This window comes from Strigops habroptila, chromosome 2, assembly GCF_004027225.2.
Source record: "Strigops habroptila isolate Jane chromosome 2, bStrHab1.2.pri, whole genome shotgun sequence".
Classification (NCBI taxonomy): domain Eukaryota; kingdom Metazoa; phylum Chordata; class Aves; order Psittaciformes; family Psittacidae; genus Strigops; species Strigops habroptila.
In genome coordinates this window covers 97,429,041-97,573,219 of record NC_044278.2, presented here as the reverse complement: position 1 = coordinate 97,573,219, position 144,179 = coordinate 97,429,041, and the positions used below count along the sequence as shown (strand labels likewise).

At 38.8% G+C, this 144,179-nt stretch overlaps 2 protein-coding genes across 2 annotated transcripts; both read left to right on the top strand.

Annotated features, from left to right (window-relative positions):
- The first annotated feature begins 13,540 nt into the window (after positions 1–13,540).
- Positions 13,541–23,897, top strand: LOC115604456 (FRAS1-related extracellular matrix protein 2-like). The gene is made up of 2 exons (XM_030477581.1): positions 13,541–18,692; positions 23,794–23,897. The coding sequence occupies exons 1-2, from the start codon at positions 13,541–13,543 to the stop codon at positions 23,895–23,897; spliced, it is 5,256 nt and encodes a 1,751-aa protein (XP_030333441.1).
- A 49,799-nt stretch (positions 23,898–73,696) lies between these two features.
- LOC115604455 (FRAS1-related extracellular matrix protein 2-like) lies at positions 73,697–135,845 on the top strand. The gene is made up of 23 exons (XM_030477580.1): positions 73,697–73,742; positions 80,375–80,521; positions 82,809–83,039; positions 86,179–86,304; positions 87,208–87,459; positions 101,635–101,784; positions 103,504–103,713; positions 103,957–104,154; positions 104,793–104,957; positions 105,036–105,218; positions 108,079–108,209; positions 108,652–108,810; positions 109,695–109,998; positions 112,487–112,618; positions 113,521–113,852; positions 124,087–124,279; positions 126,484–126,588; positions 127,731–127,858; positions 127,946–128,080; positions 130,649–130,775; positions 132,167–132,354; positions 133,251–133,397; positions 134,877–135,845. Exons 1-23 carry the CDS (start codon positions 73,697–73,699, stop codon positions 135,387–135,389), a joined length of 4,302 nt encoding a protein of 1,433 aa, XP_030333440.1. The 3' UTR covers positions 135,390–135,845.
- The last annotated feature ends 8,334 nt before the right edge of the window (positions 135,846–144,179 follow it).

Sequence of the window (144,179 nt, the reverse complement as noted above, 5' to 3'; positions counted from 1 at the left end):
ATGGACTTTGAACAAACCATTAAAAAAGAAAAACAGTTACATATTTTCTTAAGGCGTATGAACACATACAAAAGACCAAGGGTTTAAATAATAACAGGGAAATCTGCCATGTCTGGAAATGGGGCAAAGATACAAAGGTGTTTGTTTGGGTACAGTGTAATCACAGGCTGTATTTCAAGCAGCTACCCCCATGAGGGTCCCAGCATTGTTTGTAGAAATACAGCTAGCATACACCTTCCAGCTGAGAGTCTTTCAAATAAAGTTGCCAATTTTACTTCCCTTAATATAATTGGAAATACCATAAAAACTAAGGTTATCTGACTGCAAATACTTATTTAACTATCTAAGGCAATTGGCAAGATCTCTCTAGATGCTGTTGTATAGCAATTTACCTCAATTTACCTGCTTAGCTGCAGATTTACATGCTCTAGTAATCTTTATGGTGGGTCAGATACTGGTGGCCTCTGACCCCATCCCTCATTATCTGGTGAGTGTATGTTTGCTAATTGAGCTGTTAATGGCAAATAGCTTTTTTTAAGGAAAAAAAGTTTTATAAACTGTGTTTAAGAGCACGGAAGGTAGCTGCATGTTGTTCTGTCATCAAGTGGGTCCAGAAACTCTTACTGCAAAATACCATTTGCTGTCTCTATTTTGTGCCCATTTGGCCAAATACGCTCCCATCGGAGCACCTTTGATTTCAGTGGACTTGTCAGGGATAAATTTGGCTTTCCAAGTCACAAAATACAAGGATGTCACAATGGTGGGCAATGTTTCGAAACTATTAACTATTAGTTAACTAGCTAACTATTTTTACTTTCTTGTAAACAAGCCACTCAGAAATCTCAAAGGTTGCACTACTAGCCTTTGAACACGCTGCAACACAAGAGTTCTGTATTGCATTCCATATCAGAGCAGTAAAGAGAGCTGAATGCAAGCCTGAAGATGCTTAAGAAAAGATTTGGCTTCTTCAGGAATATGAGTATATATGACGTGGAAGAACTTGCAGAAGTGCATTTAAATTTTTTTTTTTTTTTTTTTTTTTTTTTTTTAATAATTAAAAATAGAAGCCCTGGAGCCAATAGGCTTAGAGCTTTTGAATCTCTGATAACTTGGAGTGGCATTTATCACTCCTCATTCTGAAAGTCTCAAGAGTTTAGCACCTAGTCTAAACCAGGAATTTAAGCTTCCCCGTAGCAGGGATGGAAGGACATGAGCACTTCTCAGACATTTTTCACAGGATGAAATGCCTCTAACCCACATCTCCCCTCATGATTACAGGAGGAGGCTCTCTAAGACAGGGTGCCTGTGTGACAGTTGTCAAAATGACCTATGTTCTAATTTCAGGGCAGCAATAAGTGATTTAAATCTCCTACTGGGGCTGACAGACCCTGGTTTAACATAATGTCAATGGAGGAAGTAAGGTACAGAGTCTAAGTCAGACACCCAAAATAAATGGCCTGATACAGTCTATTTATGTCCAAAGGGGTGAGGAATGACACAGAACACTGGTTTTCTATAAGCTTATTGGACATACATTTGAAAGACTGTCTCCTTATTGAAATGTCATAAACTCATTTTACTCCAAATTTAAGTTAGAAAGGGGAATGGACCAAAGAATCTTTCAGCTTAGGCAGTCCTATTCTGCTCCTCACACTCTAAACATACATATTGAGATGGGAAATCTAAAACTACTTTGTCCAAATTTGGGGTTTCTGTTTAAGGGCAGCTAGTTGCCACATACCAACTCTGTGGTGAGTACCTGATGCCCCCTTTCTCAGAAGGAACTGCACCTCAGCAGTGCTGCAAATATCTTTCTTCAAACACAAATCCTATGTGTTCTCTGACTTCTAGTTTATGTCTACGTCGCTTGAAAGATGGAGTTGGGCACCAAGGACTTATCTGTGCCTTCAAAATTCTTCCCTCTAAAATGAGTTGTAACCTGAAATTGGGATTCTTAATTGTCAACTGCTGGGTTTTCATAGAATCATAGAATCGTAAGGGTTGGAAAGGACCTTAAGATCATCTAGTTCCAACCCCCCTGCCACGGGCAGGGACACCTTGCCCTAAACCACGTGGTCCAAGGCTCTGTCCAACCTGGCCTTGAACACTGCCAGGGATGGAGCATCCACAACCTCCCTGGGCAACCCATTCCACTGCTTCACCACCCTCACTGTAAAGAACTTCTTCCTTATATCTAATCTAAACCTCCCCTGTTTAAGTTTGAACCCATTACCCCTTGTCCTACCACTACAGTCCCTAAGGAAGAGTCCCTCCCCAGCATCCTTGTAGACCCCGTTCAGATACTGGAAGGCTGCTATGAGGTCTCCACGCAGCCTTCTCTTCTCCAGGCTGAACAGCCCCAACTCTCTCAGCCTGTCTTCATATGGGAGGTGCTCCAGCCCTCTTATCATCCTCGTGGCTCTCCTCTGGACTCGCTCCAACAGCTCCATGTCCTTTTTATGTTGAGGACACCAGAACTGTACGCAGTACTCCAAGTGAGGTCTCACAAGAGCAGAGTAGAGGGGCAGGATCACCTCCTTCGACCTGCTGGTCACGCTTCTTTTGATGCAGCCCAGGATACGGTTGGCTTTCTGGGCTGCAAGCGCACACTGCCGGCTCATATTAAGCTTTTTGTCAACCAACACCACCAAGTCCTTCTCTGCAGGGCTGCTCTGAATCTCTTCTCCACCCAACCTGCAGCAGTGCCTGGGATTGCCCCGACCCAGGTGTAGGACCTTACACTTGGCTTGGTTAAACTTCATAAGGTTGGCATTGGCCCACCTCACAAGCGTGTCAAGGTCCCTCTGGATGGCATCCCTTCCCTCCAGCGTATCAACCGAACCACACAGCTTGGTGTCGTCGGCAAACTTGCTGAGGGCGCACTCAATCCCACTGTCCATGTTGCCGACAAAGATGTTGAACAGGACCGGTCCCAACACCGATCCCTGAGGGACACCACTCGTTACAGGTTTCCAACTGGACATCGAGCCATTTACCACAACCCTTTGCGTGCAGCCATCGAGCCAGATTTTTATCCACCGAGTGGTCCATCTATCAAATTGATGTCTCTCCAATTTAGAGACAAGGATGTCATGCGGGACCGTGTCGAACGCTTTGCACAAGTGCAGGTAGCTGACGTCAACTGCTCTGCCGCTGTCCATCAGTTCCGTGGCTCCATCATAGAAGGCCACCAAATTGGTCAGGCAGGATTTCCCCTTAGTGAAGCCACGCTGGCTGTCACCAACCACCTCATTGTTTTTCATGTGCCTTAGCATGTTTTCCAGGAGAAACTGTTCCAAGATTTTGCCAGGCACAGAGGTGAGACTGACTGGTCTGTAGTTCCCCAGGTCTTCCACCTTCCCCTTCTTGAAAATGAGGGTTATATTACCCTTCTTCCAGTCATCGGGAACTTCACCTGAATGCCAGGATTTTTCGAGTATGATGGACAGTAGTTTAGCAACTTCATTCGCCAGCTCCTTCAGGACCCGTGGATGGATTTCATCAGGTCCCATGGACTTGTGCATGTTCAGGTTCTTAAGATGGTCTCGAACCTGATCCTCTCCTACAGTGGGCCTAAGGTCTTCATTCTCACAGTCCCTGCATTTGCTTTCCAAGACTTTTGTGGTGTGGTCAGAGCATTTGCTGGTGAAGACTGAGGCAAAAAAATCATTAGGAACCTCAGCCTTCTCCAAATCCATGGTAGCCAGTTCTCCTGATAGCTTCCGGAGAGGGCCCACATTGTCCCTAGTCTGTCTTTTATTTGCTACGTATCTATAGAATCCTTTCCTGTTATCTTTTACATCCCTTGCCAAACTTAATTCTAGCTGGGCCTTAGCTTTCCTAACCTGGTCCCTAGCTTCCCGGGCAATGCTCCTATATTCTTCCCAGGTCGCCCGTCCTTGCTTCCACCTTCTATAAGCTGCTTTTTTCCCTCTAAGTTTCCTCAGCAGCTCCTTGTCCATCCATGGAGGTCTCCTGGCCCTCCTGCTGTACTTTCTTCTAGTCGGGATGCAACACTCTTGAGCATGTAGCAGGTGATCCTTGAATATCGACCAGCAGTCTTGGGCCCCCCTGCCCTCTAGGACTGTATCCCATGAAACCTTACTAAGGAGGTTCCTGAAGAGGCCAAAGTCTGCTTTCTTGAAGTCCAGGGCAGTGAGCTTGCTGCATGCTCTTCTCACTGTCCTGAGGATCTCAAACTCAACCATCTCGTGATCACTAGAGCCAAGGCTGCCCTGGAGCATCACATTTCCAACCAGTCCCTCCCTGTTGGTGAGCACGAGGTCCAGCATGGCACCTCTCCTCCCCAGCTCCTCTATTGCTTGAAAGAGGAAGTTGTCTTCCACACAATCGAGGAACCTCCTGGATTGCTTGTGCCAGACCGTACCGTCCCTCCAACAGTTTTTGTCTCTGATGAATACCTTCTGCTTTACTGGTAAGGTAAATCACTTTCACCCAGAGGTTTTATAGTTGTTGCTCCAGAATAGTTCCTTTTTCATAGTATACGTTGGCACTAATTGATGGTTCATTTGAATGTGAATAAAAGTCTGGAGAACTAGTTTGAAACAAATTTACGGAAGTGCCTGGAGATGAACTTGCAATGTTACAAGTGCCTAATTTTAATAGGTATGCAGGTGAAAGACACCTACATCATACGGCCTGCATGTTAACAAAATCCTCATCTGTCATATTTTAAGCTGCCTGTGATTCTTATCTTGGCAAAACCCACTAAAGAGAATATGAGGCTTGTTTGAGTGGAAGCCACAGTATCAGACCCAAAAGGTTAAGATGTCTGTGCATTCACCCCAGTTGTGTGCAAAATGGGAGTAAAGTTAACATTGGCTAATTTAGAGAAATCTCTATGGATAAAGGAAGCTTAGTAAGTGGTTGACATTGCTACCTGGATATGAAAAGGGAGGGGAATGCTGGTTCTTGTCCTCTTCACAGTCTTAAGGCTTAGCTCTCATTTACTTTCCAGCCTGTGGCTGTCTAACATAAAGGCCGGTAGTTTATAGTCACAGAAAAATGCGTATTTGGCAGTGATACTGTTTGAATTATAATACGAAGAAACTGCCTGTGTGTGGTGGTTTTGTTATGACAACTGAAGCTACAAAGATTAGGTAAAATTTCTTTTATAAAGCGAGAGAGAGAAAATTACAGCAAAGGGCATCTGAAGTGCTTAAACAAGAGTTTCTTCAGCCTTTGATATGCAATTTTAACAGTTATCCACGGTCAACACAGAGATAGCATGATTATCCTTCAAAAGAATTTGTTTCATTTTATGACACATACCCTGGTGTCCTGAATCATTAAAAGCATTCAATGTGCGGATACCTGACAGCTTGTTTAACTGAAGTTCCGGACCTAATCTCACAATCTTTACTATGGGACATGACTGTATACTATATCAAATGCACAGCATGTCATGTTTATAGTATAGGTGTGTGTAAAAAATATTTAGTTGATAGAAAAGAGTTCTGTTAATACGAAAAAATCAACATCTTGCCACAGATAAATTCAAATAATTCTAAATATTATTACTAAATATATTTCCATCAGCTGCACTGTTTTCAACAATCCAACTTATTCACTGTTCTGGGTTCAGGGAGTGAGTGAGCGGCTGCGTGGTTCTGAGTTACCAGCTGGACTTAAACCACAACACTCACCCACAAACATACCTCCTTCCATTAGACCAGCAGCCATCCAAAACACATAAAAAAAGATAGTAACATCTAGATATTGCTGCAATTGTTTTGAGAATAACAATATCATACTCATGTTATAAAAGCCTCTTGACCACTGAGATCACTCCTCTAGAGAAAAATGGATTAGCTCTTTGAATGAGCTATCTTAATATGATCTAAGTGCAATACGATCTCTCTCCACCACTGACCATTCAGCTAAACACAAAATATGCAGAAAATGATTAACCATTGTAACCCATGATAGAGGAAGATCAATCTCTGAATGAAGGTTCAAGCATGCATGGCTTCATTCTGTCGGAACTAACCAACTTTTCTCTCAAGCTACTTCATAGACTTACCATAAGCAAATTAATTTTTGGCAAATATTTTTAATTCTCTGTTTCTACAGCAAGCCAGGACATGAGAGGCTTACACAGTTAGAGGGTTTTTTATTTTTCACCAATAATTTCTATTAAATCTGTTAAAAGATATTACATTCATGTACAAGTCTTCCTTTGCTAATTTAAGGGGGTAACGCTTAAATCATAACAGCCAGAACACTGCCACTACCAGTCAAAGATACTAAACTGTAGTCATCAGAGAGAAATCGACTACTCCAAAAAGTTTCACCTTAGCCACCTTTAACATCTCTGCTAGAATGAAATAAATTTAAACTCCTACTTTTTAAACTCATAGTTCTTCATACAGAAATCAAACGTGGATTCATGAACAACTCTGTCATGAACGCTAGAATTTGATTCTCTCTCACTTTTTATCCTTTTGAGAACATTGCACCATCAGCTGAATAACCTTAACTTTAGCATCAACCGAGCCCTGCTTTTTCAGCCATTAATGTCTTCCACAGGCTACACTCATAAAATGCCTGTATTGCAAATGTCAAAATGCACACAAGCCACAGTGCAAAACAGCTATACTGAGAAGCCATTATTCGTCCTTTCTGAAAGTATAAGAACATGGACAGAGAGGAAGAGAAATAAATCTTTGTTGCATTTTTTAATAAGAACAGGCAGGTGTTGCCAGGAAAAAAAAGAAAAAAAAAAAGGAACAAATCACAATATTGCATGTGTCCTAACAAGAAAATATGTATTTGTAGGGCATTTGTGGGACAGGAAGAGTTAAATAACTTAGCCTGGATGGCAGTAGCTTCCATTCTGTATTCTTTTTCAAATAAAGCGGTGTCAGGAATGTTTCCCTACTTATTTCATTAATAAAATATATAAGCACTTGACTGTACTCAAATTTCAGTGATTTGTAACTAAAACATGTCAATAAGAGTTAGATAACCAGCACAAACACAGGTTGAAGTTTAAAAAAAATAAAATAAAAATTAAAAATGGCACCTGAGATAAATGTATAAACATGGAAGATTTGACTGCGTTGGCCTCCACCAGCTATTAAGTATTTACCTGTAAGTAATAAAAGTCTTAACAATAATTCCCTGTTAATATATAATTTCAGTTATATGTATTGGTTTCAGTAGCAGGGGGTCTTACTGGGGTGACTTCTGTGAAAAGCTGGTAGAAGCTTCCCCTGTGTCCAACAGAGCCAATTCCAGCCAGCTCCAAGATGGACCCACTGGTGGCCAAGGCTGAGCCCATCAGCGATGGTGGTAGCACCCCTGGGATAACATATATAAGAAGGGGGGAAAGTTACAACTGGGGAGAGGAGTAAGAATATGTGAGAGAAAGTCTGCAGATACCAAGCTCAGTGCAGGAGGGCAGAAGGTGCTCCAGGTGCCAGAACAGAGATTCCCCTGCAGCCCATGGTGCAGACCATCGTGAGGCAGGCTGTCCACCTGCAGCCCACGGAGGACCCCATGCCAGAGCAGTCTATTCCTGAAGGACTGCACCCTGTGAAAGGGACCCACACTGAAGCAGTTTGTGAAGAACTGCAGCCTGTGGGAAGTACCCATATTGGAGAAGTTCCTGGAGAACTGTCTCCTCTGGGAGGGACCCCACACTGTAGCAGGGGAAGAGTGTGAGGAGTCCTCCCCTTGAGGAGGAAGGAGTGGCAGAGAGAATGTGCGATAAACTGACCACAACTCCCATTCCCTGTCTTCCTGCGCTGCTGGGGGGAGGAGGCAGAGAAATTGGGAGTGAAGTTGAGCCGAGGAAGAAGGGAGGGTGGAAGGAAGCTGGTTTTAGGATTTGGTTTTATTATATCCTCCTCTGATGTGATTAGCGATAAATTAAGCTAATTTTCCCTAGTTGAGTCTCATCTGCCCATGGTGGTAATAGGTGAGTGATCTCTCCCTATCCTTATCTCAACCCACACACCATCTGTAATATTTTCTCTCGACCGTCCAGTTGAGGAAGGGAGTGATAGAGCAGTTTTGGTGGGCACCAGATGTCCAGACAGTGCCAACCCACCAGATTATCATTTACATAAATGTAGTCTAACACAATACATACCCATACCAACATGTAGCTAATCTGTATTGCATGTTGAGATAACCTTGTCATTCATGACAGCATTTAGCCAGTTCCTGTCAAGAACATTTCCAACCACTCGCCAATTTCATCCAAGGGAAACCTGAGAGAGGACTTAAAAAGTCTAGGTCTTTAAATACTTTTTTCAAAACAGCTATGTTGCTTATAGTGTCTTTATTGTTGCCTTCATTACTTATCAAAGAACATGTGTGTGCATCAGTGTACATTTAAATGTAATGTTATAAATTCCATAGTAACAGTAAAAAACTTCAAAGAGTCCAAACACAAGACATAAACCATCAGTAAGGAAGTTTGGTGGAACTACTTATTTACTTTAGTAAATTACTAAGTATTTTCTCATTCTTAATGGGAGATCAAGAAGTTGTATTTTGGCTTTGAAACTAAAAAAGTAAGAATGATCAAAAGGCAGGGGAGAAAAATTGTAAAGGAAAACAGATTGCTTCTGATGAGATCTAAACTGGGAAGGAGCTTGAAGAAGGTTGACTTAAAAAGTAAGTGTACAAAGAGCCCATGTTGAAGTAAAAATAGTGCTAGAGACATGAAGGGTGGGCAGGGCACCAGTGCTAGGCAGGTGAAAAGAATTACTGGGGCAGCAGCAGAAGAATCATCGTAAGCTGCTAAGGCAAAAGTCTAAGAAGAGCTTTAGAAACATGGAGGGTGACTTTAGATTAAGTTTTGAGTGAATGTTGGCTATGTTGTGTCGTCACATTTAGGTGACCACACATTGAGGTACATGAAATGTGGAAACCAGCATTATCCTCACCCCAGTATCAACAGAAAACGATTTTGAGAACAGACTCTGTAGGAGTTTCAGTAGTCACAGAATGAAACCTTAACCTGAGAGCAGCCAGTGAGGTTTTTCCACACTACAAGGGAAAGATTTACCTGAGGCAGAGGGAAATAAAACTATGGATGCAAGATCTAGTGGTGTTGGACATTTCAGGAACATCTCTGCCTGCACGGCAACAGATATTTGGGCTAAAACAGAAGTCATGAAAGAAATGGAGAACAGGTTCAAGAGAATGCCACATTTACAGAGTGTGATGGTAAAGACATCTCAGGAACAAGAGAGAGGATTCTTGAGTCAACTATCTGCCTCTTGAGATAGCTGGCAGAAAGAGGATGACTGAAAGTTACATGTTAGCAATACTCTTGCGTATACCCAGGCAAAAACCCATACATGATAATTTAGAAATATTCACTTCTGTAATAATTCATTAATGAAATAAGAAAAAGTGAGTATGGAAGCAACAGAAAGGCTGTTGGTTAAGTGCAGCTACACACAGGGAACTGAGACATTCTGGTTGATTTAACATTTTCAAATTTTTACTCTGCTTCTGCAGACTATACAGGATTGTTCTTTGCTCTTTGTACACCAAATCACCAGTCATATTGTGAATGATTAAGATTTTCTCTGTGCCACAGTAGGTACTGTAGACCTTGCTTTTACACGGCCTTCAAAGCTGAACAGTAATAGCAAAATTACTTATGCAACTCATTAGTGTCCAAATACTCCCATGAATCTCATTTCCTGTTTCCATCCTTTCCCCCTGCTCTCTTAATTTCCTAGGTAAGATAGCTAATATACATTGTCAAGAGATGGCACATCTTTTTGAACCTGTAAGTTATGAAATAGTCATGCTATTGTTCTAGAAAATGCTAAAACCCCCTGACATTTCTATGTCATATTTAGTCTCCTTTCCCAGTATTTAATCACCAAAATTATTTCACTTTTATTAATTCATTAGAAAATCATCTCTGGAATTAATTTCATCATTAAGTCCAAAGCTGCTATGAAAAGTAATGCAATAACAGAAATCACTCTTTCCTACCATTAAGATGTTAAGATTATACCATATCAACAGAGGGCAGTCTTTGATAACTATAAATTTACATGTAGACTTGGTGAACGGTAAACTTCTGCTTAACTTACAAAGGAACTGTGAGTTGTGTAGGTGTCAATAAGCAATATAAATCTGTGATCCATCATCAAAAGCAGAAGCCACATGCCCTCAGAAAGGGTTGCATTTAAAATAAGAATAAATTTGTAGCCATTTTTAAATAAACAAATGTCTTAAAATATAGATTTATCCTGATGAACCTCACAGGTAATTTATTTCAGAAGAAAAATTTATCACTAGATTTCCATGAGCACACTTTTATTTATTAATACTCTGTTATATGTGCAGGTCTTCTTTGTCTTAAAGTTTTCTGTTTCTGTTTAGACTCAGAAATATATAGTAGTAGTGTAGCAGAGCTGCAAGGATATGTAGGCTCTTTTTTCCCCTGGTCAAATACCAGTTACTTTATTTTATGTATTTTAAAAGATCAATGGACTCCTTATTGGGCCCAATTCCTATTTGTTACACTGACTTCAGAGACAATTAACACTTCGGATTTACAGCTATGTCTCTAAATCAGAATTTAGCCAAGATGAATTTTCTCCAAGTACAATTTGAACACAAGCGTTGGCACAAGCCAACCAGTCAGAAAGTCAAGGAAAATTCAACCAAAAATCTTATTAACTTTATAATCTGGAGCATTTTTTATTTCATGCTGTGCTGTTAAAAGAAAAAAACCCCACGTCTTGCGCTTTGGACTTGGACTGTAGCATAAGAGCTCATTGATTTGTTTGATAAAACAGCAAATGCCAAAAATAGAGGACTTCTGCTGTTTATACATGGAGATTTATTAATTGATGATGGTGATAACAGAGATCAAACAACCTGACCCTGTATCTACCGAAAATAAGAAATTTCTGTACCAGAGATGGGTCAAACCCATCCCTTCAATACTTTTCTCTTGATCTTTTTTTCTTCCAGTTAAGAAGGTAAATCTCTCAATAATTTATTTATTCAAATACATGCCTCCATTTACTTTCAACACAGTTATTTCAAAAACTATTCCTTCATCTACGAGATTTCTATAACTCTCTTTACCAATTGAAGAGATGTCCCAGGTATGATCTCTTGATAGACATCACAATAAATATTGGACTGACTTTAACAGAGAAGAGATTGCTCTGTTACAAACGTGGTTCAAAACATGTCATCATTAAAGATAAAATATTTTAAAGGTACGTTTATCTGCTATCCCTAACAGCCCAAGAATATTATAATCTGAAAAAAAGTGCACTTTCATTAGATACCTTTTTTTTTTTTTCTGCTAGAATAACAAATTAAAAACGTAGATACTATTTGTAATTGATTCATTACCCTTTTTCACCAAGTCTCTCTACACACACACGGATATTTGCACGTACACACATGCTTTGAGTGTCAAACTCTGCAAAAGGGAGTTTATTCTGAAAAAAAGAAAGTTCTTTCTCCCTTGAAGTGAATAAACATGAAGATTTGTACTGAACATTGGTTCTGTAAAACTTCATTTTACTAACTTGGAGACAAGTTTAAATTGTATACATTCCTTTAATAAGTTAAATTATGAATCACCCCAATGCTACCTCCTAATCTCTGTGCTGGATCATTTGGTTTTGGTTGGCTTTTCTGTTTTGTTTTCTGTTTGTGGGCTTTTTGGTTTTGTTTTGGTTTTTTTATGTGGGTTATTACTACTATTATTATTTGTTTGTTTTAAAACAGAACAGGACTTGACATTAGGCCATTATATCTGGACAATTCCAGTCACTCCAGCCCGAATATTGTCACCTCTGACAAGAAGACATACTAACACCGTTTTCGTGAAATTATGGGGGTTCCTTGGTCCTGGGACTCAACATTTTCCAGTGAATTATCTTCATTAGAGGCTTAGAAATAAGACACTAGCTTGCTGAAATCCAGAGTGAATCCGGAGTGAATGCCTTATAAGTGTAGAGAAACAGCACTAGTCTTACTTACTAGATATCTAGTAGAATCACTACCTTCTGCAGCAGCATCCAAGTTGATAATTCAGTATAGATTTGTTTAACAAAATAGCTTTCTGAAGTTTTCCACAGCTATGTGGATAACAGAACAGAAAAGTAACTCTCAAATAACAATAATCCAGTCCTGTGGAATAGATGTCCACCGACGTCCCCCTACTCCGAACCAAGCTGAATTATTTGTTGGAATGAATACTTGTAGATAAATGTGGTTGATTGTGCCCACATCTGAAATACCGAATTAAGGATTTCCATACAGAAAACAAGATCACATGCCATAATGTTGCTCTACCACCAAAGAACAACTTAAAAGATTATTTTAAAAGGCGGCATCACAAATTTACACAAAGTCATTTCCAAACACGAAATGACTTTGGGTCATCTTTGAGTATCTCCCTTCTCTGTATTTTTTGCTTTTCTATTGTTAGGAACCTGTTTAAAGCAGGTCGAGGATCACATTTCATTAACAAGAAAAAATTTTAGCAGTTGCGAGAGAAGACGAATAAAAAGTCAAAGCCTGCCATTAGGAATTTTAAAAAGCAAAGAACTCCCGCAAGCTTAGGCTGTTATTAATAAGCTTTTAACTACAGACACAAGGTGGCAGAAACGCTATGAAGCTTTTCATCCACCGCTCTACTATTCACGTTCGAGGAATGGAGCTGGATATTAACTAACGTGTTTTTCCCCGGAGCTATTTATCCCTTTTCTTTCTGGCTCTAAGGCAGGCGGTGCCGGCAGCCGGGTCTCGCCCCGCCAGCCCGCAGCCGCCCGCCGCTCCGGCGGCAGCCCCGACCCGCTCCTCATGGGGTGACCCGCTCGGTTTCCCTCAGGCACTTTCCTCTCCTCCGCCCCCGTTAACCCGCCTCGGCCCTTGGGCAACCCCGCTCTGAGGGGCACCGGGCGGCGCCACCCCACCACCACCGCGCCGTGCTCGCCTGCCCCCTGAAGGGAAGGGGAACCCGAGCCACGCTAGTTCCGCCCCAGGGCGCCACGATTTAAAGCGAAAGCGGCGCAGCTAGGCGCAGCAGACGCGGGAGCTGCGTCTGGCAGCGGTGCGCTTCTCCGGTGTGGGCGAGCAGCACCGCCCTCCCCAGGGCACGGGGCCCGCGCTGCCTGCTGGCAAAGCGATCGCGCCCCCTACTTCTCCCTTCCTCCCTGCTCCCGCACGGCCACTGTCCTGCTCGCTGCGCTTCAGGCGCACTCTCCTCAGCAACCTGCCGAGGACCAGGGGAGGGACGAGGAGGGTGTCCCCGTGTAGCTTGCAAGATTGGCGAGCAGCTCTGTCCAATCACGTCTGGCGGCCTCGCCCCTCGCGGGTGCCTATTGGCCTCTTGTAGGCGCAGGGCGCGTCTTCGCAGCTCGCGGGGCTCTCCGGAGCGGAGTGCGCTCCATTCAGAGCGCAGCGTGTGCGTGGGGAGAGTAGCTGACTATCAGCCGCGGTGGCGGCGGGAGCGGGGCTGCGATTCGGCACCCCTGGGAGCTTCCAGTGCTTTGCTCCGACTGCAAGAACGATGCAGGCTCTCCCCGCCGCGCTGCGGTGGCTGCTGGCCGGCTTGCTGCTGCTGACCGGCTGCGTCTGGGTCGCGTCGTCGGAGCCGCCGCCAGGCAGCGCCGTAGTCGCCTTGCCCTGGGCGCTGGAGGCGGCCCCTGTCGTGGTGGCGAACCGCGGACTGCGGGTGCCCCTCGGCCGCTCCGCCTGGTTGGACCCCACGCGGGACCTGGTGCTGCAGGTGCAGCCAGGTGACCGGTGCTACCTCACCGTGCTGGACGAAGACCCGCTGTGGCAGCGCCCGGGCCGGCTGAGCCCCCGGCGCTTCCCCTGCGACTTCGGGGCCCGTGAGGTGCAATACTCCCACCTGGGCGGCCGCAGCCCTGCGCGGGACCGCGTCCGCCTGCAGCTGCGCTACGACTCGCCGAGCCGCGCCCTGGTGCTGCCCCTGGTGCTGGAGGTGGAGGTGCTCTTCACCCAGCTGGAGATCGTCACCCGCAACCTGCCCCTCACTGTGGAGCGCCTGCGGGGCACCAGCAACCCGCTGGACGCTCGCAGCCTGGAGTTCGCCTTCGAGCCGGGCCGGCAGCGCTGCCGGGTGGGCCTGCTGCCGCCGCTGGCCGGGCTGCCCCGCTACGGAGAGATCCTCAACTATCCCGCGGCGGCGGCTCCGGCGGCTGCGGCCGCCGCGGGTGGGGAGGCAGCGGCGGGCGGCCCGGTGCCCGCCTCGATGTGGGACTGTGAGGAGTTCCTGCGCCTGGGGCTGCGCTACCGGCACACGGCCACCGGCGGCTCCCCCAACCGTGACCTGGTGCCGCTGGTGGCAGAGCTGCGGGAGGCGGCAGGCGGTGGGGCACTGCTGAAGCGTGAGTACTTCCAGGTGCTGGTGCGGATCCGGGCCGGGACTGAGAATGCGGCCCCCAAACCCAGCTTCTTTGCCATGCTCATGATGGAGGTTGACCAGTTTGTCCTCACCGCGCTCACACCCGACATGCTGGCAGCTGAGGATACCGAGTCATCACCAGACCTGCTGCTCTTCAACATCACCTCTCCCTTTAGCCCTGGCCAGGGCCACATGGTCAGCACAGATGACCGGAGCTTGCCAGTTTCTTCTTTCAGCCAACGGGATGTAAGGGAGCTGCGCATTGCCTACCAGCCCCCCATGGAGGACTCAGATCAGGAGCGGCTCTTTGAGCTTGAGCTGGAGGTGTTGGACCCAGAGGGTGCTGCCTCAGAGCCCTTCACCTTTGTGATTGTGGTGAAGCCCATGAACACCCTGGCACCTGTGGTGACCCGTAACACTGGCCTTGTGCTCTATGAGGGGCAGTCACGGCCTCTCTCAGGCCCTGGTCCCAACCCCAACTTGGTGATCAGTGATGAGGATGACCTTGAGCAGGTGCAGGTGAGCGTGGTGGCAGGGCTAAGGCATGGCCACCTCACTCTCCTCGAGGACACCGCAGCACCTGCTGCCCCTCGTAAGCATTTCACAGTGGCTGAGCTGGCAGCAGGCCGGGTCATTTACCAGCACGATGGCAGCGAGTCTCCACTCAGTGACAACCTGGTGCTGCGGCTGGAAGATGGTGGCTCTCGCCATCGTGTTGAGTTCCTTTTCCCAATTACCGTCATGCCCACTGATGACGAGCCACCCCTACTCAATGCTAACACAGGCCTGGCCATGGCTGAGGGTGAAACAGTGCCCATCACCACCCGTGCTCTTAGTGCCACTGACATTGACTCTCAGGATGCCATCCTGCTCTTCACAGTGGAGTCTGGCCCCACTGCAGGGCAGCTCCTCCTCCGTCAAGCACAACCACCTCCTGGCTGGGAAGAGGAGGAAGAAGATGAGGGATTTTCTTGGAGGAGGGTGCCAGGTTTAGCAGGGAGCTCTGTAATCTATGAAAAGCCAGTGAGAGAGTGGTTGCAGCAGGATATTGTTGAAGGGCGTCTCTATTATCACCACTTTGGGCCTCACAGCCCTGGCCCTGGGGTTGTGTTGGACCAGTTCGTCTTTAGAGTCCAGGATGACAATGACCCACCCAACCGCTCTGGACCACAAACTTTTGTGATCCGGGTTCATCCCATAGACAGATTAGCCCCTGAACTGCATAGCAGCAGCAGCCTGCACTTAATAGTTGCAGAGCAGCAGGTGACCCCGCTGCGGAGGAAGCACTTGTGTTACACAGATCAGGATTCAGGGGATCGTGAAATCCACTACACAATAACTCAGCCCCCCACTGACACTAACCATCCTCCAGATGTATATGGAGCCCGCCTTGGATCCCTTGTGCTGACCGAGGATCACACTGTGGAAGTTACCCACTTCACCCAAGCCCAGATCAATCATCACAAGATCTCGTACCGTCCCCCACAGGAAGAACTGGGGGTGGCTCCTCATTTGATTCAGTTTCAATATCGAGTGCAAGATGCAGCTGGCAATGCAGCTGAAGGGACTTTCACCATCTATCTGCGGCCTGTGGATAACCAGCCTCCTGAAATCACTAATACTGGCTTCACTTTGCCTGAGGGAGGCAGCCATGTCCTTAGTCCCACTGAGCTGGATGCCAGTGACACGGACACTGAACTTGCCCATCTCAGATTTATCCTGACCCAGGCTCCTCGTTATGGCCAGTTGCAACTTTCTGGATACAGTTTGATTCCGGGAGGTGTCTTTGGTCTGGATGATATCAGACAAGGGAGGGTGGTGTATGTGCACAGTGGAGCTGAGACCAACAGTGATACCTGCAGGCTTGATGTGAGTGATGGGGTTCATTTTGTGCCCATCACATTGAAAATGAACGTACACCCAGTTGATGATGAGGTTCCTACACTACGGTTGCCCCCAGGCACTGTTGGTTCCTACCTGGATGTGCTGGAGAATGGTGCTGCAGAAATCACTGCTAATGTCATTCAGGGCACAGATGAGGATACAGATGACTTAATGTTGACTTTCATTGTAGAGGATCCTCCTCAGCATGGGAACATCCTGGTCCAAGGGGTGCCTGCAGAGAGATTTTCCCAGAGAGATCTGCTGGATGGTGGTGTGGTATATGTTCACACTGGTGGTGAAATAGGCCTTCTGCCCAAATTAGATACCTTCAATCTTACCTTGTCTGACCTGTCTGAGGAGTGGAATGTCAGGGGCAATGTTGTTCAAGGAGTTTCAGTCTTGGTGACCATTCTTCCTGTTGACAGTCAAGCCCCAGAGATTTTTGTGGGGGAGCAGTTCATGGTAATGGAAGGTGGAAAACAGGTCATTACTCCTGCTCACCTCAGGGCTGAAGATGTGGATACTCCTAATGATGATATACTTTGCACCATTGTTGCTCAGCCCACATCTGGGTATGTAGAGAACATATCTCCAGCCCCAGGATCTGAAAAATCCAGAGCAGGTGTAGCTATAAGTGCTTTTACCTTGAAAGACCTCCGTCAAGGGCATATTTTTTATGTCCAAAGTATACATAAGGGTGTTGAGCCTGTTGAAGACAGATTTGCTTTCCGCTGTTCTGATGGCATTAACTTTTCCCCAAAGCATTTTTTCCCCATTGTTATTATGCCAATCAATGATGAAGAGCCTGAAATCTTTGTGCGAGAGTTTGTTGTGATGGAAGGCATGAGCCTGGTTGTCGATACCCCTATTCTCAATGCAGCTGATGCAGACATCCCTGCTGATGAATTAATGTTCACAGTCACCAGGCTTCCCAGGCATGGCCACATTGTGAACCAGCTGGTGAACGGAACTGTCCTAGTGGAGAGCTTCACCTTGGATCAGATAACAGAGAGCTCCAACATACTGTATGAACATGATGACTCTGAGACAAAGGAGGACAGTTTTGAGGTAACACTCACAGATGGTAAACATACCATTAGGAAAACAGTATTCATCATGGTTATTCCTGTAGATGATGAGACACCCAGAATGGCCATCAATGATGGTTTGGAGATTGAAATAGGGGAAACTAGAACTATTCATAACAGAATATTGAAGGCTACTGACCTGGATTCTGAAGACAAAACCTTGACATACATTATAAGATATGGGCCAGGACAAGGCCTCCTGCAGAGAATCAAGCCTTCAGGTGGAGTTGAGAATATCACCCTCGGGATGAACTTCACCCAAGATGAAGTGGATAGAAACTTAATTCAGTATATGCATTTTGGCCAAGGGGGAGTTCGTGATCTTATCAAGTTTGATGTGACAGATGGAATAAATCCACTCATTGACCGCTACTTTTATGTCACAATAGGTAGCATTGATGTTGTCTTCCCAGATGTAATCAGCAAAGGAGTTTCTTTGAAGGAAGGAGGGAAGGTAACTCTAACTACTGATTTGCTTAGCACCAGTGACCTGAATAGTCCAGATGAGAACTTAGTTTTCACTATTACCAGAGCACCTGTTCGTGGTCATCTTGAATGCACAGATCAGCCTGGGGTACCCATCTCCACTTTTACTCAACTCCTATTAGCAGGCAATAAAGTCTATTACATCCACACTTCAGAAGATGAGGTGAAAATGGACAGCTTTGAGTTTGAGGTGACTGATGGCTATAATCCTGTGTTTCGTACTTTCAGGATTTCTATCAGCGATGTGGACAATAAGAAACCTGTCGTCACAATCCACAGCCTGGTGGTGAGTGAAAATGAATGCAAACTGATAACCCCATTTGAACTGACTGCAGAAGACAGAGATACACCTGATGCATTGCTAAAATTTATCATCACTCAAATACCAGTTCATGGTCAGATCATGTTCAATAACTCCAAACCGGTCACCATCTTCACTAAACAAGATCTAAACGAAAATCTAATCAGCTACAAACATGATGGCACAGAATCAGTTGAGGATAGCTTCTCTTTCACTGTTACAGATGGCACTCATACTGATTTCTACGTCTTCCCCAATACCGTGTTTGAAACAAGGAAACCTCAGACTATGAAGATTCGAATAATGGCTGTGGACAACAGTGTACCTCAAATTGTAATAAATAAGGGTGCTCAGACTCTCCGTATTCTGGCCACAGGTCACATCGGGTTTCTGATTACCAACAAGGTGCTCAAAGTGGAAGACAGGGACAGTTTACATGTTACTCTTAAGATCAGAATCACAGAGGGTCCACGCCACGGCTTCCTGATCCATCTGGGGAAAGGCAACCATAGCATCAGTCAGTTCACCCAAGGTATTACAATACTCCATGCTTTCTTTGGATTGCTGGAAACATTCTTTTTCATGCTAAACTCTATAATAATAGATGTGAGAAACTTTCCAATAGTGAGCTCACTTATAATGGATTTATAATTTTTCAGTTCTGTTTATTATTTATTGCATCTGTGACAGCTTTAAACAGGAAAGGGTGTCTGCTGGATAAACACCGAATAAAGGAGCATCTTTGCTTTGGAGAGCTTACAGCCCAAAAAACTGTGGTTTAGACTTTCTATCAATGATAGAAATTTGGATAACAGTATTGAGCTGCATGTGGTTTCAGATCTTTAGAGGCTGTGTGTCTTCTTTAAACAGTTTTATTTAGAAAATGCTATGGGAGTGGCCAAGCTATTATTAACTAATGGTCATACCACAGCTAGGGTATCAGTTGCTATACAGTCTTGAGTGTAGTTAACTGTAAAAACAAAATCATTTCCCAAACATGGGGAAATAATGTATTACAAGTGCATTTATTGCCGTAATTACACAAATCTTAACCACAAAGTGTTTGTGGTAAATTAAAGGGTAATGTAAATGTTTTAAATTTATATCGGTGCTACTTTTTACATGGAACTAAAATACTGGGTGGTATAAATAGGATGAAAACCACATGTGCCGAATGTTCTGAAATAAAGCCTCAGCACGAGGCTATGATGTAACTTTAATTGAAAAGGGAACATTAGCTATTCTCCAGAGAATTTTCCATGTTACTTTGCAATGAGTTAATAGCAGGTTAATTAAGAATGAAATGAGGTTTCTTGGAGGCTCCTGCAGCTACGGAGAGATCAGATAGCAGAACAGTATGGGGACTCAAAGCTAAAGGTGCCCAGACAGGCTGGGCTGTGTAGGTGGTAAGGCTAGAAATGAATATTTGTAGTTGGCTGTATTTTACTTCACAGAGCCCACACTGGTATGTATTCCATGTTACAGTCTTGGCTGTAGTGATATTCTTGACAGGTATACCAAATCTTGCAAACAGGCATGATGAACTTTTGAATGGCTGGGGTGCTGTAAGTTTTGCAGTGTTAATGCAAAAACTAGGATAAGAATGGACCAAACCATGTCTAAACTTTGGGAACCATCGTGGCTCCTTAAGTGTAAGGCTTCAGTAGTGAACTGCAAGTAGTTTTAAGAGTATAGTTGTCAGAATAATTGAGAAACAGAAGAGAATGGGAGTGAGCAAATAAACAGATTATCACTTTTTTAGTCAGTTTTCTCTTACACTGGAGAACGTAGGATTACTGTGTGGGTGGTCCTTGAAAGCAGACCACTGCATAGCACTGTGATATCCCTTTTTTTTTTTTTTTTTTGAGGAGAGAGAGTCACTCAGTATAGGTACATGTTCTATTCTCTTTTGTGCTATGGGGCACAGATGGCGAAAATGTTGTTACTTGGCAGTCTAACTATGTGGTAGGCTCATTGGTCTCTACACAGGCTGTCTTAATATCCTGGGTCTGCCTGAGCTGGGTGAGAAGCTTGCAACCCTTAGGAAAGAAATTGTTTTAAAGCTAGTGAGGATCTCCAGAAAGTGATACAGCTTCACAGGTTCCCTGACAGTACTGGCACAAGCACTTCTGTGCTGAGTTGAAGAGTGTTTTTAAGAAATACACATTTCTTCAATAATTTTGTTCTTTGGCCTCTATGAGCAAACACCTCCTGAGCATCTGTGTAATTTCTGTGGAATGTCTGTTCTTAACTTCCTGAACGCTTTTTATAATGGTTTGTATGTTATGAAACAAACACATAAAGATGTCTTATGAATGAAGGGCTAAGCACTTGAGGGAAGAGGTGTCTGGAAAGGCTGCATGAAAGGCAGAAAGCATCAAGCTCACACAGGGATCATACATCTCTGAAGGAAAGAGAACTTGCTGGAAGTGAAAGTCACGGATTGAAAGGGCAGTGTCTTTTCCTTCTTCCTCAGATGCCCATTTGTCTGTAGCTGTTTGGGTCTGTGGTTGTGTGAACAGGCAGCCTGACCACTTTGAGTGAGGTAACATTGATGAAACAGGATCCATTGTGTGCAAGCGGCTTGAGTGGTCTGGTTTTTCAGATTGCCTGTAACTGAAAGAGAGGGCAGAGCGATTGTTTAGCAAACAGCTTTCTGCCTTATGCTTGAGACTGCTTTTCAGTATCTGTCCACAAAATGTTATTGAGTGCTAGGAAGGAAATCATCCTAGATTGCAAGATGAGCTAAAAGCCTCCAGTCAAAATGTGGTTGTGCAGAATATTGTATGTCCATGAGATTTTTTGTGTAATTTGTTCAGGAACAATCAGTCTGGGGCTCCCTAATTAGCATGCATTAAATACTTTTGCCACAAGTACAGTAGGTAATCTTTTGCTTGTGAGGCTCATATAGTTAATTGGGATTGGTCAAAGGGGGTATTAGAGTGTGGAAGAATTAGCTTCTTGATAAAAGGTCCCCAAATACTGCAAATAGTTGGTGCTTTTTATTTATTTCTATTTAATTGTTAAAATAATCTGAATGAGAAAGAGACAGTCAAGTGACAGTAACAAAATAAAATACTCTTAAAACACATTAAGCAGTTCCTGAGATTATTCAATTACTATCTGTTACTTCATGTTACACCTGAAAGCAGCACTTTTAATTAGTTATTATTTGTTTGTGCTTTATATTTACTATTTAGTGATAATAAATGCAGAGAAAGCTTAAAGAAAAACACTTGCCACATGGTAATTTCTAGTCTAGTGCTGTTCTAGGACAAAACACACATACAAAGGATATTGTGTATGCATAATTGTACTGCAGTGGTCTCTGCAAGTCAGGGCTGGAATTTGTTCATAGCAGATATCCATTAAGATTAGATAATTTGTTTAAAAGTGAAGAAAGTCTGTTAAGGAACTGCCAAGCCTTTCACGTTTAAAGAAGTTTAGTGGTATATAACAGACAGCTGATGTTTGTATAGTGTTTTGAATGTACAAATTGTGACGGACTGCTGGGCACTGTTTTGGGACTCCCCGGTCCCATGTGGATAAGTTTATGAATAAGGGTCAGGTCACATCCCACAGCTGTGCAGGTGTGCTGAGGAGCCAGGAAGAAGGGGAAGAAATAGTGGAGAGTAAGGCTCTGCCTTGGCAATAATACAGCTTGGTCAATGTCTTAGCACTCCATGTAGCCTCCTGAGGCCGAAGATATCTAAATGGCTGCTCCAGCCAAATATGCAGCGCTTTGCAAGCAGTGACTTTATTCAGCATTCACCTTGATAATACTTTTTATCTTGTTTTTCAGGCAGTTGTTTTCAGAGAGATGAGTGAATTATGTTGCAAAGTGCATTTGTTTCTTAAAGAAATATATAACCTTTAATAACCACATCAGTTTTGCAGATTTTTCAAATAGGCAATCAGTGCCTTGATCCAGTGGAGATAATTATTTTTTTAATAGAAAATTATGTTGGATGGATTTCAAAATTATGCTGGAGAATTTCAGTATCACATCAATATTTAGCAGGCACGGTAGTTATACATCAATGAATTGTGCTTACAAGTAAGCAAGCTCTAATATAGCTTGTATAACCTAATCAGCTGTGGAAGGAAAGTGTAGAATTGCTCAAGTGACACTGAACGTGTTCTTAATGAACAGAAAACAAGTCATTCCTTTGCAATTCTTTTGACAAAATTAAGATGTTTGGATGACAAGTGGCCTTTTCTGATGAGGTGGTCCTGGTCCTGCAAGTGCCGGCTCTAGAGTGTTGAGCCAATATATCTTTATATATATTGGAACCACGGATTTTGAGAAGGCTACCCACATGGGCAGAGCTGAGCACTTGTATGTTTTCAGGATGAAAGATTTATTTGCTCCACTGACATGAAGAGGTATTTGATGCATCCTCTTTACAGCCCCATGAATTTTTGATCTTTAACTGAAACATTTATGGAAGAGATTCTTCAGTGACATATATTTGCTGATAAAGCTCTTAAATTGTTTGCCCTAGAAGATGTCTGGCTACTTTCGGAACTCAAGATTTTGAGGAGCTCTGACAAAAGTGCTTTTAGCTTCTTTTTACTAATGCATATGCCCTAACATGAGAGGAGAACTTGGGTGGTACTTGAGTTTCACTTTAATGCTATTGATTTATAAAACTTTTTCTTTAAAGAAGTATCAGATATGGATTTTTTCGAACAGCAGTCTTTCAAAGAAAATGTCAAAAAATAGTTTTTATGTATTACATGTTTCTTATCACTGTTCAAGGAAACCAGAAAACACAGTATTAAGAAATACTTGTTTATCTTTTACATACTTTCTTTATTGCAACTGATGATTCAGAATTGTGCATTGAATTGTTTCTTACTGAAGTCTTATCTGTCTACTTCAGTTGCATTTGTTTGGATTCTTAAACCAGCCAATCACTGTAAGTGTTTGAGCACTATTTATGGCAGTTCATATAGATTATATGCCATATCCTTTGAAAACATGCTGATAGGAAGGATGATCTGGTGGAGAGGGCATTTTTGTGGGGGACTAAAGAGACTGAGATCTCTCTTCTGCAGAATCTGTAAAGATATCCTATCCTAGGGGTAGACAACATGCCAGAAGTAGTCTAGTTTGGGGGTGGGGAAGTGGGGTGGTGTGAGTGTGAACTTATTTGTCTTGCCTCTTGAATGGAGGGTAGAACTTCACATAGAAAATACCCTGGGTTTTGCTTCTGTTTCAGCCACAGATTTTATGTGACCTCTACAGTACTACTTAGGATGAAGAATGACAGGATCAGTATCTTAGAGGATATACACTTCTATTTAAGAAAATACATCACTAAAAATATGAAATAGTTCTGACTGTTGAGCCCACATTTTTACATTTCCTTTCAGTTGTTTTTGTAAACACATCTTAGAAGAAAGAGGGCACTGGGGAGGGGGGAAGTAAAGGGAGGGAGAGCAAATGGTATCTGTAAAACTTCAACACTGTTAATACTGAAATTCCTGAGCTCTGCTGGAGAACCTTGATGTGTGTCTGTTGACGATAAACAATTTAATACATCTCTTCTTTTTTTTTTTTTTTTTTAATATCAGTTTCATACCTTCAGCATTTAAAATTAAATCTATTTTTTCCTCACTCTTTCTAGCTGATATTGATGACATGAAGATATGCTATGTTTTACGAGGGGGTGACAATGCCACCAGTGACATTTTTCATTTCATGGTTGAAGATGGTGGTGAGTATTCATAAGATCTGTGCTTTTGCTGTTCTTGAGAGAGAAGGAGCTTAAGTATACTTTGTTTATAAAAACATTGAATTTAATTGAAGAAAGTCCATGTTATGTCCTGGAATGTTATTTTTGTAATGAATTTCCTATATTGTGAAGTATTTCTAGTGATTACAAAGAGACCTGTTGATAAAATGGTAATTGCATCTAATGAAGAAACACAGCCTACTTTAGCGAGAAAGTGAAATTCTCTAAGCTTACACAGATACCTGGGATTTCTGTGTTTTCACTTTTGTATTCCCTGTCCAGGCTTTTTACACATAAGTTCTCATAAGCCTTTTATCTTGAGATACTTCCTAAACTTTCATTTGCATTTATAGATGCATACACCTTTAAAGGTTTCAGGTAAAAGTCTATTCATATGGATGCCTTGTCTAAGGTACATGTTTCATAGAGTTCAAGTTCTGACTCTACCTACTTAACAGAATCCTCAATGGTTTGTGAAAGATCTCTGTCAGGTGACTGATGAGAATTCTGCTACAATTATTTTGTGGAGTATGAAAAAGGAAAGAATAAAACCAAATTGAAAATACTGGATATACTCACTTAAGGAAAAATATATGTAGGGGGTTTTATTGTTGTTATTTTTGTTATTTTTAAAGAACAAAAAAAAGAACAGTTTAGGGAGTTAAAAACCCACATCAACAGGCCTATTTTTTTCCATCCAAAGTCTGTACTTAATGTGCATATTCCTAAATGTAGATATTCCTGTGTGTGGTAACAGGTGGCTAGATTATGTTACTTTAATACCTTTTTTAATATGTGATATATATAGCTCTATGAGTAATTGGAAATTAATTTTATTAGTTGATTTAATAATAAACTTCTTAGAAAAAATGTTTCAAGTTAGCTTATTATCAGCTCGCGTGCTGAGCTTGTGTTACTGCTTCATAAGAAGCACAGCTAATTAACGGTATTAAGGTCAGTGAGTAGGGATTTGTCCTGTCTGTCACAGATTGAACAGTTTTGTCATCATCTGCCATTGCTGGGAGTGGGATATTAAAGCATGTTCTCCTGGTCATTGTGTTGGACAAGAGCAGAAGAGACAGTACTTCTAGGGACTTCTGAAAATGTCTTTGCAAATCTTTGCTGCATCAGAGAAGTAGTGAGATAACAGTTTGTAACACTCATTTTCCTTAAATGTTTTCTTTTAACCAAGATATAGGTTAGAGAAATTTAAAGCTAAGTAAAGGTGGATCACAAGGTGCTATATTTTCTTAGTAATACCGTAATTTTCTTATGACAAGTGTCACGAAATGGTGACGTTAATGATTTTCAGTTGTTCTTCTAGTAGGTGAACAAATAGTCTTGAGATGTTTCAAGGCTTCGTGTGAGGCGAGTAATTAAAGCTGAAGAAAGTTTGTGAACTGATAAACATCAGTTCTTAAAACTGACTTGCTGCTTGAGAACCCAATGTTTGTGAGACTTCTGTCCATGCTATTTGAACACTTTCTAGTGGCAAATGTGTAAGTAAAGCAAATGCACTTAATATATTCTAACTTCATACCAAGAAATTTGTCTCTCATTGGAAAGCTTACCTGCCACTCTGCTTCTGCTTGGCAGAGTTGTAACAGCCTGTCCATTGTAACAGCATGCTATTTTTCATAATACAAAGATCCTTTACAATAACAAGGTGCTTGCTCCTTTTTTTAGAGCCTTTGGAACTTGCAATGTTATCATTTTGCAGACTACTTAGCTAGATGGTCTTTGCTTTCTTGAGGCTATTCGTTGACACTGTGAAAAATGAGCTGTATTGCATTACAGAGTATTTCTGATTTTCTGCTTGACTGAAGGTGGTAAAACTGCATTTAAAGGGATGAAATTGTGATCAAACCATTAATATTCATCTTTCTGAAATAGCTCGAATTTATTAGCATTGTCTTTAGAATCTCTAATGGGTGAAAAATCCAGCAATTTAATCTAGCTATATTTCTACCCTCTTCAGAAAGAAAGCAAAGCTAGTGTTTTGCAGCTCAGGCGTATTTTGGCAGAATTTCAGTGGTATCGGGACTATTGTTTTTGTGGTTTTGATTTTAAGTCAGATCATACTAAGAGATTGTGTGCAAGATGCAGCACAGACTACCAACATGCAGAGTAGAATGGCATAATTCAGATCTCTGTCTCATGTATCAGGAACTTTGCAGTAGTTACAAGTTTGTGATGGCTACCACACAGTGCCTAGTGCTGTAAATAAGTGGGACTTCGCTTAAGCTTAAGAATTGTGCCATAGCCCATAAGTGATCCAGTTGAAATCAAAATTAAGAGGGGTTTCAAAATGTGATTCCATGAATGAATATGTGTTCATATTATTCAGCTAAAGTTATTTCGAATCAGTAAAAAACAAACAAACAAAACCCAAACCAAAACAAGGCACCCAAGTATTTTATACCTTCCAGTCCTCTCATGCTTTAGAGAGGGGCAAATGCAACACCAGTCCCTGCTGTCTTGAAATAACATGAATTAGAATGCTGATTTTGCCCCATACCTCTAGTGTTGCCTGCAAAATACTTTCTTTGTGTTTTGGACTATTTGTTCGTGGTCTATGAACTGCAAATAGGAGAAGAAGATCATTACTTTATCTCCATCTTTTGATACACATTATACTGTCACTTTTGTAGGCCTCTTCTATAGAATCTTAGAATCATAGAATGGTTTGGGTTGGAAAGGACTTTACAATCATCTAGTTCCAACCCCCCTGCCATGAGCAGGGGAGCCTTGCCCCAGACCGTGTCGCCCAAGGCTCTGTCTAACCTGGCCTTGAACACTGCCAGGGACAGAGCATTTACCATTTCTTTGGGCAACCTGTTCCAGTGCCTCACCACCCTCACAGTAAAGAACATCTTCCTTATATCTGACCTGAACTCCCCCTGTTTTAGTTTAAACCCATTACCCCTTGTCCTATCGCTACAGTCCCTGATTAAGAGCCCCTCTCCAGCATCCTTGTAGGCCCCCTTCAGATATTGGAAGGAATATTTATCATATATTCTATGATATATGATATATATGGTATATGATGATAATCTAATTGGGGCCCAAGCCTGTTATGTCAGGCAATTGCCTGAAGACCAAGCTTCAAGAGTCATCAAACTGCTTGGTGTGTATTTTGCTGTGGATCTAGAATTTTGTTTATTTTCTTATATGTGGATAGCATTTATGGTAAGCAAGTTGGGGCAACAGCCTACTAAGTGGGTAAGTGAGGTGAAAAGAGGCAAGTCAGTGTTCTGCCAGCTCTTGGCCCCTTGCCTGCTCGGTTTCTCACCATGGGAGTGAGTGTGCCATGCTGTGTACCAACCAAATCATGAGCTAGGATCTGAAAGCATTGAACATGGTACTGGGGCAAACTTGTTTACTTACTGGCCAAGGAAGAAAAGTGCAGTCTAGACAAATGGAAAATAGCTCAGGGATTATGGCTGCTTTATGATAACTTGCTGGTTATAAGTAAAAAGAATAGAAATAGGCTCAATATGCAGAGAAAGGAAGGCCATTTAAGAATAAAAGGAAAGAAAGCCCTCAGGACTGTAATACACAAGTGAGAGCATATGCCTGCTGTATTCAAACCAAACTCAGAGATTTCACCAGATGAACTGATTGAGGTTTTAAACTCTGAACGAGTCTTACTTTCAGCATCAGTTACCTACATATGTATGGCTGTAGTACTTTTCCGGCTTTGAATGTCATGTTTCATAAGAGTAATTAAAAAGTGAAATAAATTGAACATAATTCAACTATTTATCACACAAATATTTTTTAAAGGTAGAAAAGGTTTTTATTCTTCATGTTAAGGGATTTTGCCTCAAGACGATCTGCCATAAAGTGGCCTAGCTCTTGCATTTCTGTCATTCTTAGAACAAGAAGACACTATAGTATATTGGATACTGCTGAGTTAGCTGTGTAATGTTGTGAAAGAAACTATTAACTTTTTGAAATTAACAATTTGAAAGTTCGTATTAACAATCTTCTTTCTGTTATGTTTTGATTTTTGATCTTAAAATTATCCTGTGTGATCTGTTGATACTGAAAAAGTGTTATGAGTCCATTTTAGCAAAACATTAAGAAAGTGTGGAATTTTCTTTTTCACAAAGGTTGCAAAATAGCCACAGTAGAATCTCTTTCCTCAGAAGTGGACTCCACATTCCATTAACAAGGTGAAGAAAAAAACTGTGCTTAGCAAGTGCAAGCATGTGATGCTAGTGAATCCTAATGTTTATATTATTAAGTTCTTAATTCAGTGGTTAGTAAAGGAACCAATACTACCAGAAGGCAGGGAAAATGGGATTTATTTTTTTTTTGTCCCTGTGGGAAGGTAAAAAAAAAAAAATTGGAAATCCAGGCTGATGGTTGAACTCCTGGATATATTTGTGGTATGTAAATTTGCATATTATTGAGAAACTCACTCGACTGAAGAAAAAGATCCAGCTGAAAATGATGGAGCCTTTTAATTAGTGAAAAACAGACTCACAGAATAACTTAAATCTGATAAACTTAATGAGAAGCTGCAGTGTGTGTGGCAACCTCATATTACAGAAAGCTCGAGGAAACTGGATATGTATGGCACTGCCAAACATATGCATAGAGTTGGTGCTTCAGCTATGCAAAATAGCATTAATCTGTATGGAATGAAAGTTGACACAGAAATTAGTTCCAGTGTGTTGAGCTCTTGTGCCTGCTTCGGAAAACTGCATGCTACAATTTCATGCTGCACCCTTGTGAGTTTTATGAGGCGTTTTTGCTCCTTACATGAGAAACCAACACTGAAAATGCATAGTTAAAACTGAAGTCCATCATTTACCTTCATTTTATGCTCTGCTTATCTGAGATTTTTTTAATGTCACTGTAGTAAGTCCTAATAATTGAATAAGAATATGGATCTAAATACCCATGTATCCAATCTGTAGGAGGTATTTTCTCATGAATTGTGCTGTTTCAAATAATGTGAAACTGGTTGAACTGGTTTAAGGGAAATTTTTGGCCAGATTCTGCTGATGATATGCAGTAAAACAAACACACCCAAAAGCAGGCACTAAACTGAATCCCCAGCACAAACCCCATACCTCCATAGTCAGTATCAGAGTCCAGTATATTCCTTTGCCCACCAATGGGTATTGGGACTGGGGTAGGCAGTACTACAGCAGTGTGCTGGTTACCAGTTAAAGAGAAGAGCTTCTGTGTAAAGGATTATTCTTGTCTTCATTTTTGCTTCACCCAAGAAAAATGGTTGTATTTAGGTGTTATGAATAACTCTGAAACGTTCAAGTTCAGATTGTGTGAAGTCAGTGAAGAAATGTTTGTCTCTTCTAAACAGTGATCTGCCCCCAAATATTTTTAAAATACAACCTGGTTCTTGACTTGCTTCTTGTTTGGCTAATGCTCTCATCCCAGTAGTCTGCCTTGCCTGTTCTTCCTTCTCCCCAGTCTGTCTTCTGAAGCTTGGGAAACTGTCAACCAGGATTGCAGCACCCATGGAACAAATTTGTTATGAGTTTCACTATTTTTCTCTTACAAGAGGCTGGTGCCATATTAATAGTGTTTTGCACTACAGTCAGTTCTACTAAATTTTCCTGTTTTGAGGAAAAAAATGAGATAATCCTTAAAATAAAAACAATAAAAAAATTGTGCAATGAGGAAACCCATTTCCTGTTCAGCCTTAATTTGAACCATAATCTGTTCCTCCCTTATGTAACTCCCTTCTCTGCTCAATGCTTAGCTGGAGTCCTCCGAACTGCTTCTTTAGGACTGCTACGTGGTATCTTGCAGTATAGTGCCTCAAGGGTAGAATGCTTTCAAAAGGGGACTTAATGACAGATTCTTATGCCTGGTTTAGGAGTGCGAGGATCACTAGGGAAGGAAAGAAACAAGAATTTTTTTTTTTTTTTTTTTTTTTTATTTCAGGCTATTTGGGCAGCTTTTCTGATTTAAAGCCAAAGCATTGCAAAGCCAAGGCTCACTCAAACCAGTGATTTACATCATTAGCTAAATCTCATTTAAATTTTTCATTACAGATCCATAAATGCCTTAACACAGCACTGCATTTTCCTGTACTAACATTTGATTAAATCCCCACTGAAGCAAGAATCTTTCAAAAACAATTCCGTGAAGTTAGCTTTTGAACCTAATTTCTGGGAAAGCATCATAGACTTTTCCCAAATATATTTATGCAATAACTTATGTTAAAGAGGCACTGTTCTACTGCTTAGAGAAAACTTCCATTAAGTTTGTGAAATATAATTATTTCATCTGTCATCTTTTGTTTTACTAAATAAAAAATATATTTTTATGAATTTCACCATTCTGGTATGCTTTGTTCATTCCTGAGAGAATGATATTACCCTCCTGAGTGTAATTATTAAACGAAAACAGTTGTCAGTGCTGCTTTTCCTGAGTGAACTGTAATAATAGTGTAGGAACAGACATTTTGGACTTGATATGTGACAGTTCTTTAAGAAGCAGACTGCTAAAATATTATTGGGAATTATTTGCAGTATCCTTGCTTGACCTCACATATGGTATTTGGGCACACTAGTCTTGGCAAGAAACATCAACTACATTTATCTTTGGCTTAAAAATGAGGGCATCACATGTTGGCGGTATATTTGCCATCATTTGCCAAGTACTGTATTGGATTCTGGTCTGTTGCCAGGCTGGTTGCTGCTGTTTTGATGTACTCTAGACTGGTGCCCAAACAATTTTTCATGTGTCAGAATTCTTACTGTAAGTATTATCAGGGGATTTAAATAGTAGTCTGACACTACAGCTTATAAAAACCCCCAAACAAACTGAACAAAGAAAAAAGAAAAAAAAAAAAAAAAGCCTTTCAGAATAAACCTTTCTGTAAATAAAACAGACATCGTTGTGAATGTGGCTGCAAGGTCACAGCAAAGTTAATATCTGATAAAGTATACAAGAGTAAGAGGTGATTATAGGGGACATATAGAAAGTCTAGTACAAGGCATACTAATCTCAGTGGAAAGATTTTCAGTGTCTTTTGTACCAGTTATATTGGTTTCTTTGTACTAGTGTGTTAGACTGACTGCTGGAAATTGTTGAATTTTCCATTTATAACTTGAATATCACCTTATCCTCTAAATATATCTGTAGAAAAGGTCAGCTTTATCCCCATAAAACAAGATGGTTTCTGGAGAGGAAAAAAAAGTAGTTGTTTAATTTGGCAAGAGAATTTTTGTTTCTTTTAAATCATTTGGGTGTAATTGTGATTTTTAATGGTCCCAAAAGTAAAGCTTTTCTCTGCTCCTGGATTGTTGGTCATTTTTTTAACAAAAGCAAAAGAGTGTAATTGAAGGGGGTGGATTTAGGTACTAGGGATCAGGAAAGGATTTAATTGCCTTTTATACAGAAGTTAGGGCACTTTGTCCAAATGCGAAAAGCTTGGATGTAATTCCGTCCTTCATTTGAAGCCTTATTCCCCATAACGTGCCCTCACTTATATTCTGCCTAGTTTTGTATTCATTTTCTGTTTACTGTCCATGTATGCAAGTTTTTAATTACTCTTTGGAATATAGCCTGGACTCCAATGTTCCGCTTTCCAACTAAGTACTGTTACCAACAAATCCTGTCCTATTTTTTGTGTGTGTGCCTCCTCCCTTCTTTCCCCTATATTTCTCCTTTTCTTTTAATACCTGACATGTTCCACAGAATAAGATGGCTAGAACAGGCCAGTTAAGAGCAATACATTCCAGAGTAATGCGTAGGCTGATAGTTTATATCAGGGTTTAGGGCAGGGAGGTTTTGCTTCCAGTTCTTTTAGACTCAGGGCCAATAGTCTTGTCTTCCATGTAGAAAAAGCACACTGATTATTGGGTTGGTTGGATAGAAGGGAAATGTCTCCAAAATCATAGATATTTTTCTAGTTTTAAGCTGAGATCACTTGCTGAATAATCAAACTTTTAAAGAACAGTGTATCCACAACAAAATTCACCAGCTCAGCACTTGGAGCTGCATCCTGCTTGCTTTACCAAGCTGAATAGTGCCATTGATTTCATTTGACCTGGTCAGGTGAGAGACAAGGAAGATAATGCTCAAGATAGTCCTGTAAGTACTTAGCAGCCTTTCTTACTTAAAAATAATCCCCAATTTAGCTTTTATATTCTTATGATACAGAGTAAGGCCCAGTTAGTAGCAAAAGAAGCATGACAATGAGTAGTAAAATTAGGTCAAAATGCAAGAAATAGATTAAGGAGGCACACTAGATATTGAGATCTTTCAGGAGTAACATTGATTGCCAGTGACACATGAGAACCTGCAGGAAGACACTAATTCTTAAAGTGAATTATAATAAGCATATGAAAATATATTGTTTGTTGATTGCAGATATTTTTGATTTGGACAGACTAAGGAGGTCTAGAGAAGAATGCAATGAGAGAAGGGACTCTGGCTGTTGTTGAGGAGCCCTGCTTGCAGCATCTTGTTTGATTTCCCTACCTGTTTACACTGGGGGATTCTAAAGAGCCCTCAAGATGAGTTTAATATTTATTACTTCAGTTGCCAATTAACTGTAGAGTCTCGAGAGTTCCCGTAAAGGATCATCTGATCAGTGCATCTTGATGCAGCCCAAAAGAAGCGTGACCAGCAGGTCGAAGGAGGTGATCCTGCCCCTCTACTCTGCTCTTGTGAGACCTCACTTGGAGTACTGCGTACAGTTCTGGTGTCCTCAACATAAAAAGGACATGGAGCTGTTGGAGCAAGTCCAGAGGAGGGCCACGAGGATGATAAGAGGGCTGGAGCACCTCCCATATGAAGACAGGCTGAGAAAGTTGGGGCTGTTCAGCCTGGAGAAGAGAAGGCTGCGTGGTGACCTCATAGCAGCCTTCCAGTATCTGAAGGGGGTCTACAAGGATGCTGGGGAGGGACTCTTCCTTAGGGACTGTAGTGGTAGGACAAGGGGTAATGGGTTCAAACTTAAACAGAGGAAGTTTAGATTAGATATAAGGAAGAAGTTCTTTACAGTGAGGGTGGTGAAGCAGTGGAATGGGTTGCCCAGGGAGGTTGTGGATGCTCCATCCCTGGCGGTGTTCAAGGCCAGGTTGGACAGAGCCTTGAGCCACATGGTTTAGGGCAAGGTGTCCCTGCCCATGGCAGGGGGGTTGGAACTAGATGATCTTAAGGTCCTTTCCAACCCTTACGATTCTATGATTCTATGATTCTATGATTCTAAGTTCCTAGATCTCTTTAAAAATTAGACTACTGTTTATACAAGAGGGATAAACACTTCTGAAACAAAGTACAGATATGTGAAAAACAGTACTCCAACAAGAAAAGTCAGTCTTAACCTGTGGAAATACACTAGGAATCAAGTTAAATTAGAAATGGAGGAGGTATAATGATGGCATATATTGTCATAAAATTTTTGCAATTTGTGCTTCTTAATTTACAGCATTCTTGCTATTGTAAGATTATGTTTGCCTTGTTGAATCTTCGACTATAAGGACCACTCTCGCCTCATTAATCTCTGTGTACTTTCTGGAAAAATGAAGATATTTGTTTTATTTCATAAGCCCAAATTGTGTTTGGATGCTGTTCAAATTTTCCCTGATATTATGTGACCTGTTCTTTATAATTGGCACTGCAGTATGTTAGGGAGTGTTTTGATTGTCTAGAGCTTGATGATGGTGATGAAAGGATTGAGTGTTTATGGGTAAGAATCAGAGGGAAGGCCAACAAGGCAGATATCATGGTGAGAGTCTGTTATAGAACATCCAACCAGGATGAAGAGGCAGACAAAATATTCTGTAAGCAGCTGGGAGAAGTCTCACAATCTCTAGCCTTTGTGGGGGATTTCACCTTAGCAGATGCCTTCTGGAAATGCAATACAACAGAGAGGAAACAGTCTAGGAGGTTCCTGGAGTGTGTGGTAGATAACTTCCTGATACAGTTGGAGAGTGAGAGACAACAAGGGAAGGCGCCCCACTGGACCTGTTTGTTGTTTGTGAACAGAGAAGGACTTGTGGGTAATGTGATGGTTGGAGGCTGACTTGGGCATAGTGATCACAAAATGAGTGATAATAAGGTTTTGGTTCTTGCAGAAGTGAGGAGACAGGTAACAGAGACTTTATTGCTCTCTACAACTACCTGAAAGGAGGTTGTAGTAAGGTGGGTGTCAATTTCTTCTCCCAAGTAACAAGTGATAGGACAGGAAGAAATGGCCTCAAGTTGCACACGTAGAGATTTAGGTTGGCTATTAGGAGAAATTTCTTCACCAAAAAGGTTGTCAAGCACTGGAAGAAGCTTCTCAGGGAAGTGGTTGAGTCACCATCTATGGAGATATTTGAAAGATGTGTAGATGTGGTGCATAGGGACGTGCTTTAGTGGTGGATTTGGCAGAGCTAGGTTAAGGGTTGGAACTGATGATCTTAAAGGTCTTTTCCAACCTAAGCAATTATATGAGTCTGTGAAGTTAAGAGCCAGGAATAATACAAGAAGAGTAAAAATCCTGTTAAATTAATGAATTAATTTGACCTATATTTATTTTTGTTTGGGTTTGGCCAGGATGAGAATTTCTAAAGTCAGAATATCGTGGCTTGTTTTCTTTGAGTTTTCTTCATTTAATCTTTCTTTTGCAGATTTAACTAATTAGTTTTTCGTTTTAGCACTAGAAAGAATTTAATTTAGCAGTAGGCCCTTAGGAAGCTTTTTGAAAAGACAGAATATTTCTCTTTTTTTCCCCTTTCTGAGGAAGGATTTTAGCTTGTTTAAGTTCAAGTCATTAGTAAAACATTAATTGAGCCCAGTTGATACAGCACTGCCCTAAATGTTTGCCAGGATTCCAGTCTCAGTAACTTTTAACTGAAGTACCAGTGTAGCACTTCCGTCACTCTGCTCTATAACGTGCATTTTCTTCAAGGCTGTAGGAATGCTGTTACCACACACCTTGCTGCCTCTTTAAAGCTTTGTAGTTAGGGTGTAACATAATAATTAGAGAGGGAATTGAAGGATGCCGTTAAAGAAACATTTGAAGCCGAATTCAAAGCCCAGCGCCTCTAGTGAGGCTTTTTGTGCCTAGAGGTTAGTGGTTTGATCCTGCATTGGTGAAATCTGTAAGCACATTTTTTTCACTTAGTACTACAATGTTCGAGAGCAGGTCATACAAGATAAAATTTTCATAACTAATAGCATGCTAGTATTCTCTGTCCCTAAAACTATTTAACCCTAAAAAGTTTTAATTTTAAGGCCTTCAAAGTATTTGATTTCTTATTCTGTTGCCTCCTCTTTAGGCAGAGCTTGTGAGCTCAGTCTGAGACACTGTAACCAGTTTAAAACCCACTGGAGTACTTTGTGTATTATTTTAAGACCTTCCTGGGCTTTATGCTGAATAAATTCCCTGTCTACACTGTTTAATCTCAGTAGTGCCCTTTAAGCTGGCTCATCATTACAGTAGAAAGTTTGTAGTACAGTGTGCTCAAACACATCCCTCCCGAGAGAATGACTCTGAGAGTCTTTAGGGCAGAGATCCTAATGAATAGGAAAATAGTCATTACCTGTTTTTTTTCTTTTTTTCCTGACAGACGCACAACAGCATCACTCTCGGCTTTTTCATCAGGGATAGGTGATGCATTAAAGATCCAAATGGCAGAATTTATCTAGTGGGAACTTTGAGTAGGGTTATGTCCAGGATTCATCCTAATCACGTGGAGGTCCTTAAAGTGCGAAATTTTTAGCCATAATCAATTTAGGTTCCTTCCATAACCAGCAACAAAATGAGAGACACCTTGAGGATGAGCAGATTTAGATGTGGCACAGGAGCAATTGCTCTGAATTCTAATCTAATTTTGCCCTAATTTCACTTTTCATGTGTACTTAAAATTGCATAAAACATGAGTATTAAGCAGGGCAGCTTTCAACATTGGCAAGTTTTACAGGTCAGTTGGTGAAGTGGGCATTTTCTAGCTTGTTGACTGATTTGGCCATTATGCTAAACATATGAAAGTACATGAGATTGCCAGCTCGCTTTTACTTAAATAAGTCACTGCATACTGTATTCACTGCTGATACTTGATATTTGTGAACAATTTCCTCTGCTGCCCAAGGAAGCTTAAATAGATTCCTACACATCTGCTGTAGCCTTTAGGCTATAGGAAATGTGAGGTGAATTCCTCTCACTGAAGCAGAGTAATTTTGTGTGGAATAAATAACTGTTCACTGCTGAGCACAGATCAGGCATCCTGTCGCGCTGCACCAAAACCAGGTCCTTTTGGGCTGCTCCTCAACTGATTGGTTCTCTGCTCCATCCAGTGGTGGAAAAGTCTCTTATTTTCCTTCATAATTTTCCCTTGAAAGCCTAACAACTCCCAATTTTTCCTGGACCCTAGGATTTTCTACTTACGCCTGCATGGGGGTTTGTCCAGTTACATTTTCAGCTCTCTGCCCTCCATGTCCATCCAATAAAATTTTTTTCCTTCCCTTGTCCTTTTTCTGCCTCCTGCTTGATGCCATAGCTTGGTTGTATCAAGAATCATTGAGAGCTAATCAGATAGTTATCAGATTACTAGATCTTCTAGGGACAGAGGGATGCCATTTCCCAGGAGAATTGGGAAAAGTTGAGTTAGCCTGTGCTCCTGTAGTCCTGTTGTTTGTACACCAGTGGCGAGTTGGAATGAAACAAAGCAAAGCCTTGCTTTTGGCACTGTTAAGCCACCAATTAAAAATCATAGGCAAAATAGAGAGAGCTGTGCCTGATCCTTTTGAACATATTCTGAGGGGACCAAATCTTTCACCCTTCAGAGAAGTTGGAATAGACAGACCTTAGGCATTACATTGAAACTATGTGGACTGTAATGACCGAAGTGGCCTAAAAATGAGAGACTTTAATCTTGGCATTGGGAACTACCAGTCAGCCCATGTGGCAATATATTCTCATATAGCTCTCATTTTTTCCCCACTCAAAGACAGCATAAGGTCATTTAATCATATGTCATACAGATATTATAGCAATAGCATAGCAGAGTCCTGTGTGTCATTTTAAGATGCACAATAACTACATGCTTTGTGCTTATTTTCAAATATAGTGCTTCAGATCCATAGAGAGGTCACAACTGAGCTAGATTCAAATAAGCAGGACAATTTTCGCCAGCAGTGGTTCAGCCTAAATCATATAATGCGTAATTCTTGGATTTCAGATTATGAAGAGCAGAGGAACAGATCACAACAGAATTTTTTAATTACTATTTATTTATCTATTTAAGGGAAAATAAGTTTTCTGGGGAAAAAAAAACCCCAACACAGTAGTAATGCACCTCCTATCTCTGAAGTATCTTACTGTGTGTACCTGTTCCAATTCAGCACACACATGCACCAACCCACAACTCTACATCAAGGTAGTGAGCCTGCAGTGGTTCCTGTGTCATGTCTCCACCACCCAGAATTACGATGCTTTTTGAACTCCTTATCTATTGGGTTCATAGCACAAGTAAATTCAAGATGATATGATTTATTTTGATCAGTTCATGAAAATATGTCATTCCAATTAATGACCAGCAAATGTTTACTAACACTATGGGAAAGAGGATGTGCAAGAAAAGGGATTTTTTTTTTTTCCTATTGTCAGTCTTTTTTTTTAACTTTTTGAGTCTCCTCACTACATCTCCTGAAACGGCCTAGATTTAATTCATCCCTCTTTTCTGTCATACAAGAGAGCTGTTTCTGAGAAAATGCTTTTTTCTACTCGTGGAATGCTTGCAAATTGAAAGAAGCCTCAAAAGTATCAACAGTTGAGAAACACACATCCATTAATTGAAATGTTTATCTTAAAGTTGTAGTAACTTCAACATATTGAGTAATAAGCAATGTAGTTTTAGATTATTAGTCTCTATGTAGCTACTACTAATATTTATAGTAGCTTGATAATCATCAGTCACAGGAATTCTGCTTGGAATCATATGATAAAATTATTTCCTCCTTTTGTTTACTGCTATTAAAGCAAACAATTCTAAATATGCAGCTTCTGATTTTTCACTGTTCTTTACACTTCCTTTAATTACAAATGTAAACCAGACCTTATTCATTGTTTTGAAGTCCCAAATTCAACTAAATATCTGAGGAGTGTAGCTTAGTACCACAGCCAGCCCTGAAACAATTTCTGTTTACTGAATTGTTGAGTAATCTCAAGTGACTTCTGGAGTTGCTTGCTTATAGGAAAACCTCACTCATCTCAGGTACCTCAGAGGTTGCTCTTATGTGTGATGAATCTGTTCTTTCTTGAACAGTCTGGACTTGACTTACGTTTTTAGCAAGAGTGCGTGCAAATGGCAGAGCTGCATTTCCTAGCTGGGACATTTGCAAATGCAGGTGTACCTTGATTTGGCCACACATGCCTTTGCTTTATTATCCTCTCATCAAGAGACAGTGTATTATTTTGGTAAAAAAATAGCTTCTATGATGTTTTTTCCTGCAGTACTTTGTTCTTTGCATGAAATAGATGCATGTTGGTGTAAAAATGCTGTAAGACATCTGTAGATTCCTTGGTTAAATGTCCTATTTTGATACCTTTTTAGTACTTTTGGAAATCAATAGTGTAGTTTTTTCTTCATAGTATTAATTTTGAGTTCTTGGGTTTTCACATTATGCCATCCATGTAGCATGGTTCTTCAGATTCATTCAGTGAACAGTTGCAAATACTTCCAGCTAAAGTTCACTTCTGCCTGTTTTTTGGGGTTTTTTTTCCTGTTTGCTGACTCTGGAATGAGTATAGCTGTGGTGGGATTGAATATTAGGTATGAATATAATCACAAAGTGTTAATATAGGCTTTGTTTCACAGCATTTGACACAGTAACACATGAGAAAATGATCTTAAACATTTAGGCAACACTGAGCTCCATAAAATGGCAGTTTGGACAGCTTGAAATGTTTTGTTTAAAGGATCATGGACCTTGTCAACTTTTACAAAAGCTGGGAAGTGTAATTCCCTGAGAGGCCTTGTTTCATGAAACTTAACAATAATGGTGCTTTTGCTAAATGAAGAGTCTAAGCTGCTTCTGATCTACTGGCCATTTTTGAATACTTGATTTCTATATTTCATCCATGGTAAGAAGTTCGCATAACAAGTGTCAGTGGTTGGAGGTTGAATGCATTACAATTCATACTAGAGATGGGAATGTAGTTTTTAGAGTGAATACTCTTACCTGGTAGCAGATTTTCAAGGCAAGTGGTGAATTCTCCTGATGTGTTCAAGAACAGATAATTTACAGAAAAAACCCCTCACCTCTTAAACTACATCCAACACAAAGTTACTAGATGGAATTTTATGTTCTTTTAATGTAGAAGATGAAGTTAAGTCATACATGGTGGTTTTGGCCTTGAAATCTGTGCGGCAGGAATTTATAGGATCTCTCAACTATTACTGATTTTGCATACAACTAGTGTCAGCAGCAGAGCTTGCCTGCAGCTCAGTGAGGAAAAACTGGAAAAAGACTATATAATTTGCAGGAAATTCTTACCAGTGCCATTCCTCCAAATTGTATCTCTAAGAAACAATTCTTACTCCTCTCTGACCTCCCTCCAAGATCCTTAAGGAAATTAAGACGTGCTATTGTGGAAGTCATAGAAGAACCTTTAAATCACATAGCTGAGAAGCCAAGAATTTAAAGAGGATGAAATGAAAGCTGAATGGTGCAGCCCTCAAAATCTGTGGATTGTTATGTCTTTTCATATAGTCACTAGTAACATTATTTGCTTAGTATTTCAACATACAATCTTATCTCTCTCCCACCCACATTCTTGTAAAATATATCTTGTTGATCTTAATGTTATCTTCACATTTTTCACCTCAGGGAAGTTTTTTACAAAAAATACTAAAAGTAAGCAGCACTTAAAAAAAAAAACAACCCAAAAAGAACACCCAGACCTAAATAATTTTACCAGTCTTGGTGAATTTTAAAACAACCTTTTGTATTTAACAGTTAAAAAGCTGACACTTCCCAAATTTTTATTTATGTTTTTATTTTTAAAACCACATAATGTGCCAGCTTTTCATGAAATAATATTATATATAAATGTAGGTGCAATATTTTTTAGAATTCTATTGTTTATCCTGTTCTTCTTAACTAGGTCAGGGTATATTCTGACATAATCAAGTGAAATAACCCTATCCTTATGTAAATGAAAGTAGAAGAAGACTCGCCAGCTCTCCACCCCTACTTGACAAAATTATTCCCACAGAGGTTATCCAACATATGTTAGAATGTTGCTTGGAAGAGTTTAGCAGATGAGAATGGGATTTCATGTTCATCACATTGCTGGTTTGTCTATGGATGTGCTGTCACATGATACCAAATGTGGCAGATGGGTGTGTTTCTAGTACGATTAGATCGCATAACTGTGCACTCCTATAGCTGTCCAGTGACCCAAACATAGTTACTTCACTTTTGTTTCACTATGCTGACTTCTATGATGATAAGATAAATGTTTTATAGTCTACTATAAGAAGACTATATATATGTGTATGTGTGTATGCATCTATATGTAAAAAGGATGGTATATAGTCCTTAAGCCACCTAGCCTCTTTAAGTTTACATAGCAAATACATATTCTAATGGGGTATCTTTCTTTCCTGCTTCACTCCTATTTTTTTCCCATGTTACACTGGTTGCTTTGGTGAGTAACATGGTTCACAGTTAAGGCTTGAACTTTGAATTCTTGACATGCCTGAACTGGCTTTCTACCTGAAGAAAAGCAAGTATTCCTCTTTCAGTGCTTAGCTTTGCATAAACAGGTCTTTACTCTGACCTTTGCTTATAGATATTGTTATCCAGTCAGCTAGCTACACTGGAATGAGACAGAGCATACTGTTTCAAGCAACAGACAGTTTTGAAATACATAAAAAGTACACATTTCTTTTCCAAGGAAAGACTCCAATTTTGATGAAAAACAGTTATTTGGGCTGGGGGAAAGATGGTCAGGAGATATTTTCACACTTCTAGAGAATACTTTTTAGATCAATTTTTAGCTCTCACTGTTCACAGTGTCTGAAACTACAGCTCTCAGGCCCAACCCACCTTCCCAGTGTAGAGTTGATAAGAGATTGTCAAGAAGCTGATAAACATACAGTCAAGGTTTAAGAGTAAAATTAAATATTTGGGGTGCGCTTTCAGTGCAAAGTGGTGTCTGTGAGTAAATTCAGAATTTATTTAGTTATTTATTTTTAAGTAGCTCTTTCTCTGAGCTTCTTTTAAAAACCTTTAATTACTTACTGTGCTCTTTAGTAGTCCTTGCCTTATTCCCTGCTAAGGTAAAAAATCACTTCTTTCCCCCTCCATAAATACATTCCCTCTGAGAATTCCCCTTTGGGCAGTGTTGTTCAGCTCCATTCCAAAATATAAGGCTGTGTGCTAAATGATATTGAATAGGATACACAGGAGGAACAAAGGTATGATTAATTGTATGTGCTAACATATTTGTTTTACTTCAAGCTAGCTGCATAGCTTAGAGTAGCAAAAGCCACAGCATGAATTCTAGCATATGGTAATCCAAGCACAAACTCTCTATACAGTCTGGATATACATGCTAAATAAATTACAGGCATTGATAAAACCCACATTACAATCCCTTAATTGCTAATGTTTGAGCGCTAGCTAGATCAAGCTAGCACAGGTACACTGTCAGGTACTTGTGCTAGTATCTTAATTTTGCTTTTTAGATATGTCTTCTATTTAATAAGATTTGGCCAAGTTTGGAGGGGGCTTGTAGCATACTTACTTAGGCAGTTTTGTTTGTCTGGTTGGTTTTTTTTAATGGAAGGTCTAAAGAGGCAATATATTTTGATAGTCTGTTCATTTATTACATCAAAACAAAACATTTTTCTCCTCAATGTACAGCCAGATTTTCTCTTTCAAATTCAGAAAGAAAATAGAAACAACAGGAATGATTTGTTTTAAAAAAGATTTCCAAATGTATGGTTCCAAATCTAATTATAATTTTGAGATCCTTTTATAGTTAATAGAGTTGTTAATCTGATTAAATAAGGGTGATTCATCTTGATCTAAGAGACAAGCTATTAGAGTAGCTGAATTTCCCTCCTGGAGTGCTCATTTCTTCATATATGGTGAGGGAGGCCTGGTGAAACTAGAAAGAATTTAGGCATCTAAAGATGAAACAGATGAATCTTGCTCCTTAAAGTTAAAACAATCCTTTTGTCACTGAAAGGCATATTGCTGTTCTTTGTGTTCTCTGGGGGACAATGACCGGTAAAGCTCGCTGTAATATGTATTATGGCTGATTTGGTAGTTAAAAACAGAGTATTTAAAACATCAAATGTTTTTATATTAATACAAATCAGCAGAAATTCCTTAATCCACTAGGATACTCCTGATATTATGAAAGATAATGAATTTGTTAGGAGTCCAAATCAGGTATATCAAAATCAATCTTTCTCAAAGCCATTCCCAAATGTTTGTTACGGTAGGTAAATAGCCATTGTACATCAGTGAGATCAGATGGGTTTGTGCTTTAGATATGGGTTGGGCAAGAGTAAAGATTAGTAGAGATTAACTTTTAATTATCTGTTCTGCATTTTACCTTTCCTGGTGCTTGGAGATACTCATACTTCCACTTTATTTCTTTATGAACTTAATTACTGCAACATATGCAGTAGATACTGAGAACAGTTATAACGAGCTGATGGAATTAATAGGAGTAAGGCTGTTATCTTCACTGTAAATTTGGCAAACCACTTTCATTTGCAGTGGCCATTCCTTTTATCTAAATAATTGAGAAAGAATACAGACATAATTTTTGGTGGAGTGAAATACCAAGAAGTCGTGATTCAGGTAAAATAAAATGCTTAGAAATGCAAGTAACGTTTTTATCTACTATATATAATCCTTTAATACACCAAGCGATTAGAGAAAATATGGAATTGAGCACTGAAGATTATGAAATTGAAACCAAAATACTGCAAACACTTCTCTATAAATATTTAACAAAATGTTTCTAAGTACTTGTGTGAGTATAGAGTGTCCTGATCATTTTATGTTCATGTGCATGTGTATACAAGAAATGCAATGGAACTATTAGCTGTGAAGTTAAGGAAATAAAGACATTATGTTTATATTGAATATTCTGAATATTCTCAGCTTTTAGGTTCAAATAAATAACATGATTAGAAAATAATCTAGTACTTTCCTAGTCTTTTTGTTTCTCTAAATGGAGAAAGGATGGCTTTGAGATGAAGTTGTTAAAATGGATTTTACACCTGGTATGTGACTTCATGCAAGCCATAGAATCACAGAATAACAGTGGTTTTAAAGCACCTCTGAAGATCATATAGTCCGATACCCTTCTGAAGAGCACCAACTCTTCATAGAATCATAGAATCATAGAATGGTTTGGGTTGGAAAGGACCTTACAATCATCTAGTTCCAACCCCCTGCCATGGGCACGGACACCTCATGCTAGACCATGTCGCCCAAGGCTCTGTCCAACCTGGCCTTGAACACTGCCAGGGATGGACCATTTACCACTTGTCTGGGCAACCAGTTCCAGTGCCTCACCACCCTCATGGGGAAGAACTTCTTCCTTATATCTAACCTGAACTTCCCCTGTTTCAGTTTGAACCCACTACCCCTTGTCCGATCGCTACAGTCCCTGATGAAGAGTCCCTCTCCAGCATCTGTCCATCTTCGAACATTGGAAGCTGCTCTGAGGTCTCCATGCAGCTTCTCTTCTCCAGGATGAACAGCCCCAATGTTCTCAGCCTGTCTTCATACAGGAGGTGCTCCAGCCCTTGATCTTCCTTGTGGCCTCATATGGACTTGCTCCAACAGATCCCCAAGAATGAGCAATCTTTCCGAGTTTGGATTGCTGGTTTCAGCAGGACACAACCCAGCTCACTGGTGTGGAGTCCACAGCTGGGAATAAATGACAGATCTCACAAATAGCAGTTCTTTTCTCTTGCATAAGCTGCTGGGGCAGTGCACTACTTCCCACAGCTGTGAGTCCCTTTCTAGAGCTCACCATAGTATTGTTTTAGAGGAACATCACTGGCAAGTCAGATGCAGTAACTCAGCCAAGGATCAGCAGGACATCAGACCCTGGTTATGTGCTTGGAGAGAGAATGAACACGATCAGGTCACTGATCTTTCTTCACTGGTGAGTACAAGAGGGACTTTAAGGTGCAGCAAGGCAGTAGGAAGGATGGGGTTGATCGCTTCTGGGGCTGGCCACAACACGGTGTGTATCCTCATTCTTGTATAGCAGGGGAGATGACAAAGTGCAGCTCTGCACTTGTTATAATAAATAAAAGCTATTTCATCCAGTCCATTGATCACCGTGATCAACATCCTGTTCTGATCCTGGCTTCTTTTCTTTACAAAGTCAGGGGTATAAACATGGACATGCTTCTATACACAGCCACTCTAATAACAGGAAGTGTAGCTTTGCTTCCTTGTCTCTGAGATGCTACCTGGAAGCAAAGACATAAATCTGAGATTCAGCCCTTGAGATAACCAGTACTTGATGACTGATGACTCTCTGTCTTGACTTCATCACGCCACGAGCCTCCTCCTGCAGTAACCCATTGCCTTCGACCTGCACAGAATTATCACCAGGCATGCCCAGGGATGAAGCCAGTCAAGTTTTGAATGTCTTCAACAATGGAGACTCTACAACCTCTCTGGACAATCTGATCCAGTGCTTGAACATCCTTACAGTGAAGAAGCTTTTGCTCTTGTTTGAATGCATCTTGTAATTCAGTTTGTCCCCATTGTTTCTTGTCCTGTCACTGGGCACTTGTGAGAAGAGGCTGTCTCCCTCTCATTACACCCTCCCATCAGGTATTTATGTGCATTGGTAAGTTTCATACCTGAGTGTTTTCTTCAGGCTGAACAGTTGCATCTCTTTCTATCTCTCCTTGGTTAGGTGCTCCAGTTCCTTAACTGTCTTTGTGAACTTCACTGGACTCGCTCCAGTATGTCCACGTCTCTCATATTTCAATATTCATGTAAGTGGTATGAAAGGATATTCTGAAAGTGTCTGAACTATGATAAAAGTGTACTGCTTTACAGCTCAAATTAATTGATTATTTTGATGTGCCCCAATTTTAGAGATTTAAATTGAAAGAAAAATTAACACGTTCAAGTTTGCCTCTTAGCTCTGTGATTTTTTTGCTTTTACCAGCCATTGTAGATAAAAAATTAGGTTAATGAATCAGATGGTGTTTGGCTGAGGGGAGAAGGAGGGGAAGAAGGAATCCATAATCCATGCTACCTAGCTCTTAACACTTGTAAGTGGTGCCTCCAAAGCTTTAGGAAATGTAGAATGCATTTCAGGTTTTATGCAGTGTTAAAAAAAAAAGGTGCAGTATCCCTGGAGTTACTTGATTCTCTCCATCGTCTATATACAGAGTTTACAGCAGTTGTGTTCCTTCCTTAAAATGTAGTTCAATGATACAGTCAGACTGACTTGATGACTTGCTGCTGCCAAAAGAGAGCCCCTTTCCCTCCCTCATCATTTCCTATCTCACCTTAACACTAGTTTATAGCATGGTAAGTTGATTCAACTGTCCTGGCAGAAAGCCAGTAGCTTTTTAGGCTAAGTGAGTGGTAGGGTGTTGAATTGGTTTAGCAGGCAGGTAGTGATGAGCAGCATGGAGACCACACAGCTAGGAATGGAGGGACCTGAGGAGGTGAGAGAAATGGAGCTTCCTGAGTTGAGGGCTTTGAGCTGTTGGATTGGTTTAACTCAGTTGTCTAGTTACGCTGCTTCACACTCAGTTCAGATAGGGCTTCACAGACTGCTTGAGGCAACCTGAAACTGTGCTGCCTACTCAAGGGGAAGTCCCACCTCCTCTTTGCATCTGCCTGTACCTGTTCTCCTTGTGCTGGCGCTAGTGATGATGCAGCCACACACAAAGACATGGGTTGCCACTATCTATAGCATCCCATAATTAATCAGTTAAGCCCATCTTGCAAACACACTCTTGGGCTCTTCAGGGTAAGATGATTAAATAGTTAAATGAATAAACAGCTCTCTAGCCCCCATTATAAACATTTTATTATGGATTTTACTGACTGGTGGCTTAGCAGCAGAGAAAAGATGATTTATAAGATGTTATGAGTCCATTTAGTCTGTAGAATGGCATTCCAGCACTCCATCTCCATTAGCACCTAGGCAAATTTTTCTTGGAGTTTTGAATATGCCATAAATATTGTATTTTTTTGAATAATATTAGAAAATATTAAAAGGAGAAATAATGAATAAAACAAAAAATAAAAAGATGGAAAATTACATAGATATCTGATATTTATGAGAAAAAATCTGTACATAAGGAAAGAATATATGCTACATATAGCATTACACACAAAATAGAATACATTGTATGTCTTCTAATTCGTAATGTTCTAATCACTTTTATTAAATGTTTAAGTAATTTTAATTGTTCAATAAAGGAAACTTCTGATTTTCTTTAGAATGTTGCATCCATGTTGGTAATGGATTTAGCTTGGAATTGAGGTAACAAGTGATGAAAATGTAGCTTAATTGCTCTTGTGTAAGGAACATCGTGCTGCGAATTCATTATCAGTAAGCCAAAAGTGGATTAAACATCCGAAGTACGTTACACAAGATGATGGTTTGTGTGTTGTAGGAGATATTCAGTTTGATTATTGAAATGGTGGGTCATGCACCTCTGTGTTTTGACATTACAATCCTATAAAACTTGTGCAATAGAAAGATCCAGCTGGCTATATCTTGTGTTCTACCATGATAAATGGCATCCCTTACATCAATTGTTTGATTAGCAGGTTGAATGTGGCACCCATACAATGAATACATCATTGAAACAATATCTCCTTTTGAGACATCAAAACAATACAAGGAGTGATGAACCAAAAGTCATCAGGCAAATGCTTCAGTGTTGGATTGAGTAAAGGCTACTGGAGAACTACAACATTACAGGATTTTTCAAAAATTGGTTCATTGGTTTTGTTTCTTCTTTTAAAAAGAAAGAAAAAAGTGCATCTTCATTTTAAAAGGTCTTGTGAAGTCCAGAATGCTTACATGTTCTGTGTGGCTTTGAAACAGGGTATAAGTAATTATTGCTATTGTGCATGTCACAGTAGTCTCCATCTAGTTCTGAGTCAGCAGCTTTTTAGCGCTGGGGATGAAGTCAGGAGCCCACACTCATAGGCTTGTGCCCTGGAAAGAAGAGCTTCTTCAGAAAGCAGCTGAGAGTGCTCAGCTTCTGATCGGAGTTTGTGCTGAAGAGGCCTTTCTCTCCTTGCAGGAACTTCAAGGGAAGTTAAGGAGACGGGTCTCCTAACCCAGACATCTTAACTTTGCTGCTCAAGTTAGGCTGTGCAAACAGCCCCTCAGTGTGAGGGGGTTAGCACTGTCTCAGACATCCAGGTAATCAGAGTTAGGGGAATCAGTGTTACTCACATTTATCAAAGTATATTTTTATTTTAAAGTGAAGAATTCAATAAGCAAGGAAAATGATTGGTACAGCAGCTCTGAGCAGTCTCATTTTGCGCAAACTACTGTTCGGTGTGACCTCCTTTTCAGCTGGTAACTGTCCATTGCTGTCTCTGACTACTGGGAGAAATCCAGAGATGATGTAGTAAAACAAGAAATAGCAGCATGTTTGTTCAGACATGCAGTGTCTGTAAAGATGCCAATTTACTCTGATACTTTACTATCCTTTTGCGTAACAAAGAAAATGTTGCCTCTGGAGATTTCTTTCTGAAGACATCTCTGGAGCCAGTGCATGCAGATGCATGCCAAATTTCCTGTTTGTGTTTGCTCTTGGTGTTGCAATTTTTTAATCTAATATAATCTCATACTGTACCGCAAATCACTGTACTTTACATTTTCATATGCAATAGTGATGAGGGGTTTCTAATTTCCCAAAGAGTATAGTGATGAGCTATTTTATGGCTTACTAGAGATGATTTTGATGAACAGAGTATCTGAAAATATTATGTCAGTGTTGCAGTTAACCAGGTCATTTTTCCATGGAAATAAAATGTAATCTTTTTGCACTTCTAGAGAAGGTAATATGGTAAGCTGACTTCTAAAACTATGTTGAACATTTAAGATGATTCTGGGCTGCATCAAAGGAGACCTAAAGCCTCTATTCATAATGGATGCTGTGTGTAAATCACAGCAGGCTAATTGTAAGGCAGAGAGAGTAATGGTTGTAGAGAGGTGCCTGAGCTGACTTTACCATCTGGACCAGGTACTAATAATAATGTAGCCACAACAGTTTGGGGTTCAGCTTGACCTGCAAAAGCAGTCTGCAGTTGAAGGAGCAGCTGTTCATGCTGAGTTCTGCATTGCCACTACCATATACATTCTTTAACTAACTAGATTAAAGCTGGGTGCCATGAATCTGTAAGTGCCGCAATTGCTAATTTGGATTGCAGGCACGATGACAATGCACAGTACCAAAAGTTGGGAACTGTTGATGTGCCAGCCTCACTTTCTGTGTGCTCAAAGTAGGGCATGTTGTGGAAACTGCTGTTCCTCTGCAGCATGGGAGTGTTCTGCTCTAGTGGACTGACTTGAACATGAGAAAGGCAAAGGAACCTTTGTGAGGGCAAGGATCTGGACATTATTTTAAAACATTGACCTCTTTTCTGGTTAAAAGCTTACATTTTTGCTTTTAATCAAATGTATCTAAGTTTGCTGACAGTACTAGTCACACCTTTTGTCTTTAAGTTCTTCTTAAAGATAGTGGGAGGATTTCTGGAGTAATAACCACATTTGAAAAAACAAGTTTTGACTGTCATTTAATGAGGAAACAGGTGTGGTGGTTTAATATGTTACTAAATCCCCCTCTGCCAGAGGTAGCTGCCTTTTTACAGAATCAGCAGAATGGTATGCATATGTTAGTAGTGCCAGTGTTAGTTCATCTCTGTAGCACAGCTAAGATGCTGAATTATGAATGGGTGTCTTAGGGGCAGGGACACATACTCTGCTTCACTAATGCTGCCACAGGCCTGCCAGTAATATAGGAAGGGAGTGGACAGCTGTGGGGGGCAGTGTCTTAAAGTCGATGTGGTAAGATTTGCCAGGGTTTGTCTGTCAGGTATGGACATAAGGTCAAGATTTGTATCAGAATGTACAGTATCATGCAATTCATTAATAACCTTTATGCGCTGCTCATTTGAAGTATATGTTGGTATGTCTGGCATGTCCAAGTTTGTACCTGCTGCCTAGAAACCTATCTTGATTGTACACAGATTTAAAACACCCCATTGACTGTCTAATTGTCATTGACTCCACCACCCCCTTAATTGTACTATTTCTGTATGTTTATTGCAATTATGGGTATTTGTGTGTTAGTATAATACAGATCATGAATAACATGTTAAGAAAAGCAATCCTGTGTTTTAATAAGCACACACAGAAAATTTCAATTTTTTAAGTAGCTTTTAAAAACGTATAGTTATAACAAAGTAAAATAAGTTCAGATTCACCTATGGATGGATCGTTCTCAAGTCTGTCTTCTTTGGTCTCTGGGCTTTGTATATATTCAGATGGATGGCTGCTTAACCAGAACAGTTCCCCCAGACTGCCCTTTTGGTAGTGCTCTACCAAGTGATTACAGTATTAGGCATCCCTGGTACAAATAATCCATGATAATTACAAATTGTACATAAGGAAGTAGATCTAACTGGAGCTTTTTGAGAATCTGCCATGAATGCTAGTTTACACTAGTCTGCCAAGAGCTGTGGCTGATCAGATTGTTATCATCAAGTAAAACATAGGTGTTCTGTATGGAGTTGGGGGCTTGGGAAGTGTTTTGGCATATGCTGCAGTCACTGAGCATGAGGCCTAGAGCTTTTGTTATGCAGTTTCTATGTCCACTACAGAGGTTAGAAAAGTGCTGTTGTCATCACATAGGCTGATTCCAAGCAAGCAAAGAAAATAAGGAATGCTTTGTGCTTCACATCTCTGCATGACAGGAGGAAGAGAAACTGCTGCAATGGTGATGCTGTTAAAAACCTGGCCATTTAGGTGCTTTTGGTTTTATGGGATTAGAAGAGATGATGATAGTTCATAAAGATTTAGAATAAAATCTTGTTCCTTTTCCCATCTCATGTCTGTATAATGAAGAAAAAAAGATGCCCAGTAAGTTTTGCTTCAAATAAAATGTTGTTGAAATTAGAAGTGCTGCACTGAAATTATGAAATCACATAAACATAAAACCTGGGAATAGTGCAACCCCTTGCAAGACAGGTAGAGTTCTTCATTGTCCTAGAAAGATAAATTATTTTTTTGTATTTATACCAGTTGAATTATGCCACCAAAACAGTCATCTCTGCCGGGCCTGTCACCTCTGTGCCTCATAAAGTGGAACTGACACTTTGCTGTATAAGAAGATCTTCGTACTGTTGTCCTAATCTCTTTGTACTGGAGATGTATGTGAAGTTTCACCAAACAGCAGTGGCTCCTGAGTCATTCAGATGTTTTTGAAAATGTTATCTGGTAAGGGAGAACTTCAGAGAGGAATTCAGGATTAATTATATAAGCAAACTCACAGTTACTTGCAGGCTGAACTAATTGCTTCCACCCTGTGCTAAACTTGACCCGATGCCCTACAGTGTTGTTTGCCTATCTTCACATCATCCTCCCCAGCATGTCTGATAATTCATTTGTTTTTATTTTTCCATTTTTTCTGGGATTTCCCAGGCCCCTTAACCTTGACTCTGGATAATACAGAGTTAAGTGTAATTCTGTATTGCTAGAACTGCGCTTCAAAATTTACAAGAGAGAATACAATGCTGGTTTTACCCAGTCCTAAAGCTTAAAATTTTACACCATCTGATTTTAATCCTGGTGAAAGAAATGTCAGCAAACTGGTCTTTTGTCACAAGAGTGTATACAGTTACATCTGTCCTTTGCAGGACAGGATTTTTTCAGTGATCCAATTAAGGAGGCGTTTAAAAATGCTTTTTTCATTTTAACAGAAAACTGATCCTACTTTAAAAAACTGAAATCAAAATAATTTATTGCGAGAAATTAACTTCTTCTCGAGTCTCTTCAGTGTGGTCACAGAGACATATAAAAATATTCTGTTGTAAACCTCTCCTCATCTCCTTCTGTCTTCACTTCAGAAGATCTTTATCTGTTGTGCTTGAGGAGAAAATAGGGGTTGAACTGCACAAGACCAGGCTGAGACTGAAATCTCTATTCAGTTTTTCAGTCATGTCTCAGCTGGCTGGTAAGCTTTGGTATAACCCTTAGTCTTTCTGTAGCAGCTCACATTGGTAGGAAAAAAAACCCTATCCCCTTTTCATTGTCCTTCTTGAGCCTACAACATCTTCAGGCTGTCTTTCAATGGAGGAATTTATTTGATCTAACTTATATTTATTTTAGGTATCTGTTTTGGGATGAGATGAATCCCTGACTAAAGACAGACCTTTAAGGAACTGAAACATGATGTTTATCTGCAGATTTCTACATTTGTTCTCACCTTTAAAATAGATATGCTACAACATCCTGATGTATCCAAGAATAAACTTACTTGGGTTTTAGAATATGGCTAATGAATACATCACAAGGAGACTGATAGCATCTATGCAAAACATATTTACATAGGTAAAAGATGAGCCTTTTCAGATTTTCTTGGACTTGCTGGGTGTGTGGAATTGATTATTCAATCTAGTGTAATCCAATGGGGGGAAACAAAAAACGCCAAAAGTAATGATTGTAAAATTTAGTATAATATTCCTCAGGCTGCTTGCAGTGCTGTGCCTCACATGCTGACTAGACTGACGAGTGTCTTGGACTCGTATCATAAACTTATGTACATAAAAATCATGGACTTGCCAATACTGTTACGATCTGTGAGAAAAAACAATAAGATCAGATATGATGTGCTGCAGGCTGGAAAGCTGCAATTTGTTATCTAGCAGGGGGAACAGAGTTGCCCATGACAAACAGGTGGGCTACACAGAAAGATTCAGAAAAGATGACCAAAATGGAGTGAGCTACCTGTAGAAGATCTGCAGGGCGGTGCTTTACTGGATCTGGAGGGGAACAGAGATGGCACAGAGCCAGGGTAACCTCACCTTTGTACTCCTGCACAGGACTGCCCTGAGGGACTGTGTCAGGAATATACGTGTTTGATTTGTTTAGTGGAACTCTTAAGGGCTGTGATGAACACGATTGTGCCTTTTATTACTGGCAGGTCTTGCAAAGGAATTCTCATTTCATTTGGAATCCAGGGGTGGTTTGAGGAACTAGCTGAGTGTTAATACCTGCAAAGCTCCAAGGTATGTGAAGTGCTCACAATGCCTGCTCACAGCCTAGTACACAGTTTGCCAATGGTCTGTGTCATATCACTTGATGGGACATGCGAAGTCCTGTGGTAAAAGCTGGGCTGTGACACTAAGATGTTGCTGGAGAACATAACTTTTCGCAATGCTCTGCTGATCATGGCTCACTTGTAGGTTGTATCTTTGTGGCTATTGAACAGCCCCTCTCTTGCACTGACAAAACAAGCCAAATTTAGTTCTTGGTTGCAGCATGCTTCTGGGACATGGTGCTGTGAAGCAGACAAAGAGCTGAGGCACAGTACTGCAGGTGTGCAAGGTACAGGCTCAGCCATGGGGATCGTGGAATGAGATTTACATGTATTTATTTGCTGCTCATTTGACAAGATAACGTGCTCACAATAAATGAACACCTCCCAAAACAGCTATGAAGCTCCTAACAGCCTCCTAAAGTGAGGCTATAGTACAAGAGATTGTGTTAGTATTGCACCAGATCTGGCACATTAACAGTACACTTTTGTATTGTCTCTCTCTCTCCCCCTTTTGTTTTATTTGGTGTGTATGTCTGTGGCCACTGGAAAGGGAACTTTAAACTTACAGCACTGTGCTGTGTTCAGAATCTAGTACAGGATGTTTACTATATTTAGGATAGATTTTTAGGCAACTAGGTAAAATGAAGGAGATAAGCACCTAATTTTTATAAACCTGAGCATTGCCACCTTTTTTGCTCAGAGTCATAAATGTCAAATGAATCTAGTAAAGCACTGAAACAGAAATTACATGAAAGCTTTTTGGCTTTGCAATAAAAATTATACTTAAATTCTCTTAGAAGCTACATTAACAATACTTTTTTTTTTTTCTCTAGATGACAGCATTAGCGTAAGCGTCAAAAATATTTGTTAGCAAACTGACAGATATTTTGTGATTAACACCATTTCACACATTTATTCTGGTGAATATAGGTTAAACATAAAACAAGCAGTGGTTTTAATTCACTCTTCTCTCCCCCCTGCTCTTTCTGGCATAAAGTACATAAACCTTGAAAGATAATTTTTAACCTAGGAGTTACCCATTCATTAGGAGAGTTGAAAGCAGGATACATTAAGTACTTGTTTCCTGACCTCAGAGAGAGCTGCCTGCGTGCTTTCAGATCTGTGTCCAATAATTGGTCCTACTTAGGGGGAAGAAAAGAAGAAAAAAACTACACAGACTGACTGAATGACCACTGAAGGGTGCTTCCAGAGTAATAGCTGGCTTCTGGCAATGCTCCTGTTCATGTGACATAGTTTGAAACACATTTTATGTTACCCAGAGATGTCTCTTATGTTAAGACTTTAAAAGGTCATTCTTGAAAAGGAGGAATATTGATTAGATAGTGGGCTGAATCTTTAATCTTAGTGTCTATGTTGTGATCAAAAAAAATGTATGTTAAAGGACTTTAAATAAATGAAAATATGAGAGATTTAATTTTCTGAATTCTATTATCTACAGGTACACCAAACTGCTAATAGCAAACTTTGCCCTTAAGTTAAATTACTTAAATACTTTTGTGTGAGTTAGAACTCTAATTGTCTTTAGTTTGAACCTCCCCTATGTACAAAATCTGCTAAATTTGTCAGGTTAATGCTTTTACCTTGAGCTGGCTGCCTTGGCAGGGAAGTCCATTCTAACTCCATTTAGTGCAGCTCATCAGCTACTAATATAATGCCTTTGTCCTGGAGAGTAATTCCAGAGCGGCTTTGGTTTTGTCCGTTTTCACTTAGCTTAAACTGACTTGAACAAGTGAACTGAATTATAATCTGAATGCTATGTAAAGGGAGAAAATAATCTTACAACTGTAAGGAGTGATGCTTCTGGAAGGTTTAATATGTTATTTTAAAAGGGATGTTTGATCAATCCTTTGAATGACATTCATTGAATGTAGCTCCTTGGAAGTTAATAAACTCCAAGGTAAGTAGAAATCAGAGCATTTGAAAAATCTTGGCTTTTTTTCTTTATGTAATTTGTTTGTATTTTACACTTCACGTAGCTCGATTGGCAAAACAAGGCTTGGGGTTTTTTGCATCCTATCTATATAACCTTTTCAATTTCCTTACTCTCCTTGGTAAGGAATTCACTACAGCAGAATTCCTTCTGCTGTAGTGAAAATGCTGGGGTGAAGGCTATGAACAATTTTAGCTCACACTACAGATAATGAACTTATGGAAAAGTACTGAGAATTTGCATTACGCTTCCTTTGCAGTGTATCATCATCGCTGCTGAATTGATGGAGAGCAGGAATCAAGAAGCGCTGATATCTTATGATCCAGCACACTCTTCAAGGGCACTCAGCTAGCTAGGGGGTTACTGTCTTTCTGCATCCTTGTACAGTAGAGGCTGAACTGAGCCAGGGGTTGCACCATGTCTGTACCAAGACTGAGAGCAGGCTGTGCTCTTTCAGTCTTGGGCTGGTAAAGGAGAATAGAGCCAGTCTACTGCAGTAGGCAAAGTTGAAAGGAACTGGGTTGTGGTGGCGAGAAGCAGTTTTTGTGCCAGAGTCACACAAGGACCAGGTATCCTGATGACACTTTGAATAAATCAGCTTTATGGGGCCTTTAGCTCATAGTGCTGGTAGGAAGTGTGTGCTGTGAAACATGTGCTGGGAACTAAGGTGAAAAGTGAGTTGGGGTGGAGGACTGGCTAGGGATGTCTAAATAGTTCAGCGGATGAGGGCTTGGAAGAAAAAGAAACATGCAAGTGTGCTCTAAAACTGCCAGATAAGAGGACAGTCTGGCTTGTACACATTTGGCAGATTAGAGATGGAAGTTAATATGAAAACATTCATGTAGAGGGGTAACCGCAGACATGTTAGAAAGTTTCATGCTCACAGAAGGGAAGGTAGGACTAAAGGAAAGCAAAGCTAGAAAGCTGCTATAGTAGGGAAGTCTTTACCTGCAACACATTCCAAATACAGCTCAGCACGTGTCTCTTTTGCATTTCTGTTCTATGGGAGAAGACAAGATACATAGTCAGAATAAGCATCAGCTGCAGAGATAATGTTTCTTAATGGGTCCTTATTTTCCTTGCTGTTTTAACCTCCTCTTTCTGAGGTTAGATGTACCTTGTACCTAAAATGCTCAGGAATGGAAAATGTTGGAATGAGCTTCCCTACAGGTGAGTTAGTGACTTTCTGGTTAGCCAGTAGATGTCATTGCAAGACTGAGCCTCTTTGTCCAGGAGCTGTGTAGCACCCTTCCCTAATCCTTCACATCCTTGCCAGCTCATGACTGGCAGAAACTACATTGCAGCACTTGAGTGTATATTTTCTGGCTGGCAGCACATGTAGGCTAACAAAGTGGTTCAAAGTCATCGTACAGAGGAAGTGCCACTTGCTGAAACACCTTTCCAATGAAGCGATTCTCCTTGAGCTCTGCTGGTAGCACTTAAGAAGTGTTTGAAAGACTTTTCAACAGAGGAAGGTAACAATCATGCCCATAGAAATTAGGAAATAGCAGTGACAATGTACTCAGTAACATAAAAGTGTGCTAGTGCCTTATAAGCAAGGCTGCAGATATTCCATACACCTTCAGCTGCAGAATCCAGCCTGTATATTGTGTTCCAGAATGGAAGGGTATGATCTGCAAAAGCATCCAGTATTAAATTAATTCTGTCCTTGCTGAATAGCAATAGGAAATTTAGCATTGATCTTACCAGGGAGTGTCCTGGGTTCAGGACAGGGAGAAAGAAGGATTTAAAAAAAATAAATCTTTTTCTGAATTTTTAATTTTAAGAATGCATCCTTATCACCAAGAAAAGTGTTTTAAGAATCAGTTGCCTAAATGTACGTGTCTTATAATAGTGCAAGTAGGGTAGATCCATGAGGTAGTCATCTGGCCTCTAGTTGCCCCTTCACAACAATGCAGGTTTTCCATAGGTCCCAAATGATACCTGCCAGTCTGCACTGACATCTGGTTTCCATAACCATCTTAAATTGCACTAGATGCCAGTGCTTACCACATCAATGTGGTATTTTTTTTCTTCTGAAATCTGTAAGCATGCTGTAGCAGTTAGCATATGTATGACCTTCCCCATGTATGCATCTCAGTAAGTTAACACTGAGGCCCTCTCAGACAATCATCACAGAAGCAGCTGTGGGGGTTTAAGATATCATTGTCCTTCAGCTGTTCATTACTAAACCTCTGCTGAAGGCTGCAACCTCACAGAAGAGGCAACAGAACTCTCTCTTTCTCTGTTTCAGCATAATGTCACCTGAGTTTTAACTTGCTGATGAAGGAGGTTTAAACTAAGCTGGTTAATTTGAGCAGATGAGAGAGGCTCGTGAAATCTGTTCCTTTGTATTGCCAGAGGGATGACAGCCTCCAGCAGAGAAGAAACAAGCAGCCAAAGTATATTAGCTTCTAATACCATTTCATTAATTTCTTTAGAGAATTTCTTGCTGCACCCTAAACCTAAATATAACAATTTTGATAGCTGCAGTGATAGAGCTAATCTCCTTCATATACTCGCTCCAGTAACTCACAGTATTGCCCCCATGCAAGACTAACTAGACACCAAAATCTCTGGCTTGCCATTTGCTCATCTCAGGATTCACAGCTGCTCCTGTCTGATAAATACATGTATACTGGAGTGTTACTTCAGTGCCCTGAAACCAGAAATGCAGACGCAGCATTAAATACTCTGCATTTTGCATCATAGCCGTATAAAACAGGAATTGTATTGATTCTCACCAGAGTTTACTTGAACTGAGGAGACTCAAGACTTTTGACATGTAGCTGCATCTGGTGTGGAAGGTCCACCTGTCTGTAGTAATTCCAGACCTGCCTACAACATTTGAGTTCAGTTTCCTTTAGAGTGTGCAATGTTTTGCTTACTGACATTTGTCCATGTCAAGTCCCATGGAGAGCTGCCAGAGACATTCTGGCTCAGAGAAAGAGAGAAACCCCTCCGATAGCTTTCTGGCACGAATGCTTGGCCAGCTTTGCCAGCACTGGGGAAGGCAGATAGGAATTGCCTTTTCTCCGTGTTCATTTTGTGCTCCTCTTCTCTGTAGTGCCAGTCATTCCCTTCACCAGAGGCCAAGAGCTTAAAGGCTGTCCAGTCCACAGTAGAGACGACTGCTTGTATACTACCACTGTTATCTGAGGCAATCTGAGAATGGGCTAAGACTAGTGTTGCACAAAGGACAACTTAGCAAGAGGAAGCAAGTATCCTGGTAGGAGGAAAGTGTCAGTTGCAAAGGAGAACTCGTTGTAGTAATAGAGAGTACAGCTTGTATAAATGCTGCAATAAAACACGAACTTTCTGGTTACTTGCTTTAAATTGCTTTCATGGTGCTCTTTCTTCCAGATCTTTTGTCTGCTTGATAATGAGCTACTGGTGATAATTCTGTGTCATGTATAAAAACAAAGGGTTTGTGTCATAATGCCTCTGCAATTTTTTTGCAGGGACTTTATTTTCGTTACTAGAGACCAATTTTGAGATCATTACTGAAAGTTTGCAAAGTCCATATTGATTTCAGTGCCTGAGTTGACTGTTTGGTACTGAATATAGAAATATCAGCAACAAATCTCTTTCAAGTGCAGGTTATTGCTATTGAAGCTGTCATTTTAAGAAATGTGATAAGATTACAAGGCCAATCATGACAGATGCTTTGTTAAATGGAAGCATGCATGACACAATAAAACATCCAGCATAAAGTTTTATTGTCAGTTTCTTCAGTGTGTAAAACTGCCTCATGATCATTTTGCAAGACACATAGTATTTGCACACTGCATTTGACTTCACTTATCAACCAAATCAAGCCAACTGGTCTCTTTCCTTCCCTTATTTTATGCCTGCAGTTGGATAAGGAGTACACACGTTTCTTGTGGTAAAATCATGCAACTGTCAGCACAAGGCGAGTTTGAGCGGGGAACTGAGACTGCATTTTAGGATCATTTTTCTGGCCAAGGATTAATGCAATAATCTACTATTAAATAGGGATGGGTATCTGAAAGTTTTACAGATTACACAATTTTGAAAACCCATCAAGAGCATTAAAAGGATTTACATCTGAACATATGGTATTCAGCTGACTTGAAATAAGAATGGAAGAATTGTTAAACCTACAGAAATGTATTCTAGACTAGGAAAGAGTTTTAAAACCACAAAGGCCTAATAGAAAGCTCATGCAGAAATTTGTGGAACTTAATTTTTTAAGACTGAGTTTATTAACAGCTCTCTGTTCTGTCAGTAGTACTTTATATTCAGATTTTTTGTTTATTGAGAATCAAAGTTAACATTTATAGGGGTTATTGTAAAGTTGTTAGGTTTAGGAAGCTGGCTCGATGGATAAACTGTCAACTTCATTTACTTAAGATGTGAGATTTTGGAGATGGCAAAGAGAATGTGTTCCTGATAAAGCACAGAGCAGAGAAGCAGTCCTACAGAACACGTCGGGACATGAGTGATGGTGTGGCTATTCTCTTCTATGTTGGTTCTTACTGCACTCCCCCCGCACCCTTCCTATAGTATCCAAACACTTTTCAGTAGTACATGAACAGACATGATTAGCATCTGTCACAAAATGTTCTTTCTTTCATCCTCTCCTTGGGGCAGAATTGTCTGTGCAGTGTAACCTAGCACTTTTTTTTTTTTTTTTTTGAATGTATATGTTACATGTTTGTTAAAGAGAAATCAAAGGTGTATATTCTGACTCAGATTGGAAGATTAGTGATGGTTCTTCATTTGCAGGGGAGTTCATTTCATAAACTCAGCCTAGCTTCTAAGCAAGCTGTGTTTCCTGCACTGACAGGCTTTACCTTCAGGAGAAACAAAAAAATCTATTATGCCTGAGGAGTATTGAGTTGAACTGGAGCTTTAAGCAGTGTTTTAAATATGCTCAGTCCAGAATAATGAGCCCCTTGAAGGACTGTTTTTTTAGTTTAAACTGAGTCAAAGTTCAATGCAAAGTAATCAAAAAGAGTGTTTAACAAAAAGACTGGACAAACCCCTTAAAGTCTCTGTTGGTCAGATGGATGGGAGTGTTTGCTATTATTTGGCATTCTCTGTGGGCTGAAGGACACATGTTAAAGATGGATCACATCACTGTGACCATGAGAAAACTGACAAAACCAAGTATAACCATTTTTTCTGTAATTACAGATAAAAGCAATGCCTTGCTCAGTGACATAATCCTTCCTTTTGCCTTCAAACATAAAACAAGCCAAGTTGTTTCTGAGGAAACCTACTCTTGATACATCAATTACAGCCAAAATTAAGTCTTTTGTACCTAAGTTACAATCATCAAAATCAGAAATAAGCCAAGTGCACATTCATTTTTCAAAGCTAGACATCTTAGACATGATGAAATTTAGATTCAGTCCTGGCCAACCATAAAACCTAATTTAAAGCTTGCACTCACAGTGCAGCTTCTACCGTTAAAGCACTTGCTTTCAAACGTTCAATGCAACATGCGCTTCCCCTTTCTTTAGAGATGCCACCTCTCATGCAATAATTCCTACAAACAGTGTTTCCTGCCATCTGCTTGCTCATAAAATTTCCCTGAAAATACATTAAGCAAATTAGAAAATGATGATGAGAAAGCAAGCTGAAGCTAAGTTACTCAATACTGCTAATCCCTGAAAGTACATAATGTCACTGTGGCAAAAAATCTCTCACAACTTCTTTCGACCATTAGGTTAACACTCACTTGATCTCCTTCTACGATAAGGTAACCCACCTGGTTGATGGGGGAAAGGTTGTGGACATTGTCTATTTGGACTTAAGTAAAGCATTTGACGCTGTCTCCCACAGTGTCCTCCTGGAGAAGCTGGCTGCTCATGGCCTGGATAGGTGGATTCTTCGCTGAAACTGGCTGGATGGCCAAGCACAGAGAGGGGTGGTAAATGGTATCACATCTAGTTGGTGACTGGTCACTAGTGGTGTCCCTCAGGGCTTGGCGTTAAAGCCAGTGTTTTTGATATCTTCATTGATGATCTGGATGAGGGAATCGAGTGCACCCTCAATAAATTTGCGGATGACACCAAGTTGGCTGGGAGTGTTGATCTGCTGGAGGATAGGAAGGCTCTACAGAGGGATCTGGACAGGCTGGATCAATGGGCTATGGCCAACAAGGCAAAGTGTCAGGTCCTGCCTTTGGGCCACAACCACCCCATGCAATGCCTGGGGAAGAGTGGCTGGAAAGCCGCTCATGGAAAAGGACCTGGGGGTGCTGATAGATAGAGCTGAACATGAGCCAGCTTGTGCCCAGGCAGCCAAGAAGGCCAGCAGCATCCTGGCTTGTATCAGAAATAGCGTAGCCAGCAGGGCCAGGGCAGTGATCATCCCCCTGTACTGGGCACTGGTGAGGCCACACCTTGAATCTTGTGTTCAGTTCTGGGCCCCTCACTACAAGAGTGAGATCGAGGTGCTGGAGTGGGTCCAGAGAAGGGCAACGGAGCTGGCGAAGGGCCTGGAGCACAAGTCTGATGAGGAACAGCTGAGGGAAGCGGTTTCGTTTAGTGTGAGAAGGCTCAGGGGGGACCTTATTGCTCTTTACAACTACTTAAAAGGAGTAGTTGGTAGGGGTTGGTCTCTTCTCCCAAGTAACAAGTGATAGGACAAAAGGTACTGGCCTCAAGCTGCACCAGGGGAGGTTTAGATTGGCCATTAGGAAAAATTTATTTGCAGAGAGGGTGATCAGGCATTGGAACAGGCTGCCTAGGGAAGTGATGGAATCACTGTACCTGGAAGCGTTCAAAAAGTGTGTAGATGAGGCTCTCAGTGGTATGGTTTAGATGTGGGCTTGGCAGCCCTGGGGTAACAGTTAGACTTGATGATCTTAAAGGTCTTTTCCAACCTAGTTGATTCTATGATTCTATGTTGTTGATGCTGATTTTGAAAGCTGTACTTTGCATGCAGTTTTACATCTACATTCCACCTGCTTGATGGATATGATGTTAATTGCATGAGACTGCAGCACTTGGGCTGCTGGAAGCAAGGCATTCTCATTTTTTCTCCATCCTTGTTCAGGTGACATCTGAGATTCCTACACTTGTACTCCCACTACAAGGCTGTTATATAAGACAAGGCACATTTGTGTGGTCTGAAATTTGCCAAAACCAAGTAGAAAATTCCCCATTTAAAGGAGAAAGGAAACAAAAAGAAACCTTTTTTAGAAAGGTTGTCCTTGTTAGCTGATTGTATTTTGTGTTTAATATTTGGATTTTTAATATAAACCAGAAAACATTTCACAAGATTTTTTGTATTTAAAAATAAACAAACAGTTTATTTTAGTATATATGAAAGAAACCAAAACCAAAATACGGTATTGGAAGCTACCATACCAGTTTTATAAAATTTATCTTATTTACTGAATAAAGAAACTGATAAATGCCTGATGAGGTTCTTGCAGCTAAAACAGCCAGTGAGATGATAAAATAATAAATCTGTTGGTCTAGGTGTTGATTATGGTGTTTCTTATAGTGAGACACTGAAATGCTATGCTGGGGCCCCTTATGTAGTGCATGAATACATCTCCTTCAGTTTTTTCATCCATGGACCTATTTTTCTGTGTGTCTGGAATGATTACCATCACCTTTTGTGTGCAGATTGTACATGTTTTAAAGATGGACTTTTATGTGTTTCTACTGATACTGTGTAAGCAGGAAGCAAGCCTTGCTTTACTGTAGGCTCAAATTAATCTAAAAACTGGTGAAATTTAGGCAGATATGAGGTTCTTTTTGTACTATGATTTTCATGCAAAAGAATATGGTGATTCTCTTGCATGCACTGTCATGTACTATTAAAACATCGCCACATTTATAATTAACTTGAACAAACATGAAACACTGAGGTAGTTTAATTGCTGCCAGAGGTTAATGTGAAGTTTATTTTGTGTATGTGTGTATTAGTTACATTTACTGTAACATGACCAAGAAGAACAAAGAAAACTAAAGAACACATTGTTCAGATTCATCTTACTCAGAGTGCATTTTCTTCACTGGTTTTGCTCAGGTATCTGTCACAGTCAGGCAGATCTGTTTAATTCTCTAATATGTAACTAAACAATGAGAAAAAAAAAGGATTTTTCAGCAAACGTTATTGGCTCAATCATTCACATAGTTATCTGTATGGATAGCTTTAATATCCATGAGATTACCAGACTGAAAAAAGTCGCTCGTGTTTGCAGGGCTAATATGTGTGGAAGGGGCTTTCACTTGAAGTATTGCAGGAGGGAGCAGCTAATATACAGACCTCCATTTTCAGACAAGAGCCATATTCTTCATCTTTTATTCCTTCGTGAGGTCAAGATGTTAAATGGCTTAGTAAATAGAATATATGTTGGCATAATTCATATATATATATATGTTGGAATACATTCAGAAGTGACTCCCTTAGCACATTTCTCAAGCTAATGAGGTTTGCAAAGCAATGGATATTTTTTGTTTCATAATACTTATCTAGATTTTTGTATTTAGCACATTGTTACAAGTGATACACTATTAATCCGAGAAATTCCTGAAAGTCCTTTTCTTTTTTTTTTTCCTCTTGGTCTTCTGCAAAGCAAACAAACCATGCTTCTGTCCATTTAGTTTCTTTTTTTAATCATGCATTCACTTTAGAATTCATTCTTGTGAGTGCTTTACATGCTGCATGTTTATGTGTGGTAGGTGGGTATGTATGTAAAGCATAAGCTTAAGGATATTTATTTTTAGAGGGTTACAATTTTTTTTCGTGTGAACTTTTCCTGTAAATCTGTGTTTTGTAGAGTGACTTCTTACCTTGAAAGTGGGTGCTGGTGGGCAATCAGATGCAAGGTAATATCTCTCAAATGATCAAAAGGAGCAACTTGCAGCATTTCAGAAAGCTCTGTTTGCTGTCACATTAGTGTCCTGGCCAATGGGTCTGATGGAAAAAAGCCTTAGCAGAAAGCTTGGGTGTCTGTAGGCTTTTGTTTTTCTTGGGAAACATTGTAAGGCTTGAACCTTTATGACCTCTTTAAATGGTTGCCACAACAACTCCTGGCTTCTATCAGGAATCATTTTCATGTTGTTAAAAGTGATGTGATTTGTGTCAGCACCAAAGTGTGTGTTCCTTGATTACACTCTACATTAGGTATAAGACTTGGGGATTATGTTGTTTCTTAGTAGAAATAACACAGAAAACTCACTTTTCAGAATAATTGCCAGATTTACACTCTGATTTATACCAGCAAGGAATGACAGCATAAGGGCTTAATTTCATCATTGACGGCAGTGCTGCCCAGTGCAAGAGTCCTGTGCTCTCTCCAACTCTGGTATTTGCCACTGTGCCACTGCCTCCTTCACACTGGCACAAGCATTCTTACTGCTGTGCCATGAACTCTGAGTCAGGGAAATCACCCAAATTAAAATTAAGCTGTTTCTTTCTGCATTTGGTTCTGCTGCGTACCAGTTCCCTAGAAAGGTTCCTTAAATGGCCACACAACCACTTGTGCCAGCTCCAGGGAGGGAACAGGGCAGAAGCTGGGACTGAGAACCCATGGGGTAAAAGAGAGTTCCTGATTTCTTAGGCAGTGCTTAATCTATACTTGCTGACTGCATACATGAAGCCATGGGTCAGGGATGCATTTTCAGTAAGTTTAAGCCAATCTGAGACCAAAACTGAAATGGATACTATCTCCTTCACTTCGTTGCTCCGTGACATGTTCCTGTCCTACCCTGTTTGTTATTGCTTCAGGCTGCCAGTTTGATGCGTGCTAGCATCCACACATTCATCTCAAAGATATAGCGCCAAGAGGTAGGGCTTGCAAATCTTTCTTTTAGAAGTACAGTCAGCTGCCATGTAACATGAGACTTGTTTTTCAATCTGCATACTCACCTCCCTGAAAAAAAGAAGGTTTAAATGTTATATGTGGAAGTTTATGCTAGACTGAAGGCACATGGACTGAATCCACAAATGCAGGATTCTGAATGCGTGTAGTTGTCCGAGCTCCCATTGTGGTCCATGAAGATCTAGATGGTACAGTCCGTAATTGCAAAACTATTCAGCTGATGCAAGTGTCTTCTTTAGGACTAGCTGAATAGCTCTCAATACACCATTGGGCAGGATTCAGTTCCCTCAGCATAGGACTGAATGCAGTGTGATGGGCTCCAACCAATCTGCCTGACCTTTGTCCAACCCTGCAGAAGGGCATGAATTTCCCGTCAATCCTGTGTTGTATTTGCCAGACCTCTGCAGATGTCCGAGATACCTTAAAGGATCTCAGATGGCCCTGAATACCTATCTTTAGGCAACAGAATTCTAATCCGCTGACTAGACTTTCACTGGCTATAATGGATGCTTAGGATAACTATCTTAGGATACAGATATCTAGTGTTCAAAGTTAGGTGAAACAAAACCCAGGAAATGCTTTTCATAAAAACCTAATGTAACATGACTGTAATTCAATGCATTGATGTCTCCCTACACAGAGAGTCCTAGAGAGAAAGTGGAAGAAAGCTTCCAGCTGCTGCTGGCAAGAACAGTAAAGGGACTGCAGTTACTAGAACCAGCAGGTCTAGTCATAGATGGTCGATATCATTTGTAAGAGGCAAGGATTTGGGCTATGGTTACAACCATGAGCTATGTATTCTCACCCAGCAAAGCCCTCTGTGGTGAGGCAGAAGTGTTCTAGTAAAGAGAATAGATAAAGGAATGCCGTAGGCATCAAGAAGAGTTTTCTTCTTGGGATAACCATCACATTTTTTTCATCAGAACATTGGTCTCTATAATCTCTTTACATATTGGGGTGTTTCTAGTGAGTCAACTGTGTGGAACAAGCAAGGGCTTAAAAATGTCCAGCCCAAAGGTTTGGTGCTTTCCAGGTGAAAGTCTGAGTAATGACAGATGACAGCTCAGTGTGTTATACCAACTTACACTGCTATATTGAAGGTAGAAGAGATTGCCTGTGCTGGGAAGGGAAAGGTATCCATCACTCAAAAGGGTTCTTAGTCTTGATTTACTGGCAAAATGGGAAGTTTTAATCATGTATCTTGGGAAACTGTAGTAACTGATTTCTCTTGTGTGTGCTGTGGGAGGATAAGGTTCATGGGGAATCACTCCTGGAATCACTCCCTATAGGTATTGTAGTGGCATGCAGGTAGAATGGAACCATTAATACATAAAACATGACTCTGGAGATCTGCAGTAAATTTCACTTTGCTTCATAGAGTGAAATATTATTATCCATATTATTATTATCCATAATTCTATTATTATTATCATACATGTTGCTGATTTATTTCAGACAGCCAAAGAGAATTAATCCTCAGCCTGTTATGTAGGTTCTTCCAGCGCTGAATAAAGACTTGAATTTTCTGTAAGATGAAAAATAATTCCCAATGCATGATGTGAAAAAATGATATATTTGTGTGGGTACAGTACTGTGAGCATATTTATTCACATTTATGTTGCAGACATGAAGTGCATCTCACTGGCGAGCATCTGGTATAGATATCCATGCTCTTCTGTGCTGGCAGAGATATAGACCAGGTCTTCACTTTAATGAACAGTTGTTGCTCCATTTGCTTCAGCTGAGCTGCAGAAAGGACTGATTTTGAATACAGAGTGAATGCACTGTACTCAATGAACTATTCAACTGAGCATTCAGGGCCTGTGCCTTCCTGCATAAGTCTTTGTGCATGTGTGTGTGTGTATCTAGAGGGACTTATATATATATATATATGTAATTGTCTTGTTTAAAATACATACAGAGAGAAAAAGAAAGAAAGAGACTTGCAGTGTAGGAACATATTTATGTCCTATGTCTGTTGGCTCTCATATTAAAATGTATTCCATGAAAATAGTGCATCTGAATTTTCTTTACAAATCTAACAATGTACAAAGAAAGCTAACTTAATTTCATCAGGTGAAAGGCTTCTTAAAAATAAAGGATATATAGGTGTTGGGAAGAAATCCAGATTCTTCCCCAAACTTGTATGAAAAATGTAAATCTGCATGGTCAAAAAAATTTGTGTCAATCGTTTGTACATATCAGGTGTAAAATTCTTTAGCATTATTACTATTCTCCATTTTCCACAGAAATCATCCTTAATACATCAGTGTTAGACAAACTTACTGTTTGGTAATTTTGGCTGTTTACTAATTTTGACATTAGTAAACAAACTGTACTGTTTGCTGATAATTGCACTTCACACTCCCTATTGGGCAGATTCAAACCATCGAAACAAATGTTGAGCTTGGGTTCACTGTTGGTGTTTGAAATACTGGTCTGAAATGCTAGGAATGGAGGGAATTGTAGAAATATATTCTCTAAACATAAATGTTTATAATTTTTCATCTGCTGTTAGTAATAATATTCTGGCAAAGGTTAAAGCTAATAAATATTATACTTGCTACAGGCAAGAGATTTATACCTTGCTGAGTGTATCTCTGAAAGAGCTCTAAGTACTGTAAGCTGTGTGCTTGACACACCATTTAGATTTCATAGGCAGATAATGGAAGTTTTCACATACTGTTCCCTTATTGACCCAAATCCTCTGAATTTCTTGACTGCTAAGTGTCAAAAATTTTTCTGTATTGATGGAAACATAACTTTTCTAAACATTTCTGAGATCAAATTCTGCAGCAAGGGGAAGAATACTCAAGCAAAATCCCCTGACATTATGCTTCTTGATGCCTGTCACTCGTGTTGTGTCTTTATGGTGGAGAGAGGGATTGAATGTTTGGGTATGGCTCCTAAGAGATGTAAAAGGATGGCAAATATTTTTCCCATTATGAGAACTGGATCATTTTGCCATGTAGAATACAGTTTATTTAACACATAAAACCTGCTACCTAAACTTCAAATTTCACACTGAAAGATTCTCACTTTATGGGAGGAGATAGTAAAAAAAATCTTATGGATGCCTGAAGCTGAATAATATAATCTTTTAAACATTATGCTCATTGATGATGGTTGGTTGTTTTGGTTTTTTTCACTGGTATATGATGCTTACTTCAATATACACTGTTATTTAGTTTTTGTTTCATACTTGTTTGCTGCTGACTTTATAGGTGATGCCAAATTTGTGGGCTAAACATCGACAAAAATCCTTATGCAAAATATTAAATATTAGATTTCAGAGAGCTTTTGGAATTCACAGGAATAATTCACAGTGGATTTTGCACTATTTGTATTAATGTGAGTTAGTTTCTTTTATTTGACAAACAGTGGGTTAGCTAGAACACTAAGTGAAGGGGCATATTTTATCATCAAATCTGATTTGGTAGAAGCAGAAATTTAGATTTTGCAAAAGTGTATTAGTTACTCCTTCTTTTCTTTTGATACCAAAAGTGACTAAAAAAAACTTATTTTGTTTTTTCCAATTATTTTCTTTTCACCCCTAACGCACCTTTCTTGTGTCACATTTTATTGTGATTTACTGCTCTGAAAAAAATATCTTCTGGCATACTGTTGAAAGCTACTGAGGAAGTTGCATTTTAAATCAAGTTCAAATCAATTCTATCAGGTCAACACTAAGACAGAATTATGGAGGCAGATAAAATTTAGAGACAGTCTGAAAGACAGTCATGTGAAATATAAAAATGTTCTAATGAGAGTGAGTACTAAAATTGTAAGTATAGTACGGTATGTACACAAAAGAGATGAATAATCTTAATAGTTCCTTGTGGAATAGCGATGAGGATTTCTGTAGGGGACAGGAGGCAGCAATCTGAAAAATCTCTTTCAGTTAGATTTCCTACAGAGTTTAACAGTGGAAGAGAGATCGCAGATCATTCCTGGTGTGAAACTTGCTGGAGACAAATGACTGGTTGAGTTTGGACTAGAGAATCTTAAAAGCAAGGTGAGAGACAGTAAGGTTACTCTACTACTATATTGCCCTTTCTTCTGATATAAAAAATACCTAAAAAATAACTAGAATAATTAAAAGATAAATGGCTATAGAAGAATAGGTGGAACTATTCCTGTCAGTAACCTGAACCGATAAGCGCTTTTAGTTGATATAACTACACTTGCTAACTTGAGGCAGAGAGAGGGACAGAACTGCATTTTTAAAACAAAAGCCAGGTTTTATGTATTGAGATTTAATAACATTTTTTTATCTATTGGAATTTATAAACAAAATTAGTAGTATTTTCCCTCTTTCGAAATGCAGGAAGCTGAGACCTAGACAAACAAATTATTTTCTTAAATAGGTAACGTAGTAGGTACTTCTTAATATGTACTTCTTTGGAAAGCTTAAGACTAGGCTCTATCTACCCTTTTGAGTGGCAAGATAGGACTGGCCAGTAAACCAAGGTTAAAGCAGAGAAGTTTCTTTAGCACAGAGAAGCCTGGAGCTGACAAGAAGTCGAGATCTGATTTAGCAAGGCTGTGGGCATTTATATGACTGAAGTTATATGTGCAAATGTTAGAATGATTGAAACTTTATTATGTATCACATAACTTTTTAGATCTATCTCTAAACAGGTAAGGAATCACTGCCATATTTTTCTTTAATACAAGTGAATTTATGTGGCATAGATTGGTTTGCATAGGAGGATCAGCAGTGGATTGCTTTCAGCCTGACCAACTTGGTCACTCAGCTTTCATAGATGGGCTCAAATATACAGCTTTCCAGAGGTGCCAAACAGTGGCCCAACAATCAGTGACATCTTATATATTGCATAGTTACCCATGTGAAGATTAATTCTTCTGCCATCCCATCTTCTGATGTTAAATCAATTGACATACACACCTGTTCAGTCCTATAGAGCAGACGAAAAAATCCAGTCAGTGTAGTTTATGCACCTAACTCTTGTGCATCATTCATTAATAAATCCTGCTAAGTCCTTAACTTTCTTCTCTAATTTAGGTAAAAAGGAAAAAAGTATCCTTGAAAGACATCCAGGGGAGAGCTCATCTTCCTAAACAATGAGGCTTTCAGCAGAGCATCAATGGTCATTAGCTAGAGGTATTTCAGCAACCATATATATATATATATACTCATTTGGCAGGAGGGCTGCCCAGGATGATTCAATCTGGGATGTCCTATTAATCTCACTGAGCAATTTGTGAGCTTTGTCATACCACCTCTGCTGTATCCACTGTTCTTCACGGCCTTACAGTCCCTGGGTCTTCTCTGATGTTCATGGAAGAGGCCTCTCAAATCCATGGGCCTTAGTCTCCAGCATGTCGCTGCATAAAATCATAGACTGGTTTGGGTTGGAAGGGACCATAAAGATCATCTAGTCCAACCTGGCCTTGAACACTTCCAGGGATGGGGCAGCCACAACTTCTCTGGGCAACCTCCTACAAGGAGTAAGGATCCTAACAGGTAGCAAGGCCACTGTCAGATTTGATGGGGGAAAGAAAATAAATATTTTGAACAGCCATGAAATCAATTAAAAATAACGAGTTTAATACCCCCAGCCAAAAGGAGGAGGAAGGCAATGACAGCTTTGCACTGTGTCATTAACATCATTTGGATTGCTGCAGGCTGAGGCAAGAGGAGTTTTCCCAGCAACTTCCCAAGTGCCCCAAGTTGTGCTGCAGCCTGGGGATCCACTCTGGTTTGTGTGTCAGCAATGTTATCAGCTGCAGAAGGTGACACACAGGAGGCTGAGGTCATGTCCCGACAGGCGAGTGCTATGCAGCTTGCTTTCAAGATAGGGTGGGAAACACCTTTCTTTAAAACTGAAAAACATCTGTGCTAGCTGGCATGTTAAAACCGCTGTGGTTGCACTTCCACATATTTCTGTGCAAACTCTATGGCAAAAAATGTAAACTTGAGACCACAGATACCCAGGCCTTCACCTGCCTGTGTGCAATAGCCAGCAGATTCAGTGGGAACTGGACTTTTTGACAAAAACACTGCCTCCCTGGCCCTTGAGAAAAAGCTGAAGGATTTTAATTTCTGAATTTCCTGTACTTAATTTTGATATTTAAAGAGATTTCTCTCATCTTGACTTGAATCTTTTAATTTCTGAATACATGTGGCTGAACAATCATGGAAATCTTGATCAAGGATTTTTCAAAAGCCTGAGTGATGCCAAATCAAGTTCAACTTGGCATGTAAAAAAACACGGCTTGGTATTTGAAGGTCAATATGTAATTTTTAAAAAAATCTTGCTAAACCTATTATGAATAAAGGGAAATGATGTAAATATTCCTTTTCACTTATCAAGACAGTGCTGTATTCTGCTAGTACATTAAGACAGGGAGTTATATCTAAATCAGTAACCTTTTAAAGCTGAGTAAAATGTGACACAAACATAAATAAATAAATTGTTAAGATCTGTTGTGTGCTAAAAACATAAATATAATTTTAAAGATGCAATTTTTCTACTGATTATTTTAATTTAACTACTTATCTCAAAGCATAAGTGAAGATTACATGCATATGCAGACAGAAAGAGGGAGAGAGGAATAATGTATTGGAAGCATTGTACTATCAAGTTGTCATAATTTCACAGTCACTTCTGTCTCCTGTCCCTCTGCTTTATGTCCGTTGAGCTCTCTTGGGAAACTCACAGTGGTCATATGATTCTGGATTTTAAATTCTGATTTTAATTTTAGTAGTAAATTTCCTGTACTTAATTTTGATATTTAAAGAGATTTCTCTCATCTTGACTTGAATCTTTTAAGGAATGTTTGGCTTCTCCTGATTTATTTATTTTTTTCATCTTGTAATATATATTGTGACTGCAGCAGAAGAATTTGAGATAAAATAAGAATACAGGAATGTAATTGCTGCTTTAGGAATATACAGTTCTGTTCCATAGGATAGGCCTCAAGTAACACTAAAAACCTGGTCATGATATAAAAACCCGACACGATTAATGCAGAAATATTTCTTTCCTCAGCAGAACTAATATCTTTGAATACCTCTTTACAAGGGTTTATCTCAAGGCAAAGTTACAGTTATTTAAAAAGGAACCCTACTTTTTCCTTGTTTATATCAACATTTTTGCATGCCTTTAGTTTTATACTCTGCCCTTCCTGAGCAGGACTAAATCACCTGCAAAAGGTTGTAGGTTTGGCATAGCTTAAAAAGGATCAAAGGCACCCTAAAGGAGTTTCTCAGGTCAGATAATATTAAAAGTTAAGTATTTTAGATTACCTGCTACAATTACTCTGAAATGAAATAAAAGTAAATGTTAAATGAACCTGCCTGACATTTGTTCTCCTCCAGTCAGTCAGGCATTTCATTTGTTGCATTGCCAGAACAGCAAAGGAACCAAAATTCAAGTCTGTGGAAGTGAATTCTTAATAAAGAAAAACAGTTCAATCACTTTGACATGGAAAAGAATAGTTTTCCTATCAGTGCTCAGTGAGTTACAGCAAGTCCAGTTGATAAAATGGAAACACTGTTCCTTTTTGTTTAGAGTACATTTTGCAAATAACAACAACCTTTAATCCCTCTTGCATACATTTTCCTTTTCAGGCTATAAAATTTGAGATTTATGAGTTTGGATTATCACCTGAAATGGAGGTTAGTTCTCTGCAAAGACAGTATTCAACAGTTAGAGTTAAAAAGTTCACCTACTTCTGCAAGGGAAATCTGCCAATGTGACACAAATACCAATTTCAATTTCGCTATGAAAAACTAGAGGCCTCAATTTCAGATAGCAGCCACTCACATGTCCTGGTTTTAAGCATGAGAATGATATTGCAAGCATTGAAATATTAGGCACATATGAAGCAGTTTGCAGTAGTGGGTTGTGAATTAAAATGTTACTGAAAGAAATGGAAATTGATATATTCTTTTCCCAGAATAAAGGCATTTCTTAAAGTAGTACAAGAGAATACTTTGATTGTATGTTACTCCTGGCTCCTATTCTATTGGAATGCCTTACATTTGTGAGGTCAAAGTAACCTTTTCTGTTATTACTCATTAGTTTCAAAACTGAGGCTGAGGATACCCTAGGACCCTCAAATTTAACACTTTGTTTGATTAGGCTTTAAATGACAGTAATTTTCCTACACACTAATATGTGTGTAGCGCTGCTTTAAAGATATAAACCGGAGGAAAGTCCCACATGGGACAGTAACTAAGTTAGGGGAGCTAAACCCGTTATTCTGTGAGACAAAGAAATGAACCTTGCTTCAATTCAGCTGGAGCCTGTTTTCTGGGAGAAGTTGTCTGGCGCCACAAAACAAATTAGTAAGTGGAGACCTGAAGACCATTAAGTTTATTTTAAGAATGTGTTGCCAGAGATCTAATAAATTTACTTACTGCTGCAGGCCATGCATACACGAAGCCTTACTAATCCAGGTGGTGTTTTTTTTCCCTCAGAGGGAGGTGCAGGGTGTGGATCCTTAGGAAAAAAAGTATTCTGCTTTAGGTAATATGAGCCTTGTTTAATGATAGACATGACAGCCTGAGTGGTATGTTTGGGTTTTCTCTGTTACTACTCACAAGGAAGTTTAAATTATTTTTCTGATGCAACATTAGTTTGTGACTACGCAAAGTGCTAGTTAGCTTAATGACAACATGGAAAGAACTTTATAATAACACGGTAATTCTTCTAAACCAAATAGATTTTTTCTTTTAAATATTCTGTATTTAAAATATTACTTTCAAATATTCTGAAGGTTACTTTTAAAGTGTTTGAATTTACAAGTTTACTGCAGTTCAGGATTAGTCATATTCTTCGAGTTTTCTCAGGAATCTTGTTTGTGCATGCGTGAAAATCATGTCACTGGACCTTAGTTATCCATCTAGACTGGCGGGCTTAACACTCTCCCATTATATTCAATGGAGTGGGCCAAATCTTTCCAGATGGTAATCCTGTCGTTCATATCAGATACACCTGCAGTTCTTCCCATTCATTGTGCCTAGACAGCTAGCCTAAATTAAACACACATCTTTTACATTATAAAATTAGATTATATAAATTCTCTTTAAGTAACAGGTCTCTTGTCTTCACCTTTTGTGGAACAGGAGCCACAGGAGTTATGTTCCTATGCGCTGAGACCTGAGCAACACCATAGTGTTTCGCCAGTAGTGGTTATTCGCTGGAACTATTGAATTTGGCTACTCTGATTTTTTTTCTGCTGAGAAGCAGTGGTCATTTTTTATCCAATATGCACTACGCGTCATTTCAAAATAAGGACTTATCTCTACAATAACAACTAAGAATTCTGAGAACGAAGTGCTACTGGATCTAGTGGGATATACATTCAGTAGCAGTCAACTGTCTGCTTTCAAACGCTTCCTCTCCTGTCATTCCCCTTTGGTTTTGTCTGCTTCTTTTGAATCTGATTATGTGAATTAGTTCTGCAAAAGGGAGGGTAAGCTCCCAAGCATTTTACTCTCTTTCTTGTCCTTTACTACTTTCACATAAAGGCTGTCAGTGGTGATTGTAACTTGCTGATTAGTTTAAAATAATCCCTGGTAAGTGCCTAGAAATAAGGCTATACTAACCAAGAGACAGGTGGCACATGTATTTTGTTTAACTATTCCCCCCCCCCCGCTCATCACCTTCGTGACAGGGCAAAATAAAGTAATTTGGGTGAGAAAAGGAATAATATGAGTACTTTTTGCCTAGTGGTACTGTGCTCAGTCTTGCTAAGAACTTTTCAGGTAGCTCAATGTCGTCCTCTTCTGTTACAAAGAACGATTCGGCAGCACACGTGGGTATGTACTTAAGCATTTCAATTAGTAGCACTTCAGTAGTACTCTGGATCCATGAAATTATTTACATATTCACTGTTGGAACTGTAAAAGCGAGAAGCATTCAGCTCCTATAGAGCTAGTCCCTTGCTTGTAACACAGAATCCCAAGCCAGCAAGTGGATCTTTTAGAATCCCTGGAAATCAGTTACAAAGTTAAACACTTTATATCTATAAAGGCTTTTAAACACACGTGGTGTTCCAGCATGTTTTTTGGTGGTTCAAACTGGGTTTCTCTTTATCTGCTTTGCTTTTTCCTTTGAAAGGTCACAACGTCTTGATGCAGCCTATAGAATGGAGGTATCCTGACTTTTGGTGAACTGATTTTTACTAAGCTGATTTAAACTGAAATTAATTTAAAGCTATGAAATGAAGTGGCAGGAGAGCCAGTGCATGTTTGCTTCCAGTTTCTGTAAATGAAAATCTAGGTAATCTCTTAATCAGAATCTGTTTATCTCCTGCAGAAGAACTGGGCATAGACTTGAATTGGGAATTCCTTAAATTAACCCAGCGTAAATCTCCAGACTGTACTTGGAGACATCCTTAGTTGTGCTTAGTTGAATTTTACTGGGATCAAAATTTAATATGCACTAACTAGCCTTTACATCCATGTCTATTCTCTCACTTCCCCTTCTCTTTTTGTAACAAAGCAACTATACAGTGTTCTTCAGATATTTTTTCTGCTATGTGACTTCAAACATTTGTCTGAGCCCTGGCAAATATGGCCATTCCAAATTGTTTCTTGGGGGGAGACATAAAAACAGAAGCAAAAAAGAATTACAGAAACTAGTGAAAGACAGAAACTGTCTGCAGTTCATTGGATACCAGCAATTACACTCAAGGCAAGCCAAGTCCATAATGCTGGGAAGTGTGTGTTTTCTCATGAGAAGTCAGAGAAAGCATTGTTTTAGTCCCTAATCACTAGTGGCTAGTTTAGGGGATTGGTTTGTGTTGTTCCGCAAATATATTGAGTTACAGTGGCAGATAGAGTGCAGAAGGGTACAGAGTTCAGCAAGTTATTTAAGTGATTAGAGTTCATTATAGTACATTTTAAAAAAAACTTTTAAAAGTGAAGCATTTTAATGTGTTTCTAGTTGGATAAAATTATTAAGTGATCTTATGCATCCTTGAAGTCAATTTAAGACATTCTAATGGCATATTTTACATGCTGAGTTTACTTACGTGTTTCACTTCTGCAAATAGTTTTTCTGTATAAAGGATGTTTCACAGGATATGCCTTTTCTGATGATCATAGCAGAGGGAATAGCATATGGTCATAGAATTATAGGTTGTGTTGAAAGGGATCTTTAAAGGTAATCTAGTCCACTGATGTGCAGCCCCAATGCACTGACTAAAGAACATGTATAATCTATTTTATAGATGTGGGTTTTTAATAGTTTGACAGACAAAAAATTTACTTGAGACCTTTACCTTTTTAACCTGGAGGTAGAATGTCCTAGGTCTATGACACACTATGTCAAATCAGAGTTGTTGAAACTATATGTCTTGAGCTAAACATATAATATCTTCTCTATATTTATTCTGACTAGCAGAATTACCTAAGATTGTCTGCTTTTCCTCTAGTTCGGAAAAAAAACATGTTTATTCAAACCATGAATAATGTCTAGCAAATAGTGTGGGGAACAAAAATCTTGAGAAGTGCTAAGGTTGACAGGGAGCTTCCTGGCTAAATACAGAATAATGATGTTTGGCATGAAGATTTCTGCATTTCATATCAGATTTTAGTTCTTCTAAAACCACTGAAGTAACTTTATCCTGATATAGATTAACTAAGTTGGTTTGGAACAGAAGAAGTCTGATCAGAGGATGAAAAATAGGATAAATGTCTAAAAATGGACAATTCCCTTTTATTTCCTCTCTTGGTGTCTTCGTGTTCTCTGCAGGCTGTACTCAAGTTCAGGAATGGGTTTGCTTTTTCATATGCTTTATGTAACTGCTTCAGTGAGGAGATCCATAGCAAGGAGGATAGAGTAATGCCGGCTTCAGTAACCCTACCTGAGTGAGGCACCCAGTAGGGTCAAATGTTCTGAACCAATAAAGAAAGACTGCAGCTCTTGCAGACATGGAAACAAATCAGCAAGTAGTAGCAGAACCTGGAAAGAACTGGAGGAAGAGAGAGGAAATAGTATTTAAGATGTCTTGCTATGGTTTTAGTTATGCCATACAATGATTCCTGAACTATAGATAGATTGTTAATATTTCATAGTTGCTCTGATTCTCCTTATTAACATCCTTTTGTAGTCTGTTTAGGAAGCAAGATAAGAAGAGAAAGGAGAAAAGACCAATTTAAAAATTTTAAGGAAACTGTTTTTTCTTAATGCCTTATTTGCCATTGGTGGAGAGGGGTAGGGGTTGGGGATTTGGGTTTGTTGGCTTTTTTTTTTCCTCTATCTTTCTTGTGTTTGATATATGTTCTTTGCCCTGGAAAAATTTATAGTTTGGTTTTTTTCCCATTAAACAACCCCACTTAATGACTGAAGAGAGATGTTGCACCATAAAGCTCTTCAAGTTACAGACAGTTGTGTTTATACAGACATATCTTGTGGACACAGCGAGACTGCGTGGCTCTGGTTTTATAGGTTAGGCAGTTTTTAGCTAATTCTTCTCTGACTGATTATGCCATGTATACTGCGTAGGGAAGCCAATATCTGTATCAAGATGCATCAACTTCTACTGGGTCAATACGTGAACACTGTGGTATAGTTGTATGCTTTTGTTTATAAATTAGGGTTCTGAGGTAGCTCCTAGGGACACCAAAGCTACAGTCAGACATTCATCAGCTTTATGGCATGCGCTCCAGGTCACCAATGCTCAAGGGACATGATTTAATAGTAGAAATATACTTTGTAGTGTATTCACATAGTCCAGTGATCTGTGGAGAGATGTGGAACTAATTCTTTCCTTCTCTGAGCTCTTTGCATCATAATAGAAAGTTCTGACAATCTAATCTATTTCTCATGGAGGTTTTACATCTTTTTAAAGATATCTGAACAGCATGGTTAGAAAGATAAATGCTTAAATGGGAATATTAATTTTAATATTTTTTCCCTTTAACCATCTTACTGACCAAGTCGTCTTCCCTCTCCTCTTTCATTCATGTTGAGTAACTGAAATTGAGATTTACAGATGACTTGGTCTTTCTAGGAATTTCTGGGTTTATGACCTACACAAAAATAATATATCACTGTTTTCTGAAAGGTGACCAATTTGCTGATAGGAATCCTATAAAGACCAATTCTAGGGGACATTCATCTTTGACTTGTTATATTCGGGCAAACCTTTTCAGAAGGTATTGTCCTCAGCAGCCTCAGTCAGTCGTGAAGTCACTTTGTGACCCACCTTACTTTAGATCCTTAGCTTTAGGTCCTTACCAAGTTTTTAACTGTCTCATAGCTCTTACTATCCTATTTCTCATGAATGTCTCACTGCACCCCATCCTGTCTAGCATCTTCTGATTTAGCACTACTGCACTCTGGCAAAATTCTGGAAACAGGTTTTCATGCATCAGTATAGCATTGATATATAAGCAAACTTATTTTGGATTTACCTCATCGTAACACAGCCCCTCTTCCTTTTGTTTAGTTGTAAAAGCACTCTAATAATGGCTTCCTTCTTCAAACTTCTGATGTATTTGTATTACAAGCACTTATCTAGGAGAGGAACAAAAGCAAAACTGTCATCAAGATATCGCATTTGCCTTAAATATTTGCCTAGCAGCTAAATCTTTGACGGTGCCCAAGTGGGCAAAGCAATACAAAATTCATTTGCCTATAGAAATGTTATTTAACAGGGAATTAAATTAAGATGACATCAGCAATTTTATTTCTGATATTTTATAGTTTCTGAAAGCTATACTCTTAATATTCTTGACAGACCATTTCTCTATATAAGTGTTCCTTTTCAACAACTGAGATTTTTTCCTCTTGTATAGTAATTTTTGTATGTTCAATAATTACGTGCAAGTATAGATTACATTTAAGGTTGAACTATTTAAGACACTAGAGATAAAACATAAGAGACCTATGTGTAAGTAAGCTGTAGATTGTATGCCTGTGTCCACAACACATTTAAACCATTAGTTCTTTGGACAGTAGAACAAATGATCCTGGATTTCCTATTGCTTGCCATCCACTGGCTGGAGTCTCTTCTGTCTAAAAAGATACAAACTCTGCTAGAAGCTTTTCTTAAGCTGAGGGAGTTTCCAGTGTCTCGGTTCCAGTAAGCTCATGCAGCAGTATTTTTTCTTAGTAGTGATACTAGCAGGCTCTCTATCCTCTAATTAGCAGTAAATTCTCCTTCCTTTTATATTTTAGACACTTCTGTCGAATTAAATTGGGCAATGTGTTCAAGGGTGACACACAAATGGATTTTCTCATTAGATTAAAGAACAAGACATATTCTGTTACGTTTGTCCCAGGAAACTAATAGGAAGACAGAACATAAGTCTAACCTAAAGTGTGTGCTGGTGTAGCTGACACTATACTTACTGGTTTTGTGGTGCTCATTAGTTTTTGGTCTGTGCTTTTGTAGCCTTTGTCAGTAACAACAGAAATCAAAAGAGCAGAAAGAAGCAGAGGAAGGAGTGCAGCGTCATACTCAAGTATCCCTCCTTTTGTTTACACAATACCATTGCCCTTATATGAAATTACACAAGTGTGGTGGTTGGTTTTTTCTAATAGACGGGTCAATAAAGAAATATAGAGGCTTATCTCTGAAGAAGAGTGGAAGCATATGGAAGGGCTGCCTAATTTTTCAAAGAATAGAATGGAAGAAACTGGAAGGGGAAAACAAACCTCCATTTGGTTCTTCTGCCAGTAGTTAAGCCATGAGTGAACAGAAATACTTAGATATGTTTCTCTGCTGTTCAGAGGGATTACTTTATTCACTGGCTTGTGTACAGAAGTGTTAATTTCTAAAGGGAACTCCTTGTGCATTTCAGTTATTACCTGAGCAAACCTTGTTCTGTAGCAGCACCTTGTGGGAAGGAAATCAGATTACAGCCTCTCAGACAAGCAAACATGCCCAGAAGACAGTTGCTGAGTGAGCATCTGCCTTCAATGAGCTGAACAGGTTATTTGATTCTTGCTATGGAATTTAAAGGATTCTCTCAAGTAATAACAAACATATCCAATAGAATGATATACGGGACTTGATTCGTCATGCTCTTTTATCTATGGCATCCAGAATCCCTACACTGACAAGAAATGCCTTTTTACTGTGGAAAATTAGTGAACAGATGGTGGTAAACTGTACATGAGAAAGTAAAGCTATGCTATATTTTATCAGAAATGTGTTAATCTAATTGGAGATATTCAGTCTGTTGTGCAATTATTTGGTTTATAGTCAGTGGAATGGATGCTAGCTCTTTTCAGCTATTATCTTTCCAACAGAAAAAAAGTAGCATTTTTAACTGGACCTTCAAGTGCCATCTGTTTGCAGTTGTTATTTCTGGCTTGCTTTTTTAGACTAAGAAATACTCCATGAAGCCTGCCATCTCAATAAACATTTCCTGTTGTTTTGCAGTTGTGCAAATCCTATGAATTGTAGACACAACAGCTTCATTTCTGCTGGGAATGAGAGTTTAGGGTGGGATATGCTTAAATTTTAGGGTGGTGCTTAGTGTTTTGCAGATGAAGTCAAATGACTTCCATATCATCCCCTCAAAACTTTGAGGGATGCTTCCCGTATTCCTGCATTGCTTTGGCTTCAAAAAGGAAGCCTACGTCTGCTGATAATTATATCAACGTTTTTGTTTGAGGAGGACTGTGAAGGTTCTTACAATTATTGTAAGAAGAAATATAGTCTTCAAATTAAGGACTATGCCATCAACAGCTGCTAGACAGAGATGCTGGCTTGGTCCATGTTAATGGTTCAGTTTCCCTAGCTGAATGTACTGCTTGTTGTCCTGTACTTTCAATTCCCAGTGTTTTGAGTGCACAGAAACCATTCCTGTTCCTATTAGTAAGACTGTAGGGAAGCTGTTGTGCTACAGCTACAGTAGAGACCTTGGAAAGGATCCCTGGAGTCTGCTTTCTTCACCAGGAACATGTTACTACAGTTGTGCCCGCATAAAAAGAATTATGTAAAAAGAACTGTGAGGACATCTTTTGGTCTTTTTGGTTTTGACTCTAAAAATTGACCCTCAGTACACATCTCAGCAACTTACTCAGTTCAGGGCATTCACCATATTGTGAAGACAGATCATTGCAAAATAGTTTAAGAGCATAATACCAATATGGTTCTGCAGAAACTTGGATCATCCACAATTTTTGTAATTTTCCCAAATATATTTTGATAAATTCTTGTTCTTTTTCCCTTGAAATAAAATAAAATAAAATAAAATTAGCATGCTTGTTTGTATGCATTTAAGATAAAATTTATTCCTATATGTACCAAATATATCATGGTTGAATTCTTTACTTGTTATTTCTTAGTTTTAAATCTTTAAAACCTTTGGATTGCAATAGCCAGCTAAGATACACAGCTTGCCCAGGTTCCATTAACCTCAGAAGAGAAAATAGTATTTAACAAAAAAAGAAAAATTAATAAATATATCTTTATCATTTTGTTTTTCAGGAGGTAATAAGCTGAAGAATCAACATTTTCGCCTAAATTGGGCATGGATCTCCTTAGAAAAGGAGTATTATCTAGTAAATGAAGACTCCAAATATCTCGATGTTGTTCTTAAACGGAGAGGTTACCTGGGAGAAACCTCTTTTATAAGTAAGTGCCATTTTAACCTTATTAATTGCTTCTATAAATCACTGGCCAGCTAGTTGATAAAATGTATCAATACAGCTATATCCTTTTACTGGTGTTTCATAATAAGCAAGCTAGATTCAAAGGAATATGTTTATTTATTAAAGCAAATATCTTTTATTATGGTAGGTATATGATTTCTTTAGTAATATGAAATTTTCACCTTTTTTTTTCAGTCTTCTGTGATTTATTTTTGACTTAACAACCCAAGACCCAGTCCTTCAGTTTTTTATTTGATTGATACCACTGTTGTGTTTGTTTCACGGAATATAGTTTCTTTCCAGATTTTATTTTTTGCCTGTAATGAGAAAATAAATACAGTTGTAGGAATTGGAAAGACAACAATAAACATAGATCATTTTCGAGGAAGGTTTTTGTGAGCTGGTCTGATTAGCAGCTGGGAGCATTAGGCTTGTTTTCTTCAGTCAGTGTTGGCAGCCAACTAAGGCTGATACCGGAGGTGTTGAAAGCTGTTTGCAGTGTCTGTGGAGTGAAAAGCTGAAAAAAGATTGTATTATCACAGTCTGCAACCTCACACCTGTCTCTAGCTTCTGGATCTGTTCCCATCCTCCTCCTGGTGATGCATTTGGACCAGGGAGCGTTATCCTTGGATAGTTTCATGTCAAACCTATAGTAAGCTTACAATGCTTAGAAAAGGCACTCGATTTCAAGCTGGTTTTGCAGAGATATGTAAGTATTTACCTGGCATAGAGCACAAGCTCATGCTTATAAATCATGACTTCTGTTAAAGTCTCTTTCTGAATAACAATCTGAGTTTCAGGTATTGAGTTGTAGTTAGGATACCTATTTTGGCATGAGGTTTAAGGGATATAAGTACTAGCTAAGTGAATCTAACTTAAAAGGCTCTGGTTTGGACAGTGAACTAACTTTGATAATATATTTCTTTTAAAGAAAGTGAAAGAACAAAAGAGATTAATTAAATACAAAGTTAAGGATATGCAGTTTAAGCTAATTACTGGTACTGATTAACAGATACTGATTTGACTTCTGATTCTTGAAGTAGCATTTACAAAGTTTTCTGCTTGTGGATTCAAGTTCAGTTTCTGGATTGAGCTGACTAAAAATCCAACAAAAGCAGTTTGAATAAATAGCATCTGACTACCTTTATCCTGCAAGGTGGAATTACAGCGTTGGAAAGACCATAAAAGATATTGGTTAAGGTACTTACTGGCCTTTCTGGTCCATGTGCAGCACCAAAGGGGCTGAAGGGTTATAGGTTACGTAAAATGTTGGCTATGACTTAAGAGGAGGCTCAAGCAGGAAGCAAGAAAGTCAAGGTTTGTAAGGAAAGGCAATACATTTTAATACATTAAACAATACAGCTAGAAGAAACAGTCAGAGAAGGGAGAACTATATGTTTTTTCTGAAAACCTGAGAAAGACCTGTTCAAACAGAGGCCAAATGCTTGAGTTGTAGATAGTTCTGAAGGACTCTCTAATTTCCATGAGGGGCTGTCAGATAGCCTTAAACTGTGAGGGAAATGCCAATGAAAAGCCATTTTCAGGCAGCCTAGGTCCAAGGTTATAAGGCCTGTGCTGTCTCAGTAGGATAAACTCTACTGGATTTTATCCCATGACTTTGCAGTTTCAGCTTGACTTGAGTTTAATGACTGTCATTATGCAAATACTGAAATAAGTGGATAATAATTTAAAACAATGATTATTGTAGTGGGAATGACCACATTGGTTCAGATTTTACATCATCTTTCATCCTTATTCTGTATGTTTTACTCCTTCATGTCTTTATGTTTTCCTTACCTTTACCCTTGAAGGCTGAACTTTTCAGGTGTGTTTTTATTTTCTTCTAAGAGAAATAAATATTTTTGAGGGTTTCAGGCAGCATGTTATTTAGATGTTCTGAAACAAAAGAGAACCCAGAATGTTAAAGGGGGGTGGGGGGGAAATCTGTATGCCCTTCTTGAGTTGAATCTATTCTTGAATTACAGAGAACTGGAAACTTGACTGTGACCTCTGAGAATATAAAGGTTTTCTAGTATTTAGTTTTGCTTTGACTTATTCTGTCCAAACTGCATTTCATAATGTTAATTGATGTGCTTCCACCTCTATGTGTGACACTGATATAAAATTGGTCAAGAGTAACAGAGTTGGCTTGAACACTCTCAGGTTGTGGAAAGTATATTTTTCTAAAACTTCTGGTTTTTAAAGATGACAAAATGAGAGAAAAATTACAAGTGATGTTTTTAATGACCTGAATTCATTTTTTTTGTCAGGTATTAGCACCAAAGATGGTACTGCCAAGAAAGATAAAGACTTCAGAGGAAAAGCCCAGAAGCAGGTGCAGTTTAATCCTGGCCAAAACTTAGCTACATGGCGAGTACGGATTTTGAGTGATGGTGAACATGAACAGTCTGAATCCTTTCAAATTGTTCTTTCTGAGCCTGTCATGGCAGTTCTGGAATTTCCTGCTGTATCCACGGTGGAAATTATTGACCCAGGAGATGGTAAGAACCTTTCCAGAACTGTACTGCCAGTATGGGCATATACGGAAAGGTAAGCTGCTAAGCAAATGCTATGAGTAACATTGGATAGTAAAGCTTACCTTTCCTTAGAAGATTTCTGAAGACAGACTTGGGCATTGGGTAGCTGTTCATCCTCTACGACTTTAAGTGATTCATGAATATGTGACTAAGGTAGCATGTTTTAATGAAATACCTGCATTTTTCCTATGATATGTTATCTCTAGTTTGTTGTTTGTCTAGTTTTGTCTTCATTTTAGGTATAACAGGTTTTTGGTTCAGTGTGTTTGCAAACAGAGTATATCTGCACAGGTGTCTATTTGATTTACTTTGCCATGATAATTCATGTGGGAGAGGATGGTACAGGCCGATTGGTCCCAACAAGTTTAGGTCTTGGAGCAAACTAGTTGCATCTGTTAGGTCTTAAGGTGGGAAGCATAGTAAGAGTTCACTAGACCAAGTACATCACAAACTGAAGAAAAAAATAAAATTATGTTTAAATGTAAATGAAGAAAAAAACTGATTAAAAAAAAGATTGGGGGGGGGAAGGAGAAGAAAGAAACTAGAATGTGCTCTGGTTGCGTTGCTTTTGAACTGCATCCAGACACTTGACCCCTTGGGTCATGGTCACACCAAACTGTCCTTAAAGAATCTTTCATGTATTGAGCAACTGTAACAGATTGTTTTAAATAGCCTTCCCTAATTAACATTTGAAGAGGACTGCAGGAAAATTGTCAGAGGTTTCTTAGTTCCTAGTTACAAATGCAAGTTAAACCAGAGGTTATCTGGCATCCGTATTTAGTCACTCAGAAAAAAAAGTGCTTAACTTGAAAAGCAGTATGTATGAGATACAGAAATTACTTTAAAATGTGTTAAATCTATCTTTCATATAATCAGTGAGATAGCACAATTCGAGATAATCATCTGAGTCATCTTAATGCAAATGATTTTTTTTTCTATTTCTTACTTTAAAATATTTTTTTAGTAATTATTCATAAAGTGAAGTTGCATAGGAGAAAATCAAATCCACAACTGCAAATCAAGGAATATCTACAGGAAAAACAGAGAGAGAACACTAAGGGGAAGGACTAGGTTTCCTAATAATCTTTTAAAGTGCAGGCAATGAAAAGTTCAGATGCTAACTGAATAGAAACCATCAAAAGTTTTATTCTGCTTCCAGTGAAAATGATTTTAAAATTCGTTGATTGAATGGTGTAGTCTTAGCGTCAAAATAGTGAGTTTGTTTGGAAACCTGTACCAGCCTTTTGGTGTATGGGACATTAGTTAATGTTTTATTCCAAAAATAGCTTGCATAAGGATGTGTTTTCTTATACAAGCTGAGATGGTCTAGATCATTCTTCCCTGATCTTTTATGCTGTTCATAAGGTCTGTTAAATTTTTATAGTGTCATTTTTCTCCTAGTTGGAGTAAAACAGACTACATCAGATTCTTACATTTTTCTTAAGGATAGAGTTTTTAATTTTCTCAAATTAATTCTAAATGGAGAAATGAAAGAAACAAATTTGGGGGTTTTAATGTTACCTTTGGTTTACTTTAAAACAAGGTAGGGATTTGCTACTTTTCACATTGCATTTTTTTATTTCCCGGAATAGTGACAGTGTCTTGATCTTATCAAGCCTGAATTACAGCATTTTTAAGGCAGGCTTTTGACCTTAAGTCATGCTAGTGGTATTTTCCAGTTAGAATCATAGAATCATAGAATAGTTAGCATTGGAAAGGACCTTAAGATCATCTAGGTCCAACCCCCCTGCCATGGGCAGGGACACCACACACTAAACCATGTCACCCAAGACTCCGTCCAGTCTAGCCTTGAACACTGCAAGGGATGGAGCATTCACAACTTCCTTGGGCAACCTGTTCCAGTGCCTCACCATCCTCACAGTAAAGAGCTTCTTCCTTATATCTAACCTGAACTTCCCCTGTGTAAGTTTGAACCCGTTACCCCTTGTCCTATCACTACAGTTCCTAATGAAGGATCCCTCCCCAGCATCCTTGTAGGCCCCCTTCAGATACTGGAAGGCTGCTATGAGGTCTCCACGCAGCCTTCTCTTTTCCAGGCTGAACAGCCTCAACTTTCTCAGCCTGTCTTCACACATGAGGTGCTCCAACAGCTCCATGTCCTTCTTATGTTGATGACACCAGAGAAATAAAACCTGGAACTTGTTTTCAAAGAGGCCACCTGACAATTTTGAGAACATTTTTTGCCAAAGTATTCTGAAATAATGAAAATATTTGCTTTGTGCTGTCAGCTGACGCCATTTAATATTTTACAGAGTTATATCCTGTTTGGATTGCAGTCATATTAATGAAACTGTAAAGGTTCTTTATAATTATATGCATAACCACCTTTTGTTTTTGAGAGAACAAGAACAAAATTGATCATGAATCCGAATAACAGCGTAGAACCCAATAATCTGTTTATATAACATAAGAAATGAGTTTAAAATGCACGTTAGTGGGGGTTTTCCTTGAAAAAGCAGATCCGATCTGCTTTGGTCTGATAAATTTTAGGGTGAGATTGCTCTTCAGACTTCACTGACTGTATTGGCTATGTCATCTTTGAGTAAAACAGGAATGTAGACATGGAGCCAACTCAAATCAAATGCCCAAGTCAGAGTAAGATAGCAAGAGCTCAGTCTTGCATCGTCAATACCAAATGACTTTTACTGTGAGCTTGATACAGTAAGTTAAACAATGGTCTTGCAGAACTGCTGCATGTATGTGAGCTGTGGTATTGATACTTCTGTTATTAACAGTTAATACTGAAATACCATGGAAATAATAAAAATATAGACCGTGTGGACAAATTCTTCAAACATTGTCTTGCACCATTAACCCTAGATAAGTAAATTAGTCATATCAGAGACTGCTTAGTAAGTACTTCTGAATTCAGACCTAATGATCTGATTTTCTTTTCCAATTCTGAAAGACTAAGAAACTCTACATCTCTCACCCTCCACGTTTTACTTAAAATTTGTCCACATTGCTGATAAATATGAGTTATTTGTTGCCCTTTAGAATATGCTAAAATGCTTCTAGCTGTTTTACAGGTGACCTTATGAGGCCATAAATCTATGTAAACAAATGCGTCTGTTCTTTGCAGAATCAACAGTCTTTATTCCTCAGTCCACCTATACTATTGAAGAAGATGTTGGTGAATTATTTATTCCAGTCAGAAGAAGTGGAGATGTGAGCCAGGAACTGATGGTTATCTGCTACACACAACAAGGTAACAGAATCTATTATAGGCAAAAAAGGTTAAAAATGGAAAAAAGGCAGAAAAGCAAAAATAATTGCTCTACCTATTGCGTAATGGAATTGTTTATAACTGTTCATTACATTTTTCATCTAAATATCTTCAGTTGCAACTGGAAATGTATTCATCTTTGCATCATTTTCAATCTGTCTTAGAGTATTATTGAATATAGCTGGAAAATTATCAGGTTCCAAATTTCTGCCATTTATTAAGAGGAGAAGAGGATCTGTGTTTTTTATGTTTTTGCAAATTTTTTATATGTAGCCCGATGTATCTGAAAGAGGTGAGAACTGAAAGCACTGTAGTGATTGCCCAGGATATCCTTTACTTGTTTGTATCTTGAAGAAACTGGTGTAAAATGATATTGCTTGATTGGCATGCTTCTCCTTCCTCTATCTTTCAGTCTGCTATTAATTATATTCACGCAGGGCATGCATTCTCTACACCCATGCTTTTATTATAATTTTTCATCTGGTGAGATGAAGCAACATTTTTGATGAGGTGATCTGGAATCAAAATATTTTTTTTTTCATCAAATTCTATCTGTTCATTTCTGGTAGGCTGATATCTTCAATGATTAAAATATACCAAGGGAATTAACTGGTAATTCTCACAGGATCTCCTTTGTCAGTCTTGTCTCTTGTGATAGACAACAATATTTCTTCTGACTTAAAAACTGCAAATGAATTTGAGGAGCCATGTGCTTGCATTGCATCAGATACAGAAGTAGTTTGTCCAGAGGCCTCAGAAATATAGCCTGTTCAGAGTTTTCAGCCCATCTTTCTATTAAAAGATAATGAAAATAAAATTCACCCTCTGTGAGGGTATCATAATAACCATGGTATATATAGTGACTGTTTTCCTTTTATGCCACAGGAACAGCATCTGGCACTGCCCCAACTTCTGTACTTTCTTACTCTGACTACATATCCAGGCCTGAGGATCACAACAGCATTCTACATTTTGACAAAGATGAACGAGAAAAGATGTGTCGGATTGTCATCATAGATGATTCCTTGTATGAAGAGGCTGAGACCTTTGATGTTTTGCTGAGCATGCCGATGGGCGGAAGAATTGGTGCAGAATTCCCAAGCACTCGAATTACCATTGTACCTGACAAGGATGATGGTAAGACATCATGTAATAAAGTGATATTCCCAGTTCAGGACAAATAGCATCACACTCACATCAGCACATAGAAATTGCACTTCTTCCTGGTGGTTAAAGTACATGCTGCTTCCATCTTGAGATTTGAAAATACAACTAAAAAGCTCTGTGGATTTTTAAACTATTTAGCATTGGCATTTTATGGTTTGAGAAAATCACAAGCGGTGATTGAGAGTGAGGAGATGCACCTTTCTGTTTTACCACAGTTAACAGGTGTAATCCAAAATCCACATAGGCACCTTTGTATGTGTGATTGTGAGGTTGCATGTCCACAAAGCCTTCAGGCCCATTACATTATGCTCGTAAGGGCCATATTACAGGTCCTGATGGACCAGAAGCCACCTAGCAGCTGCTAGCAGGCAAGCTATATTCCTTCTGTCTAGAAGTGTCCGTGTATGCTTCCTTTGTCCTTTTAATAAAGCAAGTAACCAAAAGATGTTGCTTTAGAAATCACCTTAGGAAGTGCTGACAGGATGCCCTTTGTTCAAGTGATCAATAGTGTTGATATATATTGCATTGAAACGGACATTTCTGCTGGTGAATAGAGAGAGGCCCATGACTAAGGAAGAGTAGAATCAGCACACTGTATCACCAATTGCTTTTGAAAATACGTGTAAATATTATTGTGGCCTCAAGCCTCTCCTTCAGTGTCCTTAGCATTGGTGTGGCAAGTCTGTTTCTCGGAGTGGTAGCAAAAAGGTTTCCTGGTACAATTGCCCTCCTTTATGCATGGAGTTAGGGGTCTGATAGCTCAACTGTAAATTCTGTGAAAGGAGTACTGATAAGCTATTTTAGTCCTTTCTATGAGGCCGTAAGCCATCTATTGTGACACTGTCATGTTTCCTAAAGACTGATTTGAGGAATTACATAGCACAGTACTCTTTGGAAGTCTGATGCCAAGATAGTTGATTATTATCAGCACAGTGATTTCTCCCTAGTTAAGGATATAAAAGGTGGCTCTTAAAAGCAGGAAGTTGACACCCACCTAATTGCAACCTAAATACTCAGTCTGCCTGAAGTGTCTCATGTGTAATCTTGTGACAGAGGTGACTGTTTTCTCTATAGAGCATTTGGGTAATCATATAACATTAATATAAACATATAACAGTAAGTGTTGAAATAACACTTCTTGCAAAGTAATAGATCATGTATCAAATACAAGCTGAAATAGAAATATGTTTATCTGACTTTGCTGTGATAGCAAATACAGGTTTATTTGTATAGGTTTTTTACAACAATTTTATTTTTTGAATAATTTTGATGAATTCATGAACTTTACAGTCTGTAGATAGCAAAACATAGAATATTGGGAGAGTAGCTGTATAATGACATTGAATAAGAAATTGTGAAGGTTAATCAATCACAACATACTATAGAACTTCACAATTTATGAAACTCCTACAGGATATCAGGGAAGTTAACAAGAAATCTTTATTTTAACACTGCCATTAGAAAACATGAGAAGTAATTTCATGTGTATACCACCATCCAGTTTTAAGTCTAGTATTTCCTGCATTTATGAGCACAACTTGCCTCAATGCTACAAACTTTTAAACAGGAACTATTTAACATAAATAATAATATTATGGGATTTATTTAAAAAACTAGGGAAGTGTTTGAGACATTAGGGTAGAAAATTTTCATCAGATAGTAACTGAAGCATCTACATTTGTTGGTAAGAGCAAACAATATTTTGGATGTTGAAAGATAGGTTTGAATAGTTTTTTACACTCACTCACTTGTCTTTTTGCACCCAAATATCGAATATGCCGTCTTTGAAATAGTGTGACAGAACACCTTTTTTGCGTTCTGTATCAGTGAAAGTACTCCCACAAAAAACATTCAAAAACTTACTGACAATTCACTTGCTAGTAAAGTTTTCTACTACATGCTTTTAGTTTGCACAAAAACATAATGCATGGTAACAGAAAAGTCTGTATGTAGTTTGTTTCATCTGAGATCTGTTGTGCTACCTCTTCTATAAAAAGAACTACAGACTACAGAGTAGATAAATTGTAAGTTATGCCTTACGTATTTGTCTATGTATTCACATACATATAAGTATATGTATATATGCTTATTTCATGATAATGAAATTTAGATCGTGTGTATACAGGCATGTTTATGTAACATGGGAGCAATTTAACACCCTGGCAGTCACGATTGACATTCTACATAAATAAGCAGAGGATTTTAAGTGGCCTTAGTTATTATTGTTTGCAGTGAATTTTCATAAATTAAAACAGTATGCTACATGAAATAAAAAGCATTTTCTGTATCTTTTAACAATAAAATATAATTCAGAAAATGCCCAAGATAGAGGTGGCTAAAAGTTTTAGCATATATTTAATAGTCTGTTAGCTATAGTAATGTTAGCGTACTAAATTCTGTTTTCCACTTTAGTCTCTTCACATCTACTGATATGTTTTTCTCATTGTTTGTTTAAATTCATCTTCTACTTAACAATGTTTCTTTGGATGAATGTCATAGCATGTCATACATTGTGATTTCTCCAAATACTGTGATTGGATTAATGTTATGCATTGACTTCTTAAGGTCAAAAGATACAAACAGCAAAGGTCAAAGTTTAATAATACTAATGAGATCTTTCCTGTGGAAGTCAAGTCAGCACCAGCAACTTTACCTTATCTCCTCTGGCATTCAATGCAAGTTAATTAGGAAACATTCACCTTCAGTACCTATCATCAAAGCCTTTTCTTCTTCTTCTATTTCTAGAGAAGGCCCTTAGGGTCTAACTAAAATAGCCGAGTTGCCATACAACCATGACAATAAACAAAAAAGTAAAAAAGGTGTGCTCACCTTTCTAGTGAACCAGAGTATGTTAAAGAAATTCCTGGCAACTGAATACTTTAATTGGGGATTATACAGTTGTGGTGTGCTGCCAAAGGAAAATCTGAAAAAAAAAAAATCACAGTATGTAGAATATGCACAGGTATATTTATATGTTGTGAAAGGTGTTTTTAAAATCGTTGCTGCTGTTGAGACATCTTTTAATTTGGAAGAGACTTTTCCTGATAGGTCCTGAAGTTGGAGACAAATAGAAAAGAAGAAATGGATTAAGGTAATGAAATACACAGCAAATTAAGTTTTGCATGAAATTCAAAGTTATACATGTCACTACAGTTTAAATAGTAAAAATAAAAATATGGATCTGTTTGAGTCAGAGGTGATAGTTACAAACTATGAACCACTGGAAGAAAAGCATTCAGGGGAAAGGCCTATGCAAATCATTTCACTTTTGGGGTGACACAAATCTCACTGACTCGCAGTCATCTGTACATTTAGGCATCTCATTCAAGCAGAATATGCAAGGAGCCTTCTGTGGTTAATGAAAAGAGAGATGTACTCCCAGAAACCATCCCATCCTAGAAGGAGTATCTAAAGTGCTGAGGTCAATCACCCTGGGTACCTGCTGTATCTGAATACATTGGTTTCTGGCAGTAGATATGAACCTTACCCTTAGAAATTTAATTTGCCATTCAACCCAAAGTTGTAAGCACTACTGGGCCTGAAGGAAGAAATTTTTTCTGATTCTATGTTAAAACAGCTCCTACTAGGAAACACCATTAAATAACAAAGAGATACATAGCTATTCCTGCTTCATAAAGTAATTATGATTTCTAAAGAAAAAACTAAAAAAAAATCTTCTTGAAATCTAAAGAAATGAATGCTGAAGAGTGTTTCAATAGGTATGTTGAATGTTCAGTGTTCAAGATGAAATCCAGAACCAAACAAAAAGCCTCAACCATTTTCCATACAAATGTGAATTTGTGTTACTAAATCTAGTCAGAATCTCAAGGATTTGTGGGACAAACCAAAATCCCTGAAGAATTCAAGGTCAGTTGATTGGCTCAGGACATACGTATCCTGCATGGAGAGTTCAGCATAAAGTTCATTTGGAGGAGGCCCTTTACATGAAAGATCAATATTGTGCATCTAGGGAAAGAAAGATAAGGTTACTGTGCACTTTTGATTCCACTTTTAGAGAGAGGTGCTGAAGTTTAGTCTTAGACCCTGAAAACACTCAGCCCCCAGTCTTCCATGGAAATGCCTTAATCCCCAGGCACTTAGCAACTAAACAAGATCAGCCTGAAAGCACACTCTGTTTTTCCAACTGAAGCTGTGACTCTGAGATCATTTCACATACACAGAGAAAAAAAATAAGATTAAACTTAGTATTCATCTGGGAACTAGGAGCCTGTAATTTGGTTCCAACAGTAACAATATTGCTGTGTTGTCTGCAACAATCCTAATACAAATACTTCAGTCCTTGCAACAAGGTTTGCAGTCAAAGCTCTACCCTCTCATAGTCAAATGTTTTGGGGTCCTGATTTGGACTTTATTTTACTTACTCTGTTTTGTGTTGTGGGCAAATTTTAAAGAAGAGGTGTGAGGCATGCAGACCTGGAAGTTTGCAGCTAAGAAGAAAATGCTTACAATTATTTTGTTTGTTTCCAGTTTTTTGTCAGTGCCTGTCTTCACATGTGATTTTAATTCCATGCTACTGTATTTAGTGTTGCCATGAGAGCACACAGCCTTACAGCCAGGCTGACAAACAGTCATCTTGTTTTAGTGGAATTGTTGAAGCCTCATGCTGTTCACAGCAGGAAGTACATTAAATACATTTGTTCCACTTAATTCATGTTAAATGGGCAAGAAGCGTTGAGACTTCTTCCTGGCATTTCTACATCAAGGCTGCAAAAGCAAAGGATTCGGGTTTATGTCAGATGTTTGCTTACCGTTTTCTTTATACCTACTCGACAGAATCGATCACTCGTATCATCGACATGATAGAGGTTAACACTGTTTGGGAATATTTTACAGCTGAGGAAACCGGATGATGGTATGATCATGGTTAATGCAGAAACCCAATATTAGAGGTCAAACAGAACAGGTTAATTCTTGAGTCTTCTGGAGATTTCTTAAAAACACTTGCTGTCACTCTCCCTACAGTTAATTAAACTTTTGAAATCCTTAGACCATGTTGTGGAAACCGCTAGCCACTAGCACTTGTTCAGCTTGCTTGGAGTAGTAAAGTCCATACAGACATTTATTATCAATCACCTGAAAAGAGGCAGAAAGTCAGCGCTGCGATGCTACATTATAAATTTGTACTTTGCATTATCTCCCAGTAGGCATACAGTGTCGGCTAACTTTCAGCATGTATACTGAGCCAAATTTTGATCTGACAATAATTAAATATTCTGTTAGTAACATAGTTTGTCAGAGGGACATCCTTATCTCACAAGGCTATCTGGAATCTCCTTATTTCCATGGACTCTAAGGCAGGCAATCAAATGCATCTTTTTCTTTTTGAAAATAGGTATGCCATAACCTTAAACTGAATTGTCATTGTTTGATCTTGGTAGTTAATATCTGCTAGTCTGTCTGTCCAATTTTAGTTACAACTTGAACACAATAGGCAGAGCATGCCTTGAGTCATGATTGGGCCAAGTATCCCTCACCATTCTCTGGAGATGACAAAAATAACAAACTAGTTGTTCTTTTTCCCTCTATACATCCATATTCAACTACTTTTTCCTATTTCTATTTTTTACAATGCCTCTGGGTCTGATGCCTCTGGCACTTCTGTGCTGCTTTTGTCTTCTTTTGTCTTCTTAGTAGGCAAAATCTCTGTGTGATCCCTCCCCTTTCTCCAGTTTGTGGCAGGTGGCCAGATTGGCAACTAATCAAGGGAAAAAGTGTAAGACAGTCAATTTATGACACATGTTATACTCCCAGTTTTCTTTGCTTGTAGTTTCTTATTATCACCAGTCCCTGTTTGCTCTCTATCACAAAAATAAATCAATGTCATATCTTACAGTAGGACATTCTACAGAGGCAACTAGGTGCATTTATGATTTGCTCTTCTAGCATTATCTGTTGCTGACAGTTTATATGTGTGTGTCTGCAGGTACACATTCACGCATTATATATATATATATATATAAAAACTACAGATGTTGGATTAATCTTCACTTAGCTGCTTAATATCTAGGTATATAGTCCAGCCTATAGATCTAGTCCATCATAGATCTAGGCTCCTTTGATAGGTAAGGAGGACAGATCATAACGTCCAGACAGTACTTGGTCCATCTGCTTCAAATGGCTCTTTTTACTGAGCTGGTGGAACAGCATATCTCTAAGCCTTCACTACTGCAGATTCCTAAATGGTTAGCTTACATATGCATTGTTAGATTTCTTTGTGAATTACAGTAGTATTTCTGGAAAAGTATTGAAATATGGAAAACAGCTTTTGAGTTTTGTATTCAAAATACATCAAATAGTTGGTAAGCAGTAGGTGCAAAATTGCATGAACTGCAGAAAATGGATCCTTTCCGTTAGATCTAGAATGAGTTAAATGAAATGGTGTTCTTATGTGTACTGATGTTCTTTTGCAGAGCTTAATGGATCATTGTTTTATGACAGGTCACTCGAGTACACTGAACATCTTCCTCTCTCCTGTATTCCTGTAGCGTGTGGTATTTTTTATGGTTCTGTTCGTTGTACTGCAGATCTTATATTTATTGTAAACTCTTTGAAAATGTAATGAATGCCTAACAAACCATTCTAAATTAATCATTTGTTCTTGGTTGCTTGTGATTGTAGGGAGTGAATTTAATGACCAAGTGAGTGCTTTGTGTATTTAAGATTTGGATAATCAAGTTGTGTAGGACATCTTGGTGCATTACATTTTCCTAATGTTTCTTCAGATCATCTTTGTTCCTCTGAAGCTCCTTATACTGAGACTTGCCATTTTGCTCATCTGTCTTTGAACACCCAAAAGGTACTGAGCAACAGAGTAACCACAGTAGCGCATTGATTTTTGGTGACATTGATTCTCCTTTTGAATGTCTAAATCCTCAAAGGATTAACTCAGTTATTGTCTCACATTACTGTCTGTCAGGAAACACTTCTTTTCTCTTCCCTCCCACATGAAGGGAGTCAGAAGTCCAAAAGAGAGAATTCAAGAACTTTCAACATACAAACAGAGCATATTTTCTTAGAGCTCTGTTTTTGTGATCTGATAAATCTGGCTGTGGATCTATTTTCACTTCTGTTCTGTCTTCTCTGCTGAGTCCCATCCTCAGCATTAGCTCCTCTAAAGGGAGCTTGGCAGTACTCTTGTATATTTTTCTTCTCAGGCCTCAGTGAGCTAAATGTGTTCTCATTGTATGTGAGCAGAAAAGCCTGTAAGAAATTCTTTCTGTCAGTTAAGTAAACTCAGCGTAACTAGCATTGTGACTGAATAGTAAAAGTGCAAAGCCCAAAGTGACTTTGGGCTTTAAAATTTTAGAGATCAAGGTCATAATAGTGTTACAAGATATTATAAAGAAAACATTCATAGAATGAACTATTGCAATTTTGTGGTCATGCTTCTTGATATGAACGTAGGTGTGAGGAACACGATTTGGAAGAGAAAAAATGAAAATACTCTTCTCGGAAAACCTGGTTTTGCAAATATGCTTATTACACTCAGACTTTTTCTACAGACTGATTTTTCTGCAAGGCCCAGTAGTGAACTAATTACTCAGCTAAAATGTGAAAGACACATTTAGAAATGGCTACATGCTATATCTTTATGTAGCCTGATTTCTAAAATGATGCTCAGCTTCTCCTACCGTTTCTGTTTGTAAGAGTCCTCATTTGTTAACTGATGTATGAATCACTAACTGTGAGCTCCTTCACACTTGGCCTCCTTGCGAGGTACCTTGTGTGTCGTATATTTAAATACTGCTGCCAAGCCTTCCCATTTATCCGCCTCCCTCTGTTTCATCAATTTGTTGGGAATTTGTTACTGATGTGTTTCCTGGGCCTCTTCTGTAAAAATAAGCTCAGTCTTTTTAAAACTAGAACAGGTAGAAGATTCTGAGTTAGTTTCGTGCTATGTGTGAGGTCTTGCCAGTAGGAAAATGGTATGTGAAAGTCAGATGCTTGCTGCAGGCGAAACTATCACATTTGGGTGTGTCCCCAAATTCCAAAGTGTTTGTTTCTTCAGCTATTAGTCTTTATATGTTTATTTACATTCGTAAATGAGGCAGTTATCTAGATTATGGAATAGTTTGGGCAAGTGATTGGAGCTTGATGTTCTTGTAGCAGGAAAAATCTTTTGGCCCTGTCCTCAGACTCTGAACACAGGAAAAGCTCCTCTGACACCTGTGATAGTTCCAGTGGTCTGTAGGTTATATTTTGAGGGTGTGTGCTAGGATCAAAACAATACTACTTCTGCTAATGAATATTTTCACATATATGTTAATTCACTTATATATGAATTTGGTATTTTGGAAAGGTAACAATATTTCTCAACCAAACAGAAAGGTAAATGAATTGCTTCCAAGAGGTCACTTATAATAGTCAACCTCACACATCAACCTTTCTCCTGAAATGCCGGTTACAGCTGTAAGACAACTTAAGACTGTTCATTACCAGCTTGTACATAAGTTAAATGTTGAAAAATTAATCTTTAAAACCACTCATCTTGAACAAGTTGAGCTACAGCATGGCTTTGTATACTCAGATGTCTTTACTGTCCATGTTCAGGCTTATTCTGTAGCTCATCTAGTTATTACAGAACCATTGTGAACTGCAACCTGGCATTAAATGAAATCAGAATTAGCTCAGTTCTTCAGGCTGCAAAGCATGCTGTAAGCTCTCCTTGCAGCAAACATTGGGCTGACAAGAAGAGTAGGTGACCAGAGATGTGGAATCACTGTAGCCATCTTACTGCCATCCTCAGTCTTGCAGCTAGGGCTGTAGTCTACCTCCTTTACTGTGCTACTTTGTTCATATTTGAGTTTTAATTATTCATGTAGCAGAGAGGTTAGATGTGGATGCCAGGCCTTTGTGGTGGTACTGTGCATAGAGAGACTGAAGCATAGATGCACTTTGCCAGAAAAGATGAGTTAAAATGTAAAGGTCTATACTGAATTAGCATGTTTCTTAAATTAATCAAAGTGAATCATATATGATGTTTTTCATAGCAGTTATTGATCTTGATTCACTTTACTGAAATAACGGGGTTAAATGGCATAAAATGAGAGTAATTTACTGATGAACAGTCCAGTCGATATACAGCATTTCCTCTGTAGGTAAAAAATCTGTTGTGTTTTTCTTACAAAATAGAACTGGGTTTGGTAAAGGTTGCATTAATTTGAGTCTGTCCTTTTATGTGTTATAATGTTTGCTGTATACTTTAGAAAATCATAAGTTGGTAGACAGAAATGGGCTGTTGAGACAAATGGAAATACAGACATTATTTGCTTGTGATAATGTGTGTGGCAATTTGGCTGCAACTAACAATTTTGATTCTGAGCTGAATTTACTTTTTGATTGCAAAAGTTCTGACAACAGTGCTAAGAAGATGAAAGCTGTTAAGATTACAACATATAAATTTGAAAAGTAATCTGTTTTGACCACATCAAATAAAAAGGATTGGCATTTGCACAATAGTACCTGCTCCAAAACTGAGCTCCAACTGAAATCTTGACTCCTTCTACAGCATTCAGCAAAAATAAATGACTTGGCAAATTAAATTCATTGTGCCAAGCTCAGTTGCTTGGGTAGCTTCAAGTATGTGTAAATAGCTATAGAATGGTGCTACCTAGTTTCAGATGTTAAAGTCCTCTTTGACAATATCGTAATATAAATTTTTGTAATGGACAGTTTTTCTGAACTTTTCTTCTGCTCCCATTAACAAGCATACATGAGAGACATTACAGAAGTTGACCTTTACTGCTATTAAACAGGAAATGTCCAGTCCTTCTCAAAATTAATGGAACTCTTGTACTTAACTGCTCTATCTATATCTTACCCACTTCGTGTTTGGAAGGATCAAGTCTCTTGTGTTATATCAGCAGCTCAGTCATTTAATGCTAGCTGTGATACTGAAATGCAAGTAAGCATTGTGTAGGGATGTATACATTGTGTGGGTATGAGCCAGATGAGGTTCAGAGTAAATCTGCCATGTTTGTCTGTTGTTATGTCCAAGCTAACCAGCCATGTCAACGATCAAGGCTCATTATTTTGGACTCAGCATTGCACTAGCATGTCTAGACTTTACCAGAACAGGCTAGTAGGCTTACAAAGCACTGTTTTGCACCCTTTGCATTTCCATAATTTTCACATCATAGCCTTTTTTGTATTGTGCATGGAAAGAAGGAAGACAAATCTTTTAGGAACAAACAGTTTAACACCCCTAGGAAGAGGTCAACCATGAGTTCGGTTGTAATGACTGCTGCTCCTACTTCCATTATCTAAATGTCAGACTGACAGGTCTGTTTTCTTCTGTGATTTCTCTCTTCTTGAGAATATATGCATATATGTATGTATCTCTCACTGGAAGCATATATCACTGAAAATCACTTTAGTATTAAGGCTTATCAGGGTTTCAAAACAGAAGAGTCTGTTCTTTTTTGTTTGTCCTAACTATCCTGCCTTACATATTATTTGCGCTAGCAGCCCAAGCCGATTGTGCCCCTTGCATATCTTACAACCAACTTACTCTTTTGCCATGTCCCTCTAAAGTAGATTGTAAGGATATTATTTTAAAAACAAAAGCCTCCTTGGAAATAAGCAGCTTTGTGCTATCGCATTGATTTTCTGATGTATGTTCAAAAATAGACCTATATCTAACAGCATAAGAAGTGTGTTTGTTTTCCTGCTTGATGACTGACTAGTGCTGCAGTTGATATACACTTCTGACTGTATAAGTACAAAGGCAAGACAAAGATTTAATTTCTGTGCCAGGAAACCTGGAACTAAAGCTCCTAACCTTTCTCCTCTGATTATTGCAACTTCATGCCAGTGAAATCTGTGGGTCTGAACAAAAAAACTCTTAAAAAAAAACTTCCTCTTATTTCTGTAAAAGGAACCATTAAATTTGCAGTGGTCTCTCTTCAGAGTGATTACTAGATTAAAGATCTGCTGTAAGTGAGCCCGCAGTCATTGAGCAGAGTGTTTTCCAGCCATGACCTGAGAAAGACAATGCTCTCCCTGTTAGGAGCTTGGCTTTGCTACTCCCCCTGGGGAGCTACTAACACAGCTTACAGGAAATGAACTTACAAAACATTTGTAAGGATTTGTTTCCTAGGATGGGTAACCATGTAGAATGTGTCTTTCATTGAAGATACATGCCTCAAAAAGTGTGAAAAACTCACTCTGGAATACTAGGCAAGCTAACTGAGGGTTTAGACTGCTTTGTGTTTGGTGTGATTACAGGAACAAAGAGTGCATGAGGACTCTTCTTCAGTAGCAGTAAAGCAAGCATTAGGATAACACTACAAGAAACAAACAACATTTTCTTTCATATCTTCCATCTGGTTTAAGGCAGATCATCTAAGGTCCCTTTGTAGTCAGTGAGTAGAAGGGAATGCTTTCAGATCTCCTCAGGTTTTTCTCACTGCAATGAGTGAGCCATTCCACCTCTCCTTCTGTATGCTCATTATGCTGGGAAACCTCCTGGAACGGCCTACCTTTGCCCTTGCAAACTGAGAGCAAGCAGGCTGTGATTGTGAGTATCTCTCACTTAAGTGCTTCAAATGTGGTACAGCCAAGTCCAGATCTATTTCCGGAACTATTGGGACATCAATATAAAGAGAACAGTGTTATAACAACAAGATTAGACTTGGGAAAGTGTGCTAAACTTTAAGAATACTTGTTTAAGAAATGACATGTATTAGATTTATTAGTATTTTTAACTGCCTTTATCTAACTGTTGGCACATTCATAACCATTTGGGCTTAGTAGGCATTCTGTATTTTTAACCTCTAGAGGCTGGATGAGTCTTTGAGAATTTTAGAGGATCATTGTATGTCTGAAATGGCACATTTCTTTGCAGATCTAATATCTAGTTCTGCGGTATCCTTTCGTCAAAGTTAATAATAGTTATACAAAAATGTCTGGAGAGTGTCAGAGAGTATTCACATGTTAAAAATGTTTCAGGTAAGAGTCCCAAATATAAATGCAGCTACTGACAACCCACTCTTTATAGGCAAATAATGTAAGATTGATGTGTGTCTGACTGTGCACACAAACGCGCACACATTTAAATACACGTAATGTTAACTAAAAAAAACCCAAAAAACAAAAAAAAACCAAACCAAAACAAACAAACAAAAAAATTGAACTGAAAGCCTTCTCATCTACCAAAGTTAGACATTTGCCAAGTTTGTCTTTCATCCTGCTAAGATTGATGACCTTGATAATGCTCAAGCAGGTCTGTGAATCTGCACTATTTTTCCGTAAATGCATTCAGTTCCATCAATTTGTAACACTCCATGATACTAGTTTTAGTAAGTAAGAAGATAATTCACTGATGTGGAATATTAAGGGTTGTCTTTGTTTGCTTGGGTTTTAATTTTTTATTTTGTCAGTTGTGAAATACAGGAAATATCTTGAAAGCAGAAGAGAAAAATCTTTTCTCCAAATCTTCCAATTTAACTCTTGAGTGCAATTCCAAAATACTTACTAACTGCTACCTTCTCAGATGAAGTTTTGGCTTACTAATAACTAAGTAACTACTTTATATTACTTCTGGTTAGTTTTAAATTCCTATTTTACATTGTTCATTTTTCTATCAAAATAAATAAGCTATCTACTGCAGAGGAGATTTTTGCCATACACTGTGTAGTCAGTCAGGTTGTTCTCAAGCACTTCAGAAAAACAGGTATTTTGTCTGTCTGGTTATCCTACAAGCCTCTCCAAAACCTTCAAAATACTATCTCTTCACAGTATTTGGCTTTATTGAGCTCAGTTGTAGTATAAAGCAGGTTCTTCAATTCCAAAACTTTTGTTCCATTGTAATAGAAGCCATAGGTTTTGCAACATACATGAAATCTTCTGTAAATTTGACTGAATTATGAAAATTACTTACCATTAAGAAGGATTTGTGTCTCCTCCTTTGGGTATTTTGTACCTGTTCTGTGTGCTAGGCATAGCTCTGTAGAACCATAATCTTTTCCAGTCATTTTGTTTGAATTTTTTTCTTTTTTTTTTTTTTTTTTTTTTTTTTTTAATGTTTGATGGAGGGGAAGTATTCATAGTGCCGCTGATAGAACACTGATTGATAGCTGTGATCTTTGTCAACTTAATTTGGGTTGGTATTTTCAAGCACATTTGTGGTATTGTAACCTCATGATTGTAATAAACTCTTACTAGGCAACATAAGAAAATTGTGATGAAATACAGAAAGTATTTGTGTAGGTCTTCAAATTACATCCCAGGTATAGGGGAAGGCATGTCAGATTCATGATGCTCAATGGGAAAACTGAGGCACTGGCTGTGTGTGCTTACTCTTACATGTTTGAAACAGGAGTGAAAGCACTAGAAAAGGGGAACTGATATACATCCAGGATGAAGCTGGGCTATGTTTTTAAGCCCATGTTCTTTGTGAAATTGCTGTGGGTAGAAAAACTGAAAAAGGGAGAAAAAAAAGAAGATAAACAATATATGTCTGTTGAGTGGGATAGCACTTAACTTCCTTTGCTTTTTCCTCTTCTTTCTTATAGACTGTGGAAGTTAAATATTAACATAAGAGACTATTCACATTCCAGTTTACATGAAATAAGATTGATTTTGTTTTAAATGCTAGATATGGAGGAACTAAAATTAACCATTTGCCACTTTCGTTAGCTGGAAAAAGATTCCAAAAGCAGCTCCAGTTATACATCATGTTCAGTCTTAGCAACAGGAATCTATGAGAACATTCAAGTTAAGGTTTCATTATCTATATTCACCTTTGTCTGTTTGCACCAAAATGAAAAATGCAAGGAATTTCTGGCTTGTGCGCAGGACTCAGCTCAAAAAAGTTTAATGAGATAACACATTTGGTCGTGCACACAGATTCATACCTCTGCTGACACACAAAGTTGAAAATGTGGGAGGCAAGAAAAGGAGCACAGCACTGATGTAACAATTGCCATCCCAACACAGGCAAACCAAGACTTGAAAAGAAGCCAAAAATACCTAGGAAAAAGTCTAAACCTTAAAAAAAAAGCTTTATTTCACTTACTGAAAAGAGTGAAACTCTCTCTATTGTCTAATGTGTATTTTATGCTCTCTTGTTACCTTCAACATAAGATAAAGAAACATTTATGGACATTATTCTTCTCTCACCAGAACCAGCATTCTACTTTGGAAATGATGAATACTATGTTGATGAGAGTGCTGGCTATATTGAGGTACGTGTCTGGAGGACTGGAACTGATCTGTCTAAAGCTGCCTCTGTTACAGTGCGGTCTCGCAAATCTGAACCAATAACTGCAGAGGGTAAGTTATTGTTTTGCTTTAGCTTCATAATACATCCCAACAACAAATGCTAGTACATTTGGTTTTGATACAGATTCAGCTACATAAGATGAAAATTGTATGTCTCTCGCTCTTAGCAGATCTTTCTTCTTAGAATAAATTAAGTAGCTATGGAATTTCTCTCAAAGAAACAAGTAGGAACAATTGTGAAGTACAGTACTAAGAGAAATGCCTTCAAAATCCTCATATAAAACACTGTCCTACAAAGGCAGTTGACTGCTGCCTCACCAGCATATTCTGGGCACACAGTTATAGTCACTGTCAGCGTGCAGGGTTTGCTCCTCTCGTTTTTAATGTAGGCATTGAGAAATTATTATCTAGTATCCTGCTCAGCAAGAGGATTGATACGGCTGTGTGGTTCAGTGATGCTCTAACAGAACCTTTATCTGCAGAACCAAGTGTTAGTGTACTCTTTTTTTTTTCTTTTTTCTTTTTCTTTCATAAATCACGATGTTTAAAACGAAGACATTCATATAGAAACAGCATAAAAATTATCTTACCTATATGCTTATCCTGAGTGTAACAAGAAAGTAGTTTTTCTCAACTAATTTTCAGTGAGGCAAAATTGTGTAAAACTATTATTTCAGGATTATCTAAACATCAGATATCTATGTATCATATATAACATATATGAAAAATATATTTATAATGAAAAATAAAATTATGAAGTCTGAAAAAATATTCGTAATTTCTGAACTTGCTTTATATGATGTTTATGTTTATATGTTTTTATCTCATCTGAATATTTATTTTATTTCGGGGGGGTGATGGGGCAGGAAATATCTTTCCTTATAGTAAGAATCTTAATTCATTGTGCCAGGACCTCTAGGATTCAAAAGTGGGAATGGCACAGCTCTTGGGCTGTCTAGTCTGTTGGCCACAGCCTGAAAGCTCTGACATGCCTGGCTGCCTGTAAAGCCATGAACCTGGTCTTACACAGAGCAGCAATGGATCTGCTGCACTGAGCTGCTAGTCCTGACATCCTGCCTTAGAGGCTTAGCTCTGAGGTATAGAAGCAGGGACTCTAGGCCTATCTGATGATAGCCTTTAGTCTTGCCAAATTTTGTCAAATTCACAGAATTCCAAACCTTATTTCAATTTCAATGAAACTGTATCCCCCATGTTAAGTCCCAGTCCTTTACTAAATTCCTAGATACCTTTAATGCTTTGGTTCCAAGATAAAGTGTCATGTTTAGGCAGTATCTTGTTTTGTTAGCTTTCTTCTTGCTGGTTTGTTATGGATTAACTTGCTTTGCTTTAAACAAAACAAATAAACAACCAGCCAACAACAACAAACATAAGAGCAAAACTTCTACCTTTGTTACAGAATAGTATTAAATTTCTTTCCAAAAGACTTTGCTTCATCTCCAAAACTTTTTGCTTACTTTAATTTCTTACTTAAAACAAATTTTATTAGTTTTAGTGGAACAACTGTTTCTTTACAACAGAACAGAATCAGCCCTATTTTGTGACTTGAATCACTGAACAAAAAGTATCTTAATATTGACTTGTTTTATTCTATAATCCAATTTATGGATGGTCAGTATTTCCAAACTTTAAAATTATATTAAAAAAATACATTTACCTACAATTAACTGCCTAATGGTAGGTATTTTTATTTTTCATTACATGTGATGCTATTTATTAATTTGATATGGTTTATCTCCTTTCTATTGGTAGCTGGAGTAGATTACGTAGGCATCAGTCGTAATTTGGATTTTTCCCCCGGAGTCAATATGCAGACATTTCGTGTGGTAATTCTGGATGACCTTGGACAGCCAGTGTTAGAAGGAACTGAGAAGTTTGAGCTTGTGCTAAGGATGCCCATGAATGCTGCCCTTGGAGAACCCAGCAAAGCCACCATCTTCATTAATGACTCAGTGTCTGACTGTGAGTAATAATTCTTTTTTAACTTTTCACATTTAAGCAGGAGATAGCACTTGTCCTTTTGAATCACACCAAAGCCAGTGAATCTACACATTTCAGCTACAGATGATGTGTTAGGTAATTTGTTGTCTACCTGTTTATATGTCTGATGCAATGTATTTTAATTAAATTTGAGATAGTGGAGGGGAGATATGATAACATTTTCAATTGTACTTTACGCATGCTTTTTATGTTTTTTCTGCCCAGTACCTAAGATGCAGTTTAAAGAATCTGTATACGTAGGCAATGAAAATGATGGACAGATTTCTGCCGTGATATATAGGAGTGGGGATATCCGATACACATCCACTGTGAGATGCTATACAAGGCAAGGTTCAGCTCAAGTAATGATGGACTTTGAAGAACGTCCTAATACTGACAGTTCCATCATCACATTCCTTCCTGGTAAGCTCTTTATCTGATTTTAGAAGCCTTTAGTCTATCATATTTTATTTTGTTTTGCTTTGCTTTGCTTTGTTTTGTTTTAATTGTGTCTGCTCATAAAGTAGTGTCAAAAAGACCACTCTGGAAAACCAAGCCTTTTCCATACACAATGGGCAGAGTGCCCAAAAATGATGTTGTCTCTTTTTGCTTCACTTCTGACCTAGAGGGATAATCAATAGGAACCAAAGGGATATATCTTCATATAAATTCAGCCTGAGTGCCAGGATCTTTTTGATAGCAAAAGCAGGTTCAGCGTAACAAAATATCAGAAGCACGGACCTGCTGTCAAAAAAGAAACTTCAAAAGCTCTGCTCTTTGTTAAGCAGATTTCTGGCAAATACGTTGAACTTACACTGAAATAGAAACTTGTCTTAGAGAAGTTCCAAACTGGGGGATTCCACTTTAATGAATTTCAATGGAAAGGTAATGATTGCTAATTTTGCTTTCGCTATTATCATTACTTATTAACTTATATGATGTCAAGGTGGATGCCTTGGCCAGCAGAAGCAGCCTGTGGTTCCTTGAGTTTGGAGAAAAGTGCTGTAATAGAGCAAAGAACAGCTAAGTTCTTCATGATATTACTTTAAGAATTATTGCAGGTGAAACTGAGAAGCCTTGCACGTTGGTGCTTATGGATGATACTTTCCATGAAGAAGTCGAAGAACTACGTCTGGTTCTTGGCACTCCAAGAAGCGATTCTTCCTTTGGTGCCTCTATTGGTGAACAAAATGAGACGCTGATAAAGATTCAGGATGATGCAGACAGTAAGAAATTATTTGGTTGTTTATTGGCTTTTAGAAGTCTATTTGTGCTCTCTAAAAACATTTTTCTTCCAATTACAGAGGCTATTATTAAGTTTAGTGAGACCAAATTTAGTGTGAGTGAACCAAAGGACACAAGGCAAGTAGCAGTTGTAAAAATCCCAGTGCTTCGTCTGGGAGACACTTCAAAGGTTTCTGTTGTAAGAGTTCATACAAAGGATGGATCTGCTACTTCTGGAGAAGACTATCACCCTATATCAGAAGGTAGGATCATTCAGATGATTATAACATTGTACTATTTGTTTTTATTCATGACTATAACAAAATGTTTGAAAGATAAAATAACTTTATTAGTAGAATACTTTGCAACCACATCCATTTTGCTATTCAAATTCAGTATGGGCATGATCCCGTGTTGTACACAACAGCCAAATTCCTCTTTGTATATTAGTTATCAGTGAAGATATTTACGAAAGAATTGTGGCTCCTTTGAAAACATCTGCAGCTCAAGTAGCCATGGAAGAAATGTGTGCCACTTTCGTAACCTTTGCAAAATGTAATACCATTACTCTGTAGAAGGATCTGCTCATAGGATATGATTGTGTAGTTGTTTCTCAAGCAGTTCATTAAGCTCATGGCTTTTGCTCTCTGTAGGAATTAATGTCTATTTCTTTTTATTGTTCTACTTTCATAATAATCAAGTTTTCTTTCTATATCTCTGCAATTCACTGCCTGCTGCTCCTTACTAGTAATGAATGAGGAGAGTTGTGTAACAGAATGAGAAATTTCTTAGCTGATAAACTTCTTTCCATTAAATAGCCCACCCAAATGGTTCAGTGAATGAATGATAGACTTTGTAGCACTGAATTTTTTTCTTATGAAGTTTATGATAATACATGATACTAATGTGTGTTTTAAGATTAATCATTCATTGCTAGAGTGTTTTCGCAGGTTTGGATAAACTATTTTGGTGCCCAGTCCAACTGAAAGATAGGACTTATTTTTGAACATCCAGCAACAACATTGAGCTATCTCCAAATTATACAGAAGAGGCCTTTTCCACTAGTGATATTAGAAAAGAAAAATTGTTAGCAATAAGAAAATTATCAACCCAAAGCTTGCTAATTTCAGTCACTGCCTTCTGCATTTTAGAGTTTTGCTCTTTCTTCCTGAAAAACACAGGAATTTTTAGTGCCAGCTAATACTTATTCTATACACGTTACCTGTATGCATTGCCTTGCCGTGCACTGTGCTGTGTGTGCAGTTGTCAGTGCTGTGCACTGACAAGACATGGAAGCAAAGTTTTCAAGGGAAACATGCTAATGCAGTACAAGAGGCTCTAGGCCTCTGCCCAGAAGCCTTTGAGAAAGGTCTGTGATTTGCAGGATTTCCACACATTTCAGAACATCTGTGGATTCAGGGAGCCTGTCTATTCAGCCATGGGTACAAACTGGGTTATCTGAAGGAAGTGGGACAAACTGAAATTCAGTAAAATTATTAGCTCTCCCATAGCATGTTTATTACTATAAGGAGTATTTTCATGGCTTAATAACACTTAAGGCTAAAGGATAATTAGATCACTTAATCAGACTCACAGTGGATTGCAAATTTCTCTCAGTTTCCCACATTTACTTCTGTACTGATCCAAGTAACTTTTGGTCAGAGAATGTAAATCCTCCGGAAAGGGCATCCAGTCTTGGTTTGAAGGCATTGGAGAGGATGAGTGTTTCATAGTGGTTTGCTTCACTTATCTATGCTTATTTCCCATATATACTTCAGCTCTCATCCACTGCTGATTATTGTACCTGTCCCTTTAGAGTGCAGAGCTCTTTTAGCACCTGGTATTTTTTGTTTATGATGGTATTTCAATATACTAATCAGAACATAGCTTTCTGCAAGTCTGGTTTTTAATTTCTTCTGGTCTTCAATTTCTGTTGGTCATTTCTGTGCCATCTTCAGTTAGTTTCACATCCTGTAAAAAATATAGTAGAAATGCACCTACTATTTTAGGATCACTCTCATCCATTCCACACACAAATGTAAAATAGTTTCTGTACTTCTTCCTTTAATAAATACATTAGAGAATGACAGTACTCTTCTAACTCTGTCAGTGTGATGGGTTGACCTTGGCTGGATGCCAGGTGCTCACCAAGCCACTCTATCACTCCCCTCCTCAGCTGGACAAGGAAGAGAAAATATGATGAAAGGCTCACGGGTCAAGGCAAAGACAAGGTGATCACTCAGCATTTACCATCACAGGCAAAACAGACTCAACTTGGAGAAATTAATTTTACTTATTACCAATTGAATGAGAATAGGATAATGAGAAATAAAACCAGATTTCAAAACCCCTTCCCCCACCCTTCCCTTCTTCCCAGGATAAACTTTACTCCCAAATTCCTGTACCTCTTCCACCTAAGCAGCACAGCAGGATGGGAAATGGGGGTTATGGTCAGTTCATCACACAGTCTTTGCTGCTCCTTCCCTCTTAACGGTGGGTCCGTCTTGGAGCCATCTGGCATTGGTCTGTCAGACATGGGAGAAGCTTCTAGCAGCTTCTCACAGAAGCCACCCCTGCAGCCTCCCCGCTACCAAAACCTTGCCATTTAAACCCAATGCAGTCAGCTAAGGTTGAATTCCTTATTCACAATGACCTCCGAAGTTTTTTTCAGAGACAGTGCTTTTCAAAATACAGTACTTTTTGTGTAGCTCTAGCTTTTTGCCTTATTTTTGGCATATACCATTTATTAAAATGCATTTTCATTGATTAAAACCTGGTAATACTTTTTATTTAGAATTCTTCAGTCTTTTGGTCATACACATGTTGCCAACATTTATGTAATAATTAGTCCCAGAGCATTTTCAAAATACTAAATCATATTAGACTAAATCTTGCTCTTTTCAAATGTCTTTTGGTGATTATTATGCCCCATTTTCAGTGAGTTCTACATGTGTCCACCACTATTCATTATTATTATTTTAGCATCAAATAGGTTAAACTAAATACATGAACATCTGTAATTTGAAAAGGGAATATTAACTGCCGTCTCTTCTGGCTGGGTCTAGAATTATAGCTTGTTATGAACAACAGATTTATTTTTTAAATATCTCATTATGTTTTTAGAAATTGAGTTTAAGGAGGGTGAAACACAGCACTTTGTGGAGATCGAAGTTCTCTTTGATGGAGTAAGGGAGATGAGAGAAGCCTTCACTGTTCACCTGAAGCCCGATGAGAACATGGTTGCAGAAATACAGGTATCAAACTCATGCAAAGTCCTCAACAACAAAATCTTATAAACAGGCCTTCTTGCTTTCTGGCTTTACTCTTCTTTTAGGGTTTATACACACTATCTTGGCTTGTATCTTAAAAGACAAAGAGGATCAGCCCAGCTGACACAGTAGCGCCTACCCAAAACAGTTTGTTGGCAAGGCATGATTCAAGAAAGTTGGGACACAAGATTAAAGGGTCTGGTATCTTCAGTGTTCTGAAAAGAAAATAGATTAATTTTACTCTTGCTTCTGTAGTCTGCTTTATGCTTTCCAGTGCCTCAATCCTTTCTCAATAGCTCATCCAGTTGAGGTTTTAGAACTTCTTTCAGGACAATGTTTCAAAGGTTAGACCTGATCAAGGTCCAGCTTGAATCTCCTTGCTTATTTAAATGTTCACAGAGAACCATTTCTGCCTTTTCATTGTCAGACAGCCAAGGCCATTGTTTACATTGAAGAAATGAACAGTATGGCAGATGTCACCTTTCCCTCTGTCCCTCAAGTTGCATCCCTTTTGATATATGATGATACTTCTAGAGCCAAAGACCGAACCAGTCCCATAGCTGGCTATCCTGTCATCTGTATCACAGTGAGTATTTCTGTGGAAAGATGGAACAAAATTAGTATATGGATTTCGCTCAGTGGATTTTAGGCACCCAGTATCAATCCATATTGTTATGAGTCACAGATGAGTTCAAGCTAGAACTGTCCTAAGAGCTAATCTAATTTGCCTGGATAATGAATCAATTTTCAGGAGGACGAAAAGCATAGAAAGATATTTCACTTGTTCATCACTAGGAACAGTTTGATACTCACACTATGTCTATGATTGCATGATCTTGCTATGACCTGCATTATCTTAACTTAATTTGCAGAATTAAAATCACTAGAGATAACAGATAAGCCATTGTTTTTAATAAGTGACACAGACTGGAAGATGAGTAGTGTTTGTTGAAGTATTGCAAGCTTCTTTCATTGTAATTTTGCAACTAAAAGGTTTGCATGAGGAAGGTTTTGGTCCATCTGCATCTTCAGTTTTTTTCTCACACCATTCCTTACACACAGGAATGGATCATATGTTGAATGGTTCACCTAAATAGAAATAAATAACAAAAAAAAAAAAAAAAAAAAAAAGAAATCTTGAAATGCAAAGTATATTTACAGAATTAGATCAAAGGGTGAAATTCAAGTTAAAGTAGCATGTGGGACTGTAGTTTGTGCCTTCATAACTCTGTTAGGTTTTCACCCATAAACTGTAATTTCAAATAATATTTTTATTTCATTAAGAATAATTAGACCTGCCTTTTAATCTACCACAAGCATGCTAAAAGTGTCAGTGTTAAAATAAGATGATTTCTTAAGGGATTTACTGGGGTTGTCAGTTCTACGTTGTTAAGCTTTGAGATCTTTGTAAATTAAAATTCCTGGACCATGAAGGAAGTAAATTGTTAATATATCTGCCTTTTTCTGCAGGCTTGTAATCCTAAATATGAAGACTTTGACAAGACTGGTTCTATATGTGCCAGTGAGAACATCAATAATACTCTGACACAGTACCGGTGGCTTGTAAGTGCACCCACTGGTCCTGATGGTGTGACTAGCCCCATGAAGGAGGTTGACTTTGATACCTTCTTCACTTCCTCCAAGATGATTTCACTTGACTCCATTTACTTTCAAGCCGGTTCTCGAGTCCAGTGTGCGGCTCGTGCTGTGAATTCAGATGGGAATGAGGGTCTTGAGCTTATGAGTCCTATTGTAACTATAAGCACATCAGAAGGTAAGGCATCATCACCTACTACAAAACCCCCAGACCTCTTTTTGATCCCAAATTCTATCGTAACAAAGTTTGGTTACATGACCAGGTGTTTTAACATTACGATCTCAGCTTTTCTTCTGTTGCCTATAGAGATGGTGCAAAAACTTTCCTGTTAGCACAGTAGGGAATTGTAAAAAGAAAATGATTTTCAACTTTGCTAGTTGCCCACATCCTTAAATGATTAACCACATAGCAAACTTGCATGTTCAGTAGAACAGTATATATAATATGCACTGGAATTAATGAAACCTCATTTCTCTTGGCTTTTGAATTCAACCGTAGTAACATTGCAGTACAATCTCAGCTCCTGTTAGACACTGGAGAACCCATATGGGACTGCTCTTATGAATGCCTAGCCAGGAGAAAAGCTTCATTTGGCATTCAGGCCTCACTGGCCTCAGTCACTGGACACCTGACACTCAGTGTCTTCCTTGACTAAGGACTAAAGCAGCTGGTGTCCAATAACGGGACATAGACAAATCTTTTCATGGTTGAGGTATTCATAATATTTAGCCTTCTTTCTCTGATTCTGTCTTTGTCTCTCTCTGATTGTCTGATACCAAATCACTATTGAATTGATGCTGCCTTCCCTCAGCCAGCAGTTACTGTAGTCTACTTCCCTTGCCCAGCCGACTCTTTTCATGAAACTCGTACTGAATAATATTTGAAGCAGAGGTGAAGAACTGACATGCACAAAGTACAGTCTGATAGCATATGCTATTTTGTAGTAGAAGTCACAGATAGTTTTGTTTATTGTATAATATGGAGAATGAGTAATTATCAGCAATCAATTACAGAACACTGTATTTTATTACCCTTCTGCAGTCATTTTGCATTCTCTGTGTCATCTCTGCTGCTTTTGTATGTACATTAAGTCTTCTGGCTTTTGTGAGATCTAACAGTAGATAAATTACATGATTGTTCATTTGAAACATAATTTTAATTTCCTTGGCTTTTCCAACTAAATATTGTAAACATCTTATTTTCAACTAAGTTAGGGCTTTAATGAGCTTAATGGATGGATTTTCTATTTATTTATTCCTGTCCTTTATTCCACATTTTGACTGTAGACTCAAGTAATCTTTCTTTGTACTGTCAGGAATCCTACACCCTAAATAGGACAAGGCTAATTAACTCAGGCTCAGGACTTAATTGTCATGTGTATATTACTTCCACTACCTAAGCTAACTTATGATGTGAAAGTCAACAATACTGAAGATCATGTACAACAAAAAGGAAATTATTAGGTGCTATTTTGAAAGAAGTGCAATGGTTAAAGCAACCTGCCAAAATCCTGTATAGTTTGAGCTTTGAAGATGCTTGACCTCCAGTGCAAAGACCAAATTCTCAAAAGTCAGATTGTGCAAAAAAAAATGTATTTAGCCTCTTTAGCACATCTTTCTTCCATTTGAGAAAAATAAACAAACAAAGCTATTGTATGCAGAAGAGAATCTATTTTTCGTCATCCCAGAAGTTTCCAACTTGGAGTGTTGAGACAGATGAGGCCCACCAGAACTGATAAGTTCTCCAAGAGGAGGGCCTGCATTCTCTTTCTTGTAATCCCTTACAAATGGGCAAAGAGCAGAACATGGAGAAAGGGAACTGGTTTGATTTTCCATGTCAGCTGGTTTCTTTGGCCATCACATGACAATGTGCTATGATTCTTGTTGCCAGAATGCAGACACTTCTACATTGAACTGTGCAACCAGAAGTTGCTTATGTATCAGATCATATTATTACAAACCTAATCTTCTGGTCCTACAAACCAGGACTAATACTGGAACAGGTTGAAATAACACTGGAAAGGATTGCCAAAATAAGTTATAGATTCTTCTTTCTTGGAGAAATTCAAAATTCAACTGAACAAGGCCCTGAGCAACTTGATCTAACTTTGAAGCTGGATTTACTTTACAGTATTTCTAAAGATCCTTTGACACGATTATTCTAACTACATTTTGGTCACTAATGGAACAGGAGGCTCATGGATTCCTATGAAGGCATGTATAGGTCCACACCCCAATCCCGGGCCAAAACAAAATGAACACTGATCAGGTATTTTCTGTAAAGCTATGTATGTGCTTAAGAGGGTGGGAGGAATTAAAGTGTATGTCTCTGAGGATCTCTGTAAGAAAGTATAGCACTTGACACTGACTTTGCAAGCATGCTTGACACATGCGACTGAAAATGTACAGGTGCAGTATCATCACCTGTTTCTGAAAATGTGGTCCAGTTGATCTGGATGATTTCTGTTTGAATCCTCTTTTGCATTAATTCCTGTTCAAACCTCTGGTAAATGCTGCTGAAAAGGGTTTACCTGTCATTAAAGAAAATTCTACTTGTTTTGGAACCTTGTACAGTGGAAAAAGGTACGTCTAAAAATAGTGCAAAGGAAAGTAAGGATTATAGTCTCTGGACATAAAGTAAAGTTACTTTCTCTTTTTTGCATTAGGTCTTTGTCAGCCTCGTGTGTCAGGAGTAGTTGGAGCAGAACCATTCTCTGCCAAATTGCGCTATACTGGCCCAGAAGATCCTGATTACGCCAACCTCATCAAACTGACAGTCACAATGCCACATATTGATGGTATGACATAATAAGCTAATCAGCTGTGGAGTTGAGAGAACTCATAAAACAAGCTGTTATTTGAGCTATTCTATTGGTCATGTCACTTTAAATAGCCAAAATAACATGTGGGACCAGAGAAAAACTTCATGAATGTACAAGTGCAGTTTGCAACAAGATGCATAAGATACTGTGTTAATACATAGTCTTGGATGTTTTCAGATTAATTGCATAGTTTACATAAGTTTGGCTAAACCTACACTTTATAAAACTCCTTTGAACTGCATACAGATATACCATGGAAGAATTTATTAAAAAATATAAAGCCATTTAATTACTATGTGCTTCTGAAAAATATCACACAAAATCCTTACTGAAAATTATGTTGGAGATTTAGAAATATTATATTTGGCATTCAAAGATAAAATTATAGAATCGAATAGAATCATAGAATTGTTAGGGTTGGAAAGGACCTTAAGATCATCTAGTTCCAACCCCCTGCCATGGGCAGGGACACCTCGCGCTAAACCGTGTCGCCCAAGGCTCTGTCTAGCGTGGCCTTGAACATTGCCGAGGATGGAGCATTCACAACTTCCTTGGGCAACCCATTCCAGTGCCTCACTACCCTCTCTGTAAAGAACTTCTTCCTTACATCTAACCTAAACTTCCCCTGTTTAAGTTTGAAGCCATTAGCCCTTGTCCTACCACTACAGTCCCTAATGAAGAGTCCAAACTTATTGTGGATAAGTCTCATACACACTTAGCATATGAACTTTCTTTGAATTCTGAAGTCCATTAATTGCTGTATGTGCAAAATACAGCAGCACTGCATAACTTGCTTAGTGTTTGACAAATGTCAGCTAAATTAAGCAGCTCTGAACACTGAAATTTAGTTATAGTGCTATAAATTAATGTTTTTTTAGGCATGTTGCCTGTTATTTCTACAAGAGAGCTCTCCAACTTTGAGCTGACTCTTAGCCCTGATGGAACTAGAGTTGGAAACCATAAATGCTCCAACCTGTTGGATTACACGGAAGTGAAGACCCACCATGGTTTCTTAACTGATGCTACCAAAAATCCAGACGTGATTGGAGAGACCATTCCCTATCAATACAGCCCAATAATTAGAGGATTCAATACCTTGCGCTTCTACCGCAATCTGAATCTGGAAGCCTGTTTATGGGAGTTTGTTAGCTATTATGACATGTCCGAGCTCCTCACAGATTGTGGAGGCACCATTGGGACAGATGGACAGGTATGAAGCTCTAACTTGATTTTATACTGTGTTCTTAAAGTGAAAGATTTCCTTTATAATGCATCTATGCCTAGAGAAATAAGTGGCTTCAGAATTAATTTAGTTGAAAAGTTGGTTGTTTCTCTTTTCTTAGACTTCCCCCAAGATCAGTCTTATTTCTGAAAGATGTTAATATTCATTAAATGTAAATAGGCTGTATGGGAAATCCTTGTCCAATTGAAGTTAAGAGAATGATTTAGTTTGAATGAAATTTGCTGTGATTTTCTCCCAATACAATTTTGAAGTATTTTAGGACAAACCGATCCTACTTCTACTTCATAGTGAGCCACCTTAGTCTTTTCTTAGAATGAAAACCTAAAGGATTGCTTTTAGCATATTTATACTAGCGGGATGGATATATATACACACACACACACTAAATTAGTATTAGTCATGGTGTATCCTTAAAAAGAGTTTAAAAAAAATTGTGAAGACCCTTCTTGCTGATAACAATGGACTGCAGTGTCCTAGCAGGTGCTTGCCGCTGCTCATCTCTTGCTCACAAGACCTGCCAGGGCAAACAGCACAGTAGTCTTGCATTACTCAGCAAAACATTCCTTGGTCAGAAAGCAAAGAGAAGCTGTCAATACAGAATGGCTGAAGAACAGAACTGTGAAAGTGGTTGGGAAGTTAAGAGATTGAGGAGATCTTCAGGTGTTCTTCGGAGAATTATTTCTAGAAATCCATAGTAATGTGGAAGCAAAAAGGGTGCAGGATTTCTTCTGGTGCAGTGACAGTGATGCTAATCCCTTGTATAACTACTATATAAGCCTGCCTGATCCCACTCAGGCTCTAAAGTCCAAAAGCTGTAGCTATGAAGATCAATTGTTTATGACACAGAAAAATCTTTTTGGGGAATAATCATACAGGCTGGACGAAAGACTGGAAATGCAGTACCTCATTTCAGAGAAGTCTATCACAGAATCATAGAATCATAGAATGGTTAGGGTTGGAAAGGACCTTAAGATCATCTAGTTCCAACCCCCCTGCCATGGGTAGGGACACCACATGCTAAACCATGTCACCCAAGGCTCCATCCAACCTGGCCTTGAACACTGCCAGGGATGGAGCATTCACAACTTTCTTGGGCAACCCATTCCAGTGCCTCACCACCCTCACTGTAAAGAACGTCTTCCTTATATCTAATCTAAACTTCCCCTGTTTAAGTTTGAACCCATTACCCCTTGTCCTATCACTACAGTCCCTAATGAAGAGTCCCTCCCTAGCATCCTTACAGGCCCCCTTCAGATATTGGAAGGCTGCTATGAGGTCTCCACATAGCTTCTCTTCTCCAGGCTGAACAGCCCCAACTTTCTCAGCCTGTCTCCATACGGGAGGTGCTCCAGCCCCCTTATCATCCTTGTGGCCCTCCTCTGGACTTCCTCCAACAGCTCCATGTCCTTTCTATGTTGAGGACACCAGAACTGTACACAATACTCCAAGTGAGGTCACACGAGAGCAGAGTAGAGGGGCTCACCCTCCTTCAACCTGCTGGTCACACTTCTCTTGATGCAGCCTGGGATACGGTTGGCTTTCTGGGCTGCAAGCGCACGCTGAAGCCGGCTCATGTTAAGTTTCTCTTCCACCAATACCCCCAAGTCCTTCTCCGCAGGGCTGCTCTGAATCTCTATCCACAGCATCGTAGCTGTGTGGTAAAGCTAACTCACTTTTCTGGCTCCCTTTTAAGCCAATGTGGAAAGGATGAGGCCACTGTGTGAAATGGCCATAATTTCTCAACTTTTTAACAGATGTTTGTTTTGCCAAGGACCTTTCTTCTTATCAGACCTCAGCAGACTTATATGCACAAATTCTTATTTCGCCAGTCCCAAATGGCATGAGGCCTTAACAGATGAGAAAAGTGTGTCATTGTTGAAAGAAACCTGTGGGCATGTGCGACAGCAGAGCTATTTTACTACTAAAAGCATAGGTGTCGATGGACATATAGATAGTTAATCAGATAAGTTGATTTTTCTCTCTTTTTTTAGATTTTTTTTCTTTTATACTTACATGCCTAAAGTCCACCTTCCTGTATGAGTGTCTGCAGGTGATCATACAGTTAGTTTGCTGGACAAGAAATTGCACCAGGATCTCTTTAGCCCTTGGTTAACTTCCTAACTTTCTGCCCCTTTTAACTAGAGATTATATATTCTGTAAAGTATAAGACGAGAACAAAATGGAGCTTCTGTCCTTCTTAGATACAAAGCCTGTAGTGGATCTGTCATCTCAGTGCTCTGTCATCAGTTCTGGCTCCTTGTCTGTTATAGAGACCAGTTCAAGGTCTCTGTCTTGATGTTGGAAACCCTCTGTTGGTGCATCTGCTTAGGGTTGCCCCTCTGCTACAAGCAGATCCTCCTACAGGTACATTCCACTGGAACTGTGTACCTCTCAGAGGGAAGGGGAAGGCATGCATGTGTGGGATGTAAACCTTACACATTCCCACAAGATAAAAATGACAGCAGTCTTCACAGTTCTTGGAATTATTTAATTTCTTCAACTCATCATTCCTTTGACTATCTCTTTATGCCCATGCAATATGCAACCATTAATTATTTCACACACACACAATCATAAGCACATAAGCACACACAGCTGCCAAGCAGCTGTAACTCCAATCCTGTGACCTATGCAAGCCACTTCTGCCACAGTGAAAAGGAAGGAAGACTTGATATGAACCCTTTCCATTTTATATACTTTTGTGTCCTTTACAGAAAAGATTGAGTAGCTGGTTTAGACAAATGTGTGTCTAAATAAAGACTACATGTGTCTAAATAAAGACTACATGTGTCTATATGCATATAAACAGAGGTGAAAATAAACACTTTACAAAATTACAAAAGTACAATATTTTAGTAAACAAAAAGAACCTGTATATTCTGTTGTGAAGGACATGTATAAATGGTAATGTCGCCAAGAAAGATACTTGTACTTGCTTTAAGCTCCAGAAGTGTTATGTGCTTTAGGTAAGATCACTCATTTAAAAGCAGAACGGGATGAACATGAGCTGTGGGAGCCATTAAACTGCAGTTGAAGTCATCCTTTAGTGCCTTGTAGGTTATGGCTAAAAGGTTACAGTGTGTTAAGTGAAATATCAAGCTGAATTACTTCTATCAGGAAGGCATTGCCCTGCAGCCAGTATGCGCTTCACTGCCCTCCCTGTTTCACCACCTCCATTTAATTCTTCTCCAGGTTTGGTCTTTATCTTCACATGACCCCCTCCAACTGAGAGGGGAGGCAGTCAGTGCCCTATCTCTGTGGTTGTCACCATTGTTGGTTTTTTCTCCTTCAGTGAACAATTAATAATCCTTCTCTGTGAGAGTAAAGCTGGCAGCTATAGTTTTCACCATGTTTTTTTAGCATACAAAGGAAGCTTAAGTTCCATTATACAGACAGAACAGATAGATTAAAAAACCCCACTCTTACGACATCCTGCTACCATTGCAAATTTAATAGCTTTAATTTACCAGATATTTTGGCTGGATCTTTAAGCTCAAAATTCTGTTTCTTAATTCTAGATCTCCAGTACCTGTATGGTCAAACAAAGATAGCACTGTTGATTCAGACAGAGATATTTCACAAAAGAAACTGGCAATATATTGTGCAATGTGGACCTTCATTTTATGGGAGCTCCTCCTATGCTAGGGGAAGAAGATGAGCTTCAGTCAGCAAAAAGTGATGTGGGAGACTTGCAGCTGGTGTAGCAGTGCTTGTACTTTGCTGCAAGCTGCAGCTGTCTTAGCCAGTTCCCATGAACTCATGAACTGTCATAATACATACAGAGAAGGTCTCAGTTTTCTTTTTTTTTTTTCCTTTGAGGCCTTTTGCTCATGACCTATTCTCTTTCTCAATTACTCTGTGCATGAGCAAACCTTGTGTGAATTAGATGCAGCACTTTTTTCAGTATACAGCTTGACGCTTTGTTCCTGGGGTCTGCCCTTATTCACCACATCTGAAAAATCAGGCACTTAGGTATCTAAATATAGATCTAGATGTGCAGCTTAAAGAATGTATGTTTAAAAATAAAGACCTACTCCTCTTTAAATTGAGCTAGTTCATTTGGATTATAGTTCTGTTCTGGTTAAAGTTAAGGTCAGATTTTATAATTAGCAGCAATAGTTTTCTTTTGGCCAACCTGCAATAAGGCTAAATTTCAATGTCTGTCTTTAGAAATATGTTTGTCTTAAAAACATGGAACTCACCTACCTGAGGGCTGTCTTCCTGTATTTTCAGGTAATTAGCAAAGGTTAGACTTTACTTCATGGGGATATGTCAAGTACTACAGACATCTCACATTCTCAAGACATATGTGCTAGAACAATGCCAGATATTCATGGAACAGAGTTGAAAAAGGCAATAGTGAAAACCAAGCAATCGACCATCCTTTATTAAAGTACATATTGAAGTGTTGGCCTAGACTTATTTGATAGAGTGCGAAGTATCATTTGATCTCATTTCCTACTGTTTTAACTGCTTTAGCCATACAGTTTGGCACCTGAAGGCTTCTGTGTGGTTCTGGCCAAGTATTTATATGTGGATCTTGCTTTCCCTAGTTGCAGTCTATTGCCAGACTTGGCATAGGGAAGCAAGGAAATTACCATTCAAAAAAAAAATTATTAACAACAACTAGTTAAGCATGTCTTTGACAGAAACAAGAAGGTGAAGAACACATATTAAAATGCTTAAATGTAGAGCTTGATACCTTGAAGCTACTTTAATTGAGTACAGCTGAGCAGTTTGGTTTGTCCTCTAATGAAAATGGTTATTTCTGGCCACAACTGAAAACATCTTTCTTCCAATATGTTCAGTTCACATTTATGCTACACATGTTATGGCATGGGGTGTTTGAAAATCCCATTGGAAACGAAATTTTAAAATCACGCATGTATTGCCACAGCTTATATGAGGTGGCTCACAGAGTTTTTATTACACAGAAACAGTATCCTTCCAGCTTTACTAGTTCTAGTTTTACCAGAATCATACTTTAAGGGGAAAAGTCAGCTCTTCTGAAAATCTCACTAGATCTATAAAATGGAAATAGACAGAAATGTCCATTTTCTTATTTTTATGTTCAGTTCAGCTACCACAGTCAAGTTTAAGAAAACCCCGCAACTTGTATTCCCTTGACGTGGAAGCTCACTAACAGCCAAACTTTTTTTCTCCAGCTGTAAACACATGCATTTAGTGAGCACTGTGAAGAAAAAACTCTACTGTAAAGTTAATGCACCAGCTGTGTAACAAAGTCAGACGTTAATTTTTTCAAGGAGCTGGCATTTCAAGGCTGTATTGCATTCTCCTCTCCATTCAGACTTCTTTAAACAAACCTGCTTTGCATTTCACCTGTGACCTACCTGGCTGCATGCCTTCTTGGGGCCAGATCTTAGTTTTACCATATTGGTATTGTGTAAACAGTTAATTGACAACATTGTTAATCTTGTGTGACTCAGATTCACAGACAGAACAAGTAAATACAACAGAAAATTTGGAGGACAAAAATACCATTTTCATGAAAAGTTTATTTCATTGGGATATACAACATAAAACATGAACTTGTGTTATTTCTAGTTTGTGATTCTGATTTTATCAGTACTAAAAGTGTGCACACGCACAGAACTACCAAACTCTGCCTTCTGGAAATGTAAGCCAAATAAATAAAACACAATATAAACGTAGAACAGAGTCCAGACCCCAAAGCCTTAACTGGAAATATTTTTTTTGTTGTAAATATTCTCACTTGTTACATGACAGATTCTCAAACTAATTATGGGCATGGGGGGTGGGGGTGTTACTTAATTAAGTTTGACAGTTTGCATCAGAAAGGGGAACAAAAGAAGAACACCTATAGAAACTCCCATTAGTATTTCCTACGTCTTAAATGGGAATTGTCATTGTTCAAAAATAGACCTTTATGCTCTGTGGTAATTTATCTTGCAAAGATAAATATATGAAACTCTACTTCTTATGTCAATGTCCAGTATAAATCATGTTCTTTCCTCACACAGATGAATTTTGAGATGCACTTTGAATGATTTGTGATCTACATTTTTTCATACCTTCACTGTAAGAGTCTGTTCCCTGATTGGAACAATTTTTGTCTTCTATCTTCTCAGGTTCTCCAGAACTGGCATTGTTACAGAGTATTAGACACAATTTCCCCAGCGTAGCTGAGGCGTAGCTGTAATATGTATTTCTCTCCTGGTATCACAAGGGTAAAAGTCACATCCACTTATTATTGTTTAAAATTAATGTTAGTGAATATAATTTTGCCAGTACAACTGCTAACATCTCCTGTGCATAGGATGCATAGATACACAGTGCACCTGTTCTGTCTCTCCACAGCAGTTAAACTGATCCTACACTTACACAGCTCTGTTACCATTTTGGTTTCATCATGTCACATTGAGATAAAATGTGAACAGCTGGCTACTTTCAATAGGCTTTGCAGGCAGTGCTGTAAAATAAAGATAACTCAATGGAAAGAATGTTTTCTCATGTTCGCCTAAATGGCTTTATTAAAAGGGCTAGAGAAGTAAGACTCCTCCATCTGTGTAACACATTCCATCAATTCATTTGTTGGAGAGTTTGCTCACTTACTGACTCAGTTTTCCTCTGCAGTTTATTTCTTCTTTATTTTATTTTTATTGTGTCGAAAAGATCCTCTGTATTTCGTGTAGCATATAGTATGTCCTGTGATTTTTCCTTTCTGCCTCCTGAAGTGCAGTTTTCCCCTCATGGCATTTTCCTTTCCAGCAAGAAATGAAAGGGGTTTGTATGTTTTAATTTACTGTCAGGAGAGAGAGAACTATTTATTCAGTGATTCTCTGGCTATCAGTATTGTAGGTTTTCTTCCACACCTGCAAATCCATGAGTGCCTGAAGAATGGTTTGTGAGCATAGAAACTCAATCAGCTGGTTTAGCAAGAACTGCTTTCTCTCCTTACATGCCATGAATCTCACATAATGGCAGCTATACTGATGAAAGCACATAGACTTTCGTAAGTACACAAATAAATTCACAGGCTGGGGCAAGCAGCCCTGTTGCCCACATATCTCTCATGGGTTTTGCCAAAAGAGAGGAACCTTCTAAATTCTAGGGTTCTAGAAATGGAGACAATTCTTTGGCACCATGGTTTCAGATTTACCCACAGAGCAGTGGTAATGTATGACAAAGGAGCAGTGTTTCAGGCAGACCTGCCCCAGAAGGGAGCCTACTGCTACATTTCCACTAGTAGAAAGGAGTTAAGCTCACTAACACTATTCTCTCATTGAACAGAGGCAAGAAAACCCTAAAATGTGTCTTACAAACCCCATTAATGGATTGCTTTATGTATAGTGTATGTGAAGAAGTGATTATACCTCGTACTTGAAAATCAAGAAGAGCTTTCAAAGATGTTTGTTGTTTTTTTTTTTACTTGACATGGCAGAAGATACTGAGGTGGTAGGGATTTTGTGGATCACTCTGTCCTTAGCACTCTGTGTAATGTGGTTCCAACACTAGTAAACTAATAGGATTTCATGGCCTCACTATTCTTGTTGAATGCCACCACACCGAGGGCTAGAATTTCTCCTGATTTCTAGGCTGTATTTGTCATGGCCATCTTATGCCTATTTGTTCCCATGTCAGCACCATCTTTCATCATCAATGGCCCTCCTCTGCTGTTCTGCCTGGTGTGTATACACAGCATTCTTATTCCCTCTCAGCCTTTGTTGTACTGGGTTATAAAACCAGCTATTTTAGACTCCCCTCATCAGATAGTTTTGCCATTCCTGTGATTACATAGATTTCTTTTTCTATGGTCTACAATGCAAATCAGGCTTTTTCAAGCATGGATGATCAAAGCTGTTCCAGATAAGCTCTCACTAGTGCTCTGTATAATAGCATGCATGCTTCTAATTTCCACCCCATTCCTCAGTTTATCTTAGGATCATATCACATGGAGAGGGTAGGAAGGTCATAGTTGTGATGTGATCAACTTTGCATACCAAAATTTCTTCCCCTCTATTGTTTCTAACCAATGTCTTTCATTTCTAGCAGAAATCCCTGACACTAATTTCCATTACCTTATACTTTATGCTATAAAATTTCATCTCACTTCAGTCCTGGTCCTCAAGGTCATTACATTCTCCCTGTGTTAGATTCCAGTCCTCCTCTACATTATCATGAAAAAATATGTATGCTTCTTTTCAAGAGGATAATAGACATATATTAAATCTTCTTTCATGTACTTTTGTTTCTTCTTTATAAGCAAACTGAATTTCAGATCTTTGACTTCAATGTCTACTTCCTACTGTACAACACACAGATGCAGAACAAAAACACAAATTGAAAAGCTAACATAGTTTGTCGGGGATGACTTTTCAATAGGAACGCATTTGTTACGCTACCAAATGTATTCAGTTCTTGATACTGTTCCAAGAAATTACAAGTGTTCAAGGTTATTCCTGAACCAAAGGCAAACCGTGATGCACTGTAGAGTTCCACCATAGCTATATTTTTTTAATAGAAGTGGCAATTCTATGTTGTTCCTTGGAAAACAATTTAGCAAATCCATGCCCAAAATTATTCCTCAGATATCATGCAAGTATCCCAAAGATAAACTTGTGACTTTATAGGACTAAAAGATAATATTTTTGTCTAACTTCAATTTCTCATCCAATACATATGGAGAAGAAACCCCTTTATTTGTTCGACATAGAATTCCTTGATTGTGTTTATGTAAAACCAACGAAGAAGCATTAATATAAAATAATCTAAAACTGTAGCATCTCATGTTATCTACCAGGCTGCCTCACTGCATGATACTGTGTGTATCCAGTTACTCTTCTGTCTAAATGATAGCACATTTGATGGAATGATGCAAACAATGTAAGTGGAAAGGATTTTGGTAGCAGAGAGTGTAGATCAAGGAGTGTTATGCATTGTGACAACTACAAACATTTGCCATAATGAACTTCTTAATTAGTTCAGAGTATTTAGTCAGGGCAGGCAGTATATTTGTGGTTTCATAGTATTACTAAAAGTTTTGCCTGGCATTTGGAAATGTAATGCAGCTGTAAGGTAATGGACATTCAGACCCCTGAAATGCCACTGAGTGAACCCAAAAACAGTTCGATTTTTACACAGCTTGTAAAGTTCTTTGAATGTTGGGGGATTTTTTAATAGTGCAAAACACTCTTTACAAGCTTGTAAAGTAATCATTCCAGGGAAATGTTCAGATGCACAAATTTACATATGGAATTTCTATTGGAAGCAAACGAGAGTTCAACACCATTTATGCCTTTGAAAAGTCTCCCACTGGGAGATGATCTCAATGCCTTTCCTTCCATCTCTTTCTAAAGAAATCCAGAATGTTCTAAAAGGATCTGGATTGCACATTTCTAATCAGAGAGGCGTCAATGAAAAAGTATTTGTAACAAAACATAAATGCAAAGTCTCTTCAGAAAGGTTTGGATCCGTGCATCTTGGATGCTATCCTAAGAGGTGGCAGTTTACTGACACTGTTCATGCCTTTTTTCATCAAAATATATATAAAGAATATGTAATTCTCTGATAATAATTCAATACAGTGCTATTGTGTTGTACAATACATGCATAAAGGATCTATTTTTAAATCTATATCAACTCGCATATTATTTTTAGTTCTTCCGACAGTGACAAAAGGTATGATTTGTGTGTTTGTATGCAGTGTGTTAGCTATTATCCATGCACAAAGGAAGAAATAGTTCCAGAAAAGCATAAGTACAGTCCAAGGACTGTCTTGCAATGACATCTGAGCAAATTCAGAGTCTTCCAGAAGAGCTTCTTAGAGGATAGCAGCATAAGGATGTAAGCAAAAGAGTGGTTAAAACCCAAAGATAGAGCAAATGCAGAAGGATATTTGAAAACTTTCTAAAGTCTTCATTTGTAGCCATGTTGAATAACTACTTAAAAAAAGTGAGCAAAAAATGATAAGTCAAAATTGAGGGGTTTATGTTTTATTAGAACACATATTCAGTTTGAAATACAAAACGGAACATGGAGGGATGTAAGCTCAGCTGAAATGTGGTGTTTTGAACTTCATCTGTAATTTGCAAAATGAGAATTTTATTCAGTCACAATATTCATTTCAAGTTCTGTCTTCATTTTCTCTTGCACTGGGATTACCAGTGCAATGCTGCCTTTCATGACCACTAACCTAAATAAATAATTTTCATTTTTATAGGTTCTCAACCTAGTACAGTCCTATGTCACGCTGAGAGTCCCCTTGTACGTCTCTTATGTTTTCCACTCGCCGGTGGGTGTAGGAGGCTGGCAGCATTTCGACCTCCAGTCGGAGCTCCGGCTGACTTTTGTGTATGACACTGCCATCCTGTGGAAGGATGGGATCGGTAGCCCACCTGAAGCAGAGCTCCAAGGTGAGTGTTGGATTTCTCTGCATTGAATTCATGTTCTGTTACCAAGAGTATAATTTGCACACAGTAGGATGATTTTTCAATAATTCTAATACTAAAAAAGTAATAGCATATCGCTTATTATCAGTTGCAAACACTCTGTTATACCTTAGCACTCACAGTTCTCTGCTGGGTGTTTAGGAAAACCGTGTAAAGTTGATATTAGTTTTATTGCAAAGATTGTCTTGTTTGAAGTACACATGCAAAAATTAACACATTTATTTATACTCAGAGCTTCAAGGTTCATTATGTATTCATATTCTGTTACCACACAAGGTGCTTGCACTTTAATGAAAAAAACCGAGAAACTTAACTGTGCTATCATTTTTTTTCTGGCTATGAATGTGCAGTTTCAGAAACTTTTGATATTTTAAACACATTAATTGTGAAACATTCAAAAGATATAGGAATATGTAATGGGTATAATAGCCTATGTGTTAGAGTAGTAAACTGTGAAGCATTCTTTAAATGTGATAGATACTGTCAATAAGTGTTTGTAACTATAATTAGTCACGAATCAAACTCTAACATTACAGAATTTATCTTTGAAAAAGATTATTATATTTTTTAAAAAATAGAGACATACAAATGTCTATGAAAATGTATAAACGTATATGCTTCTTTGTTCTATTTATGCAAATTTCTTTAGTGTTCATCAACATTAAGCTTAAGTGTTCCATATCTGTCTCGGCCTGCGGTAGAATACAGGCACCAGCTATAATTATGTATGTACGCTTACACAGTTTTAGGACTCCAGTGAGCATAAAACCATTCTTTGTTTCTGCAAACCCTGTATATGAGCTACAGAAGTCATTGCTATGTGATTTTTGTCCTCATGTTGAGAACAGTAAATGAAGGTGGCAAGGGGAATCTACAGTGCATGAAGAATGAAGCACATGCCATGCCTAAAGAATAAGCCACATACCACAAATCATATGATGTACTAGACACTAACAGCCAAATTTAATCCTCAGCTATGTGGCGCATCTATGCCACCATTTTCCTGCCTTTAATGTTTAATATTTTATTTCTCTGTTTAAGGACCTGATGGCCAGGTGTTTGGAGATGCTGAACATTGGCAGCTCCCTTTGACAACAGCTAGAACAAAACACACGATAAACAGAGTGAGGTAGTGGAGGATAGACCCCCAACATGGGGGTCTGGTTTGGGCAGTATTTTCTCACTCTGCAGGCTTGTACAATGAGCAGCTGTTTTTCTGGGCAGGGAGGGGTTAACTAGTCTCCATTTTGTTTCCATACCTCTGGATAGATATAGTTGTTCTACGTATATTCTGCATATAACTGTAAAGCAGTCAAGGTCTTTTAAAGCCATATTTCATACATGTATATATATTTCTGATGTACCAATAAATATAACTGGTAGAGGTGTTTTTGTATGGGTGATATACATTCACATTGGTGAGGGCGTTAGGTTTCCGACACATTCATGGAGGAACATTCCTCTTTCTTTCTTGCTCCTAGCAAGCAGAATGGTAACATCACTGGCTGCCTGTAAAGGAGCGCTGGAGGAAACACCTGAACTCTGAAGCTTTGCAGAACTCTAGAGAAAAAAAAGACGTGGCTGCAAGCTACAGCAATAAACCTCTTCTGACATATAAACAAGACCTTGTAACGTGGAATTAGGAAATATTAGGCCCATGTTTTGGGCCAGATTCATGCCAGAAATTGCCATCTGGTGGGTGATGCCTTGAGACGGTAGATAGGGAGGCACTGATAAAAAATATCTCTGGAGAAGCTTTCATTAGTAGGAATCAGCTTGAATACCTAGTGAGAACATAAGTATTCTTCCTTCTATAGAACCTGCTGGCAGCTCACCATGCTATTACCTGAACACAAGCACAGACTGTGCTGTGGACTTTTGCCTATTAGAGCGGCTGTGTGGGTCCATGATAACATATAAAACCATGACTTTGCAGGGAAGTTCAGTATGTGCTTCAGAAAACTGAAGCATTGTGAAAACTCTAGGCCCCACTGTGTAGATTCTTGATCGAGAAGAATCTTGAGTCAACCCAAAAGGTACCATCAGGCCACCTCCCAGATAACTGACGACAAAGGGAAATTAAAGAGTGGGGTTGGTGTTTCACAGAAATGTGATTTATTTGTCATCTGCAAGTGGAATAAACTTTGTGAATTGGTTTCTGCTGCCAGGTTCCCTGTACCCAACCAGCATGCGTATTAGTGAAGAGGGACGCTTGGTTGTCAACTTCAAGACTGAAGCCCGATTTCATGGTCTGTTTGTGATGTCCCATCCCGGTAAGCTTAATCTACACTTTAGCAGTACTATAAAAGCAAAGACACCCCTCCCTGTTCACTTTTCTTATTTCTGCTGCTGATATCTGAATTTTTTTATGTACTGTGCTCTTCAGATGAGATTTTTCCTCTACTTGGGATTTACTTGCTGTTGATGACTGTATTCGGATTGTCTAACATAATGAAATATACATGAATCTGATGGAAAGAAGATAGTTCCACTTGATGAAAAGCCTGACTTATGAAAGATAAAGATCTAGGCCATTCTGTTCACTAGGGGTCTATAAATATATGTCTTTAATCCAAAAGCTGTGATTAACTATTCACTTACGTTGCCCTAGGAATGTAGATAGCATTAAAATTTCTTTTCTAACTTGAAACCTAAGTTATTTAGACCTTTTTCAGAGAGTAAGAAAAAGTCTTGTATGAGCATTGTATCGCTCTGCTAATAAAACATTCTCACTGCCATTCAATTAGTCATTGCTGAGGACCTGATCCTGCAATTTAAGCTGTTTAAACCCCACTACCTTTATTCAGAATACAGACATAAATCTGAGCATGAATGCCAGCCATGGAAAAGATTATCTAACTAAATTAAATCTGCTGAACAATAATGAGAACTGAACAAAAATGAGAAGGGACAAAATCATTTTAAGAAATCTCTTTTAGTTAAAGTCAGTTTTATTAACCTATGAAACTCCTTCATAGTGCTTCTACTTTTTCTCAGCTGTCTTCTAGCGTGTTAGGTTTTGTCTTTCAGGCAGAGCTGAAAGAGTTACATTGCTTAGAGAAATTATTTTTTGTTCCCTGGGCTGACATTCCAAGGTTAAAACGGGAGGGATTATAGATCTTTGCCATTCCACTCTCACTGTTTTGCCTGTCTGTTAAATTTAGTCTTCATACAGTTCTGGTTGTGTAGCCCAAAAGCAACTGCTAATAGACACTTGAACAAGAATCAAGGGGGCCCAGCTGTGTTGACTGTAATTGATTTTGTTAGTTTCAGTTAATAGAACCCAGTGCCCTGTAAAGGTATTAACATCAACCATGGCATTATGGTTTATGAATTACTGGGAATGTTTTCCAGGCTCTGAGAGTTTGCAGTGAAACATTAAAGGTGACAAATCTGTCTCTTGACATGTTTCTAGCTTCATCTCTAACATCCATGGTTATGTCTGCTGACCACCCGGGCCTGACATTTAGCCTCAGCCTCATCCGAAGTGAGCCAACGTACAACCAGCCAGTACAGCAGTGGAGCTTTCTTTCAGATTTTGCGGTAAAACCTCAGCCTTCACTCTGTCTTCTGTTGCCCCAGCCTGTCAGGTTGTCGGTGGAACAGCTCTCTCTCTCTCTCTCTCTTCAGGTTCGAGACTATTCTGGAACATACACTGTGAAGCTGATAGCTTGTACCACTGCTCCACATCAGGAGTACAGCCTACCAGTGATCTGCAACCCTAGAGAGCCGATCACATTTGATCTGGATATCCGATTCCAGCAGGTACCACCCCAGTGATGCCTTTGTCATGTTTTCTTTTCAGTTTGATTCCCAAATTGCCTTTGTGGCTTTGTAATAATAGTGCTAGAAGCAGAATTTACTTGCTAATAAATAGACTGATTCCTAAATTGGTGAGACAGCATGTACTCCTCTCCTGCTATTTAACCAGTTTTACCCAACTGGGAAAGGCTAATGTATTAGCCCATAGGAAGTTCATTGACATTAGTTTGCAGGATAGCTACTGTGATATGAACTTCTCTTCATATCTTTGGGAATTCATTACTTATCTCTTGGCTTTGGTATGAAATAGTTTTATCGGAGAATTGGGAAAATATAAAACTATTATCAGAAGGTTTTCATCTAACACAAAGATCAGAGCTAGGTCTCTGATACTAAAAGATGAATCTTAGAGCATTCATTCAGTCCGAAGGTAGGCCTTCTTCACTGGCTACAGAGGAACTATAAGTGGCCAACACTGGTCCCAGAAGTGACACAAATCCCGCCTATAGCAATATGGATCATATGGCAACATGGGAACAGGCAAACAACATACCTTTCATGAAGTCCAACTGTAAAGTTCTGTAGCTGAAAATAAAATATGGAGAAATTGATTCTGCTGTAGAAATTATTGACTGAAAAAAAATCTGAGTGTTAATGTTGGTTAACAGAATATAAACTGCCACTGTCCAGTGTTATCAATAGGGTTAGTGTGATCGTGGGATGTGTAAGGAGGAAGTTATTTCTGTTTTTTGGAGCCAATACAACTAACACTGGAACAGTGTGGCTGTGGTTTCATGCTCATTAATAGTATAGATGTATGCTATTAAATCATCTTACAGTGCAAATCCGATCCAGATCAGTCAGGGATACAGAATCACTTTTCTGTTGAATTAGCCAGAGTACACAAGGGAATGTATGCAGTCTTTATGCTCTGATTTGGCATTATGCCAGCTATGGGAGAACAGATGATTCGCAATGTGGCATTAAGTCCTCATGAAGCAGAGAGATGATGCATGATCTGACATGAAACCTGCCTTCTCAGAGCTAACCAGCAAAACATTTTGAAAGTTTACATGAAGGGGGTGAGGGGATTTAAACTAGTTCAGCACTTCAGCTTTTCTCTGGCATTTCTAATCTGCTTCTAGGAACTCTAAAGTAGTTCACAACAGTGCTAAACCACAGCTTCTGTCTGGTCCTGGTATAAACAAGATGATGTTGACAATTCAAAGAAAATTCAGAAAAGCTGCAAAAATCATTGCAAGATGGGTGAGGTAGGAGAGACCTAACTCTTACCTGGAAGAAGCCTAATGACTAAGAAGCTGTGGGACTGTAATCCAATAGGCTGAACCCCAGACATTTAGAAGGAAGCATTCCAAGAGAATGGAAATTATTTTTTTTTAACCATTCTTTCTGTGAAAAGGCTATGGGGGTAGGGCTCCTCCTTCTAAAGAGTAGCAATGGGTTTATGAAAATATTTCAGCTATTCATTCTTCTTGCCAAATCCTGTTGCTTTGATAGTTTGAGGACTCTATTGTGAAAAAGATATTTGAAGAATAAACGTGTCAAATGTTTAACTTGCAGAAGTAGTTTCTGTTGATATTGTTATATCTTATTCCATCAGCCCCTTGTCCATTAGCCAGCAATAATGTTTTCTTTACTGTTTTCCTTCCTTCCTTTCCACACACATATACATATATATTCATAAATACCTACGTAACATACGTATGTATGTTAACATTTTTTTATTTGTTTAGCAGCCTTTTGCTCTTTTTTATTTTTTTTTTGGGAATGTGTGTGTCTTCCACGTTGTTTCCTCAGGTATACTGCATCATTTTGAACTTTGTGCTCTCCCCAATTCTTCTGTTCACTATGTTCTTTCCCTTTTGTTATGCCATGTCCTGTATAGTTTGCCTTCTAACTTGCTATATCGCCCAATGAGAACCTGCTGATGATAGTATTGATTTATTTTATTCTTGTAATGTAATAAAGGAAGAACCATAGATAACTGAGTCAAATGTGTAAAGATAAATAATAGCATAAAAAGGTGTTCGAATGATTTGGTGCATTTTCACATGCATGTTCTGATATTCCTGCAGCACATCAGAAGAACTGATACTTGCAAATAAATCCTTAGCAATGTGTACTTTCAAATAGTTAGCAGAGGATCAGAAGCAGAGGTGGGACTTGGGTGTAAGAATGAAAATTGGGTAGAGAAAACAGGCTGTGATGAGTCACAGGCAGGCAAGTTATTGAGGGGAATATTTTCCTGGTGTTACCCCCTCACATAAGTTACCTTAGGCACCTCCTTGGCTGGGATTTGGAAAAATGTGGTAGGAAGAAGCAAACCTAGAATCCTATCAAATATCACAGAAGCAGATAACCCAAAGGTTGTATGCATGTAAAATGTATAGCGATATATGTCTAGTACAAAGAAATCTTTTTGGTTAAAGTATAATATTGCATGTAGATACAGGGAGCTGATAAATAAACGTACACTGAGAGAAGATCATGCTGTGTTTTAAAAGACATTAAAGAATACTTGTTGAAGAGCCTTATGCTATTGTGTTTTAGGTCAGTGACCCTGTGGCTGCTGAGTTCAGCTTGAACACCCAGATGTTCCTTCTCTCCAAAAAGACACTGTGGCTGTCTGATGGCTCAATGGGCTTTGGGCAAGAAAGTGATGTTGCTTTCTCAGAAGGTATAATTATGCACAGATCATATACATTTCATATGTGTTCCACACTATCAGGATCCTGTTCCAGTACAAACAAGATAGGAGTAAGGATTTGGGCTTGCTGCATGTATTCTTTTGCATTTGCCTTTCCTACCTGGCAGTTTACATTAGAGCTGTTAGCCAAACTGCACTGAAAGTGTTATGTCTGAGGGTTACAGTACTGGTGCCACTTCTCATAAGCTGAGCACTTTATAAACATTGTCTGACATTAAGAACACTACTAGTTGCTAAGCGAATATTACACAGGTTGGTTTTTTTTTTTTTTGTGGGTGAGTATACTGGATCTGGCTGGGATGGAGTTAACTTTCTTAATAGCAGCCACTATGGTGCTGTACTTTGCGTCTGTTTCTGGAACAGTATTGATAACATGCAAGTGTTTTGGCTACTAATGAACAGAGCTTGTACAGCATCAAGGCTTTCTCCCTTGTCCCTGTCCTCCACTGAGTAGGCTGAGGGTGGGAAGATTGATGCAACTGATACATTTGTCAGTGGATCTACTTCATTCCTTTGCTTTCCTCCTGTGCCTCTTTTGCCTGTTTGTTACCGTGCCAGCACCTTGAATACATGACTGTCTTTTGTGATGTATTTGCACAGACTCTTGAACAGCAGGTACCTGGTTTCTCTTTCTCAAAGTGCACAGTTGCTCCAAATTATAAAAGCAATGCAACATTTCTCCTTTCCTGCTTCAGATTTTCAACCTTCCTAACCACTTTCTGTCATATGTATCTGACCACTGCACACAGTATACTTTTCTTGGCTGCATAGCAATGGCCCAGGTTATTTGTACAGGTCTGGCAAGCATGCCTTATCTTAAACATTATTAGACAGCTGAAATGCAATTGCACAGTAAGGAGCCAAGTCTCAGAAAATGTCTGTGTGACTTTTTGTAATGTTCGTTTCACTTCTACAGTATGCCAGTCTGACCAAGTGTAAGTAAACTCTTATGCAGCCTGAACAGGATTCTACTGACATCAAAAATGACATCTCTTTAAGAAGTGCATTGTCAGGAGGCCAAAACCTACACCCCAGTCTGGTGCAGAGGAGTTTCTTTAAGTCACTTTTTGAATGAAGAACCCAGTATAGCCCAGAATCAAAACAGACCCTAAACTGGCTCAGGTTATAGCAACAGCAAGTGACCTCCTACTGCTATTTTATGGCTCAGAGTACATGGAAGAGCATGGTCTCTGATCATGACCTTTGAAAACACCCTACAGAGGAAGCTGGGTAGCAAAGTGTCTTTGGGTAATGTCACATTACACTGCACTAAGTTTCTTGACTAGGCTTATTAGCTTAGCCTCAGTACTGTGCTAAATGCTCTAGTGTAATAGAATGTGAACTGTGTGCACTGTTCACAGGTGATACCATATATGGCCGGGTGATGGTGGATCCAGTGCAGAATTTGGGTGATTCCTTCTACTGTAGCATCGAGAAGGTTTTCCTATGCACAGGAGCTGATGGATATGTACCCAAATATAATCCATCCAACACTGAATATGGGTGCCTTGCTGATTCTCCATCCCTTTTGTACAGGTTTAAGATTGTGGTAAGTGTTCAAATTCTGGCAGGATGCACATACATATTTTTATTTTTTTTTTTCCTAACTTGTTTTTTATCCAAAACCAACTGTTCTTTAAAATGTTCTCCATGGCACCAATTTTTTGGCTCAAACTCCAGGCTAATGTGAACTGATGGAGTATCTTGCCTTTCTCCCTCCTGGTTCTATTCTTTATCTTTCTGGGTACTCCCATCATTTAGAGTTTGACCTAAGTTAGAATCCCAAGATAGCTTTTTCTCTGCATTGTCTATACTTATGGACCACAGAGGGAGTCTTAGGAGACATGCAAGTTAAGGATTGGAATTTTTTTTATCTTTAGCCATTAAAAATTTAGTGTTTAATTTAAAGTTGTTAATCCAATTTGCCTCTGTAATCAATAGGGAAAGAGAGATAGATACTTCTAAAGATGGCTTAGAATATTTGAGATTATTTCACTTGGGAAAATAAAGTAAGCCTAAATGACTACAGATCTGATGCCCTACTTTTAGAAATTTAAGATAATTATCTAATTATCTAAACTAATTTATGTAAGTATCTGTTAATAGAAATTAAAGTTAGCTTCTTTAAACTGGGAAATAGACTTTTTACTTTTTTTCAGACCACATTCATATATCTTTTTATTTTAGAAATGTTGCTATGACTGTTCTGTAGTGTTTCCCTCCTTGTATTTCAACAAAAAAAGCATTCAGGCAAAAGATTAAATAGAAGTTAGTACAAGTCAGATGTGACCACAACTTCTCGTATCTTTTCTCTTGATATTACGATGGATTGCATAAAGCAATTTATACATTGTGTATAAATATTAGAGCTGAAAAAGAAGAAATCAACTAGAATAAATAAATCTGTGTTTTACAAACTTTATTTTTCCCTCCATGACTATGTAGGACAAAGCTCAGCCCGAGACACAAGCCACAAGCTTTGGAAATGTGCTTTTTAATGCAAAACTTGCAATAGATGATCCTGAAGCAATTCCATTAGTTAAACAGCCAGGCTCTGATGGATTTAAGGTAGACTCAACTCCTCTATTTCAGGTATGATTTCTATAGCTTATTAGCAAGAGCACTATACCAAAAAAGAAACACTTGCACAAGAAGTGTTGTTAACAGTAAGTCATATTGAAGCCAATAGATTTATTCTGTTTCCAGTGACAGTCAAACAGGATCATAAATTATTTTAAATTTCCAGATATAAAATCTGGAGCACTTATTAAGAGATTTCTGTGGGAATACTATGCTTTTCCCTTGCTTAACTCCACATTCTAACCAGAAATTATACAAATTATTATTATGCATTTCTTCTAAGAACTTAATAAATTTCTTATTACACAGCATTGTTTTATTGCTTCCAATCTCACTTCTCAAAGATAGAAAAGAATCATAAGCATTTATAGTGAATAAATAAAAATGTAGTTATTAGCATTTTCTATGCAATCTTTTCCTTGCAAATTTGCACATTGTGAAACGTGTAAGCACTGGAAATCCTAGAAATTGACAACTAAAGAGTAAAACTCCTTCTTAATTAGATATAATCCTTCAGCTGTGTGCATTCATCCCATTGATCGATGTAACCCAGTCAGGAATTATTTCTTCATTATTTGTTTCTTAGGTATTTGCAAAACTACATGCAAAACTCAAGTGTATAAATTAGTAGAAAAAGTATTGAGACTTTAGTTAGGCTAAATTAGACTTTAGGAGACTTTAATCCTACTCCTGGCTACTTCAGTATTAAAGGTCCTGTTGTAAGAAATGGAATATTTAAGAGAACAACCTATTTAACAGTATAAAAAGGGTTTTATAATCTGCCCTCATGAAAATTAAATCTTTTTTTTGTTATACGAAGATTCCAATTCCAAATCCAGTGATTTTTTGCCCTTATTCTGTCAAAAGAATGTAAATGTGAAGAAACAACCATATATCCTGAAAAAGACTTGGAAAAAACAAGAGTAAAATAGAAAATGTGTTATACATCACAATAATAGAACTTAGCTGCAGCCATTGAACTTATCAGACAGTTGCTTTAAGACCAGTTGGATTTTTAACAACTCCAAGGATGAAGATTCCACAGCTTCCCTGTTGCAATGGTCAACCATCCTGACAGTTTAAATTTGTTTCTTATGTTAAAATGGGAATAGAGCCACAGCCAGGGCCTAGGCAGCTATCAGTTAGGCCTGGAATGTTCTCTTCTTTGGCCTGTCTACAGTTGAGGTTCTTTTGAAGGCCATTGGTACTAACGGTACCAAAAAAACTGCCAAGGCTATGCGTCTTCATCTGCACCTGATAGCCATAGAGTCTGGCCATGGAGAGGAATGGAAACTACCCCTTCTTAAAATTTTGGCAGAAAACATGACTCTTCTGGTGTACATTGGCACATACTGGGGGGCTTATCTGTGCGTGATTTTGAAAGTACTTGTCCAGGCAATCAGTTCAGAACAGTGATTGATTTCCTCTGTATATAGCGCTGTCTGATCATGTATGTGTGTGTGTTAAAAACAAAACATTGTGTCTTTCTAGGTGTCTTTGGGTAGGGAGTGGTATGTCCATACAATCTACACTGTGCGTTCAAAAGAGAATGCTAACCGTGGAATTGGCAAAAGAAGTGTGGAGCACCAGTACCACTCGCTCTTGAGTGGTGGGAGCTCAGGACTATCCACTCAGAGACGTCAAAAGAGAGGAGTTGAGCAGGATCAAGAACTTGCAAAAGACATTGGAGTAGAAAACAACCGAGGAACAAACATACAGCACATAGCTCTAGATCGCACCAGCAAGAAACAGGTCCTTCAAAGGGAGGTTGCAGTCAATGGTGTTCTCCCCAGGGAACTGAATAACCAAAGTGCAAGGGTCAGCATAGTCACAATCATTGGTGGAGCTGCTGCCATTTTCCTTGCCATCTGCTTAATGGCAATCATTGTTTTGCTGCTAAAATGGAAACAAAATTCTGAGAAGAAGGAAGCCACAAAGGAGTCAGGCAGCAATGAACCAATGATGCTACCATATAATTACGCAAGCGACAGCTCAGAGGTTTGATTCCAAGATGGCAGGATTCAAGCCAAAGTCTCCAGAGTGCCTCAAAAAGAACTTGAACTGCACTTTGCTAGCAGCAGATCATGGTGATTCATGAGGAATGAAGAGATCGTATACTTCTAGGTGTACTTGAAATTTTTTATCCTGAACTCTTGCTGCCATCATCAGCAACAGAAGAATCCATACCAAACCTCCCACTATGCACAAAGGGTCATCCTGACGTCCCTATATCATGCACTAATCTGAAGTAACAATTCAAGGAACTGCATTGTAGGGGAGAGATTTTTTGTTTTGTTTTTGTGTTTTCTGACATTTCAAAAAGTAGAAGAAACTATCTAAAGGTGCTATATATCCTGTCTGCAATAAGAGAGGAAATCTGTTTCTTCAGAAACACAAAATACTTGAGAGGAGGAATCCTTATACTCTTCAGTTAAATTATGTGCTGTTTCTCACAAAGAATGCAATGTCTACAGTGAAAAGTGATGAAATGCCTTAGGCATGAATCCTCCCTCCTATAAGCTTTTTACTTTACTTAAGCTATACCAGTGATTTCTTTTTACCTTTTTTTACTCATGTGTAGCTGAACTTTTTCAAACAACAGTTAGATTAGACAGCGTAACACTATAAACAGTTGCATGTCACAGATGCAATACATACTCTTTTCTGCAAATTCTTATTCAGCTATTTAATCAAGATTTTTTTCCCCCTTATTTATGTTTATATAAAGCCAAAGAATGCAACAGATCTGGAAAGAAATTTGTTTTTCACAGAAACTGGACGTTTATGTCCTCTTAAGTTTATAATGGATCATGGAGGTGTTGTAAGGTAAATTATATTTTTTAGTGCATATCCACTGCTGGGAAATGCAAGCATTACTATTTCAGTACCTAGAGAAGATGATAGATTCAAAATGCAGAGGACAAGGTTCTGCCTGAACTGAGCCTAGGAATCAGTATACTGAATCCAGCATGTCATTGTCAGTTGCCATATTAAATGGCAACAAAGTAAAGAAAAAAAATTAATATTTGATTTAATCAAGTAATATTTATTGCTGTATAATCATAGCACATCTTGACAAACGTCCTGGGTCATTGTTGAGCATTTTTTAACAAGTGACTACTTTTGCAAGAGTAATTCTAATTTTCTTTCAATGTTTTTGATTTAGGTAACATGACAGCATGATATTCCACAGAAGTTTGGATCAGAAGTGTCCCATGTAATTTTTTAGCCAAACAGGACCTATTCTGTCCCAGAGATACTCTGCCAAATGTTTGGCTGTGAAAGCTATGTAACCCTTAGGACAGATTGTACTATTTGTCACACTAGTGTTATATACAAATAAGCCCTTTCAAGTCATAGAATCAGAGAATCATAGAATGGGTTGGGTTCGAAGGGACCTGAAAGATCATGTAGTTCCAACCCCCCTGCCACAGGGAGGGGCACCTCCCACTAGACCAGGTTGCTCAAAGCCCCGTCCAGCCTGGCCTTGAACACTGCCAGGGACACAACATCCACAAATTCTCTGGCAACCTGTTCCAGTGTCTGACCACCCTCACAGTAAAGAACTTCATAATATCTAATCTAAATCTACCCTCTGCCAGTTTAAAGCCACTACTCCTTGTCCTATCACTACATGTCCTTGTAAAAATACTCTCTCTAGATTTCTTGTAGGCCCTCTTTAGGTATTGGAAAGCCCATGTTCTTCTTAAGTTGGGGACCCCAGAGGTGAACACAGTACTCCAGGTAGGGTCTCACGAGAGCCAAGTACAGGGGGACGTCCCTCAACCTTCTGGTCACACTCCTTTTGATGCAGCCCAGGATACGGTTAGCTTCCTGGGCTGTGAGCACACACTGATAGGTCATGTTCAGTTTCTCATCAACCAACACCGCCAATGCCTTCTCCTCAGGGCTGCTCTCAATATATTCTCAGACCAGTCTGTATTTGTGCTTGGGATTACCTTAACCTAGGTGCAGGATCTTGCACTTGGCCTTGTTGAACTTCATGAGGCTGGCATTGGCCGACTTCTCAAGCGTGTCAAGATCCATCTGAATGGCATCCCTTCCCTTCAGCATGTTGCCCACACTGCACAACTTGGTGTCGTTGGCAAACTTGCTGAGGGTGCTCAATCCCACTGTCCATGTCACTGACAAAGATGTTACGGTGCCACAGTCAATGAAGTTGTCAAAGGAGTTAGTTGAACTATAGAAACTGTATAAAATCTGAATCATGCTGTTGAGACTGTTGCTAAAATACCTGTTGCCTTCTACCACCTTGTGGTGGTAGGTGCGGGCAGCCCCCAAACTATCTTCAGCTGCAATACACTGCATGAGATGCAGAGATGCTGCAGAGATCTGAGCTAACTGAGCAGGATCCAACCTGAAAGCAGCCTGGCTGGAAGCACACAATGCTGCCTCTGAACTGAAAAATCCATCCAAAAGGTTTTCTGGGCTGGCTGTGGTGCTCTGTCAGCAGAGATAGACCTAACCTAGTAATTCTTCACAATCGTCCTCTGAGCCATAAAAAGACTCAGAAACATTGAGGCGTACTAGCCTAGGAATATCTGTGCTATGATTCATGGTACACTGTGAATATGTCCATAGAGGGACTCATGCTGATATTTTTTTTTTCGCTCTGCATTTATGTTGTTATGACCTCACTCATTTAACAAGATTTCATTGGGTTTTTACCAAATTAATCAGGTCAGAATCTGTCCTACCTTTTCTAGGTTTTCTGAAGATTGTGATTCAGACTGCTTAATCAAAGGATGTTTGCAGCAACCTAAGGGTCGAACTCCATTACTAAAATCGTGCAGCCATCTTTTATTTTAATTAATCTGAGTTCTAGCCTGAAACAGTTATCTGCAAGACGTGCCCAGTGCATTAGACCTTTTTCCTAGTCACCTGACATTAATTTACTCCTTTAATGAAGTTCTTGGTGTTGTGATCCATGTATTATGTGTGCAAGATTAATCAAAGATTTAGCCCACAGATACATTTTCTATTTAAAGTTCACCACTAAGTTGCGAGTGTAACCTAAGATCAAATTTGCCTTTGTGCCTATATGTGAAATCACTATGATAATAAGAAATGCAGAATTCGTCTCCTAAGACCTGCATGTTTGGGTAACAGCAGTCAATGATTCTACAGCAAATGGGACACATGTAAATAATAGAACATTTTAATATTTATAAAATGCCTGTTTTGTATAAGCAGAGAAGATCTTTTTAAAAATATATGTATAGAATACAGAAATTAGGTGTTTATCAGTAAAGCCATTTTTCTGCTTTTGAACTTTAACAGACAAGTATCATTAAAGTTGCTTGCAGGCAAGATCTTTTTTTAATCATTTTTTTTTTTAATAAAATCACATCAAAAAACATGTGTTCTACAAGCCAAACATTTAGCTTGGTAAACAACTTGATCACTGCTTTGTATAGCATTCAATTACAACTCTGTACAATGTTTAGGCCGATGGGGATTATCAGACTAATGTTTTTCTAACAGTATATAAAATAATAGGGCAAACTGGTAATAACAAAGAAAAACACAAAGAAAACACTAAAAAGCTGGACAAGCATGAATAAGATTCATGAGTCAGATACCAAAGTCCTCCGCCTGGGAAAAAAATCCCAGTGTTTTCAGTGAGGCCTGCCGGATTTGTCCCATTCTTAAGAAATTGGATTTCTTACAATTCAGTGAACTATAAACACATCTGTACCAGCATGCCTGTTTTATTATGGCTTCAAGGTTTTAGATTTCAGCAAGATGTTTTTGAGGCTTATTAACATTTTCCCTTCTACTTAACAAGTGGCCTTGTTTATACTAACCTGAATAAGTGCCTCATTCCCACTTATGTGCACAAATATGTTAATATTTATCCATGCAATAAACTGAGTATATTTTATATATATATATTTAATCTATTTCCAGATTATGTATTCAATCCTCTTTTCCCCGGAGATGCTTATTCTGCTAGCAGTAATACCATTTGTTAAGCCATTTATACAATAACTACTGTATTTAAATTTGACAGAAATCTTTCCATGCATATTTATTTGGAACATTTTTTTGCTTATGTCTATGGCTGTGATATTTGGCATTTGTATCAGGAAAAAAATAAAACTACCTTCGTTTTGGTTACTGATGTAAGATTTGTGTATGAATATCACACTGTGGAGGGGGGTCAGTAACGCAGGGTTAAGAGAAACTAATTTGTCACAGTGATGGAAGAACATAAACTTACTACTGTGTTTGCAATAAATCTCACTGCTTTGTTCCTGAACTGATTGTTTTCTAGTCATGAAGTGTTCAGCACAGGGGTTGTTTTTTAATCATTGTGATGATTGTACTCATGGCTCAGAAAGGGATTTTTCTTTCAATTCCAGAACATCAGAAATCTCCTGATGTCTGCAAGTCCTTTGTAGGGTGGATTGCCACATTCCTGTTTGCTGGCAGGGTTTCTTGCACCAGACTCACTGACAACTGAAGGTGAGGCTGCAGGAAGCAGTTCTCTTGTTCCTGCAGTGCTGATGTTGCTGTCAATTTTTTCTTCTGCCAGCTCGTTAGATTTTTTAACCAGTGGCAAATGTACCAGGCTAGAAATATATGATATGTAGACACCATGAGCCTGTTTTAGATATAGAGATATATGCACACACACACATATATATACATGCTATGATGCAGAAAGACAAAGCGACTCTGAACCTTTTCCCCCTCACCCCACCCTTTGTAAACTGATTTCTGTGTGAACTTAAGGAAGCACCCACGTCCTTCACTGTCAGAAAAGCTATACTTCATGTCGTTACGCAAGTGACACAGTGTATTTACCAAGTGCTATGAGGAAGAATAAACTAGCAGGCAGTGATTCCTGCTTTTCTATGTCTGTTCCCTTCTAAACTTGCCCATGTGGATTATACTTTTAGCAGTTACTTAGACTAAGCTGAGCCATCCTGTCTCAGAGCTCTGTGTTTTGATTTCTGCCAGGGCAAATCAGATTGGAAGTGTTTCCATCCTGCTCCAATACAAATAGCTTTACATGATGTAAATGAATAAAGAATCTGCTCATGGACTATAGCACTGTAGTAAATCAAAGGGCATTCATTTCCCACTCCAAGATTGTCCACAGCAATGAAGTCATATCCACATTCTGGTACTGCTAGGGTATCCAAACATGTTCCAGCAGGTCCAGGATGACTTTCTCTTCACAGCCCAAGCATGGTCACGTTTCAGCATTTATAGGAGTGATGGTTTTTTAACACATCTTCACTGTCTTTTGAAATAATGACTCAGCTTCTACCCTAAAAGAATTCAGCTCCTACCCCTGAATGCTGTAGCTCTGAAAGCTCTTCAGTAAATTACTCTCATGTGATTCAGTTTGGTTTTCTTATTATTTATCTCAAGAGATAATCCATTCAGAATTAACTTGCACTACTGTTGCTTTATTAAGTAATCATTGACTTCCAGTAGAAATGAAGGAAACAGCTGGACGATTCTTAAAGGATGCATCTTGTTTAATTTCATGGCCATGCACTAGATTCCTGCTATCTCCTATTTTCATGATACACATTTTCCTGAGTGTAAATTTACGTGTAAAGCATGAATCTGTAGCTGCGCAAACTAAAGTGCTCCATGTACCCACCTCTTTAATAATACATTGGTTTCCAAGTTTTTCTCTCTTAAACTCCCTTCCAAAAAGGCACATAATGGAACTGAGACAGCAGATGACAAAAAGAATGGTAAAAGATAAGGAATATCTTCCCAATGAGGAGAGATTAAATAGATAAGACTCTTCCACTTTTCAGCCTCAGAAAGAAATACCCAAGGGAAAGTATTACGGAGGTGAATTATATCGTAAATATTACAGAGGCAGTGAGTAAGGAACAATGATTCACAGTTTGTTGTAATATTTTAGTATTTATTATTATTCTTTTTCCATTTTCTTCCCTAAAACTCCACTACTGGCCACTGTCAGAGCGAGATCACCCAACTCAGAGGAGCACTCTCATGCCCTAACAGTTGTACAAAGAGCCACCGGTCCCAGGCTTGGAATTGGTAATGAAGTACAAAACCCATAATACTGCGGTGTTGTGTTTTGATTTTTTTGGGGAGGGGGTGGAGTGGGTAACAGGAAAGGAAAGTTTCCATTTGCCATCATCCTAGGTCTCTAACAGCTAGCTTACCCACACCTCACATCTGCCCGGACCTCCTGCTGAGGACTGCTTGAAATGGTAGCATGAGTCAATAGCCTTTTCCTGGCGCATATCCTGTGAAGGCATATGATTGGACAGAATGAAGTAAAGCATCTGGAGAGAGGAAAGTGGGGGCAGAGGTAAAAGATACTGTTGATGATTTTATTTGCCTTATAAACATACTCCATTTATTCTCTGCTGTTTGTAACAAAAGGTTAAAAGAATATTTCTTGGGCTATCAAGTGTCTTTTTCATTGACGTATTTTTTCTTGTTTCTAATGGCACCAAAATGACCCTGGCAAGAAAGAAACATAAATACCAGGTACTACTTTCTTTAAAGTAGTAGCTCAGGGAGATGTGCCCCTCAGGGACTGGTCCCCAGTATCATCAAGTCTGTGAAAGAGAGGCTGGAGTAGGATCTGTCTAATCTTTCAGATCAACAAAAGCCTCTGTTCTTTGAGGACAAAAAGATGTCAATATGTCAGGAGGGTCCAGTACTTCTATGCCCACATCTCATAGTAGCATTACACAACAGTGCCACAGACCACCTCACCAGCAGTGTGCCTTAGACAGTCTTGTGGAGGCAGGATTACTGGCCTCCCATTGTCACGATCTTGAAACACTCCCAATAGGAGGAAGGGAAAGATTTGCATCCATCCTTAAAAAGCATCAGATAGAGAGATTTGTAATGGCTTTATGGGCATCAGCAGCTTCCCATGCATCACACAAACATCAACTTTCATGCGCCCAGGACTTAGCAGAGGTGCCACATGGTATCCTTCATATTCCGTGCAACCTTAATGCATCAGAGTATACAGGCACTCTTGGGGCTACTCTGCACCCTGGGAGACTTCTTCCATCTCAGGTTGTAATATCAACCATTAATTCACCATGCTGCACAAAGGATGTGCTCATTTATGTCTTATCTTCCAAGACTTCAGAGGCAAAAGTCTCAGCAGACCATGCTGACTTTACCTAAACTGCACTCAGATCCTCCCTTAGGTGAACTTTAGTAACAAGGTCCAAAAAAAGCCATTATGGAGCCATTATGTATCGTGATGGGCACAGACACCTAAAAGTTGCTGACCAGAAGTGGAACAGCTACTGATTAAGGGTCTACATGCCATGTTTGGTTATGCGAAAACTTGGTTCATTGGCAGGGAGTCTCAGTGCAGTAGTCTATGCTCTGGGACCTGAACCTGCCTGCAGGGTGTAACCAGAATGGTGTGTGGCTGCAACTCCTTTGTTGCTAACCTGAATGTTTTTAACCAGACAGGAGTCTCAAAAAAGACAAGTTTCAGAGACAGAACACACTTCTTGTTTTTATGTAGCCAGGCTAAATGTGAACAATTCAGTAACTGCTTTTCCTTGCTGGCAGGTTTTTTTCTGAATTAGTTGTATAGTTGTACAGCTTGTCCAGAAAATTCAGATTCTGTAATCAGTCATTAGCCTGAAGAAGTTTGCATGCACACCTCCTGCAACAGTTGCTTCATCCATTTATTACTATTTCCACAGTGGTGGGAATTTTCTTACCCTAAAACACGGCACTCAGAACAAGACCACCAATAACAGCTTCCGTCTGAGCTCTTTGACTTGGTTCATTGCTGTTTGGATTTTCATTTCCAATTTAGCTCTCAAAATGAAGGTGCTGGGGTGATATTTCTCCCTCAGGAAATTTCAGTTTCCTCAGGAACTGTGCATTTGACATCTGTAACATCTTTATGAATGCTAAGAGTGATGCCAACAATTCTTGCAGCATTTAAGCATTGCCTGTAGTTCCCATCTGGAACTCTCAGCTGTGGTAATATGCATTATCCCAGACTTCTCATGAAGTGGCCGAGAAGTTTTATGCTCCAACAAAATGATTGGCTTCAAGGCATGACTGCAACAAGTGCATGTGTGAGCACACAAACACACACACAGAGAATATGTTTTTATTATTCTATAAATTTTATATAGATTTTATTATGTAATATATATTTTAAACTTTACATGTGGTTATATATAATACGTTTGTGCCTTTTATATGGTATGCAATACATACTGATGTATGTAAACAGTACATATTTTATGTGTGTGTTTATATTTTTGTACTATACAATACAATTTTTTATTTCTATGTAATTCCTCAGATAAGATCACAAGGTTGAAGTGTTACACATTGGGAAACAGAATTCCAGGTGCATTTGCCTGGAAGGAATCACAGAAGCCAGACCCACAAGCAAAACCTGAGAATGCACCTCCCAGCACTTGGGGTCAGGAAGACTGATTTGATACACTCTGCTGGAGTCCAAAATAAGCAAACTGGTGACATTCAGGGCTGTCTCCCAGATGGTGGCTCCTGGAACCACCAGCTGCAATCTCTACTTCCAGCTTGAGATTTTCAGTCCTGGTCTGCTGCCAGATGCCAGGGAGCAGCACAACCATTCCTCTAAAATACCTTGTGTGTGGAGAGCAGCAAGTAAATCCATAGAGAAAAAGAGAAGTTAAATGATAGAAGTTCTCCAAAAGTCCATGTTTCAGTGCCTTTTCTATTTATTTTATGTTAAGATGTTGCAGTAGCAGGATTTCCCCCTGCTTGGAGGCTGGAAAGCAATAGCCA

Coding starts and splice junctions, on each gene's coding strand:
- LOC115604456 (XM_030477581.1), top strand. CDS start 13,541: ATGCAGGCTCTCCCCGCCGCGCTGCGGTGGCTGCTGGCCGGCTTGCTG. Junction 18,693..23,793: donor CATCAGTCAGTTCACCCAAG/GTATTACAATAC, acceptor CACTCTTTCTAG/CTGATATTGATGACATGAAG.
- LOC115604455 (XM_030477580.1), top strand. CDS start 73,697: ATGTCGTCCTCTTCTGTTACAAAGAACGATTCGGCAGCACACGTGG. Junction 86,305..87,207: donor TATCTGCTACACACAACAAG/GTAACAGAATCT, acceptor TTTATGCCACAG/GAACAGCATCTGGCACTGCC. Junction 109,999..112,486: donor AACTATAAGCACATCAGAAG/GTAAGGCATCAT, acceptor TTTTTGCATTAG/GTCTTTGTCAGCCTCGTGTG.